The sequence below is a fragment of the Gallinula chloropus genome (genome assembly GCF_964237585.1).
Source record: "Gallinula chloropus genome assembly, chromosome: 4".
Classification (NCBI taxonomy): Eukaryota; Metazoa; Chordata; class Aves; order Gruiformes; family Rallidae; genus Gallinula; species Gallinula chloropus.
The window spans coordinates 26,493,118-26,628,250 of NC_140088.1; the positions used below are offsets into that span (position 1 = coordinate 26,493,118).

Sequence of the window (135,133 nt, forward strand, 5' to 3'; positions counted from 1 at the left end):
AGTCGGGGTCACACTTGCAGCATGACCAAGGGGACACACTATGGAGGAAAGTATTTCAAAATCAGCACCTATTTCCACTTCAGTTTTGTGCGTTCTGCAGGTACCGCATGAGCTGAATAAACTCCTTGCCTGGAAACCAGCCTCAGCAGAGAAAACTAACCTTGTTAAGCAACAGCACGGTTATAAAACTTTGATATTGCTTGCACAAGTGCTGTGCTATTATCTCGTATGCCATCAGAGCACGTCAGCAAAAACACGGGGAGAAACTGTATCGTGAGCACGCAGGCTAATCCCATGATTGTTCTTTATGGGATACGAGAAGGGCGGAAGATCGCATGCCATCATTTCATTCTTTGTCATGATAGTACTGAGGTCTGACTAAGCCACAGTGTAACTCAGTATTTTTCTCAGTCCCTTGCAGGACCATTCAGTCGCCCCAGCACCCACTGTTAGGTCCTACGGCTGTACATTCCTGCTGTTCCCAGCACTGCCCTCTCTGAGAAAGACAGGGTGCAACTGCTTCTCAGGTGCCTGTTTGTTTGGCTCTTGACAAAAGGAACTTGTGCAAAGGCAACGATTTAGCCCTGTACTTTCAGGTGAATTTGGGAACCAAAAAAATGTCTCTCTCCTTTTTGGTGCTGGTAAATAGTACCTGAAGGCAAAGGCTGTTATGACATAATATTTGATAATTGCTGTAAGCAGAGTTTCTGGGAACCAACAGTCATATCAGACTGTCAATTAAAAAAGATAAATTTCTAAATTTACACATAAAATTGACCTGAGTATACTCTGAAGGAGCCAGCAAATACAAGATGCCAAAACTATTTTTGAAGTTACAGTCTTTAAGCCAATGCCACAGATTTCCAAGTCTGCCGGACAAACACAAAGCGGGACTGTGATTAAGGAGAAGAGGGTTTTTTTTCAGCAACCAATCACCAAATCCACAAGGGAAAACATTAGATGTGGTTTTCTGTTTTAGCAAACCTACAGAGCACCAGCGTCGCTGTAAGGTTAGCTGAGGAGATAACTGTAACATAGAACTTGACCATTCACTGTGATGACATAGGCTGGTGTGTTAAAAAGATCTGGGTGAGTGTAACAGAGAACATCTGCACATGACTCAACTTGTCAGTGGGTTTATGAAACTCCATTCTTCAAGAAGAAGCATGCCTATTTTACATGTATCTACACAGATCTGTTTCTTTTCTCTGCCCTTAAAGAAAAGGAGCAAAGTCTTTATGTGCCTGGCTATAAAGAAGCTGTTTTCCTTTATGACGTTTTATTCGTAATGGCATGACTTCACTGGAGAAGAGACGTTACTATAGCAATGGAAAGCACTTCAGCCTGATAGTTTTACCTTGTTTTATACAAGTGCAGCAACAATGTCAACACTAAAAAACAAGAAAGCCAAGAAAGCTCTCTTCAAACTGTAGCTAAACATAAGCTTGTGAGATATTTCACGCAACTTGGAAACTACTTAATTTTTCTCCCCCAAGAGTGTAATACAGTCATGATCAGGATCTTAATGTCGTTACTAGAAGAACAGCCACATCTGTCAGTATACTTCTTCAAAAGTCAAAGCTATGCATACGTAGGTATTGTCCTGTCAAACAACTTCTTTCTGGTTTTCTTGAGAAGACAGGAACCACAATAACTTCCTGTTACTTAATTGGCTCCAACTTCTCCTTACAGAATTTACAATGCAAAGTAACTGTAAATCTTGATGACTAAAATGTTTTAGAATTTAATAAAGATACATGCTTTAATGGGTTTCTTTACTCAGCCATCATTTTTATAATTGAAATAAAAAAACCCCTTTCCTTATCAATCAGAAACTGGCAAGGAATCCTGCCCTTGGAGACTTGCATCCCTAAACCTGAGCTCTTCAGTGATTTCATCTGTCCATATGAGTTTATTTATCACTTACTGACAACTTTCAGTCATATTTATCCACACTGGTCCTTTTTTCCCCCGCCATTTAATCATGAATCCTTTAGAGGCTTTTGAATCTTTAATCTTGGCTGATTCACCACCTTTTCGCACTTGGCTTGACCAAAACAGATTTTACTGTTCTGCACTCATGTTCTTCCATTTCTCTTCCTGTTACAGTGGATAACACCGCTGTCTTCCCTCCATCACCAAGACTCAAACACCATGCTACAGTTGGTTTTGACTGTTCTCTTCTCCTGTTTGAAGGTAATTGTCAAACCTTGTCTGCTTTTTCCCCATCCAAGTCTATCCCTTCCTTCTTAAACAAACATTTGGACTTTTCCTTTCTTGGGTCTTCCTATGCTGTTTTCCCCTTCGGCCTTCACTCCTCATTCTGCCTCTGGCTGAAGCCAGGCTGAGGTCTGAATCTCTTGCCTTGCTCTCCAGTGATAAATCATTGAAATCCTGACAGTTTTGGCAGGTACAGCCTGAGAAATTCAGTTAAGACACCCGTCAGTATCATACTAAAAAGAAAAGAATGAAGAAATAACTCAGAAGAACTAAAAAAAAACCCCAAAACACAAAAAAAAACCTGCAGTGCTCAAGCCACTTCTTCATCTTCTGACAAACTGGGTAAGATTTTGATACAGGATTTTGGCATTGACACACACTTCACTGGCATTTTGCATCTAGCACAAAGAAACATGCTGAGGCAAATCAGTGTCTCTCACTGTATTGACCCATGGAACCCAGCACAGACCCTGGTCCAACCAACCAGCCCAGCCAGCCTTCAGTGCATGACAACAGATGGGCACCAACAACTCCAGCTGAGGAAATGGGATCAGCAATGCTGCGTGTGCCGTCATCGAAAGCTACTGGTGTCCTTTTCTACAAGAGACACGTCGTTTATCTTTCCTTCTCCATCTGCCCACCCTGCGTAAACATGAGCAAGTACACTCTTTGAATCCTGTTCTGGTTTTACACTTCATAGCCTAGTTCTCCACTCAGCAAGCACCCAGATAACCAGTCTGGTCACCCTGAAGCTTCACAGATGCCTTGCACCCAGACTGCCAGCCAAAAAACTATATGTCATCACTTCCCAGCTCCCCTCCCTGCTCCCTGTCCCGCAGCTCTTGCCTCCTCTCTGCACTCTCAAAGCAACAGCCTTTGCTGCGTTTGAGTTCTTGGCCACGTGCCTTCTGAGTGCCAGCTTGGACCCTCCTCAGCTTTTGTGACATGTACTCCCAGGTCAGCATCGCCACATTCAAAGCAGAATGTCCCTTCACAGGAACGGACTGAGAATTAAGAGTTCAGTCATTTGATTATCAAGTGCATTTTGATCAGTCAGCTTATTAATGAACCCCATTAGCATAACTTCTTTCTAAGTTTAGATCTTATGAATCTGTGTAGAAGTATGCAGTCCAATTCAACAAAAAATATTCAAGCTGAAAGCATGTTGCAAAGTAATTTTAACAGGGCAGGAATCCTGTTACACCTAAATTTGCTGGTGAAACAGCAGTAATGGACTAGCAAAACCAGTGCAAGCGGAAATAAAGTGCAGGGCGTCGCACAGCATAGCAGCATTGCTTTCTTAGCTCGCCAGTAAATGATGTTGGTTTCTGAGGCCCCCAGTACAAGAAAGATGTAGAACTGTTGCAGAGGGTTCAGAGGAGGGCCACGAAGAAGATTAGAGGGCTGGAGCACCTCCCCTATGAGGAGAGGCTGGGGGAGCTGGGCTTGTTCAGCCTGGAGAAGAGAAGGCTGTAGGGTGACCTCATTGCAGCCTTCCAGTACCTGAAGGGAGGGGAATCAACTTTTTAAAAGGGTAGACAATGGCAGGACAAGGGGGAATGGACTATAGCTAAAAGAAGGAAGGTTTAAATTAGATATTAGGAGAAAGTTCTTTACAGAGAGAGTGGTGAGGTGCTGGAACAGGCTGCCCAGGGAAGTGGTGGATGCCCTGTCCCTGGAGGTGTTCAAGGCCAGGTTGGATGGGGCCCCGGGCAACCTTGTGTAGATCCAGGCCTGGAGGTTGGTGGCCCTGCCTGTGGCAGCGGGGTTGGAGCTCTATGGGTCCCTTCAAACCCAGACCATTCTATGATTCTTTGGAAACTCAAGCCCTCTTTCACAGAGCATCATCCTGCTGAGTAACAACAGCGCTTACAAACTGCTTATGTGATTTCCTTGCAGCTCAGTCACATGAACGGGGACATTTTCCCCTGTGCTCAGCTGTGAGCAAGCACAGGGACACCAGGCCCTTTCCAGCTGGGTCAGATGACCCCAGGACAGGCTGCGCAATACAGGGAATGACAGGCAGGACACGTCAATCTGGCACCCACCCACCTACCACCAGAAATCTGTCGGGTTCCCTATGGTGTGGTTGGAGAGGGCAACACAGCAGGATTCACTGGCTCAAGGCTCCCCAGACCCGAAGAGGACCTGGGAAAGACATCCCAGAACTCCAGGTGTTTGCTTCCACAGGGACGTTAACAAGGAGCAGATAACTTATTTTTCTAGGCTGCCAAGGTCAGCGTACGAAGCACGCTGTCCGCAGCGGCTTCCCAGCGCTTCCCAACTCCTAACAGCGTTCCAGGCAAAAACCAGCCACGCGGGGCCGAGACCCGCCTCTGCACTCCCGCAGGACGACAGCCGCTTCCCCGCTCTGCCCGGGCCGCGACCCCGGCACTGCAGCGGGAGGCGCCGCACGCCCCGCGGCCGCCGGCAGCCGGAGAAGGAGGCGGGGTCCCGCCACCCGCCGAGCCCGGCCCCGCAGCGGGTTCACGCGGCCCCGTCCCGTCCCCGGCCTGATGCAAGAGGGCGGAGCTCCCAGGGGCCAATGAACGCGGGGCGGTGCTGTCACCGCCCGACGGCAGCGGTGGGCCGGGGACGGCGACAGGAGGAAGCGGCGCGGCGGCGGCGGCGATGATGTGGCCGCTGGCGGCAGGGAGCCCCGGCGCGGCGGCGGCAAGCAGCGGTGCCTGCCTCCTGCTGCTGGCAGCGGCGGTGGTGGTGGCCCTGGTAGTGCGGCAGCTGCTGAAACAGCGGCGGCCGCCCGGCTTCCCGCCCGGCCCCGCGGGGCTGCCCCTCATCGGCAACATCCACGCCCTGGGCTCGGAGCAGCCGCACATCTACATGCGGCGGCAGAGCCAGATCCACGGGCAGGTACCGCCGCTCCGGCGGCGTCTGCCGCCTCCTCGGGACCCCCAGCAGCGGGGCGGGCTGGGTCGGGGCGGACAGCGTTGCCAGCAGCAGAGCCCGGGGAAGCGGCAGCCGGGCGGGCTGTCCCTAGCTCGGCGGAGCCCGGACACGTAAAGGCACCGCGGCGCGTCCGGTGGGGGAAGCCGTGCCGCCGCCTGGCCCCGGCCCGGAGCGGCTGTCGGTGCCCGCGCCCCGCCGGGAAACGAGCAGCACCGCGGAGGCGGCGGCCGCCCCGGGGAGAAGGCGGTGGCATCGTGGGCGGAGCACCCCCGCCGGCTAACGGGAGCAGGGGAAAGGGGCCGGTACCCAGTCGGTAGCGGGGCCCGAAGCACAAGGCTCTGGCGGGACCGGTGCTGCGGTCAGCGCTTCCCCTGGGAGCCAGGACAGGGCAGTAGCAGAGAAGAGTTTCACCTCTCTCCCGGCCGAGCTCCCTCTCCAGGGCGGCGGAGGCAGAGAGCGGCTGTCAGCGCGCCCGGCTCTTGGGTTTATTTCATGGGGTTGGAACTGTGCGGGGTCCTGCTGCAAATTCACTCCTTTCATATCCAGAAGTCTTGGATACGCCAGAAGGACTTAAGATAACAGAGTTACAATGACGGCCCCATTTTCACTTAAAATGCGATGCTTCAGTTCCAAGCCCCGGCAGCGGGTATTTGGAATTACAGACAGCCCGTTAGTACAACCGTGTGAGGACAGGTCATTCTTTACCTGTACTTTCTTATAGATCAGGTGTTTCTTTGCATCAGCCAGTTTCAAGCAAGCAACCTATTCTTCCAAGGCTCATGACATGTAAACCCAGAGTAGCTCTCGCAGGGAAAGGCAGGTGGTAGCAGTTGTGTGTACGTGTGCACGCACCTCAGTGTGCACGCACCTCAGTGCACACACGCGCTGGGGTTTTGGCAGCAGCTGGCAGGTCAGCACGCACATCCCTGCCAGCTGTTCAGCATGTCTGTGTGCCTCCAGCCTACTCAGTGCAGCGCTGGTGTGCCACTTTTAGCAGGATTATCACTGGAGAGCTGTGGAGGACTGAGCTTTGTGTCCCACCCACGATAGTTTGCCTAGAAAATCACATCCTTCAAGCTGCGAGAAGTGTTTAAATGCAACATCCCTAACAAGGAAATAAAACTGTTGCTAGGACTTAAGTCTGTCAAAAGCAAGCTAAATGGCAGAAAGAAAAGGACAGGATTATCTTTTGTTTCACTTATTTTGGCAATAGGAAACAGAAAAGGTGTTTTAAGCAAAATACTAGGACGAATAGAGTGGAAATATGAAGGAAAATGGTTCATCGAATAAACTAAGCTTCCTACTTGCCTGGAATGGTGTGTGGGGTTCTAGTGACCTGTCAGGAGAGGATCCTGCAAAATTTGAGGGACCTTGAAGACAGGATTTGGAGGGCTCTGAAAAAATGCAAATAAAGGAATTTTAATTTTTTTTCAATTATGTATGACATAGGAAGAAAGGTAAATAAGCTACAAAGTATACAAAACTCACAAATGGGTTGCAGAAATAGATTGGGAGCGGCTTCTTGTTACATAAAAAAGATCAGCCATTATAGGAGGGAAAACATCAAGTTTGCTAAAATGAAATAGTCATAGAATCATTTAAGTTGGAAAAGATCCTTAAGGTCATACAGTCCAACCATTAACCGAACGCTGCCAAGTCCACCACTAAACCATGTGCCCAGGCACCACATATACACGTCTTTTAAATTCCTCCAGGGATGGCGACTCAAAAACTTCCCTGGGCAGCCTGTTCTGGGGCTCACAATCCTTTTGGTGACAACCTGCCTATTACAGAATGTATAATTAAGCTATCCTTATTTCCTACTGTGGAGGTCAGTAGCTCTGAGATGAAGGAAAAACTAGATATTTGTATAGGTGAAAATACAGATTTGTAATGCTAGGAAAAGCATGGAAAGGGATGTGGGATTTCAGTCATGAATTTAGCCTTGGTTTTTATTCTAAAACTTAGGTAAAGATTTTCATTTTGTTTATCCTGTATGTGCCTTCTGCAGGATATATTGCATCTTTCTCGAAAGCATCTAGTGCTAACCATTTCTGGAAACAGGAGGTGGGACTAGCTGGGCTTTGCTGTCATTTGTTGGCTGTCCTCATGGCTTCTATCATCTGATGGTTCTTTGGGAACCTGTGCAAAGTAAGCTGGTGTCCAGTTTCAGAGGTAGAAAGAACTGGGTGCAGCTTGGTTGTTTTCACAACTGATACCTCTCTTGTGTCTGCCATTACTCTGTGACATGTTGGAAGTTCTCATGATATGAACTTGTGGCTTCAGTCATAGCAGCCTTCACTAAATTAAGCTGTCAGAATTTACCTTTACTCAGGCAGGAAGGAGGAACAGATACAGTAGTAAAGCTTTTCTCCCTCTGGGGAGGAAATAGTCTCAGCAAACTAGGAAGGCAGACGATATATGTACTTTATTTCTTAGATACCAACTATGTCTTATATCTAATAATGTTATGTTACATAGGTATAAGTAAACCCTTATAGTAGTATCTAATTATATCTACTAATCTTAGGGGACAGTACCTTTTTTCTTTAAAATACGCATGGTGGTACCACATTCACATTTTTTAAAGGCTGTATGAAAGCACCCCCAGTCCTTACTTTGGAGAGATGGTCGCTTTAGGTGCATAGCAAAGCACAGAATGTAGTGTGGGCTTTTACTTTCTCTTTTGACAGAGTAAATTAGCTGACAACAGAGTGCACTATGTAATGCCACACTTCTGGCTACCTGTATGCCCTGCTGAAGTTTGTATTTTGTTTTGGTGTTTAGTGTTGCTTCACTTATTCATTACTTGTTTTCATTATCATTTCATTCTTTTCATTAAGATTTGGCTGTAATAGCATTTCACAATTTTTATTATTTCCCCCTTTCCCCCCCACAGATCTTCAGTCTTGATCTCGGAGGCATATCTGCTATTGTGCTGAACGGCTACGATGCGGTAAAAGAATGCCTTGTTCATCAGAGCGAAATTTTTGCAGATAGACCATCTCTTCCCTTGTTTAAGAAGCTGACAAACATGGGAGGTAAGTGCTTAATGTTGTTTTTATAAACACGTAACTTTTTCCCAGTAATTTGGGTTGTGATCACATGAAACATTTGCTTTAGCCGTTTTCCCTACTTTTTTTAATCCCCTATCATAAAATACTTAATGCTTCTTTAAAGTATTTGGAAAGGATTGTGACTCTCTTGAACTATACGTTCCATCACAAGATGTGTGTAATTTTTTTGTCTCTTTTTTTTTTGTCTTGTTAAATAAGTTTATTATCTTACTGGGAGAAAATAAAGCCTTGCATAAAATACTGTGTCAAAATATTTTTCCAGGCTTACTGAACAGTAAATATGGCAGAGGATGGACAGAACATCGCAAATTAGCTGTAAATACCTTTCGAATTTTTGGATATGGTCAAAGGTCCTTTGAACACAAAATTTCAGAAGAATCTATGTTTTTTCTTGATGCCATTGACACATACAAAGGCAGACCATTTGATCTTAAGCACTTGATAACCAATGCTGTTTCAAACATTACTAATTTGATTATTTTTGGAGAACGTTTTACATACGAAGATACTGAATTTCAGCACATGATTGAGATTTTTAGTGAAAATATTGAATTAGCTGCTAGTGCTTCTGTATTTTTGTATAATGCTTTTCCTTGGATTGGTATTTTGCCATTTGGGAAACACCAGCAGCTGTTCAAAAATGCAGCCGAAGTCTATGACTTTCTTCATGACCTTATTGAACGTGTCTCTGAAAATAGGAAGCCTCAGTCACCTCGACATTTTGTAGATGCATACTTAGATGAGATGGATTGCAATGAAAATGATCCAGAATCTACATATTCAAGAGAAAACTTAATTTTCTCTGTCGGAGAACTCATCATAGCTGGGACAGAAACCACAACAAATGTTCTAAGATGGGCAGTGTTATTTATGGCTCTTTATCCAAACATTCAAGGTAAGAACTTCAATGTTTTGAGGAACAATTATTCTGTTGTATCAGCTACTATGGTCAGATGTGAGAAGCTTATTTTATATGCAGATGAAGAGGATATCAGTAGTCGAGTACGATGATAAAAAATCAGAATATTATTTTGAGAATAAATTTTTGCAGTGCTTTAATATTTTAATAAAGCAGGTGTACTAATCTATCTGGTTGATAGATAATAATCAAATACATTTAAACATTAAACTAGTAAACTAAAATGTAAAAACACCAGCAAAAATGTAAATCAGGCTGTGGTTACCAGTTTAGGTACAGTTTCATTTTTATCCTTAAGTACCTCAGCTCACAATAGATTTACGTATTGTAGGCATGTATATTTATACTCCTGGAAGAAAATAGCATCTAACAATAAAATTCAGTTATTCTGAAGTAAGAAAGCAAAACACATTCTGTGGCAAACTGGATTTTTTGAAGTGAACAGTCACATTCCCTGCTTCACTGCCTCAACTTCACTTTTCCTATCAGTAATTTAGCAGTGCTAAGGGAATTTCAGTATTTGCAGAAAGAGCAGCCTAGGTAATTTGGAAATTTACTACCTATACTTAGACCAAAACATACTGTTTTAACATCAGTTTCACCACCACCATAGTTTCAGAATGGGGATAACAGCACTACATGTAGCTATAGTTATGGCTCTCGAGAACTGAAATCCTGCATAGGAACCAGACACTTCTGATTTTGTCAGCTAGAATAACTTTTATTTGAGACTGGGTGGATGAAAGGCAATTATTATTTTAAATTTAGAGATCAAATTGTATATTTAACTTTGAAGTAACTACAGATTTCTTGAAAAAAAATAAAATAAAATCTGATGATAGTGTATATCAAGGCCTGAGGTGCTATAAACAGTGAAAATCATTCAGAGTAAATAAAGAAGTCGATGCCAAAACTATTTTGTTGCTGCTATTATAACCATTTTCAGTCCCATATTCACTGAGCTGGTTAAAATAAAAACATAAGGATAAGGCTAGAGAGTCTTAATTTACAAGCTTATAAAATGGTGCATTTTACAGGGTATTTCCTGTTTCGGTGCCCTTTTCAAAGCCTAGACTTCATGGCTTAAATTGAAAAATGAAGCATATTACACAATACCCATCAGCCTTTAATCCTGTTCCTAACAGGGCAAGTTCAAAAAGAAATCGATGTAGTCATCGGGCCGAGCAAAATGCCTGCCCTGGAGGAGAGGTGCCGGATGCCGTACACCGAGGCCGTTCTGCACGAGGTCCTGCGCTTCTGTAACATCGCCCCGCTAGGCATTTTCCACGCCACTTCCAAAGACACCGTAGTGCGCGGCTACTCCATCCCTGAAGGCACCACAGTCATTACAAACCTCTACTCCGTCCATTTCGATGAAAAATACTGGAGCAACCCAGAAGTGTTTTTTCCCGAGAGATTTTTGGACAGCAACGGGCAGTTTGTCAAGAAAGATGCATTTATTCCATTTTCAGTAGGTAAGAGGGATTCCTTCCACTGGGCCTTTTCCAAAACCTAAAGATGTGTAACGTGTAAGTGATAGCAATAAATCAGGAATGAACAGAATGATACAAAATAGCCCCAATTCTAATGAAACAGCTATTTTAAAGATATTCAAGATAAATCACCCAGACATAACACATTTTAGCATAATATCTTTTATACAGATGAGCTCATTATAAAAGACAGCATGATACCTTATTATCTGAGGAGTCTTTACTCTTTTTATATCATGCAGTATGTGTTATTTGTTTCACAATTAATAGTCATTTGCTGCTAAAGTCATTACTTATAATACATTACACAACCAGCTTTCAAATTTCAGCCCTTCAGCACCAGAAATCACAGGGTTTTCTTCAGATTTAGCTTGGGGGGCAGCATGTAGCAGTGCATTCTGTCCTGAGGAAATACTCTGTCAGTCCTAAATCATCATGGATTCGTCTGTAGATTATCCACGATAAGACTGGATAATTTACCTTACATACGATTATCAACTTAAAAACTTAGGTGCTCTGTATAAACTAATTGCAATCCATAGAAAGACACATAGCCTGCTGTAGAGGGTGACACAGTTTACTTACCTGGGACACTTTTTCTCCAAAAAATAGCTGGAGACAGGAGAAGAAAATTCCCTAGGAATAGATCACCTAAGTGGCCAAAGTTAGATTTGATAAAATTCACTTTTTGCCTGATTGAACTTACCAGTTCCAGATGTTGCTGTCCCTCCACTTGTATCTTCCACAACCACATTTACTCTCTGTAACTAGTCATTCACAGGATGGGAGCTGCTGTACAAAAGCATTATCCAGACCCATTTCATTTTTTTTTTACCTAACAAGTTTCAAAATTTAGCAGGTAATAATGACTTGCAGTGGAAGTAATTAAGAAAATAGAAGGGGACTGAAGCTGAAATTCACAGTATCATTTTCTTTAAGACATGTTCTTCCTAGGTAGCCACTTCAAGACGAGATAAAGTAGCTAATAGTTTAAATAAATCTGGCAGAATTAATTACAATGGCATTTGTGTAGTGAGAGGAATAAATTCTCTAAAATCAGTTTCTTGCTGTTAGTTATTACCTATTCTCTCTTACAGAATGCTACCACCAAGTTCATACAACTCCTCTTAGAACACAGAAGTGAGCAATCTTACTCATAATAAGAGTGAAAATGTAATTTAATGCATTTTAAGTCTTTCAAAAACTTTTTCAATCCAGGAAGAAGACATTGTCTCGGAGAACAACTAGCTCGAATGGAAATGTTTTTGTTTTTCACCTCATTACTACAACGATTTCACCTGTGTTTTCCTCATGGAGTGATTCCAGATCTCAAACCAAGATTAGGCATGACATTGCAACCACAGCCATACCTCATCTGTGCAGAAAGACGGTGAAGAGAAGGGTCTAGATTGTCACGTGGAGCACAGTGCTTCAAGTTGCAGCTGAAGATCCACTTTGCCTTCTGTTGCTAAGTGTGTTCATGTCAGAAGAATAAAAATGTAAAGGACTTGCAGATAAATTCTGACTATTTCTGCACAAGTCAGTAGTTTCTTTTTACTTGGTTTTCAAAAAAAACCCCAAATACCACCTCAAACAAAAACGTGAAACACATCCTATGTTTAAAGTTGTTGTTTTCACTCCAGAAGTCTGTTTTGGATCTAACTTTTGATTCCGCTTTTAAATATTTAATTACTTAACAAGCCATTTTACTTTGAGAGGGTATTTTTATAACTGTGGAGAATTGGCTTAAAATGTTTGTACTCAGATTCATCCTGGGAAATCTCATTTACATTATTCCAGCTAAGCTGTTCTTTATAATTCTCCATTGAATTTACATGGCTAAAAAGGTTTTAAAGTTATCTATTTAAATTTCTGTAACCCAGAATAAACTATCTTTTCCAGCTTTGACAAACAATTTGCCTATGAAAGTATTTTAATCCTTCTTTCTCCTTGCCCTGTCTTCCTTGTCAGTCATAATTTTCTAAGTAAATCAGATAACTGAGAATTTACTTTTAAGATTTTGTCTATGGCTTGCTTCTCATTTAGTAACATATACAAAGTGTTAGATCATTGCCATACTCCTGACAATCACAGCAATCTCTTTTGCCAGTTTATTGCATTTCCAGACACACATCCTTCATTGCCTCTCAACACAAACCATGATGTAACAGTAAATCTCTGCCTAAACAGTCTGGAAGAAAGTGCTTGTGTTACCAGAGTCACGTGCTACTGTGAGTCAAGAAAATAAACTGCTCATGAGTCTGATCAAAGAGATCTTTTTGGAAAGGGGAGTGGAATAGGGTGGGGAGAAACAGATTTTACATGGATTTTAAGCATCAGTTTTAGGCTTGACAGCTATTGCTTTGTGGTTATTGGCAGATTTATGCCCACAGGCCCAGCAGGAGAACCTTACACTATGTTTGGTCCCCACCATGTGGGGAGAAGTAGGACCTCGGAATAAGGTTCAGAACAAAAGACACACCGAGCAAGCAGTTAATTAAAGACAGGACTGAATATTAGACCTTGCTCTTTATACAGCTTATACTTCAACTTGGAGCCACAGGAAGGGTCAAAGGCAGGAATTGGTGTGTTTCTGCTGACCTGATAGTTTCAGCTTACTCTGAACAGAAGTAATTCCTTTCTGTTGAAAGAGCATAAGGGAAGGATCAAACGGAGCTAACACCAGTCCATTTATATAATAGTCTATTGATTTAAAATGCAGCAGGTCCAGATGAAATTACTTTGTCTGAGGGTAGTCAGACCCACATATCTCACAGAGAGAATCTTAAATGCATGTTCCTGGTGCTCTGAAGAGGGAGGGCAGGCTCCTCCTCTTGTTGAGTTAACTGCCTTTCTGTAGAGAAGATTTAAGATTTGAAAAGGGGAGGAAGGAGGTAAACCTGATTGCTGTGCATTGTGCATACCATGAAATCTGCAGATAAACCATTCCCAAGATACTGTCAAACAGTGTGGGGCTTTTCTGGGTACCTGCATAAGTAGATGTTGTCTGCTTGTGAAACACTTAGGTAAAAATTGTAGAGTCTACCTAATTTAGGTACCTTCAGTATGAAGCAATTCCAAGCAGAGGATGTTCAGGGCTACAGTTCTGGACTTGTAATTCTTCCTGTATCCCACCCTGTGCTCTTAGATGAGCCAGACAGAGATTTTTTAGTATCCAGGCCTGCCTTCTGGGTTGGAAGACCTCTAGGACATCCTTTGGTTACAACATGATTCAAATAGTCCTAATTGAAGTGGGGGGAGGATTAAAAAGCAATAATAATCAAGAACTGGTTCTTGTGGGGGCTACACTCAAAGTGCAGCTGGCCAGTGATAATTCTCTTTTGCTGAGATATTTTGACATCTAACTCCCAGCTAGTCTTTAATCCATTTAATGAGAACCATATTGATTACATGTCATTCTGGTTTCTAAATCAAAACTCCTTGCAAAAGCCTCAGAATATCAATCCAAACTTTTACCATTCTATGCCAAGTTATGGTCTCATTTAAGCAATTAAATACATTTGACAAACTGCCTTTTCTATATCAGCATTAGTTATATTTACATCTTTCATTCTGTATCAACTTTTTAATTATTTTCCTTCTGACTGGGAATTATCCTAATGATCCAATTTAATAATCTGAAATACTGACACAGTCCAGTCCTCTGGAATTTCTCCACTGTATCAAGACTGATTAGAAAATGAACATCAGTAGCCAACCAGATGTTCAGAATTTCCTGGTGAGAGTTTTCTACAGCTGAAGTACCTAGCATAGCTGGCTGCCATTTAACATTGTTTTGGAATAAAAGGTTGATACATTAAGCAGTGTGTCATTTTTCAATAGTGGAATTTAAGCATGTAAAAAGACCTAGTAATGAGACAAGGTAAGATTGTTCCCTTTTGCAGAAATCTCTCCTATCTGGCTTTAAATGTCGTGATGTTTTCATTTGAAACAACGTGTCCAGATTGTGATGGAAAAAGTTCTTGCAATTTAAGTTGTGATGTCTAAGTTTCTATACATTACTGCCATTTATTGCACTCAGTTTCACCATTTTTGTAAGTTTTATTCCCTCCAGTATTTGTAGTTATCTCATTTTTGTCCTCTGCAGAGGTAGCTCTTAGAATTCATAATGACAGTTTAGAACCATTAGCAGTGTTTTCACATACAGTTGTATCACAAACATAAGAGCTCTCATGCACCTTCTCTGTAACTCCACTGCTGTTTCCAAAGTCTGTGAAGAACTTCTTGTTGTAGCTAAATGCATCTTAAAAATGCAGATTCGGCTTACCTTTGCTACTCTCAATCCTTGTTCAGTTTTGAATAATTCTGTTTTCTAGCTTGCTAAAAAAAAAAAAAAATCCACCTTACAGCTTTTCTCCCTTCCTGCAAGAGATTGTGATGTTCTTTGTACTGTTTTCCAGTCTTCTTTTGTAAATGCAAACTAGATTCAGCAGTCTTTCCTAAGAAAAAGGAATTTTAGGAATAAGATTTTATTTTATATTCTTTACTTAATTATTTTAATTTCTCCTTGAGCAATAATCATCTTTTCTGACTATAATCATGGAAATTCTGCTAATTGTAAGAGAATATAGTCAACTCATCATTGTAGTACTTTACTATATCCTATTCAAAGGTCTCCAGAGCCAAGCACAGTGTAATACCAATAGGAAGATTATGAGATGCTGTGTGTTTTTCCTACCTCTATTTTCTCCATTTTGGCTCTGGTTTTGTATACTTGCCTTAAAACAGAAACTAGAAGTGGTTGTGAGGCTTTGCTCTTTCGTGTCATTTCTGTACTATGAGCATGGATGTTTTCTGCCCTATTTCTTAGACACGGTCTATTCCTGTATCTAATTCTAGACCTAAATGCAGGCCCAGAGTAATGCTAGGGAGGAGATTCCCTTCTTCACTGTGAAGCGAGAACTGCAGTCAGTACCACCATAGTATCTTAAATCCTCCATTCTAAAACTCTATCCTTAAACTTAGGTTTTTTATAACTCTGGCTGTACCAACACATCCCCAGAAACTGAAAAGGGACCAAACACTACAAGCATGACATATTGACACTGAAAGAATGCCAAAGAAAATATTACTCTGTAGCCCTTAATTCTCTGAACTTCCACCAGTTGCTGTGACAGTGGTGAACATAAACTTACTGTGAGCCTAATAAATGCAGGAAGATTCATTAATTTCTGCCTTCAGAAACCAACTATACAAAGTGAGATTTCATAAAAAGTTCAAGAAACATTACTGTTTCTCTGAAAGTAAATAGCTTCAATTTATTATAATACATTCTTTATAAGTTTCCACAATATGTTGTGAAAGACCTAATCACAATGCCTTTTTTGTTAGCTTGCCAGTACACACTAGAAATAGTTCTAACTTGAACTATATGCCCACTTTTTTCAGTGAGCAGTCTTTCAGATCATAGATCTATATTTGTCTCCATATGGGAATGATAAAACAGAAACAGGGAAAAAGAGAACATTATAGCTGGTGTTTATAATATAGCATACGTTATACACACACTGTCAAACGTGTAATGTTTTAATTAGGAACTAATAATTGTCCAGAGAATTGGTCCTACCATCTGGAAAATTAATGATAAAAATTGTAATTAGGGAAGAAAAGAGTAGATTGAGAAGAAAAGGACAACATGTTCTAATGTTTGTGATTATTTACCAATCATTATGAAGCATGAGTGGTTTATCTGGAAAAATTAGTTCTTTTGATGACATTTCTGGATTGAATTGGTAGAACTAAGTACCAGAAATCACTGTATCTGTAGCAGCCAAAATACTATTTCATATTGGACTTTAGAAAAAGCCTGCTTCTTTCATCCTTAAGCTAAGTTTATCATGGAACCGAGGCAATTTTTAATTTTATACAGAATCAGGGTTAGAAAGGAGCAAAACTTTGTAAGAAACTGTAAAAGCCAGCACATGCCTGGAATATGTGATCTCCCTTGTCACTGGTTTGAGTATCACTGCAGGAAACATGAACTGAATCTGCAAGGAAAATTACCTTTTCATTGGGCAGAACCGACAGTTCCTCCTTCTGTGGGGGATATACCACTGTATTATACAGGCAAAGGGAAATGCAGTACCCAGGAGCACTAGAAATCTTTAAAGAGACCACAGTGAACATGCTCTCTGTAGACCTAGAATAAGGGAAATTAGGTTATGTGGGACCATGATCTGGCACTAGCTGAGGAGCCTGGAGATCCATGGCAATTCCATCTTTAGCTTGCATGTGGCTGGACAATAACAGGTAAATTTTCAGGTGTTTTGTTGAGGATAGCTGTCACCACAGGGACAGAAATATCTCCCTATGTGGTTTCTGTGTATGTTGAGAGAACACACCTGTCATTCAAAATAATGTGTCACTGGCCAGTCCAAACCTCCAAAGTTACTCAGCATGCCAAGGACATACTAGGTGACTTCGCAAGATGCTTACAGTGGGCTTGTTTCTTTGCAGCTCATGTTCAACAAGGACTGTTGAAGAAAATGGTCTAAGTAGGATATCAGATCAGCTACTAGTAGTATCCAAGGTGAGATATTCGGGTTAACTTGAGAGATGACATCTCTTACAGAACCGCACAGATTAGACTACAAGGGAAGAGAAGCCTAATTGCTACCTGCTGCATAATAGTCATCACATTAATGCAGTTTCTCTGCATATTAACCCAACTTACCCCTAACAACTGTTCTGCTTGTGGACTCATTCCCCTTTCTTCCTCCTACTGATGTGAATATTTGAATCTAAAACTGCTGAAGAGATGTACACATCTCATTTTCCTCTAGACCAGGTTTTCTTGCAAAGGAAACTGGTATAATCCCAGTGGAAGGGTAATTCTGCATCTGCCATGTAGTCAGTGTTGATAACTAGTATTACAGTACTGCACAGGATGATCTGATGCATACTGACTTTACACTGCAGGAATTTAGCTCAGTCTCTATTCAGCATCTCTCTCCAAATGTTCCTTGCCTGTAATTAGACTCAACCAGATCTTGAGCTGAAGTTATGGATCTTTTTGCATTTGTTCTGTTGATCATTCATTTCATACACACACACCACAGTCTATTCATTTCACAGGGTATGTTTTTGAGCTCCTGTGAACCAGATCCAGTATCATTAGAAGTCTTTCCTTTGGACTCTGACCTTCTTGGACATGTCCAAATATAAATTCAGATGTCTATAAGCCATTGACACAAAGAGGAATAGGATGAGGGAAATCTGTATTGAAGAGCTGTAATTCTGAAAGAGCTTGGGCTTCATGGTGTGTGGTTAGTTAAACAAAAGAACTTGCATTGACAGAATACTGAGTGAGGACAGAATCATAGAATCATTTAGGTTGAAAAAGACCTTTAAGATCATTGAGTCCAAATGCTAACATACAGAAGCGTATATATATAATTTGGTGCTCACACAAGCATTCCTTGAATACTGTGTTCTGTTCTGCTGTCTATATCTGAAGGAGCATTTTAAAAAAATGGTAGTGCTCCTATAAAGATGTAAAAATTTCGAGTATGTTTATGCTATATATTCTGGATTGTTGCAAGGTACTTCTACTGATTTATGAGCTTATGAGCTGATCAAGTAGTATGTGATCATATGAGGGCACCACCACGTCCAACCTACTATACTTTCATTTCAGAATGATTTCTTATTTCAGACTTAGTGACACACTGGAACTGTTAGAAAGTTTTTAGAGAAGTTGGAGGCTCAACCACATGTGCAGAATATACACCACTGAAATCTACTCTAGAATGTACTGGCTAGTGACACGTTAATTTGCTTGGTTTACCAAACACATCATTAAGTGACTTGATTACAGTCTACAGCTTTCTAAAGAGAAAAGGTTTATAAAAGATCTCTTTAGTAAGTAGACAAGAATGTCTTTAAACTAGGAACCAAGTGTATACTTTGAACAACTTTAGATAAAGAATCAAGTATATAACTAGCAATGAAGATAGTTATTCCTAGATTGTTACAGACATTTTAAAATCAGTTATTAGCTAATCTGTGCTCTGGTTCCACTTTGCACTTTCTTCAGCATAAGAAGTAAACCACAGTTCCAGTTTGCACTAGTCCCTCCTGTCTTGATCATCAGTTTATAAAATTTACTTTTCTCTCTGAATTCCAAACCTCTGTCTTCACTTGATTTAGTATGTTGTTCTGCTACACAATTGGATTCTGAATCTAATTCTGATTCAAGTTGTCTGAATAGTGAAAATAAACTATAAATCTGCTTTTTTTCTTCAGTGTGAATTGAGCCTAATGGTTTGTACAAGCACTAGTGCGTAGACAAGGCACATGTGATAACACATTCACTTGAAAAGTAGCAAGTTCAGAGAAAAGACAATAAAAGATAGTAAAATGACTTTAAAAAGGGCTAAAATAAGATTATAAAAATTTTTCAACAATGCATTGAATGGGAAAATGTAAGAATTAAGGATAAAAACGGACATCATAATGGAAAAGATCGAAATTTGTCTTTGGGTGAGACAGGTGGAATGATGAAAACACAAAACAACACAGCCAAATACAGTGGACTATACACTAAGAGTTTGAAAGGTAAACTCTCAGTATAAATCGGTCTGTGAAAGTAGAGACATGTATTTGCATAGCAGCTAGATGTCCAATGTGGGGGTTTCTTTTGGCATTGGGCCTCATAATTCAAACCCTTTGTCTAATCAAGATCAAATTAAACTTCTGTTCTAGAAATACAATTTTAGGATCAGCAGATTCTTCCATTTCTAGATTATCTCTTTAGATATTTTTGGAGACTGTCAACTATCTCCATGTCACTATGATTAGAATTAGGCAGAACCCATACTCAGAGTGGTCACTTCTTAGGAAGACTGCCAGACTTCAGGGGACATTACGTTTGTTACATTCTTCTGAATAAGTAACATTCCAAATAGATTAAATCCATTAAAATAATGGAGGATATCAGGAATGTGCAATCTAATCCAATAGTTTACTATTACCACAGCAGGTGGCTGCTTGCCTAAAATTTTACATGTGATATATACCAGCCTACAGCAGTATACCAGAAAACAGAATAAACTTACTGTTTATTCCCTTGCTGTTCTCTCATGCTGCTGCCTTTTTCTATGCTTGCATTAAAAATCTTAGAAAAAATTATTTTCATTTGTATAAACTTTGACTTAACAGAAGCATTAAAAAATAACAGATTTGAAAAAATGAGCTTTTTACATTTCAGTTCATTTGCTGGGATGCTGAACTACATTAGTGCCGCCTTTAGCACCTAGAAAACAGAGTCCATGCTGTATGTCCCGTGGACACTTTTAGACCATCAGTATAATGACGGAATAAAGGATGGCTCACTTGCTGTTCAGGTCCTTCACTAATACAGGTAATCCAGTATGGTTTCTCTGCACCCTTTCCAGCACCTCAATGTCCTTGCTATACTGCGGGGCCCAAGACTGCACACAGTACTCAAGTACAGGGGCAACAGATCCATAAAGGATCTCAGTAAGTTCTGCAGTTCACTCATCTGACTCAGCAATACATTAGAATATTTCACTTAAGTCTCATTCTCTCTAGACTCATAAAAATCTGTTGAATTAATTTTAGCTTTCACTTTCTCTTCATACCATGTCTTTTGTACTTCTGGTCAGCCTCACTAGGCTGTACTGGAATTCTGCTATCTAATGGACAGATACTTTTCCTGGGGTGTCACATCTGAGATTAGAAACAGTATTTTGGTAATGCCTTATTTATAGTGACTAGAACAAATTACAAACCCATTCTCAGAGATAAATAGGAGTGCTTCCTCATTCACTTATTTGACTGAAAGTTTAGTTACTGTGTAAGTCACATAAATTGGCAATACCACATAGATTAGTAACTTCTAGTAGGATGAATGCAATGATAAAAGAAAGGGGTATACCAAGCCCTTTTAAATGGCCACATATAGGGGCAAGTTTTCACATTTACCTGGCACAGGCAATAGTCTGCAGTCTGCTCCCCATGTTGAAAAAGTACTGCAAAACTTGCCCTTTAGGTTTGTGGTATACATTTGAAGCTAAGCACTAGACTTCATTTTATATACAAGTAAAATGAAAAGACATCGATCCCATTCAAGGTGTAAAGGGTTTTGCTGATCTGGAAAAATGAGTCAGAAGTGACTCATAATCTGTTTTTTGGCAAGATATTTAGAACATGGACAAATCACAAGGTGACTGGTAGGAATCATTTGAAACACTATGCTCTTGTATCACCATTTAAAGGTTTAGCATTACACATTTTCCATTTTTCTGAAACCTCACAGATAAACCAGAAGGCAGAAGGTTTCTCCTCTGTATAATATTTCTCTTCCCTGTACTTAGACTTCACAGATGGTAACATTCTGCCAGGAAATGCAGAACCTATCACAGACACGAGGTGCTATTACCTGTGATCTCTTGAAGTACAGAAATCAAAAGATGACTCACAGTGTACAGATTCCAAAAGAAACCTGCCAGTCAAACATTTCTGATTATGTTGTGCCCTTTTTAAACAGTGTCTGTAGTGCCGCATAGAACCAAATGAGTGTCAATCACTTAAATAGATTAAGCATCCATTATTCAGTATCCTGACTGTATCACAACAATAGCATTTAACGTCAGCCAATTTCTGGACAGCTGTTTTCATCTCAGTGTCAAAGGAAAACACCTTCTTTACTGGAACCACTTTATATTGCTTAATACTATTAGTAACAAAAGAAGCAATTGCTAGCTACCCTAGTTTTTTTTTTTTAAGAGCTTTGCAGATAACAGAAGTGAGACTAACCACAAGTAGTATTTCAAGTCTAAGCCAAAAGTGTCTTAGAGAAATGAGAGTAACAAAAAGACAACAAAGCTATTGAGATATATTGCTCAGTTAAGAGTTACACATGTATTAGCTTGATTCACAAGGCCATACGAGACGTACACTGCCAGGAGGGTCTCTGCCAACTAGAAACTCAAGTGCAATGGAATGATTATCCTGTAGGAGCTTAGTCCGTAAGCTTTCTTTTCTCTTTCCACTGAAACGCATGTTGTTTTTTCTCATTTAGCAGAGGACAAAAGTATTAATTGCCCTATAAAGTAAGATCAGATAGGGATCAGTTAACAATGGTGTTCTTTTGCCAGCTTCACCTCTGAGAATCTGCAGTATGACTCTTAAAGTAAGTTAAAGGCTTTATTCAGAAATTATAAAAAGAAAAATTCTTCATTGCAAACCTGAAAGCAATTCAATACCTCATTTGCCTTACCACAGATATGAAGAAGCACGTTGCCCAGAAACACAATTGTGAAGAAAGCTGAAGGAAAAAATATATATTTATTTTGTCTCATCTAATCTTCATTTGTCACACAAAAAACCCCAATTTTCTTAAACTGCTATCACAACTTACGATAATTGTATAATTGTTAGTACTATAGTTTAATTTTCATTTCTATTTTCATTTAATTTCTAACAATCCAAATATCCTGACTTAAAGATACCCTGTTTCTGTATTTTTTGAAGACAGTGAACTGGTTTAAAACAATAAACAGTATCTCTCTTCCAAATAAGAACTTACCTTTTATGTGTAAGCCATCCATACATCTCCTTTCCAGTTCTCCTCTCTCAAGGTAATTTTGCAGCCCCCCCCCTTCTCTACCAGCACCCAGCCAGGCAAAACTGCAGCAACTGCAAAACGTATGTCTCAGACTGGGATTCCTGATCTCACACCACCAGCACGAGAGACACTTCAAATCCTGCACCTCTTGCACTTTCTCAAATGTTTTTTTGGACAACAGTACAGCCCTGTGAAAGTTACTGCCACACACTGGATTACCTCAAATTCAGTGTATACTTTTAGAAGAACCAGAGGCCCAGCTTCAACTACACCTGCCCAGGAAGAAGTATCAAAGCTATAAGTGAGCTCTTGAATTCTGTTTCTTTTGTTGATGCCCCTGGCTGTGGATAAGATTGAATGCAAGAAGTACAGAGAAGAAATGGTTCTATGCACATCTATGCAAATCAGGTCTCATGAAAACTTTGTTAATTTGGACTTACCTTAAGTAATTTTACACAAGTCCTTTCATTTTGAATTGGACTCACCGTCTAACTCTGTCCAGGAGGAATAACTTGTGGGAAGAATGTCCAAGCAGTTCTACTAATTTAGCATCACCATAACATCCAGAGGTCTCCAGAAGCACAGAGGGAATTGAGTCCTTACAGAAAACTTTGTAGTCTAGTTCTGTATGCACTGTATGCTTAGAAGAAAGTAAACCAACAGACATTGTAAAAGAAGGCAATGAGGAGATGAGGGACTTCATAGGAAAGGGGCTGAAGACTTTACTCAAACCCGAGAATATTACCCATAAAAGGAATACCTACAGTAGCAGCATCAGCTTCAGTGTAGGCTAATTTGGCTTCTTGGAAAAAAAAACCCAAAAAGTGATAAGTGTTGCTTTAAAAAATATGGTACGTGTTCTTTTGTGTGCTTTTCTGTGCTCCTTAACACGCCTTGGTAGTTATGAGCTGACGTGTGATCACAGGTTTAAACAGGTTGCAATTTCTCAGTGGGTTGTTACCAGATACAGTTGATACACCTTATATAAAGATATATTATTGTTTACAACAGCTCAACATTCAAATGACTCTTCATTATCTTTTTTCAAAGAATGACACCTTCAGTTACAGCTGCATCCACTTCTGCAAACATGCCTTGAACTGGCCTTTGATGACATTTGTATATTCTCTTCTCCTTGCTCTTAGAGTAACAGTTGGTCACATATTGCATATATGTAAATAACAGACATTTAAAGGTGGATTTTGAATACATTCATAATTAAACATATCTTTGAAGCAGGCTATTTGAACTTGAAAATATCTCATTGGAAATACTTATTAGCATTATAGTTTATTAATCACTGAGGTTTGGTACTTGGTTCTGAATTTTAAAATTGCTTCAGTATTTCTAAAGAGTTTAAGAGAAATCAGAAAGTGGTTGGCAAAGTTGTCCCCAGATATAAATGCTGCCAATGTCTTAGTAAAAGATACAATGTTATTTTTATCATTTTTATATTAGTTTTTAGTAATTTTTTTAAAAGGCAACTAAATTGAAAACCGTCATGTAAAATAATAAAACTTTAGACATCTGCATCTTTTCTTCAGTCAAAGCAAAATGAAACTGAACAGTATTAAAACTTTTTTTTATATACAAACACATAGACTAACATAAAATGCTGAGAATACAGCATACAGAAACAAGTATAATTTCTGTAGTCTTAAAATTATCAGTTAGGAAATTATATGAACAACAAATATTAAATACAAATGAATGATCCATAAATGCCAACTTCAATAGTGCAACATTTTATTAATGACAGAAATATCTGGTTTTAACACTGCTTGTGTTACAAAAAATGCAGTGATGGTAATGGTGACAGCAAAGGGGGATTCGGCACTGAGTATATAAAATAGCAAAAGTACATCTCAGTGGTCTTCTAAATGAATCAACAAAAATCTTACTAGGGAAAATAAATAAAGAATTCCTTTCAGTTATTTAAACTGGCCAATCAAAGAGCAGAATGAAAATTTCTTTGTGTAAAACAGTGGATTTACACAAGGTTATCCTCAAAACGTTACCTTTTTTCAAGTCAGCTGATGTAAACACAAATATGCTAACATACATTTAGCAACTTGCACATGTGCATTTGTTTTTATTCAACTGCACAGCCTAAATGTTTATTACTACAAGGTGCACTTTTAAAATTAGCTTTGTCTCGCTTACATATACCTGTAGCCTAATTTATGCTGCTTTTTTTTTTAGTCAGACCTACAACGATAGTGTTTCTAAAAATACATTTGTGTGGATTGTCTATGTTTCTTATTTAAAAACTCAATCATCAATTTAGTACAGTGATGTTTATCTTACTATTAGGATCTACATGAAGTTTTCATATTCTGCTTTCCATATGTGTATTTCAAGATGTACATCAAACTGAAGGTAATAAAATCTGTGATGGGAAAAAAAAGAGATGTGGGGCACATTAAAATACACTGGCCATTTTCTGTCTTTTTTTCTTTAAATCTTTAATTCTCCTAAAGTTCTACATACAAAGAAAAAATGAAATACGATCTTATTTCCTTAAAATTTAATACCAGAAATCATTGCAAGATAAAAATCTATCATGTGGTTGACTTGTTTTTAAACAGGAACCTGAGTAAGGGCAGGAAATATAGAATTATAACTACAAGAATGAAATTCCTTAATAATTTAAGTAGCTGAACAGGTTTTTAATGTTTTACCACAAAACAGCAAGGCTACAGATGATAATGGCCTTGTATTCAATGAATTATCATGAACATCCACTGCAAACCTGAATATTTTCTGCAAAAATAAAACATTAGTTTATGCACAATAATAAAAAGCATCAGAAATAGATGCACCTGGATTTTTTCTTTTTTAAACCACAAATATCAGAATTAAGCATTTATGTCACAGTCCTTGAACAGTTGCTCTGAGATGACTACATTAAGCACACTATTGCACTAAGTAGACACCCCGCAACAGGCGTGCGCTGCAACAGTAACATAGTTTTCATATAGGCACAGACTTCTTATTCATGTTCAAAAATAACATGAAATAAACAAGACAATATTAGGATTCATCCCACATTTCCTTGTTAGCAAAAAGTTCTTGCCACTTTGGTAATCAAAGTCACTGAATGCTTTTAAAACTGCAGGTACCTCAAGGAAAAGAAGAGTTCCATATTCGGCAAGGCAGCATAATATCAGGATATTTTATACCAACTAAGGCATAAAGAACTTTGCATCAGGGTATACAATACTCAATATTTCAATAAAGTTTCATATTCTGTGTGGCAAAAGTGCATAGGAGTGGGATTCCACTAGAGCAGAAAGAATCCTCTCACAGTATTAAGGCCTTTCAATTTTATGTGAACTGTGTCAGGCTAAAGTCAACACAGTGGAAAAAAAAATAGGCTATCATCATACTGGGCACCACTGAAGTTTGCTTAGCATGTCTTGTCTTCTCCTAGTTGTCGCTCATCTTCTTCATCAGCTTCCTCAATAACCTGAATTTCATCTGCTTGAGGTAAAGATGAGATCTCAGTCAGCAGTTTAGCTCCTTCAGCTTTTATTTTTTCTTCCTCTTCAATCACTTTCTTCCATATTTTGTGGTTTTCACTGAGATGGTGTATTAGCTGGCAAAATATTCGTCTACCTTTTTTTCTTTGAGCTTCTGTAAAATTACAAGCATATTTTATTGTTTGAGATTCAAAGGCATTGTATTTCACACATACAAAACCAATGGCACTTTATAAGAAAGATGCATACATTTAAGCAGAAAACCCCATGGGCAATTATTTGGAATATTTAAGTAGTGACATGGCAAAGGATAACAATGAGTCTCTGTTCAAATTGCAAGTCTCCTGGTATCAAGAAAAAAATTTATTAAAGGAGTAAAATTTATGAAGTAGTATAATTGCAAAACTACAATATTTGTACTGTACAATTTGAACTGTCTGAATCTATTAAATGGCAACCATATATGCCAACCGAAGTACAGAAACTTACTTAAAATAACATCATCTTCCATTTCCTCATCATCAGTCTCTAACTGTGCTCCATCATCATCCTCAGCACTTTCTGTATCCTCCTCCTCTTCATCAACCCACTGCCCTGGAAGCAATCCAGCTGCATTATAGGAATTACAAAGGGGGCCAACTATGTGAGTGATGAAAGATTCTTGCAGTTTTGCAAGTTGTGGAGAAGAACGATCCATGAAGGGGCTTATAGGTAATCCAAGACTTGCTTCTTCATCACCCTGAAAAAAAAAATCAAAAGGTTATCAGAACTTCTCATAAAAATCCTTAAAATTCTATCTTGAAGATTACTTTTAAGAAACCAAGTAAACATCACACGGATTGTATCTTTTTATTAGAGGTAATAATAGTGTAGACTAAATACATGAAAGTGTAAGTTTGCCCATTTAAAATGAAGCCACATTGTGGCTCAGACTTGCAGAGCCCATAATCCTCCCTTCAGCTTTGCTGCAAGATACCCTTGTGCATGGATGGACACCTAGTTCTACTGGAGCTGCTCGTCCTCTGCCTTTACAGAACGGCTTCAGGGCAGGCAGACACAATGTCAACTGCTGAGCTGATGCACAGAGAAAATGGGAAAATAATCAGCTAGAGTAAGGCATTCTGGGAAATGGCTTCCCCCCAAAGTCATAGGAGATGAAATGAACTAAAATGTCCAGAGTGAAGTTGTTTGGATTGGGGATTTTTTTTTCTCATTTTATAAACTGGGGAGGAAAAATATTGAACAGTTGCTCATACACAACTTTGAGTTATAAACACTTATCCTGGCACTTCTGTGGACCTGATAATTCTGTGAAAAAATTCTTCCTAAAGGAGTAATTTAGAAAACAAAGGTCTGACAGCAAGTTTAAGCACTTCAGATTATTACTGCTATTGCTTAAATCTCTCAAGTGATTTTGTTGCTTACTTTATCTTCCTAGTTTGAAAAATATTTTTCAGTCCTTGGTGATTGCCTCATAGTTAACCCCTCAGAAAGCTGACTATAAAATAACTGAGTCAAAATGTAAAATATATCTTGGGGACCTTACAGAAGTTGCAAATGCAAAAATTGGCAACACATTTTCAGACTTGGTTCCAGTTAATCTTGATAGGATTACTTATCAAAGTTCCAATGTAAAACTCTTATTTACATTTTAATACTATTAGTTACTAATGTGTATTTTTAATATTTAATTTTGTTTAAGTTTTGAAATATCTTCTGTCTTTGCACTAAGAGGTAGCTGAATATACATTTCCAGTCTTGTGGATTCTAAACATATACTTTGAGCTGAAAACACACCAGTGAACTTAACATCCCAAAGTGGAAGAAGTTATTTTGGTTTCTCAGCATCACCCTAAGAAAAAAAACCCAAACAATCTAATATCTGGAAACTGGACAACATTGGCGGGGGGGCTTCTTTTTAGGCTTCTAACACAACTGATAGGAGATAAAATATTGTATTAGTATGCTGCAAATAAAAATACATGTTCATGTATTCAGAAAGAGAAGACAGAAATACCTTACATGTAGATTTAACACAGAGAATAACGTTTAATTAGTTACACATTTGGTAGTGCAAAGAATTGATCATGTCTGACATTAAAAAAGAAAATTAACCTTTCCATACTCACCTGCTCATAAAATTCATTAACAATGCCTTCTGTCCATTTCAGATGCAGCTCTCTAACTTTTGCTGGGCCATTAATATCTGCCAGTTTGATGCATATTTGGCAGGCCAGCAGGCGGTCATTTTCATTGCTCCATTCTATACCATGACTGTTGAGGTCATTGACCTGGGTTGAGCACATACATTTTTTAAATTAAGTTAAAACTATTCATCAATGGAGGGTTTTTTAGGCCTTGGACAACAGACATTTGCATTATTTTTTTCTATTTTTCTGTCTTATATAGCGTAAAAAAAAAATTACTATCTCTGAGAACACAGAATGTGACTTAAGATTGAGATCTGTGGGTCCCTATGTCATACCTGCTAGGTTTATTAGGAAATCTACAAAACAATCTACAACACAATCTACAATTGTTTTGTACAAAGAAAATACTCTATTTGCATTTTTGTGTAAATTAAATTTAAATAATATAAAACTCTAAATACAAGTTATTAATACTAAATACTACTGAGTAGCAACATCACTGTCTACCTTGGTGCAAACACTAAAATATAACAAACCTTGGCATTAAATTCTGCAAGGAAATCAAAATGCTTCTTGAGATCTGTGGCAAGGATTGCTTCAATCACTAAGAAACGAAAACGCTTGAATTCTACATGATCAAGATTTGATAAGAAGTTGTATTCTGGTCGTGACAAGAAAAGATTCCAGGCAGAAGCAGCATGGTGATTTTCTAAGACTGATCTGTCATTGTAGAGAACAGCCTAAAAACCAAAAATCAGGAATGACAGTGTAAAGATTTAAAATTATAATTAAATATTCTGAAGCTTAAGGGCTAGTCAGAAATGAGCCTTAACTAAAAAATAAAAAAAACCCAACTATTGGAAATTATGTTTTGTCTTCTAGTTTTGAGGGTTAAAGTGAACCAGAAGCGGCAGTTAAGGAAAAAACCCCAACCAATTAGCGAATTTTTTTTGTTTCATTAAAAGTTCTTAATGATGTCTTAGTTTACCTGTACGTTCACACTGTAGGCATACATATACAAACCACTTAAAATGCATTTTGCACTCCTGGCACTATGTGTGGAGTGCACAGGTTGACACATAAAACAATGCAAAGAACTCAACCAAACCCCAGATCTAAGTATAGGTTTTTAGTTATTCTAAATTCCAGTATTGTAAAAAAAAACCCAAACAAAAGGAACTCCCAACACACATAAGAACTTTGCTTAATGAGGAGTATCACTAGTTTTCAATGTGCAACATTTAATGCTGATGAATACATTTTAACTGCAAATGAGCAAACTAAAATATTCAAACAGTAGTGGATTTTATTCACAACTCCCACGTTTATACAAAACATCCTAGAAAATAATTAACTGAATATATATTTAATAGGACCTGAAAAAATTATTTGGAAAATGGCAAAAAATATTCTTTACATTTTGAGGGAAAAAAAATATACATTTTGAGGGAAAAGAGAGATCATGAACAAAATGAATGTGCATGTTTTTGAAAATTAGAATTTAATGTCTGTGTTGATTGGTTTTATTCTTCCTTGTATACTGTTTTCAGCAGAAATACCTAACTACCTACAGCCTAAACATTTTTTCACAACAAAGAATTGTTGAAAACTGACTGGAAAGTTCATTTTAAAGTCTCCATCTCCTGATAAATTCCACTGGATTCTGTTTCACTGTTAGTATTGCTGTTGACAATGCTGTTATTATTTAAGTTTCCTCCCTCTAACTTATTAAAAGCAAGTCAAACAGCCATCATAAATCTTCTTGTCCAGATAATATTGCTCTCTTCAGATAAAAATACGTCACCAGGCATCTTTTCTTCGTTGCTATTCCTCCCAATTCTTTTGTGAGGAATTCTGCCCGCCCTTTCACCTTACTTTTTTTTTTCCCCTCTGCTTTTTTTTGCTACTTTTCTCTTCTTTACCTGTTTTGTCTTAACCTTTTAGACCTTGAAGAACATAGAACAGAGAGGGAAGAAAGGAGATGCTAACAGCAGAGTTGAATATGGAAGATAAAAGTAAAAATCCTTTGCTGATTTCTTATTTTACTCCTCCCCTCCCTTAAAGGAAATGACTATTTACCATGAGGGACTAAATTGAAATACAGATATTAGGTGATGCAGTTCATTGGACTATTAGAGGAATCACCTTTGTTTTTAGGATTTATTGAAAACGCTGCTGTGATTTCACAGGACTCCCAAAATGAAAGATATCCATGAACTAGCTGCTTAGACAGTCCTAGGGCCAGCTGTCTATAAAATAATCTTTAACATGCACTGATTTATGTTATTATTTTAAATTTTGTAATTAAAAATTATTTTTGCACACTTATGCACTCTATATGTACAAAACACATCAGTATTTATCAGGAAAAAACCAAGTATTACACCAGTTAAGTACAAATTAATTCCCTGTTTCTTAAATCTGGCAAATGATCCTCAATACATTAGAGTAGTGGTACAGAAAAGCAGAATTTTCATTACTCTGATTTCAGATACAGACAAATCATTTTCTGGTTAAAGAATTTCTTACCTGAGGTGCATTTGTAGCCACCAGAAAAGCATTTGTGCGACCAGGGTGATCATAATCGTGCATGGCAGCTGCTACATATAAAGCCATTAATTCCAAAGCAGGAATGTTTGATGCCAGAGAACCATAACTGTCATCATCAATACAACAGCTTCTAGAAGAAATATAGCTGACTTGAACAGGGGAAATACCACTGGCTTCATCTAAGAAAATTGAAAGTTCAAAAAGAAAATATTTTTTAGAACTGTATTTCATTCATATATTAATACATTTTAAATGACTGTCAGACCCTATTGTGACCATAATCTTTAATCTTAATGCAGTTATCCTTTAATAACTCCTTAGTCTGAGTTTTAACTACAGATCTTGGAAAATCCAAATGGATACCAACAGCTAAACATTACTGCCGAAGTTCTCTGTCACTTCTTTGCCTTCCCCTTACTGTCATGCTACTAAAGACCTCTTACTGTTGTGCAGTCCTGGAATTTTATTCTGTTCTTAAAAGGTCAGCACTATCAGCATCCTACAGTTCTTCTCCAACCTTAATCCAACCAAAAAAAAAGCTCAATCAGCATCTCCCTTAATATTTCTATAATTTGCCCATTGAACTTGCAGGTGATAGTGGAAGTTACTGCACAACGGAACTATCCCATTAAGTTAGAAATGTTTGCTCAATAAGCAGATTCACAGTTTTATTCTCCATTTTTTCCCCTGGACAAAGACACTACTTAAAGAAATAATTAAAAAATACAAAAGTACTTATTTCATCACTGCCTAATAAAAAGGGGCTCTTTTGCATTAATAGAGAGAGGATTAAAAATCCTAGTAACACACTGGAAGAGGTCAAAAGTAGGAAGAAAAAAATTCTTATTTTATTTTTTTGTAAAGGGAAACAAAAGAGGTTTTCTAACTTTTATTTCCTACAGTCCCAACTCTTGTAATACTTGGAGAAAGAAAATGTAATAGGGTGCAATCACTGGATACTGGTAAATTTTGAAAAAAAAAAAAAAAAAAAGAGAGAAAGCTGACGGCAGAGAGGCTGGTTACTAAGAAATAAACAATGTATCTGTATGATGTTCTGTACAGTTCGCAAAGGTCTTAAGATCGTAGCCCTTTAAAACCCCTGCATGTTGCCTTTTTTTCTTGCACACACAAAACACAGTTCTTACAGCATGCTTGATTTCCCCATTTTATTTTTCTTATATGCACACATTTAAGTATGAAAGTGGTTATTTAGAATAATTATACTTTACTTACTACATATTTTAGTAAAAATTATAAACCTAAATTTAAAAGTTAATTCTTTGAAGTCACAAGCAACAATAAAAGCAATATTAGAGCCAATGTCATACAAAATTTGAAGTCTTTATTTCTCTTTCAAGGATGGTCTTATACAGTTACTAGTGGGGTAGTCACGTCAATGCCTGAATATATGCACGCGATACCTAACACAGAATTCTGAAGCACTCGTTTTTACACTAAAACCATTAAGCAGAAAGCCAATTAAGTTAAATACATTGGGGTTTTTTTCTTTATTCTACTTAATTTCTCAATAAAGTTAAGAAATATTAGTCTAAAGTATTTCAAATGCTACAAATATGCTGACCGTAGCAGTATACAAAACCTCCGTTCAGAATAGGACATTTGTGAAATGAACCTGTATTCCTGGCTAATAAACCAACCACTACTCATCTAATAATATTTCCAAAACCGTACCACATGTTATTTCTGAATGTCGTGTACTACCACTGTGATATTTCCACTGCCTTTATATTGAAATACAGAAATATAATTGAGTGATAAGGAGTTATTTGTTTTACCTATTGTAACTTCATTAAAACATTCTTACAGCAAAAGAAAAAAAAAACACAAACTTATGTGGATACAGACCCATATCACTTTCCATTATATGTTCATTATGCATTTGCTGAAATCCAGGAATGGGCCGTGTTGTCAGATACCATACTGCATGAAGAACGTCTGTGGCATGTATACGATTGTGATCTGAAAATTATCAAAAAATAAGCAAAATTATTATCTAAAATACAATCAAAAGAAAAAAAAAGACGTCATGCAGCAAATGTACTATACGGATATTTGATAAAATATAAAGGAAAAATGCAATTTAAATTGTTAGTAGAGGCGATATCACTGAACATTTTAAAGAAAAAAGTTAGATAAACATCAAACCTCTTCTAAGCATACTTGATCCTACCTGAGAGTCAGAAAGGGATTAAGTAGCATTTTCAAATCAGTGACAGTGAGCCAGCTAGCATTGCTGATACCTACAAGCACCTGGGTTGGTGCAAACATCTGAGAGATGGGTGTGGGGGGTGTGTGCATGAGTGTGGGGGGCGTGCCTTTTGTTTTGCTTTGCTTTCCAGTAAATTTGGCTGCCCTAAACAGAAAGATGAATAACAACTGTCAAAATTCTATATTTTCTTTTTATTCTATTACTGGCCTAAACCAAATTTATCTTAAATCAACCAGTATTCTCCCACTGACTTCAGTATGTTTGATTCAACTACTCATTCAAATTCCCTGGGTTATATTCAACCTATATATTAACAAATTCAGTTTGGGAGTCCACCAATTTTTTGCTGCAATTCATTAACTTTTTAAATTTGGATAAATGTATCAATTAAACCTATGCTAAGTTCAGATACTGCCTAGCTCTGTATTAAACATTAGCTAATACACAGATTAATGGAGATACGTTAGCGTAAAGAAAACCATACGGGACTGGCCAGTACTTACAAGGAATATCTCGGTAGCCATTTTCTAGTGCACGGAAGTAATTCATGAATTCTTGAGTTGGGATTTTGAAAATTTCAAACAAACCAGTGTCTTGAAACAAGGTGTAAGTTACCTAAATACATATTAAAATTTATTTTAGTCTGAAAAGTATACCTAAGCATTTTCTGCTTTAACCATAAAACCATTCCCATTTCTAACATTTTCCTTCATGATAGAGATGGAAGTTACTAAAATTCCATTAAAGATTATCTGAAAGCTATTGTCATATGTATGTTGAATGATTTTTTTAACACAAAAACCCTGGAATTTTATCATCCTTTCCAACACAGAATAATAAACACTTTTAGTTTTTTACTGATGTGTTCTACATATAGCAGATAAATTTTAATTATAATAAATATTTAAATATAATAAATATTTTCAGAAAGAAATCGTGTTTTATTCCATTTAGTGACCTAAAAAGAAGACATTTATATTCCTACTTATGACTGAAAATTTCAAACTACTTAACTATAGTAGGAGAACGATTATTATTAAAAAAACCCAACCCAACTTTGTATTTATTTTTGAGACTTTGGCAAAGGAATCCTATTTCTTTTATTCATTATGACTTATCTCAGGTATTTTTAACAAGGCTTTCAAAAACATACTCAGAACACCCACACATGTATACACTGAGCAAATATATTATGGTTTACAAGTAGAGACTACAAAACCTAACCCTCTCCCAAGACTACAAATATTAAGAAAGCTTTTCAAAACAAGTTGCTGCTGTTCATTTTTGTCACTTCTTTCTCAGACACTTAGGAGACAGTAAGTTCTGAAATGTGAGAGGTACTCAAAGGAACGTGAGAGCAAAATGAGGGGACGCCCCACCTTCCACCTGTCCCAACCATTCTCCTTACACACACACCCAATCTAGGAACATTACAATTGATGATGATAAAATACAGTTTTTAATTGGTTCTTAATTAAAATATGTAACAGATGCTTACAGCACAACAGACAAGAGGACTGGGGCGGGAGGAGGAGAAGGACAAGGAGCACATATACATACAATATCAGGAAGAACTGATATAAAAACCTGCACACTGAAGTACTTACAGGTTTGAGCTATCCCCTAGATTGTGCACAAATGAAGTGCAAACTAATGTGGACCACAGAGTACCAGTAAAAAACACCACTCTAAAAAGTAGACTGTGGTACTTAAGTCTGTCAGTGGCAACATTAAAAGTTGCCACTAACTGAGATGACAAAAGACCTGGAAACATTTGACCAAACAAGACTAATTGAAGATTTTAAACAACATTCAGAATATTGGGTGATATGAAAGAAAAGGCTGTTTCTAATGACAAAAATGAAATTATTCCCCCTGTTTTTTCTTGTCTTCAGCACAGGTGTAGGCCTATGGTTCCAACTGCATCTCTGCATCTGAGTGCTTGTAACCTGTTTCCTTCCCTCCAGCTGACCATTCCTAATACTGCCCTTGAACAAGAGTAACATGCATCCCACTCAAAAGTAGGAAACTCTGATAGTAGCAATAAAAATATTTCGCATTCAGATCGGAAGCAAATCCAGCTCATACTATAGCTCCATGATTGCTAAATCCAGTATAAAGAAAGAGACAGAAGCTTTGAGATGACATTGATGAATGGGAGAGGCTGGGAAAGAGCAAACAGGATCATACTTTTGCACTTGCCAGTAGATTGGCTTCAGCACAACATGAAACTGCACAAAAGAGTAGTAAGTCAGAAAGAGATAAAAGGGATACTACATGCAGAAAGCAGCATGGAAAAAAAATCCCATTGTTTGTAGGATCAAGAGGCAAAAGACTGCCTAAAAGATCACTTCTCTTCCCCCACAGGTGAGGCTCTGGCAGAAATATTTTACTGAAATAAAGAAAAAAGAAATGGTTGACAAACAAGGTAGTAATTCTGAAAGCAGGAGACAATTTTTCATAGGAAATGGTACAGTATAAAACCTTCTAAGCGTGAATCTAACCTATTTTTACATTGAGAATAAAATTCAAAAAATTTGGAGCAAGTTGTTTACAGGTAAATCACTTTATGGTTTACAATGAGATGGAGTACATGAGAAATGATATTTCTAATTCTCAAGTTAGCATTCATAACTATGTTGACTGCAAAACTTGACAGTTTAAATAAAACATAAACACAACAGTTTTATACACCCTCCCTCATATAATAAAAGACAGCAAACCTGGCTAAGGATCCTTCCAGACTGGTCTCCCATTTCTTGTACAAGGTCAAAAATTTGGAAATTCCAATTGTTCATCTTCTCCATTAACGAATCATGGTCTAATAACATTGTTTCTAATGTAGGACTCTGCTCCACCTGTATGAGCATAAGATACTTCAGCAACTTTAAAATAACAGCAAAAACTAATTCCAGAGCAAACCCATGAAAATGATAAATCATTATTGAACGTACTGAATGGTGCTGTAACTATGGCTATGAGTAAATAATAAATCAGTAATAAAAATGGCTGTTAAAGGCTTGGCTTTTCATATTTTGGAGCAGCAGATTCCAGAGCTTTCAGAGACAGTGCTAAATTTTCATTCTTTTCATTGTTTTAAAAACAAGTTAATAAAGTAAATATCCATAGGCTAACAAAACATTCACTGAGCTTTAAGAGTTCATTAAATGAACAAGCTTTAAAAAAAAATAAGTGCAGAAACCCAAAATGTTAAGTAAAGCTTAAACCATTTGTCTCCCTGCACTTCCAATATACTGCACTGTATGAACATTCATCTCACTGAAACTGCCACATCTTTCATAAAGTTCTAAGAGAAAACACTAGCCATTCAGTGTTTCAGCCTACTATCAACAGCAAATCTACACAATTCAATTTGGATCAACAAAAAGTTAATTATAGAATGTGTTAGGTTGGAAGGAACCTTCAAAGGTCATCAAGTACAATCCCCTTGCAGTAAGCAGAGACCCCTTTACCTAGACCAGGTCGTTCAGAGCTTCATAAAGCCTGAACTTGAATACCGCCAGGGATGAGGCTTCTACTACCTCTCTGGGCAACCTGTTCCCCATCTTTCTTGTCATTTGCTAGTGAAATTTATGCAAGCTGGAAATACACAATTGTTAAATGAAAATCTGAATACCACTGATACACCATTTCCCTTCAGAAATTGCATTTCTTAGCAATGCAAAGACCTCTTTACAGCATGTTAGAAAATATGAAGAAATTGCAGGCTTTTTGCAATCACATGCTTACAAGCAGGTTATTTTGTATTTGATCAATCATTTCCTTCCTTTCATCTTTTTTCTTCTCTGTATGGTGGAAAGTTTCTTTTGAAGTGTTAGCAATTCCAATTTCACCTTGAAGAAAATATATAGATAAATCCTGTATCAATAATGTGTAAAATACTACTGTGTAATAATTCTTGAACCGATCATACAGATTCCTCACAGAAGTATAAGTAACAGCTTGTTTCTAAGAAACTTTTATTTAAGAATATAATAATGAAGGAGTTGTGAAGGACAACTAGAATGTAGCTATAAGTAGAATGTTTTACTTGCAAAAAATGGTTCAGTGATTAGTTTGGCTGACATGACAGAGAACTTGTTTTATATAAGTACAGAACTATAAATCTATGAATAGAAACCTATTGTAAATTTGTTACTCTGAAGAAGTCAATATTTTAGATTATCTAGATTATCCCAAGTCACAAACAAAACCAAAATATATACATTAATTAATTTAAATATTGGGAAAAAATCATGTAGAAATAGAAAATGTTTCATTTAATTGGTTTTATTTAAAAAAAAAAAGCAAGCTGATATCAAATGCTTGCTTATTTTGAAATCTCACCTGACTTTCTGTCTTTATATTCTGCAAATTCTGCTTCTGGTGTTTGCACAGGCTTGAGTGTCTGACGTCCACAGCTTAGAGAATACATGAAAAATATTTACAACTTTAATAATTTTCTTATTTTGCTACTGTGTTGTACTGAAAAATACCTGCAAATTACTTTTAAAAAGGCATACCTTTGAGTATTCCTCCACCAAGTGACCTTAGTGTTTCTCTTAAATTTGGCACGTACAGATTTAATCTGTACTCAGAAAATAATCAACTGTCACCCACTCTGGATTAACTTCCATGAATTAACAAACTAAAGCTAATTATTTAGATAGTATTGAGAAATACAAAATGTAATTCCCAGGTAGGAAATCCTCTTTTTCTAAAAATCTGTAAAATACTTTTCTCTACAATAACTGCTACTTTCAAAGATGAGTCATTTCAAATCAATGGCATACATACAGCACTTAGGCTTCCCTGGATAATATAGTTACAGATAAGAGCACATGCCTTTTTTTCTATACTAGTAGATAGGTATTGTTCTAGTTCTTCATTTTAATCTTTGTATTCTTTTTCACACATATGAAGTTACAAAAAATGTAACAGAGTTTACAGTACCTGCTACACATATAACCTACAGGTGTTTTAACCTGCTGCTGAAAATCTGTAGAACTAAATGTGTATCCTGGAGGCTTATGTATATTAATGCTTGGTTTTGTAAGAAAATCAGCAGTATCAGGGAATTCTACAGGTGACCAGCTGCTGAAAGCCCCACTGGAGACAGATCCATGACTAGGTGAACCCACAGGACTCAGGCCAGGAGAAGCACCTTTCAAAACAAACATGACATGGGATTCAGATTACAATAAAAAGACTGAAATTAAATTACAAGAACCTTTATAAATTGTAAAGAATTTCTTAATTTTTTAAACACTGTGTATAGGTCACAGTGTTAAACATATAAAGTAGCTACATCAATTCTAAGTTTTGATATCTACAACTACACATCAGTTTAGGTTACACATCTGATGGGCAAACTACATAACGTTATAACAACTGGCTTTCAAGATTTGGTTTTGGTTTTAGCTTTGGCAAAGATTAATCATAAGCTGAAACTTTCCATATTTCTTTCTGATTTTTCAGTACTTTTAAAAATTCACCCCCCTCCCAAATAATCAAAACCAGTTCAGTATCAATAACTGGCCTAAACAAAAAATATTTTACTTCATTGTCTTGCAATAACAAAAAAATATGCTTGAGACAATTTTTAAAATGAAGTAAAAAGACCACAATGCTATAGTCATTCTTTTGAAGCAAAGGATTAAAGTGGGCAGATACTGGCCTTTTTTGACATTGATGTACCTTTTTTATTGGTATGATAGTCCACCTAAATCCACCTAATAAACAAATTGGGGGGAAAAAATACCTGAAGTTTGCCCACGGGTAATTAGATATTAAAAAAAACTCCATATCCTTAGGTCCATGATATTCCCCATTCCTGTCCAAACAATAAGCTAAGCTTTACTTGAGGCTTCTGTCTGGGAAAGCTAGGAAAGCAATCTGGTAAATCTGTACTTTGGCTACTCTGAGCCTAACAAAAATTTACAAAAAAATTTTGCATTAAACCAAAACAATATTTCTTTCCCTTGTGAAAATATACAAAAGGCAACTTATCTACAAGTGCCCAAGGTAAGTTATGGCCATTCTAAACATACTTCTATCTAAAGAATAAAGTGTCCTTGAGCAAAATAATGAAGTCTTCAGAGGACTTTCCAAAACTGAAGCACTTAATCTGAAGGAAATATTCTATCATAATTTTTATGATTGCACAGTATCTGATAACAAATTAGAGAATATACAGTACTCTTCTTAAATAAGGAATGCATGAATTTATACCTTTCCAACAGTTGCGTAGGCTACACTGACTTGACTCACACACCCTAAAGAGTAGCATATCATTATATTATTTGTTTCAGCAAAAGACAAGATTTTTCAAGGTCCATAGTGCTAAGTGCAGACAGAAGTTTTAGAAAGCAAATGCCGCTTCACTTCTGCAAAGAACTTGAGAAGCAATTTGAAAACTCCCAGAACTAAAATAGATTAATGTTGGCCACTTAATTTCATCCTTTTTAGGTGTACACATTCAATGGGGTTTAACGCCTATCATTGTGCTCTGTATTTCCCACAAGATTCAAAGTAGAAAAGCACAGAAAGCAGCCCAGCTTTTTATGATGACAGAACCATTGAGAATGTGCAACTTGTTGCACTGACAGTGTTAGCATATAGTCTACTCCAACTTCTCCCAAAATTTGTTTAAATATTCATCTCAGAGAGCCATCAGGTATTCAGGAGCATCTAAATGACTCTGTTCCATTAAAAAAAAAAAAGCCCCTTATATGTGGGAAAGTTGCATTTTTCAATGGGTGCCAATCATACTGAACATCAGAACAGTCTGTAGCTACATAGCATTAGGTGAATAGCTGATATTTCCACAAAGCTGCTAGCAGTGTTTTTGAGTATTCTTAGAAGAATATTAAAAATAAATATTTATAAATATACACAACATGAGCATGCTATTTTAGTACTAAATTCTCATTAAAAAAAAATTGAGTACCCAAAGTATTATCTTGATATCCTGACACTAAGCTATACAAAACTGCACAATCTTACCTGCTCGCCTGGGACCTATATGATGAGGCAATGTCATAGATGATGATCTTTGTTTTGGCATTGTCAGCAAGTTTGCACCAAAAGATCCATTTGAATGAGATCCTTGGCTGAAAATAAAACAGTAAGATTTTTTTCTCTTTCCTACCTTACTTTCCATTTTTATTAAATGAAGTGCTTATATAATGGCCAGACTGGTCTGTTACAGGTCCACTATGGTTCTAGAAAGAGAGTACTAGAAAAAAGCTGAATTCAAGATCAGTTAGAAAATACATGACAATTATATGGAATAAAAACTGCTGGTACTGGATGAAAGCAACAGAAACCTTTATGCAGTCCTCAAGTGAAATGACAAAATAAGCAAATTCAGACCACATGCCATAGGTTTTACTTTCTAACATGGTATTTGCTTTTCTTTAACATTTTTAGAAAGCAGGCTATTTTCTAACAGATCTGAGAACATTTAAAAGATTGGTTACTTTGAAACTACCATTATAATCTTATGTAGCTACAGCATGCTTTTCAAGAAAATTCTGCATGTCTAATTAATTGGCTTATTTATTATAATCTTAAAACTAAATCTGGTTTTGACAGTCATCTTGTAGTTAAATTGTTAAACTTGATTGTTGAATTATGCCATCTGCTGTTCGAGGCATGAAGTTGCAGTCCAAAATTCTAACAGTTCTTAGTGAAAAAAAAAATGCAATATGCAATTAAAAGCAAATGTATACATGAACTTTAAAGTGCAAATACTTTATATAAAACTAATTATTTTATTTCAGTATGGGAAGACAATATTTGCCAAAACAGATTTAATCTTGTTTAATCAGATTTCAAACAAAACGTCAAATACAGAAAGAATACTTGTCATATCCCATTTGTTTAAATACATACATATAAAAAGCTATTTAAAGAATAAACACAGATTCATTCTTCTGAAGACTAATGCTAACATGTTATTCAACTTTTAAAAATGTTTGGTTTGGCAAGTGGTGTTCGTACACTATTTGTCATAGCTTACATGTATTCTTTTAAAGCATACAAAAATGCTGCAGCAGTATTTACTGTAGGAAGACTGGATGCTACATAAGGTCAGTTCATCTTGAACTAGTGTTTGAATGAGAAACCAAACAAAAAATTGCATGCAAATAAAACAGCACTGCTTGGATGTATAGAAAAAAATCTTCCACATCAACTCAGGTTTCATAGGAATATTAGTTTATTGTACCACCACATAATATATTTCTTAATTCAGCTGGAATTCAGTTGAAAGCAGTCACTACATATAATATTTTTAATATTTTTTTATTAGCTTTCTTCCTCTAGTGAACAGCCGTTTGTTGTTTCACTCTCCCTTTTTACTAATAGCCTCCTCCTCCCTGCTTCTGTTCTAACATTCATTGGGTCCTTCATTGGGTTGCTTCAGCTCCCCAAGTCATTTTAATGCTGTGATTTTCCTGACAGTTTAAGAGGCTGAGTCAAAAGCCAGAGCCAATAGCACAAAGTGCTCCAGGAATACCAGACTGCCTCTTTTGGCAGCAGGAACAGCTAGGTCAGTCCAGCTATTTCACCTAAACCTTATCTATAAGGTAAGCACCCATAGGGGATTTTGAGATGATTATATCTTAAGTAAAATGGAAACTGGTAAGAACCATCACTGGAAGATGCACAGAAAACGCATCACTGTGACAGTGCAAGTGCGGGCAAGAACTCTGAAGGGCAGGATACAAACCAGAAACAAGCAAACACATGCTGTAGGGCTTCATGAGGCCAGACAGGAGCAGGGCAGGGGAACTTCACTAACTAGGAGTGCTAGTCATCAGGGTCAAGAGAGAAGTGATGGAGTATGAGTGAATGGTGCTTTTTGCCTACTAGTACTTTTAACTGGGTGAGCTTGAATAGGTTCTTTGGTCAGTAGGAGCTGTAAGGAAACCCTCTGTAAATATCTGCACCAGAAGTGCTGAGCCTCAAACTGAAGTTTAAAGTGATTGCTCCGGTCTCTGATTAATTCCTGTGTATATAACTGGGGAGATTCTTTCAAACACTGATAATGACCAAATCAGCATGAAAATACAATCTTTAAATTACTATTACTACGAGCATCATCAATTATATTTTACATACAAACCACAACTAAGTTTTACTATGTAAAAAATTGAAGAGCATATTATATTCAAAGGGGAAAGCCACTGACAAGGGTGAATTATTTAGATGATTCAGTTTAAAATGAAGTATAATATTGATAAATAAATTCTTCAATGTTGTGTATATAAACTTTCATCCACTACAAGTAATTATCAGATATCAGCATACTACCATACTTTCCTTATGACCCATGTAAAGCCTTTAAAGTCGTGAGATACAAAATTTTGTTTTTAAAAGCAGAAAACATATCTTTTTACAGACTTAAGTTGAACACAAGTTCAATCATCCATTGTACTTTTCTTACAAGATATTGAGCAAAGTCATGCACATCTACAGATTTAAATAACATAAAATGTGTGAAGCTTCACTCATATAACACATTAACTAAAAGGAAAAAAAGTACAGTTATTTTAATCCTAATTCAAATTGTAATCTTAATTTTGGAAATAAAACTTTATTTGCATCATATTGACTAACAGGTAAAGAGATTACTTAATCTACTTTACTGCTTGCTTGATGACTACAGCAATAATAAATGTTGCAGTACACACAACAGTGGCTACCAAATGCAAGAAAGTTATATCACCTTTTTAATTAGAAAACAAATTTTGGGGTACGTGGAAGTTGGAAAGGGATACATAATTTAAGTAGAAAGGAGGAGGAAATCAGTAAAGGGTTAGCAGTTAAGCTAGTTTGTTTTGCAGTTGTGAATATTGGACTTTCTTTTTGCCATCTCCTACTAAAACTGATATGCAGGGCTACATATTATGACAGAGCATGCCATTCAACCTCAGAATGACCTGATTTCGACTTGAGATCAGAGTTGCAAAGTATAGTTACATATATATACACAATTAACTTGAAATATTTTCCAGTTTATGCCATCAGAATTTGGAGATTTAATTCACAAGATTTTGCATTAAATACTTCCAGTGCCAAGTTCCAGTATTACAGACACAAACATTTTAGAAAGGCTACATTTATTATTGCCCTTAAAACATAGTTAAGCGCTTACCTTGATGTATTATATTCCTGATGAGTTCTCTTGCTGTTACCCCGTTCCCATCTAGAAGATGCCGATTCTATCGGTGGAATGCCAGAAACTCCTGAAGCTCGTCTCAGCTGCGGTGCTGGCAGACTATTCCTGCTATTTAATCCCTGTTGAGTAATTTAACCATGGTTAAAATCTATATAAATAAAACCAGACATTAGCATTTTCTTTATTGTTTGTGAAGACTATTGCTAATATCTTATAGTGAAATGGTAATTAAGGTACCTTACATTTACTCTTATTGCTCAAGAACATAAAATACGCAATCAATCAAATTATTTTGCTTATTAGGAATAACTATTTTTCATATCTCTTTTTTCTTTTCCCCAAATTAAAATATGCAATGATACTTGTATTCTGAAACCCATGTGGTCCAACAGTTACTCTTCAGAGCGTTTAAAAATTGAGATGATCTAGAGATAGTTGCTGTAGGATTACAGATCCTTTTTCTACACTTACCGATGTGACTCTCCAGCTCTCAGGATAGCCTGAGATTTCAATAACTCAGATGCTAAATATTGACAGTGCGAGCATCATGGAACTTGTGAAAAGGGTGATACAATGCACAGGGTGAGTTTTGGTCCACCAAGTCTCCCCCTCTGCTTCCACACCATCCTCACAGCACCTGGGAAGCTTCCCAGGCATCTCACCACCCCCAGCCTGGAAGCTGTGTTAGTTTAGGCACACTGCAGACTAAACACTGGGAATCACTGATGTACTTGAACACAAAGTCCTCTGCAAAGCAGAGCAATGGCACTCAGCCCTGTATGGAAATAACTCAGGATCTATTACCTCCACCTTACTGAAATATCCCCAGAAAGGCATATCCATGTTTAAATACCAACTAGTAGAAAGGATAAGATCACTGAACTGCAAAGCCAGTTCTAGCATACCTGATAAAACTTTTGTTTAAAATACAATGTATAGGTTAATAAAGTCTCTCTGACTGCATTCAGTCCACAATCGGCTTGTTAACTGATCCCTAAGTTTGGCCATTCAATGGAGGGAGGGGGAGTGCAGGGGGAAGATTCTCCTGCATAATACAGACGTGTGTAACCAGACCTTGAAAAGTAAAAAGGATGCCAGGGAAAAAAAATATTTAAAACAAAAAATCCTAAGCAATATTTGCAGTGTTGAGTAAGGTCTGTAGGGTCATGTGTGTGGACAGGTGACCCTTGGATTCTGTCACTTTAAAAGTCTGACAGAAATAATGACTTGTCAATTTAAGCTTCATCAGGTGGCCAAAGGTCATACTTAACTCACAAAGGTATTACATTATTCAAAAAAATGAAATAGTGTTGACACAGAAGTGCAGTTTCTTGCCCTGAAAAACCTGAAAACTGTTTTGAGTCCTTGATATGGGATGTACCTTGACTGTCTTTGCTTTGTTGCAAAGCAAAGCCAGAAAGGTGGAATTGGACAGACTGAATGAGATCACTGTATTGCCCACAGAAATATGCAGCAGTCCTTAATCAGCTTGATCAGAGAGGGAACAGGAGAAGCGTATTCTGAGTGCTATCATACAGTAATAGTGCTCTCAGGTTAGAATGGACATGAATATAACCTGTGTCCTCTCTACAACATGGGGAGCACAGCAGAAAATCCCCAACATTGGAGGAGAAAGGTCCCTTCCCTGAAAAAGCACGTGTTAGCACAACATGGAAATAAGGCCTCAGCACCTGCAGTTACTGTTTCTTCTTCCTGGCTGCTCTAAGAACAAGGAAACACTGGAGATATGAGCAATCTCCAGAACTTTCTCTACTAGATAAAGCAGCAGAGAATAAACAAATATGGATAGCAAAAGAGTCAGGACTCCAGATCACTCTATACTAGCAAAGTCACTGGTAATCACTATACAAGGAGGAAAAGTTGCTCTGGAAACAAAATTTAGACCATGCCAGAAATCAAAGTTCTCATGAAAAGACTTTCAAGTTACCACCAATAACAAGGCCAGGAGACATCGAATAGAGATACTCAAGTGTTTCCTAGAAAACTTTTACTTGCCTAACGTGTGATAACCGTTACAATCATGATTCCTGATAACAACAGAAATTCATTAATCTAGCAAGCAGTCTACTGTCATATGCTAGGAAATCTAGAGACGTTCTTACATGACGGAAGTAAAAAGCATAATTTTTATTTCTTGTTTTTTAAATTGCAACACACACGTGAATGAAAATTAAAGTAATGTGACCTTGAGCAGCTTTCGATCTCCTTTTTCAGCAGGATCCTCTATTTCAGGACACGGGAAGAAACCAGGGAATGGTGTGAATGGACTAGCCTTTGGCCTGCATGTGCCTGAGAAAGCACCAATCAAACTGTTAATGCTTCGAAGGGAAGAAATCACTTGTGGTGGAAGGGCTGAGTCATTCAGGAGGTCTGTTAGCATGCTCCGAGCATCATTTAGTAATGAAAGATCAACTCCATTTCCACTGCCAGCATTCTAGAATAGATGGAAACGTTGCAAGCATTAACATGTCAAAGCATTTCACCGTATTCTAAGCTTTAAATATGCAGCTTATCTATTACAAATTTTTAAAATAAATTAAAAAATAAGTACAATCTATTTTTTTAAAAGAACACACCTACAGACATATTCAGACACTGATTTTTGCAGCATTTTTCACACAATAAAAAACATTTCAGAATTCAACATCAGCTTTTGGTTTATTTTTCTCCATTTAAAATAAAGATACGGAGTAAATATTTTCTTTTTTTCTTGTTACTTTCTCATAATTAAAGTTAGGATTCTATCTTTTCCAATAATATCAACAGACATTTCAGCGGCCAAACCATTACAAGCCTCTTAGAGGTACAATTTCCACAGCCTCATAACTTTTTTTAACCCTGATTCTACTGAAACAAACCCTAACAATTCTGTCCAAAAAGTGATTAGTTTTTACTTGGTATAAGTCTCTGAATAGGAACAGCAATAGTTAATTACAAGCCACCGTTGATACAAGAAGGGGGAAGGGGGTGAAACAAGCAAGAAAAAAGTTGAGAACCTTGTAGACCTGAGTTTGGTAACATTGCTGAGGAATCACTTCCTAACCTTCTGCTAATGGGCAATTCAAAGAAACCATTTCCATCTTAACTCTAAGACTGTTCTCACGTACATCACAGAAAGTAGATCCCTGCCAACTAGGTCAGAAGTGCTAAATATCAAGATTCTGATACATAAGAGCTAGAAGGTACTAGGACATGCCCGGTAAATAAAACATCGACAGATAAATTGAAATCTGGAAGCTTACAATCAACACTTTACCACATCACATTTCACAAAAAACCAGATTTATAATACACTGACCTGGTAATAGGGCTTGTACCATTGCTTCAAATCCCAGTCCCAAAGTATCATCTGTAAAGAAAAAAAAAAAAATAAAAAAAATTAGGTGATATGTTAATGCTGAAAAAAAACAATGGAATAAATCTTGATTACGTGATGTAACTTTCTCCCTTCAGGTTTTTATAGGTTACTTAAGCCATTAAATGCCACCCCGGTAAAAATCCTAAAGAGAAGTTTGAATAAACTGCCTGCAACAGAGATAGCATGATGACAGAATAATTCCATTGCTTTATACGCTAAATTAGTTGGTGATAATGCTTTCCTGCTTCTATATACATCAACTTATAAACGGAAATCTATTCTAAAACCTCCAATATATTTTATAACTTTTTTCTTTCCAGAGCCAAACAGTAGCAATTTTGTAAATGCAGTGCAGAAAGCACAACATTGACGTATTTTTTTTTTTTTTTTTTTAGAGACAAAAAGCTCCCCAATATATAGGTTAAAACCCGGTAACTTTCTCACAAGAGGTTCTTTACTTTCTTACAAGAGGCTCTGTTAGGGTTTGCTTCAATATGGCTACAAATTTACATGTTCTGAGTAACTTTGCAAAACCCACCAAACCCACAAAAGAACGTCAGCAACACAATCCGAAGATACTATCAGCTTCATGTACGTCAACAGCACTCATTTAGTTTTTCTTCTATACCAACAAAAAATAAAAACAACATACAAGAAATTAAATTCAGATGTCTGGTTTGTTTCAAAAGTCTTTGCTCTTCATGACTTCTTGAGAGGTTATAATTCTTCTCTGATAAATTGATTCATTTGCACAACATGCATTCAGAAGTTAAACAAATATAGAGACAACTCTTTTTTTCCTCTTTTATGTAGCTACAGAGTACAAATACAGTGCTAAGACCTCACTTGGTAGTTCACATTCTGCAGTCCTGTAAGTTTTACTGCTTAATTTTATAGATGAGCACTAGGTTTGGTTTTGTTCCTCTAAGACTAACACATCTTGCATGGAGAAAACACAGAGTTCCAGGCTGGCACCTGTCCAGAAGGTGGTGCAGAGAGCATCAATAAAGAAACACAGACTGACATGTTGGCAGTACGCAGGCAAGGGCAAGCCTTTCTCTTTTGTCATCTCCATAGATACACCATTAAAATGTGTTCAAAGTTAGGAGTTACGACATCTACTTGCTATGAGAAGTGAAAAGATTGACCATTAAGCATATGCTTAATCTGGGAGTAAGTTATGCTTTATCAGAAAGTCATACTGTGCAAAGCAAGCAGATCTAAGTCAAGAATAAAGAATTTTAAGTACTTTAGGGGTTAAGTGATTAATCTAGCTACTGTCTCCTCAGTCCTTTTTTTGTTGATGTTTTTTAAACTAAGCATACGAGATGACTGTTCACCTCTCAGTGACAAGTATTAAAATAATGACCAACATTTTCTGGCCATACCCATTTTGTGCAATGCATTTGGGTTTAGCATGCAAAGATGAAGGTGTTTTTTTTTTTCTTTTATAATAAATTAAAATGAGTCGTCCATCTGAGCAGGTTGAGGTTGTGGGTGTTTTTTTTCTTCATTCTCAGGTTTTTCTTTCCAGAGAGAAACAGAGTAATCTTTTGGTTTCAGACTGTCCTCCTAAACTCAGACAGGGAGACTGCATTAATCTGCTTCATTGACTTTTGACTCAACCAGCAACAAAGATCAGATGTCCACGAGTTTTGTTAGTTGTGTTAGCAACCTTTGATACTAATGGTCCATGAAGTTGCATCAGCTTGCTTGCAATCTTGCAACCTCCATTAGGGGAAACGAGGTTTCCCTTCCCCCAGCTCTTCTAATACTTTCTTTTTCTTTTAAATATGTGTTATGTTAGCTAGTTTTATTTGTTGTGAATGAGATCTTAATGAAATAGCTACATGCTCTTGCTAACTCCAGAACATTTCTGTACCAACCTCTAACTACAACAGCTTTTACTGATGCCATCTCCTTTATTCATCCTTTAAGCTATTGAGAGCTTTTGTGTATGTGTACTCATATGTACACTCATGGGTGCTTACATAAGCTATACTGTTATAATTTTGGGGGTCAATCTATACCACTAAAAGAGTTCAAAACTTTCCTTTTGACTTCAGCCCTGCAATAGTAAAGAAACAGGCTCTAAGTTTTACAGGCAGAAAATACTCAGTGGCAAGTGTTACTGCTATATCTTGTGGGCCATGCTCAACCTGTATACACAAGGTAAAATCTACTTTCAATGCAAATGATGGTTTGATATTCTAAATGGCTGGGTGATGTTTTACACACAATTTTATTTAAATGAAAAATTTCACAGCTTGGATTCTTGATTGAAAATTCTCTGTTTTCATTTAAACCAGAAGATTTACACTGCTCCACTGATACCAATTTTACAACAAAGAAACTGAAACAGTTTAAAAAATAAACATAACTTAGGTTTACCTATATGTTGCCAACAGAGAGGGTTTTTGGGGGGTTTTTATTATACATCGCCCAAGAGAAGACAGGTGCAGTGTATCATTAACACAGCTACCAGGTTACCACAGCCTATATTAGCTGTAAAATTTTCAGGGGTCATCCCATGCACCACAAACTGAAGTAATTAATATGAGCACAAAGTAGCAATAACTTCTACTAGGCACAGTGGGGAAAATGCAGATTACTATACAACGAATATTTTTCCACGGTAAATACAACTTGGTGCATCTCTATACTAATCAAATCCTCACAGGTTAATACGCAGGGGGTGTTACTACTTTTTCTTAGATGGCTACGACACACCACGAGATGGCACTCAATTCCAGGAAGCCTCCCCCGCAAAAACGATTTCGGGAGAAAGGAACAGAATGCAGCAGCATATTCCTTAAGAGACCTCCTGAGGAATTGAAATGGCTTGAGACAAGGCGGGGGGGGTGTGGGGGGGTGGGGGGAGGGTGGGGAGGGACGGGACGGGACCGGGGGTGAGGGGTGTTAAATTTTTAAAGGTTAACAGCTGATAAATTCTGTTTCTTTACAAAGGTTTCTCCGTTTAAAGAAGCGTGTACTCTTTACCATTCTATTCAGAATGTAAGAAAACCACACTTAGTTTAACTAGCCTAACTCCTTGCCCTGCAAGTTAAATCTGGAACAATAAAAAAGCAGCCGTTTCTGAGTTATTTTTCTTGAGAGTTTGTTAGCCAGAGCTTTAATTACTGTGAATTGCCAACAAAAGTTACAAAGTATCTCCAGAATTGCATTAATCTTAAAACAGGAGTAAAAATGATAGAGTTTATTTTGACTTAATGTGAACAGATCAACAGACCTTAAAATAAGTCTGAGGCAGAGTCTCAGCAATACTTTATTTTGCAACCGTAAGACTTGTTGCAGAAACCTCTGTACTCTGTAATACTGTGATTTTGCAATCCATTGCACATAACAGTTTTCCTCACCTCCTCCAACAAGAAACACCTGATCTAGGAGGCACTTGAGTCAAGCTTCCAAGCTACAATTCGTGTCTCTGCTAGGCAACTCACACACTCTGGCTTCTAAGCATCCATTGTCAGTGCAAAACACCACAGCAATCACACAGCTGAAACTCCTCTGCAAATAAAACTTTGGTGGATTCTGATATTGCAGATGAACTTCTGAAAGGTGAGAGATGTATAGCCCTTCGTCCATAACCATATATACCGGATTACTAGTCAGCTTGGGGGAGTTCTATCAACCTGACTCAAACCCCAGAGTGTCCCAGTGTATCCAAAGAGCAATAATCACACCACTTTGGTTTTTTATATAGCTGCCAGTCAAGCTGATCAGAGTTTTAAGGATAACTAATTAAAAAAAGTAACACAGTTCTATGCCTTGCTCTTTAACCATAATAGAGTCCCGCCTGTTAACTATAATAGTAACTATTTAGCTGATGAGATAAATTTCAAAAGAAGGCAAGCCAGCTCACAAAAAGCCTTTGTACTAGTGGCCTTTTCTAATTTGGCCACCATTAGCCAGTTTCAATGACTGAAACATGTCACTCAAAACAGACAAAGAGTATCAACAGAGGGAATTTTCATCACTGGAATTTTTTTTTTTTTTAAAGGCTAAAAAAGTTGTTAAAGCAAACAAATTCTCCACAGACTTGCTATTCTGAAGAATGTGCACTATACTGAGTTCTATGGATGTTTAATCAAATACAAGGAGATTTTAAATAAGCACAATTTAGTGGAAAAATGCAGGAAAAATTACAGTTGGCATCAGATATTACACTTTGAACACACTTTTTCAAATACAAAAACCAGTATTTCCATATACTCCATGTTTCAAATAAGACCAGGAACAAGCTATATTAATTTTTACACAGAAAAAAGAAAAATGCTCCTCTGAGAAGCTTACAGTCTAAATAAACTAAAACCAGATGAGAAATGGGAGGATGAAAACCAGTAGAGCTTCAGAGATTTTTGCTTCATTTTTTATTGACTTTTCTATATAAAAAGATATCTTTCCTATCACAGTACAGCCAGTTTCCAGGGCCTGTAACAGATGTGTCTTTCAGAAGCACATCAATGCCATGGAGGGTGGAGTTTTTTTGGATCTTGCTTGCATGAGTGCCACAGCTCCATTTGGATAAAGTCACATTTGAGTAGTATTTTAAACTTCTAAATTTTTTAATGCAATAGAAGTCTATGTGAGTACATTAAGCATTTTTAAACTTTTTTTTAAAGAAACTTCAACTCAAACTAGTTGTATAGATAACAGGCTAGATAACTGTGCAATGATATTTACAGTATAATTTCACTTATAAAATACAAATTCATACAGTCTTGGCTACTCAAGAATTAGTTGTGTTTGCACGTTACACTAAGGACAATATTCCTACTTAAGCAGAGATTTTAAATGTATGGCTACAAAAAAAAAGATTTTCAGAGCTAGAAATGTAAAAACTTATTCTAAATCTAGACTATAACCAATACATACACTCCATATCCTAAGTTGAAATGTGCAGATGATTTGTAACATTGCTGCTTCATTGCCTAAACTAGGTAAATTGGAAGTTTTAGTTTCAATGACCATACTATTCAGGCGATTCGGTGTGTGCTTTAATGCTTGTTAAGAAGAGAACTCATCTTATTTGATATCAGCCATTCACCCTGCAAAATTTTAATGGAGAAAAAACGAGTACAAAAATGAGTTTCTACTTCTGACCGAGTCTCTCATTGATCAAATATAAAAGATTCCTAGTTGCTAGTAGCATCTGTTTGACACCATTAGGCATTAGCTCCATAAATAAGTATTTCCATAGCAACCAAGCGTAGAATTAACTAAACAATGAAACCAACACCATAGCAACTTGATTCAGAAATCAACTCTGTAAAAAATCACCCCATTCAAAAGCAAAATTCTACAACCAGATGAGAAACTAATTTATTGTAAAATATTAAAAAGGTTACATTAGTTATCCATTTCTTTTCATGACTGCTTTTCAAACAAGATTGATGCTAGATTCATTGCCTTTATTTCTAAATTAGTCTTTTCTAATAGCTTACAATCAATTAGCTTTTTAACCCCATGTAATTTAATGATACAAAAACAAACACAGCAGTATACAAAGTAGGACTCTTGTTTATTTATTAGGATTTTTCCCTCTCTATATAGAAAAGGTAGATTTAAATGAAAAATGTTAATTAGTTAAGTTGTATTCAGTATGAGAGTAAAGGTGGTGCAACCATAGAACAACTCTGTGGAAGTAAAGGTAGCATTATTTAGGTAACAGCAACAATATACTTTAGTGAAATCTTACAGCCCAAAATAACTCCACTTGAGTAGATCATTGTAATCAAGAAAAAAATAGAGCACTTGGAAAAGAATTCGGTATGATGCTTGAAGCATTTAGAGTCACGTTATTTCTTCACTGCTCAACCTTCCCATGAAAATAAATGGGACAGGGGAAAAAATAGGATATTTTTGCAATCCCAATACTTATCACATTCTGACTCTATACAATTTATTTAACCAAGGTTGTAAAATGGCTAATAGGTTATAAAGTCTGCAGATAGCCACAATCTTTGAACAGAACTGAGCATGCTTTCATGATGCTGAGTTTTGGATACATGTACTGAAGGAATAGTCATATCCCCTTATCTTAGACTCTGTCATTGACTCTACTGAATTCTTTACTGAAAGGCATATCATCTTCACCTGTGAAAGAAGTCTAAAATCTACCTTCAATGCAAAGATACTTGCTTCTACTTAGCTGTTTTAGTAAATACTACTCTACACATTTAATAGTTCCTGCAACATATTTGGCTGGACACATAACACTGCAACATACAGATAGTTCTGGCCACCAAAATGTTTTCACCACACTCCACAGTGTTCCCATCTTCCTTGCATCTTTGTCAAGAGCTGCACCTAAGTAAATTTCAAAAAGTCACTTCAGCCTTCACATGTTTAGCTACTGTTTTCAGTAAGCTTGCCGTCAGCACTGACACAAAAACAGAGCCAAAATGCTCCACTGTTATGCTGAAGTTTCAGAGAAGCCTTCAGCAGGCTTATTTTTAAAGTTATTCTTACTCCATGCAAGCAGAAAAATATTTTTTGTTTGGTTGGGGGTTTTGTTTCTCTTTTACGTGTTTCATTTGTTTGTTTTCAAAAAGACTTGCTACTTCTGCTTTTGTAACCAGGAGTTACCAGCAGGTCAGCTTCTACTTTGCTGTACAAAGTTTTCAGCTTTCTTATTGCTTGTTATATTTGCTCTGATCTTCCTTTTAATACTTTTTAAGATCTTGAAATGGTTCAACAAGGTTCTAAAAGGTGTTTTGTCTCTCAAGGGAAAGTAGGTTGTTTTGGGTTTTTTTTCCTTCTTATGTAGGTAATGAAAAAAACTGGCTAAAACCACACTTAGGTCATTTCCTGTTCCTTCTAGGTTTTGTCAGGCTTGCACATCAGAGTAAAGGCCAACCAGTAATTTATGGCAACTGGGGGAGGGAGGGCAGAGGAAAAAAGCCTGCTATGTGCAGATCCTTTAACTGCCCATTATAAGCATTTTCCTTTAAAGCATGTGGTTCTAATCACCAAAGAAAAGAAACAGTGCTAGGTGGATTACTGCTAAAATCTGAGGCAGTTGCTTCAGTGCTTAGCTTTCTGTACTTCTTTTATTGTCATCCAAAACCTAAAGCCATATTTTAGAGCTGTGTTTATATTTTACAAAAAGCGAAATCTAGAAAATGCTCCTAAAGCATCCTTTTTGCGTCTACCTATTGGCATTTTTTTACAACTATAAAGAGTAAAAGCCTTTGCTGCTGTCTTGACACGCTGCAAAAGTATCGTGTTGGAGCGGATGAGAAGAGCAACCTTAAATTTTCTCTTTCCGTAACAGAAGGATGTGCACAAACCTTACGCTGAAGCGTTTTACTGCACGCTGATACATTCTTAATGTAGCAACTAAAAACACTTACTAGAGATGAAAATTTCTCCCTCTCGACTTAATTTTTTGAATCAAGTGGGGGTTTTCCACCTATTACAATAGAGATACAGGAATGAATCTCAGATCTTTTTCTTCTCAGCAAACAAAGAGAAACTATTTCATATGACCACAAGTTTGTGTTTTTTTTCCAGCATCGAGGTGAAAAAAAGATACTCAACTTTTCAAAAAGATTTTTATCCCAAATTTCTCCGTAATGTTTCATAAAAATACTTATAGTTCTCCTTTCCTCCCAAGCCTCCCCTCTAAAACAAGCACCACAAAATTAAACTGTAAAATTCTCCCAGCCAAAATTTAACATGTGTGTGAGAACGTTCCACACTGAATGAATCAGACCAAACAATAATCCAGTCCAGGATCTTGCCACTGACAACAGCAGCCACCTCAAGATAAGAATAGTCTCATGTAAGCAGTGCCTAATTCTCAGAACATTCTTTCTGCCTCAGCGACACAGCTCAAGGAGCCATATGTTGTGTGCCTTTGTACATTACAAAGATCAACAGATTTTCAGTTCTGCATTACTCTGGTGCTCTTTACATAATCCATGTAATCTTCTGACAGATCCAATACCATGCACAAAGGCCTTTCACGGGCTAAATACAGATTATGCAAAGTTCCCTTTCATTTTGAATCCATCAATGCCAAATTTGTACAGTGAGGAAGCAAACAATCAGCACCACTTTCAGGCAGTCTACCCACTGAAAGATTTGTTTTTGCAGAAGCTTACAGTTGTTCTCTAGCTGACTTCAGGCACAAGACACCATTTTTTTTTCCTCAGACTATGAGGCTGTATTTTCAGATCCCCCATGATAGTTCATTCAGTGCCTTCACAATAACAGCATCTTCAGTTTAACAAAACCTAATTCACAACACACTGCCACTTTTTTATTGGTTTGCATTAAGTGTTGTCTTGAGGATTTTTAAATTACAAAATCGCCACAAAGTACAGGTTTTACACAAATCAGTGTTGTTTTCTTTCAACAAGTTGCTAATGACCCAAAAAGAAATATTACAGGGACTGAAGTTAGGGAAGTAAGCCCAAAGAAAATGGTCAAGAAGCCAAAGAAGATACTGTGCCATAAAGGAAAGCAAATATTGCTGCAGTGCTGTGGTTGAAAGTTATACACAGGGATTGAACTAACTAAATTCTCACTCAAGCTAAAGAATTAAAAGCAATAATATAAAAACAGATGAGAGGGTATAATTGAGTCTGATTAGAAGAGCTATTGTCTTAGCAAAAGTTAAATCAGTATTTAAAAAAATAAAACTGTAATGGACCAGTTTCTGGTTGAAATGCCAGGAAATACAAAATGAGATCTCTTGGGGGAAAAAGTATTGAAACTCTGAAGAATGTAATCCAGATTGCTGTTAGAGAACAAGGGAATGCAAATTGCAGCATTCTACAGAAAGTGCTAATTTACTGTTCTCTAATGTATTCATGTTAAGTAGTACTTTAGCTGGCAGCTTCCTAAGCAGCTGAGAAAAAACTCAAATGGCAACAGACTTGCATGTAGGTAGAATTTTTTTTCTATGTAGTAATGTGATGCTGTTCCAAACGAAAATAGAAGAATATGATGCCTTCCCACTTCTTCTAAGATTAATATCGTAACATTAACGAGGTTAAATAAAACTACTTTGAGGGACCCATTTATGCCCAAACAGCATGTCTTATACATAGACACCTGTTTGTCATGTGCAAAGCAAACAAAGGAATCACCACTAGCAGTACAAGGAGGTCCACATACACCACTCCACCTCGCCCCATGAGAAACTCAACTGACTGTGAGTAGAGGATGCAGCCAGACACCTCTAGTAGATGTTATCAGCTACTAATCTTGTGAAAGAGTTCTCTATGAAAAGACTGAGGGATGAAGAAGTTCAGATTTCAGCTAAAAGAGGGAAAAGGAATCACCAGCACCCTAAAATCCCAGAAGTCATTATGAAAAGCTACATGCTTTTTTGAAGATTTAATAGCACATCCTTGTGAAATTGATTCCCTGTATGTATATCTAGGCTGAATTTCACACTCTGCTAATATGGTAACTAAAAGTATGCTTCCAGGAAAATTAGCTATGTCCCACAATCAACATCTCCAAAACTACAGGTCCTTTTTTTCATTGGCCTTTTCAGAAATTATTTTCCATTCTATCACATGACTCTCCCACCCTTGAAGACATAACTGTATAGCCTACTATACGTAAAGGTAATGGAAAATTCTATCCAAAAGCCTGTTTTCTCTAAAGTGTTTTCACTTACTAAGCCACTTTCCTACCCCTGCTCATAGACCACAGGTTATAGCTACATACAATATTCTTATTGCAAAGGTTTCTCAATACATGTGTATGAAATTCTAGCACAAAAGAGGACTGTGAAAAATAATAGGGTTGGCCTGTTTTTTATTTTAAGTAACCTATTGACTTTTGCTTCTATAATAGGTTTTCTACAATTTTTATATCAATTTCATTACATAACTAATAAAAAAAACCTCAAAAAAACCCCAAACCCCAAACCTTGTGATATATTGGGGTGAGTTGATCTTAAAAATACCCAGACTTAACACAATTTTTTTTCTTTCATTCTGGTAGCATGACTCAGATGGAGAAACTAACATGAAAGAAGGAGGTCAAGAAGGGTCAAGTGTTTTCCAGTGATTGTAAGATAATAGGAATAGCTCACCAGCCTTTTCTACACAGGTAGAAAAGTATTGGGAAGTTTGTTTAAACAGCAAGACATTTTTAGCAAAATCTCCACAATAGTAAAAGCTATGTAAACGTCTACAGAGAACAACATTGGCAACAAGAATATCATTTCCCATTTGGGACAATTATTATTTACAAGAAAGTTGCAGTGTAGTGTGCTCAGTAAATCCATCAAGTATTATAAATGCATGTGAAGTAACTTTTCCTTGGGGAACACCACTAATTTTTTTATTTTGCAGTCTTTTTCTAATAAGCTGTAATGTGTTTCCTATGAAGCCTCTTTACAGACTATGGTTTCAAAATAGCTATTAACAAGATTAACCTAACACTCATCTATGACTAATTCTGTGTTCTTATCAACAAATCTAACTATTGACTAGTATCTCCTAGAACTTGCATGTTTTGCTTATTTAAATAGAAAAGGGGAAAGCGACCAGCATTTAAAACTAATGCTAACCATTGAAAAATTGTGGGATGGCCAGATTCCCGGCTATATCTGACTAGAAAAATACTGTCCTAGTGAGGCAAGCAAAAAAGCTTTAACACCTATCATACAAGTTTAACGTGCTGTTGCATTAAAACACAAAAACAAATAAAAAAAAAACCACAAAAACCACCCCCAACAAAACCAAACCTCACAATCTTTGTGAAAATGGCTATTAGTTATATAGCTTTTTTTTTTTAACTAAAAGACATATACCTTATACTTTAAAAACAAAGGGTTTTTCCATAACAGGAATTATATTCTGAAATTATTACGTACAACAAATATCTTCTACAGCATTTAATTACAATCTTTACACTGAAATGTAGTAAATAGTATTTTTGTCTATGAGTATTTTTAATGTATTGGTTAACTTCTGACATTCAAAATGCATATATTAATCATATACCCTTGTACAGCACATACAAACTGAACTAGGAGATAGACTGGCCAAAATAAATAATCAAATATTTAATCATGCCTGATCCAACACATGAAAGATAAGATTTTATTACAGTAACCTTCAGAGCAGTAAAATTTGTACAGTGTGGTATAACCAATCACAAGTAATGTCCTATACCACAGGACTAGAAAACAGTAACTTTAACATCAGCTTTTAAAGGTGTCCAGAAGAATGTTGGCAAACTGTCAGAAAGAACAGAGAAAAAGGTGGGGAGTGACCTGTCAGAAACCCCACAAAATTAATTGACCATTTAAATGAAACATTAGCAAAAATCAGTAGGATTACATGGATACCATACCAAATAAATCTACTAGACTCTCCCTTTAAAGCTCGTGAAGAGATCACATTCATATGTGAAGAAAGGGACATCCCACCTCTGCATTAGCAGTTTGTTAAAACAGAAAGTAGATAGTTCACAAAGAAAAAAAAATGCCAATAGACACTTTTATTCAAGATGGGATCTGTCTTAATCAGCCCACTTGAACTGAAAAAGCAATAGAAGTCTGAAGCATCAACACACACTGATGACACAAAATTCCTGAGGAGAGTAAGTAATAGACTTGATTGAGAAAAAGTATCAGACTATCTCAATAGGCAATAAAATGTTGCTGAAATTTATTACTGAGTAAATGCTGAGAAGAAAAATAATTTTTAAACTATTTATACAGAAAGTAAGGCTCATATTGCATCAATAGCAACCAGGAAAGCAATATTTAAGTCATTTGCATTAGCCCAATTCTCAAAGATGTTAAATGAAACATTAAAAAAGGAATATTAAACAATACAGAAAAAGCAGCGTGACAGCTTAAATCCATGCTACACCCACAATCTGAGTGCTGCATGTATATACGGAAGTATAGAAGAAATAAAAAAAGGACAGAGAAATCAAAGATATAGAGCAGCTCCTACTGCAAGGAGCTACACAGACTTGGATCCCTCAAATCTCAAGGAAACAGAAGGTTATAACACCACTCAGTATTTACCAATGTCATGGAGAAGATATGGAGTGGATAGTACTGTTCACAAGCACATGAATGAGGGCCATGTAATTAGATGACCTGGCAGCAGGCTTAGAAAAAGCTAAAGGAGGCATTTCTCATCTTATACGTGATTAAATTATCGCAGTCACTCCTGCAGGTTTTTAAAAACACCTAAATGGAACCAAAGATGTTAAAAAAAAAAAAAATTGATAGAGACTGACCAATCCATGGCTACTCACCACAGCCCAGACATAACCTCTAGCTAACAGTGGTCCAAACTGTAATTTGACAAAATGTGGTAGAGAACGTCAGGGTGGGGGCAAGGGGGTGAGCTCACTTCTGAAACAAATTCTACTACTGACTATTATTAAAGATAAAAAGTCAGGAAGGGATGGACCAGTTTGATACAATTTCTGAGCACCATTAATTTTCCTAGTTGCAGCAAACCCGTACTATCCTTTTATATCCTTGGCAAATTTCCCTCTGAGGTCTGGTTATGGAGTTGCTCCTCTTGACCGTCATCTCTGTCTTTGAACTACAGGTCTCCAGCTCCTTTCTGCAGTTTCTTCTCTTCCCCCCACCCAATATGCTCCCAAGGGCAGCAACAGTCTCCTACTTCCTCCAGAGAATTCCATGTGACCCAGTCATTCCCCTTAAAATAAATATAGATTTATATTACAGCTCAAATACGACTTAATCCATTTGTTCTTTTTGCAGAATAATTAACACTAATGATCTAGCCCTTCTTCACCAATAATTAAGTATGGACACGCTTCAAAACTTAAATACAAGACAAAACAAAGCACTACTACCTTTTCTTTTCAGACTTTTTATATTTTTATATATACATATATAGATGCATATTCACAGAAACCCTATAGAAATGGGTATATAAAGTATCTAATCACATTATGAAAGCTTCTTAAATCATAGCATTGTACTAACAGTATTATCACCTCGGTCATACTAGAGCATCAATAAACTAAGTAATACAAAAAAATAAATGAAGAACCAATAAAACATCATCTTGCACAATGGTCAGAAAAATCCATTGGAAAGACAAGCTAGAAAACTGTTTCAATTAATGCATCTTAACTATTTCTCTTTGCATTTCCAAAATGTGAATATCAGGCTGGTAACCAAAAATAATCTGGAAGGTTCAGTAGTGACAAATAAGGAGAAGAGCAGCACTTCAGCAGCACAGATCTCCAAGAAACAGAATGCAACATCAAATATTAAAACAAGCACAAAACTGAAGCAAGCTGCAGACAACAAACCAACAAATCTGAGATTTTGTGTAGTTGTATTTAACTAAACAAACACACCAATTAATCTCTTATCAGCACATTCAGTTAGAACCTCTGGAAGATCAGAGTGAATTGCATATCCAATCTGAAGATGACAGGCACTGAATACACCTCCAAACTGAACATTTATACCACCCAACACCTTAAAAGAACCCAAATTCAGAAAAATATATGTAACAATTCTTGAGATTAACACTTTCCTTAAAACTAGCTAGCCATTTCCAGAAGCTGTATTTGAAGTTTTAAATTAAAAGATATTTATTTTTAGTTACAGCCCTAAATGAAAAGAAGTTTGGTTCTTTTCCCATTCTTCAACCTCCAATAATTTTACTGTCGCTGCTTGGAGAGAAACTAGATGAGCAACAGCTTGAGGAATGGAAAAAGAGAAACAACAAAGGACCAATATTCTGATGAAATTCTAAATTGCCATTCCTTAACTTGCTATTTGCTTTCAAAATAAAGCATTTGAAAATGCATTAAAGTGCATTTTCCAGAATGACCAGATTTTCATACAAAGGTTCATGATCTACTCTATCTACATAATTGCTTATTTTTAATTTGATGGTGGTGGCTTGATGATCATATGAACACATTCCTCTGTACTTGGTCAAATAACCTGAATGAACATTTTTTAAACATAAGTTTACATGTCCTCTTCAACAAAGATGGCCATATGATAGTGAAAGTGAAGAACAGCCAATCTTCAAGTGAAGGGTATTTATCCTTTTGAACCTTGCTAGATTTCTTCATGTCTATCACTACAGCATTTTCTTTGCCCAATAGCATAATGTAACGTTAAACTAATTCTCATATATCAAGTGGGAATGTTTTGAAGTAAGGATGTCCAAAATAACCAGTTATCCTTTCAGTAGTGGCAAGTAGATATAGAAAAATCTTTTTACTCCAACTAGATTGCAGCAAATCTATATTTAAGACAGAAATAAACAAGTTTTATAATAAAAAAAGGGTTGTATTAATTATAGTGGAAGCGGAAAGAAAACCACTGAAATGTAAGTTTGTGTGTTGTGGATTCTGTTGAAAATAAAGATCAAATGTTCAAGAGTGAGACAGCCACAAACTCAGAATGCAAAAACAATTCACCAAACATTGTATTAAAAATATGGAAAAAAGGATTATTTCTTCTATATTACCTTTTTTAAAAAAAAAAATCTCTTTGCAACCTGTCTGATCATACTTTCTTAATTATTTTTTGTATCTGTTTCTGCCAAGGACAGTCCACTGGCAATTGAGGGCAATTGGTCAACAAGACACCGGCTAATTGCCACACAGGGATTCTGACTCAGAGATCAGTCAGTAGGAAGTAGATGGCAGGAACAAACAAACATCAAAACCTCTCTCAGATCTTGAGGAAAACTGACTTAAACAAAAATAAAAAACCAAACTCGACTCACCTGAAAACAGCCAACAGCCTTTGCTGTTTCTTTTCTTCCTGCTTTCACATTTTTTCAAGGAAAAAACCCTCCACACACCAGTTTGCCTTTATTTCAGCCCTCTCAGAGCATTATGATTTTATTTTTTCCATGTCTATCTATGCACTGGTGCTTTCTTGGTGTGTGACTAGAGTTATGCAGGTATCAGTCAGAAATGGTAACGCACATTAGAGGTGCAACTCGAGGTTAATAACGCAGACACAGAGGATACCTTCTTACTTAGCAGCTCTGATGGTAGTTGCTGCTGTTTCCTGTGCTTCAATTATGCCATGGATGGCTGAAAATACCTTTTAATACTGAAGAAGTAACACCGGCCAGGTTAAGCTTTAACAGCAGAAGATAAAACGATACCCACAAAGTTATGAAATATTAGGCCCAAAGGGACAATTTTGACTCTTTACTTACACAGGACAGAACAAGATTGTAGTAATTTCTGCATCCATCCCATAACTGCCAACTGGTTTACAGCCTATTTTTAATGAGAATGTCTGGGTCTTTTCACAGAAGCTAATTTTAGTTGAAAGAGTATGTGTGAATGAATGTTTTAAATATTTGCTCTAGATTATGACATATGCAACCTAACTAGGAGTGCTCTAAATCACCTCATCTCTATGGATTATGTGGGAGCACAGAAAAAATATTTTCCCCAAAGCTAACGTTATTTTAAAAAAATAATTCTGATTTGAACACTTATAGGAAAAGATAGTTCATATCTGTATTCACATTCCAGGTTTGTTCTCTCCTTGAGAAGAACATGCACATACCTACAGTACCTTTTGCACATAAAAAAGGAATTATGTGACAAGTTTAGCAGAGCAGAAAGACCACATTTCAACATTTCTTCTCAGTAGTGAAATGAACAAGTCAATCACTGAAAAAATCAGATACCTGTAAAACCCACAAAATCTAAACTATTTAAATGTTTTAATAATCAAAAATCCATTTACAAATAGCAACATGATAAAGTCAGACAGACTTTGGTTCTGTGGCCAGTTTGTGAGCAGGGATGCTCCCAAGTACTTCCTCACAGTAAGGCAAGAAGGTAGAAAAACAGATTCAACAGTAGTCCACATACAAGGGCAGCTTGGACCAATATTGTAGATCAAAAGCTCTGACATAGTCCAATTTAAAAGGATTGTTTCCCCAGGGAAGAAGGAAAAACTATTTTCTTTGACCTAAATTTGGTTAGAGACCAATTCTTTTTCACAGCCTAATTTTCCCTCCTTTATAGCCTTTCCTAACTGGGCCTGAGTTAGATTTAGAAACCTTCCCAACTTGCCACCAAAGCACAAAATCTTACAACTTCACTGCAGGAAGTTATTGAAGTTTCCTCTAATTGTATTTTATTTCCTGGAGTACAGGTCCAAATTATCTATCACATGCCTTATTGCAAAGATGTACAGTGAGACATGAATTTCAGAAGCAGTCTCTATAGTAATGTTAGTTCTTAAAACGCACTGGTGGATAACAGACATGGTCAACATTAAAGAAGAATCTATGAGCCACAAACTAGAAGAGACCAAAAGTAATTTGTTTTGACAAAATACAGCAATATAGGAACAAAAGAATAAACAGACAGCAAAAGTAGTAAATTGCTCTGGCTTAAAATTGCTATGTAGTTTTAAGAAATTACAATTCTAGGATGAGATTTTTGGTTTATGCTAGTGTGGAGACACACAGAAAGGCAAGGGGGGGTGTGTGTGACTCCCTTTCTCTCTCTGTATGGATCCTGCTCTTGCAAGAAATTTTCCAGTCTCCAAAGCAGTAAGATGCATCCTACGTTTACACAATGAACATATGGATTGAGAAGCAAGATAATAGAATTCTTAGCCACAAGGAAGTTGCACAAGCTTCACACTACTCCTTAAAAGTACTTTTCTAGAAGTCTAGCTATTAAACTTGTACATGGGAACTCTGAGCATGAAGTCCCAAAGAAAAATGTTATACACAAGCCTGTCAAACTCGAGTAGACCATTGAAGTTTTCCTATCATACACTATCCAATTTCCTCTCTAGCTACTGCCCTTAAAAGCACTCTTACTCATTATACAATGGATATTAAGGCGTTTTTGTCTTTCTGATACAAATTCTGTTTTTCAGAACCTTCTTTCATATAAAAGCCATCACCAATAGTTCTTAATACAGTTTAACATTTTCATGCTCATGACATTGTAGTTTCCACAGCACCTTAAAATTCTTTTTATGAAATAGACATGACTGTAAAAAGTGCTATTTAGATACTTACAAAGAAGTTTAGCAGGGTGTATAAAACCCACTTTGAAACACCATCACCTCAGGTTCTCTCTTACAGAACAGTGTGAAAGAAGTAGCAATGCCCTAATTTAAGGGTGCTTCTCTTACAAGCCATCTGCCTCAAGCAAAACAGCTGCCAGTGATGCAAGCTGGGAAAGAAGCCAATCTGGCTCACATGCAACTATATACCCAAGAGAGCAATTAATAAGTCACAAAACAGTACCCAATTATGCAAGAATTTTTGAATCTTGGGGCTCAGAACAGGGCTGAGAGAGTATGAGAGAGCCTGAAGGAACTCTCGTCATTCAACTATGGTGAATGGATGCTGCAGCACCTCCTGATCTTTCCTCCATACCAGTTTTTACACAAGCTAAAACAGGAAATTAAATTTCACCTAAATGCTAGCAAGCTTTTGAAAAGCATGGACCCAAAAGACAATATTTAAATTGCAGGAAGGTATCTTAAATAATTGCCTAAGTCCCTAGATTTATGCAATGCCTCCTTTCATTCAAAAAGCACAGTCTACTTACTCAAGAGTCAATAATTGCTTACACAAATGGTATTATTTTACCCTACTTATGTGAGGGAACTAAACATTATTTCTACTGTTTTCTTTCAGATACCACTATCTGACTTCCACGGTATTTTGTTCTTTAAAAATATTAGTAATTTTAGAATGGAATGTTTTTGGCAGGTAGCAAGGAAGACTCAAGCTGAGCAGATCTGAATAAATTTTAACAGTTGTATCATAAACTTTTTTTTTTCCAATGCTCTTTTCTTCACAACAAGTTTTCACTAATAGTCAAAATATATAAAAATTAAGGACTGCACATGTTTCTATCACTAGGGGATCCTCTCTTCGCCAGGAAAAAGTCAGAGTATGTTAGAGCTAAAAACATTAGTCCACACTTCGTATTTTGACAGATTAACTGCTGGAAAAACTGTGTATTAGGAGATTATCTCCGGTTTATGAAGAACACACATTAATCCACATGCATAATACAAAAATCAGAAGAGAAGTATTATAAGATATGGAAATATGCCTTATTTGGTGGTGGTTTTCTGTTTTGTTGCCTAACATAGCAGGAATATTTGTTTGCCAAAATATTATTACAGTATCACTGCTTGGCAACCATCACTACTATAGAAGACATTCTAAAATGAATACTACAATTATACCTCTGTTAAAAGCCCTATCCCTACATCAGTTCCTCAAGTAACTGTATAAAAACTATGTTTTGGTTTCAAAACTAGAAAAACTGACGACACACATAAATCATCTCTCCATCTTCCCCTAAATACATAAAAGTACTCATTAAGCCTAGTAATTTCACTTGCCATATTTATAGCTAAATTTGCTTACAAAAGGAATAATTATAACTGCTTTTAATGATGTAGTATATTAGAAATCATAGGATCAAAATTAGTTTGGTAAATTTGATTTCTGACAACGAAAACAACTGCAAAAAAAGGTACATAACAGTCACACACCTGCACAAACAAGCTACTTGGTTTAACAAAACACATTTAGAATAGACAAGAAGCAGCTAGAGTAAGGCAGAACCATAAAGAACCATCTTTAGAAACCTCAGAATTACATGGCAGAAAGGGAACTCCTGCTTGATTACCTGGTACCTGCAATGTAGTTCAAGTTTTACAGAAAGGAACTCTACTCCTCCTAATTGTAGCAAATATTTTGGAACGGGCTCACTATAAAGTGAGAAAGTTAAAAAAACAAAAATTCAATATGAATGCTAAAAAATTAATTTAATGAAATACTGTGCAGTAAAAAAGCAAAAGGGAACAGTCATAAAGAACACCAGAAGTTTAAATTGAAACAGAAATAGCCATGCACTTAAAATGTTTGTGAGGTCGTTCTTTCACTGATAATCTCTATCAATTAGTAGAGCTCACACAGAATCTTGCAATGAAACCCTTAATTATCTACAATCCCCAAACCTCTAGGAACTGGATCATCAGTAAAACATCTGCTCCTCTACCAAACTTTTTCAAATGATGCCACAGGTTCAAAAGCTGTCAGGCAAATATAGACAGCACAAATGCTCTCCTGCACCTTTCTGACTGCAAGACAGGAGTCATATCAGCTTCGCTTCCTTTAGAAACTGAGCTAAACTACATATTATACCTCCAATGCTATTTACAGAATAAACATACCTCTTCAGACATTGTTCCTTCTGCATTAATTACTTAAAAATTAAATATAACAGTTTAAATTCATCTACTGTATGAACCAAGAATGTCAAAATTGTGAATGACATGGTAAAGTGTCAGGCAAACTCCCCAGGAACGTTTAAGGGATGTAAATGTCTCTCTTCAGCCAATGTGCCATGTTTCTATTCCCACATCCCACAGAAATGCTGAGGCCATGCAGTTACCCCTCAGATATGGACAATAGCTATCTCTGACCTCAGCTAAGTAAAGCTTTGTTACTTGTACCGTCCTCAATTCAGCTTTGTAAGCCTTAATATGTTTTGATAAAAGGCTCACTGTCAATACTTAGAAATGCATTTGCCACCTCTAAGTAATGAAACAAAACCTATCAAAACACTTTGAAAAATATTTTGGTGGATAATAACTCTAAAAACTTTCATGACAAGATATACCCAACCAATAACTAGCTTTAGAAAAATCTCCTATAAGCGTGCTATTACTTCATTATTTACACAGATAGTATAAATGAAGGAATAGAGTACACAGTACAGGAATGGCAAGCAAACCTGACTGGACAGAAATGCATATATTGATGCCTGCCAAGTATTTAACAAAATAATGGCAGCAATGGAATCATGAAGTATAAGCTGAGGAGTGGCCTTTCTAGAGCATCTAACAAACAAGAAGCCATTTGTCAGACACTAACATACAACAAGTGCTTGAAAGTCCGTAGGAACACTTTTAGTCAGTCATACAAAGGCACAGCTATGAAATTTTCTATTGCAGTTCACAGCACTTCTGACTTTAGGGACATTTTCAACTCATACATAATAATTTTTATAATAGGTAGAAAAAAGAAAACACATTTTTGTGCAATATAAATTTAGTTTGTATCATCTGTAAAGAGATCAATATTTACGTTTTTGCAATGAAGTCCACTTCATAGAAACACAGAATCTTTAAGGTTGGAAAAGACCTCTAAGATCATCAAGTCCAACCGTCTCTCCAATACCACCCTGTCAACTAAAACATGTCCTGGAGTTCCATGTCTACATGCTTTCTGAACATCCAGGGATAGTGACTCCACCATTGCTCTGGGCATCCTGTTCCAATTTGAGCAAGGATCAAGTGTAACTAAAAATTGAAAAGAAAGTTACAATTCACACTTTACAAGATAACATAAGTGTGTAAGTGACTGAAGAATTATTTCCTAATATTTTTTTATCTAGAATATGCCAAGCTCTAGGGTCTTTTGGTGATTTTTTTTTTTTTAGTAAAATTTCTCATCCTCCCTGTAGAGTACTTGTGTATTTAAAGAAGAAGTTTAAACAATGACAAAGACATTTTCAGGAAAATCAAAGTGCTACAAACTGAGGAAGGTAAACAGTATTATATCAGAAATTAACTTTATTCTACAATGATCTTTTAAGCCTATCACATTTCAATAGAAACCAGTGGAGTACATTTTACCAGTTAGTTTTTCAATGCAATAGCAAACATATTTTTTTAAAAACATATAGGTTTAGCTATATCTTTTGTATGTTTTGAGTTGCACAATTTTCCTAAAATAGGGCAACAACAAAAAAATTCTTAAAGACTGAAAATATTTTGCAATTCTGCTAGTTTTTCTTCACAAGAAGTAATGAACAGAGTAAAACCTTTAGTCTTTTATAGAGAAATCTACAAGGATAGCTTTCCTATTATTATTTTACCCAGACATTCAATTCAGGACATCATTTGCTCTCAGGGCATGGTTCTGGTCAAGTGGTGCTAGATGGCCCTGCTTGCCCAGGGGAGTTGGAGCAGATGATCTCCAGAGGTCTCAGCTAACCTCAACCATTCTGTGATTCTATGAACTGCACAATTAAGATTGATTTCATCTGGGACTAAAGATTTGTTGTGAACCAAACAGATCTTTAAAATTTTAAGCAAGTTCCAATACTGTTTCCCCTTCTTCATATAACTTTGTGGAAAAGTTATAAAACTTTGTCTGTATGTTCTCACCTGGACACACTGAATAACTCTGGAATTAGGATAGAATTTGATTTCTTAGTTATGATTTTTTGGACATAGTGAGACCTGACTTAAGAAGTCACACAAGTGATTATATATATACACACTACTTTCATAGGACCTTTTTGCCTTGTTGCTTGTCTATACCAGGTATTACATTTTGAAATAATGTATAAAAATATACCAAAAAAAAAAGTCTACCAGGCTGATTTTTCCATTGTTAATTTCTTAATTAAAAGACTCAACATCTCATTCCACCTTTCTTCCACTACTTATTGTACTGATCCAAAATAGTTGGGTTTCTTTAAGAAAAAAACCAACAAACCAACCAACCAAATCCTTGATGGCTTATAGTTACTAGATCCCCATGATTCACACCATGACACACATTATTGCATGAAGCTTTTTGGAAGCAGGCTAATAATGCCCTTCCCAAAGAAGCTCCTGAAAACCTTTCCTACTTCAAAATGGTCAGAGCTTCTGACACTCCTGAGGTTAGCGTCTGATATCCATGCTGATCATAACCTTATACGCAACTACTGAACATTAAATTCAAACAGCATTATCATTTGAAACTCCTAAAGGTCTGAGAACATATCATATTTTGAAACTACCATTCTGAAAAATTATCTGAGCTATCAGAAATCAAATAACTCAAGTAGCTTAATGCTCTGAGGACCAATCAGTAATGTGCTAAGGCTACCGCACCAGGCAAATGATGCCCACAGGAAGCTAATGCTGCTCCTGCCATCACTCCAGCTCAGATAACAGATTATGAACTTTCCTCATCTGCTGCAGCAGAAAAAACTAAACACATTTAAAACCTTTTACCACAATTCTGTCATTTCAGACACATATCACTGTGGCCATTAGGTAATGTAAAAGTACTTAAATTTTCCCAAATCTATATGGCACCTCCGTTTTACACCGCACTGTTAACATAAAAAGCCTTGAATATGAAAAGTGGTAAATCCCATACCCAAGAAGTACTTCAAACCTGAGGCATTTTTCAAGGGGCATGAAGACACAATGCTTGGTTTATTCATCAGCTGATAGCTAAGGACCAATGATGTCGCTCCTCAAGCACATATTTACTACTTCCTCTTCATGGCATTATGCTACACTGCTTACGTATACTGACTGTCAAATATAAAACATTTTTTCAGTGAAGCTACAAGATTGGTCAACAATTATAGAGAAAATTTATATACTCCATCAGTTTGACATGTTGGATATGGAAGAAAAATAACTGGTATTACATTAAAAAAAAGGAGACTAGTTTGGCTTGAAAAAAATGTCTAGAAAGTACCATGTCCCTTGGCTGTGGTGTTCTTTGTGGCAATAACATAAACTTTTTGTCCTCCTGAATTCCTAAATTTTTTTAAAGGGAACCTGTGCCCCCTTTCCCTAAAAAGTTTACATTCCCAAGACCGTTTCCTTAAAATACTGCATAAAACTGAGAAACTGCAAAACAAACCACATAAGCACCACCCTTTCTGGAACTTGCAGATATGCTGCTTGCCCCCCACCCCTCCCACACACTCAGAGGCAATTTATAAGTCGCATTTTATAATATTATAACAGAGACGACTTAAGTGGACAGACTGACAGATAAGAGAAAACAAAAATATTTTTTCTTTGAGAAGACACTAGTCTGCACTTGGACAATACTAAAAGCCCCTGCCAAGCAGAAACAAGTTTAGAGGTCAAAACCAAGTGCCAGCAATGCTATCTTGAACAATAATCACTGTATCCAAAGAATGCTTCTGCTGATGTATTAATATTTCTTCTCTGATGAGGGAAAAATGCAGACTGAACCTCATAGGATTATCAGATGTCCTGTATAATTAAGATGTTGTGTTCTAGCAGTCAAATCCAGCGCCTTATGAAAATCATATAGGGTATGGCTTTTCCTGTATTCCTATGGTAACAGTTGTTTTTCCAAATGTGCAGACATCAAGGCTACAGGGCATTCAGAAAAAATGGTTATTATGCAGATAAATTGTACTTCCCATGCGTAGTTGATCTATGTATGCACAGTTTAGTTCTCAGCCATTGTCACAGGCTTTAGCATCTAAACTCTGGCAATCCTAAAACACTGCCAAATTTCTACAGACAAAGAAAGAGTTTGTTTCAGCTCCAGATGTGATTGTGACTAAGGAGCTACTTCTGACCTCCCTCCTCTCTCTTCCGACCTTGGCAAAATACTTGTAAAATGGGACTATTTATATTTATGAGTTGCCCTCTCATAACTGGTTCATTACTGCATCATCGGCCTGTATAGAAAACGATTACTGGTGGTAAAAGATGCAAATTTGACTTTTTTAATACTATTAACATGCAAATGCTTGAACCAAATTGCTACAGGCTGGTGGGAAAGGAAAAGAAGTTAAAATGCTGAGAAATCAGCACAGGACACAGTGAGCAGATATGATCAGTCATGCTGAACAACTAGTTCACATCAACATAGGCACTGAAAGGCTGGGAGACTGATTTTCACTCAGACTTTAGAAAAGTTAGATGCCGCTGGGGTAGATGACAGAAATTGCCTCTAACAGCAGTGGAGACAGCTCTCCAACTAGATATTGTTGGATTTCAAAAATTTTAACCTAAATCTTCAGAATATGTGGATGCAAAACAGTAAAATATTCTGAAGAAAAAAAGCAGCTCAAGAGCGTTTTATCATCAGTTTAAAACTGTCAGCATGTGAAACTACCAGGTCAAATTAAGGTCATCAAAATGTTAACTGAACTTGTACTCAAACCAAAGATAAATGCTAAGATTCCTAACAATACAACTGGTAGCCCAAATTTCTTTGTAGTACTGTAAAGAAAGTGCAAAGTAAACTCTTGGAAGTTACACATAAAGTAAAAAAAGCACTAAAATCTTTCTAATCTTTTGAAGCAACCTGATAAATCCAAAGCTCTCAATATATATGCCTCTTAACTCCAGGAAATGTGAATTACCTCGTTTCTCAACTGGTAGAAATAGGTTGGTAATGCATGACTCAGGGTACAAGAACTGCTGCTGTTTCACATAGAGTTGAATCTACACCAGTGAAGCTGGACATTTTTCTAACCATTAGGCCCTCTCAGACCCATCCATTAGGCAATTAGTGTGGTGCAAACTGCAACTTTTCAGCTGCTTCATATGAAGCCTCTTACTGATTTAAAAAACCCAAAATACTTCGAGTTATCACCCCTCAGAGAAAATACAGAGAAAATGCATTACTATACTGGAAATAAAAGCAAATCCATTGGCAATTACAGCAGAACAGCTGATGTATCATAAACTAGCCAAGCCATGATAACACGCCCACCCACCCATCTAAATGATTATGGGATAAAAGGTTAACTTAAAACGTTTTAAATAAGGAAACCATTCAGTATTTCTTTCTGTTCCATGTATTTAGTGTGACCTTGTGTTCTTTACTGCAAACCTTCCAAAGTGTGAATAGAATACAAATTAGTTCTTTAATGAGTTTTATATAATGTTATTAAAATCCTCTCCATCTTCACCAAGGCAGATGAAACTATTACGACAAATATTTTAAAGACAGTCCAAGAGAGAAAGAGAGCTGAAACAGACTGGTTATCAGGATAAAAACACTAACATAGACAAAGATTCTTTGTCATTCAGCTACTATAATCACAAAATGAGCCTTTCCTGTCATTCTTTCAACCCTGAAACAAAATAAAGCATAGCTTTTCAAAAATCTTATAAACTACAGAATTCATTGCATATCTTTGATTATCTACACTGATTATTTTCTCTGAAAACATCCTGCATGTACCTGGATAAAAGTGATTGCTGGGAAAGGAAAGGCTTTATCAGTCACATACAATGGAAGTGAATTGAGGGGTATTACAGAATCACAGAATTACAAGGTTGGAAAAGACCTTTAAGATCGTCGAGCCCAACTGTATCGTAACACTTCAAGTGAAACTGCAAAACACATATTTTAATTGAAATACATAAAAAAACGCTTTATAGCAATATATAGTTTAATATACGTTTAATATAGAGTTCTACAGTATATAAGCAGCCCTCAAAGTGTTCCAGACGTTAGAAGTATTGTGGTTAATGATTTAGGATAGAGGTACCACTGCAATTGCTGATGTTTTATAAACAAAACTTTCAATTCATGACTGCAAGAAATTATTCTATTGCAGCAGAACAATGAGCCATCACAATCTTTCTTTGTGACATGGGTAAGTAGTTGTTCATCACTTATTGAAGCAAATGGAAAGCACTTTTCAAAATTCAGTGTAGAAAACATACCTCTGAAATTCTTGGTCTTATAAGATAGTCTCAAGTTTGATGCAACAATTATGTTTAGAAAATATCATACTAATGTGTGTATAAGTAGAAAAAGAAGTTAGTTACATATTCATTATCAATATACTAAGACCACTTTAAGAGATTTATTATGACAACTGAATATTCACATTCTCATAAAATTAATTGCAAAATGCTTGCACAATATTGGAGTACTTTACTGATTAGTACCAGATTAAGAAAATAATATTCTTAGTAAATTTGGATGTCTAACCGAACATTCAATTTCTTCTGCCACTTAGATAGATTTTAGGCATTCAGTATATGGTCAATAGACTTTGGCTAGAGCAAAGAGCAGTTACCATTACTGCAAATCAGATCCATAGTCTCAAGAAAAAGGAAAAAAACCCAAACCACACCAGAAGCAACAAAAAAAGAACAAACCAAAAGACACACATACAATTAGTAACCACTTGGGAAAAGTTCAATTTTAGTGACTCGCCCAGGATCTTACACACACAAGAAAATTTCAATGACGAAGTCAAAATAAAACTCAGCTCTCCAATGTAATGTTCAACTGCCTGAAGCTTAAACTCATATTTTCTCCTTTTCCTGACCTCTGATTTGTTCTTTACACTTATTTGGGGACATGGAGAACTGGGAATTACAGTGAGAAAACCAAATGAAAATAATCCCTTATTGTTTACAGTAATACACCACAAATTTCAGCTTTGGGGGCAAGTAGAGACAGGAGAGTTATATGGAATTATGTAAGTAAAACTTGCAAAATCATAGGCACTTTATATAAATAATTTGTTTAATTCCTTCTGAAACAGTCCAGATTTGCTTTTTTTATTGCAACTGCCTAATTAGTCTCAAGATGACGAAACAAATTCCCAAATGCTATCTTAAGTCATCACACTGACAGAGTGACAAGCTACCAGAAGTTCTGTTCCATCTAAGCAAGGAGTAGTAGAAGTCAGGTTAGCATCTTTTATTCAAATGAATATTAGAAAGTACTTAGAATCTTTTTCAAGTGTTTACTTGCAGCGGAATGAGATGGTATCATTCAGGCTCCAGACTGCAATGTTCCTCAGCAGATACAAACTTCTCTTTGTTCTCTCAAAGACAAAATTTACAGCCATGCCACTTCCAGCATTAATCCAGACCCATCCCTTACCTCCTTAATCCAGTTTCATTCTTCAGGTATCTCCAGCTATGTTTACTTCTCAACCTCCTTGTCTAGTATGTCAATCTCATTACTCCAGACATAGAACTATCCTGTTCTTATTCAAGTTCAAACTACCACTTAAACCACCTATTGTTCAGCCCCAGCTTCATCCCTTCTGCTTACCAAAGCACGTTAACTTATTTTCTTCCCCACACCTGCATCCAGTTCTTATCCCTACTGCAATCAAATCAGGCAAGACAAAGCAAGGGAGAGACAAAGAGCAGAAGAAACCATCCTCCTGTTCAAGTGTGGGGCACAGCCCAAGCTCAGAGCTGAAACTATAGGCCAAGTCCACTTCAGATAGGCTCATACACATTCTGGTGAAATCTTCAGGTACTGTGCTATAAAGATAAAAGAAGTTTTATTGAGCATGTATGCAAAGTACATTTTTTTTTTAAAAATATGGCTTATCCAAGAGCAGATTTTCACAAAGACAATACACATATCCACTCCATAACAGCCATTTCTCTTCAATTTCCAGTCTTGAAGTTTGAGACAACATTGGTCTCAAAAGAAAAAGGAAAGAAAGAATAAAGTAAGTTTAGTCTATGTGCCATATTCATTTTGGAAAAGGGAGACAAAGACACAGGTTACAATTTAAAATCATTTTACTGAACTGTTTTGGCTAGACAGGCTCAATAGAAGCTTGACTTCACTTCAGAACCCTGTATCTAGCCTAACAAACGTTCTCCTCCTGTGTGCAGAGCTAAGAAATAAACCATTCAAATTTCTACTCAAATATGTCAATATTCAGGTCCAGGTTTCACATTTTCATGACCTATAGCATTATATAAAAATGAGCTGTAAATATTTTTATTTTGAGTTCCTCAAGGAGGATGCCATGCATTCACACTGACAAAATACATTGAATAAAAGCAACTCCTGTATCAGTAGTCACATACATCAACTGCCCCTGCCGTTTGCATTTTAATCAAATCGGATTCTTCCAGTTCCTCAAACTCCTAATCACTGGTAATTGAGGGTGACAAAATAGAAGGTGCAACAAACAGTATAAATATTCAGAATCAATTTCTGAAAATTGTAACTATAGGAAGGCAACTCATTTTTCTCTAAAAGTTCTTCATGATTCAGATCACACAGAGATTGTAAAACAATGAAGATAGAAGAAACAAGATTAAATAATAAGAGGGAGGACATTTGGCAAAATTAAACATTAAATCTAGAACTTGAATCTACAGTATAATATTCTGTAAAAGTATTAGTTAAATTCTATATCAAATTTACAGTAACAGATAACTGTGTAGCCTACTTTTGAATTCAGGTTTCCTCTGAGACAAAAGTTCATTATTAACCACGCTGTACAATTATGTTAAAGTAAGGTACATTTATATTGGGAATTTGGCTACTGTTATTTTTGTTCATAAAAGTTAAAAAACATAATTAAGTTTATAAAAAACTCTGATTAAATAGGAAAACAAAACAAAAAAAACGGGTTATGGCTTTAAAACGATTTACTTGTCCTTTCCTCCTTGTCTTCCCTAAGCAATTGCAATCAAGAATACCCATTTAAATTACAAAAGAAGCAACAAACATTGTCTTACTGATTTAAACAAAACTATAGACTAGCTACACTGAAACAGACCACAGACCTCCCTATACTAGTATCCTGTCTTTGACAAGTCAGCGGAAGATTCCTACAGAGAAATTAAAAAACCCATGTTCTCCTAAACATTCCCAGCATCCAGCAAGTATGCAGCTCAGTAGTACTATATTTAATAGTTCTCAATGAATTTTCTTCCTTAAACTTCTGGCATCTGTGATGTCTTATCAAAAGAAGTTTCATAGCTTAGTATGCAGACCAGCTCAAGCAGACTCACACAGCCGGTAGCCTCAGCCTCTTACGCCTTGTTCCACCATTCATGATTTCACAAACTGCTGTTCATATCCTGACTACAGTCATCTTTTTCCGTACTGCAGTCACAGCTTATTGTATTGATGGAATTACTTTTCCCACAGAAGCCCTCATAGTGAATTGTATGAAGGTGTTTCCAATAGCTTTTATCAGCCTTATTACCCCTTTCTCTTCCCTTTTCCAACCTTGCCTTTTGGAAATCTTGAGCAGACTTTGTTAGCTGGATCTTTGCTATCTAAAAATTCGTTGGTTCCTTCAAAAAATTCTCATGTTTGATGCAAGACTCACTAACAAAAGCAGTGTTAACTCTTCCCAAAAAATGATCATCGTTCTCTGAAATGAGTAATGTTAACGTTTGTTTTGATTTCTACCAATATACCTGCTATGAAAGTCTATATTATTGGCCAGCAATTCTTCGGAGTTCTCCTGGGAACTTTCATAAAGCAACATGACATCAGACAACTTCCAGTCAGCTGGGACTTAATTTTAATTAAAAGGCTGCACATCACATTCACCAAGCAATTTGGTTTTACCCTTGAGATTTTCAATAGCCTTGGGTGTGTGTTACCTGTTCCTGACATTTTGCTGGTTTTCCCTTAACAAAATTATTTTACAATACTTAAAATTTACTTAAACCCAGTGAAACATTGCCTGTAAACTTCCAGCATAGGAATTTTCTCCAGGTTCTCTTACAGTGCATGTTATAAAGAAGAAACTTCTCCTGCTGTGGCATCATCTTACATGGACGTTCTTTCTATTTCTGCTAACTTAAAAGTCCTACTGGCATTCTGGGATGCCTCAAGCTTCTAATGTACTTGTACAAATACTATTAATGATTTTTTATATTTGCTATAACTTGCACTTCAGACTATGTTAAGCTATTATATTTAACCTTTCTAGTCTAGATATAAGCTACAGATCTTTTCAAGAATGCTTACTTTTCCTGTGAGCCTTTTTACCATCCTGTTTAATCATAGCATTTTTCTTTTTTTCTTTATATCTTATTTTGATTAAAAGGCATGCATTTGTCTCAGTTTTCCAGTATGATGTCTTTGAATAGTTCTGAGGCCCCTGCAGAGATTCTACTTTATTTTCCCCTTTTATTTCAACATTTTTTCTGAATGCAAATATCATGGATATTTGGCATGCACTGCTCCAATACGAATTCTAGTGATTGCTGACATTGTAAGCATCATTTCAGAGATGCTCTGTGATCACTATTTTGAAGCAGATCCTAAATATTATCCAGGAAGAGGTGAACAGTTGCTTTCCTTTTCTGTTTTCTCTGATTAGCTCCTTCGATCATTAATAGTATCTAAAAAGTTAATCTGAGCACCTCATTCCCATGCAGAAATCTAAATAATGAACGTAAATTCTTATTTCATTAATTTAGTTTTAAATTCTTAAGGTGCCACAAAATGCAAGATCTCTAAAGGGAAAAAAGTTTTGAAACTTTTTTAGAAGTTCTTAGCTATTTCTCTAATTTCTTGGCTGAGAGCAGAGGAAAGGATAAATGCTTGCAAGAGTCTCCATAATTACTCATATGTATACTCAGTTGAAAACATTCACATTATCTGCATAAAACATTCATTGTTTTAACTCACAAAACCATCTTCATCAATATTCAGTAATAACTCTTACAGCATTGACATGCTCAGTACAGCTTCATGAAGAGATACTCCGAATTCTAACTTCCAATGTTATTTTTTTCATTGCTATGATATGCAACTCATCCTTTATCTAGCAGTTAATATTTCCATTAACTCCAACTCACTCAATACCCAGTGATTTACAATTATCTGGATTTTTAGACTTGTGAGATTGTCACTAATTTTAATTAAATGCATGGATGATAACTTGTGAAAAACAGCAACATTGTTCTTACTTTTATTCAGACTGGTTTGTAAGACCAGGTTTTTGCAAACTCTTTTACTGTTTTATTTCTATACATAATAGCATTTATAATTTCTAACTTTCTTCATAGAGTCTGGTGTAAAGGACTACCCAATTTTTTAAGTCCCATAACATAAATCCAGTATACTATTGATGCAATGAGGAATCCTTTTAGACTTTAAGCACGTTTTTCTGTTTAAGAATGTTTGCTAATGATTTCTTAGTGCTCCAGTCCACCAAACAGCTGCTTCAATCCTTATAACAGTTAATGAAGCTAATAATAAGCTTCAAAACCAAAGTCTCAAATGAGACTGCAGAACCTCAACCTAATGGAGAAGAGTGACATCTAGCAGGGCCTTACCAGATGCGAACCGGCAAAATTACTGAACTCTCAGCTTGCTGGGTGAAGCAGAACCTTTCCTACTTCAGAGTTCCTCTGCTGCATGGTTCTTCACTCACATAAAAACCCCAGGATTCACTAACTGACTGGGGAAACGTGCGTCAAATCTTTATTCAGGAACAGGCCTACAGAGGGATTTCAGAATTCTTTCTTTAGCTCACGTACTAGCAGTTAAGCTAGTACTAAAGATCAGTGTGTTCCAAATTTACTTGTAATCTGTTTATGAATGACAACAAAATTTATATGGTTCACAAATTGAGAATTTTAAAATAGATTTTGTACTTGCACAGTAAAACAGTTTAAAAATTCTAATGGGAATCATTTGTGTAGTTTATTCATTACATATTACGGACTTTGCTGCTGTAATCTAATGAAGGACATAAATCATATTATAACACTTCATTCCCCAGTTTAAGATGTGTAAATTTCTGATAACCCTCCCATACAGAATATTCTATTCTTCTAAAGGAAGATACAGACCTGTAGCATTTAAGTAAAATATATTTAAAAGCTTATGATTGCTTCAGCAGCATTAAACAGCAGCATCAAAAAATAAAGGTTTCATACTAGTATGGGGGCAAGAGAACTAAATTTAAAATATCCACAAGTGGTTTTAATTTTTGAAGAGTTCCGTTGCTGACATTAAAGGCAGTTAATGTTGCAGTCAGAGAGCATTGCAACATATCGTTAAAGCATATGAACATTTTCTTGCAGAATTCACAAGATTTAACAAAAACGTTAAATTAAACATCAGCATAATTTAGGATTTAGGATTCTCCTGGTTTCAATGACATTTAAGGGTATAATATGATTTGAACACACAATTGCTATCACTGCTGTTCTATACAGTGAAAACACATTTCAGGCATCTAAAAGGCATGTTTCAGAACACTAAATATTTAGTCTGCTCCCACCACTATCTGAAACATAGATTTAATACATGCCGATAAGTTTACATTAAAACAGTGAGCTAACAGACTGTTTGAGGTACTGGTTAAAGTAATGAGAATCTGCCTAGTTTTTATTGCAAGTTTAAATCCCAAGACAAGATGGGACATATAAAGTTGTATGGCCTATTTCTACAATGACTGAAGAGTTACGAGTAGTAGTTAAAGTTACTGAGTTGTTTCCAATTCATTCATACAAACTAGTAAAGAATATGTTTAGAAAACTCCTATAGAATTACAAGCTAAAAATCTTAGGCAGTGCTATCTCAGTTGCCATAGTGGCTTGAGTTCAACATTGACTCGGTACTTAAATATTTGTTCAGCTCCTTTCCCAGGATTCACAGCCTGAGAAGAATTATGTGCTACTGCAAACATGCCCTTAGCAGTACCTGAACTAGTTAGCTATGTCTACACAAAATTTCACACCAACAGGTACATAGTCTTCTAGGATAATTCTGTTTGAAAGGAACCTCTGGAGGCCACAGAGTCATAGCATGTCAATAGTAGATATATTCTATGAAATAATGTTACCCTGTATCCCATCTTATCTTTATACCAAAAGAAGAAGTTGCCAATTTTTTTTCTCTTGTTTTGATAACTTCCATTTTAACCCTCATTTCTGTTAGGATTTGAACTCCAAATATTAACAAATGGTTAAGTTTTTACATCAGAGGTGGAATTCTCCTTGCAAATACTGTTACCATCCTGCTTTGGGTTACAATGAACCATCCCAAGTAATCTGGAGACAACTGATGTACAACATGTAAGAGAAACAATTATTTGACCAAAAAGAATTGTCACTTTCTGAAATAAGGCAATGAGGCAAAGCTACTAAGAGCAGAAAGGGAATAACATGTCACAAAATAAGCAATGAATACACTCTAGATACAACACAAAGTGGCTTCCTTCAACAGAGAACCACTCAAAAGTAAATCACAAAATAAAACCTATGTGTCCAAATTGCCTCCAAAAACTACATTAGGCATTAGGCTAATTCTTTCAGACATCATGCCTAGTTTATCTACAATCCTTTCTTTTTCTGGCAGATGCATATAAACTATCCCTCACAGAAGTGTTTATTCCGGACTACAGAGACAAAAAGCATCTTCACTGCATATGTACAAATATATTTGATTTGTAACATTATAAATGTAATTTAAGCGCCAACTTTCTTATTAATTGCCATAGAACATATGCTAACCTAAGTCAACCTGTACTTGACGAAATCTCCTAAACTTTCAGGATATTGCTGAAGACACCAACTTAATGCTTGTTTAAATTTATATCTGGAATAAAAGCAAAAGCCAAATGAAATACGGAAGAAATATACAACATCAAAGTTAGATCAAATTTACATTTTCATAGTCTCTTTACAAACAAAATCATCCTGTTAGCCAATTACCAGTGAAACATTATTCATTTCTAGCATCTCATACTAACATCACGTCTTTCCACTTTATTTCATTTCATTGTTGAAATTTATTTTTCCTATGTAAATGAGCAATAGAGTTCTGAAAAGTTCTATTGACTCTGCACTATGTTCCAGAATATTAAAATTGTCATTACTAGTTTAAGACGTATTGAAAACCAATGAAAAAGACCTAGATGATAAAATCAAGCTTTACTATATTATGATTCTGCACTGAAAATGTAACTTTTTGAAAAGTAACACTGGACTGCTAAAAATAATCCAGCAAATCACTTACCAAAAAATTATAAAGACCAGCATGGGTATTTCTTGCAAATTTAGAGAGAAATGCTTCTCAGTTTCTCTATTATAAATTTACAGATAGGTTTTTGGATCAGAGCCCAATTACAGTTTCACAAATTAATAGAACATACAGGATGGTAACTAAGAAACCTGAGACAAGAACGGTTGCTATAGGTTGTACTGCGATTAGGAAATGTAATAAAAGCCTCTTGCTTTGCCTCAATTTAAGATAATTATAGTTAAGCCACAGGTGTTATTGAAAAAAATGTAATACTTTATAACCTTAATTCAAGGGCAGATTATAGCAACTGTTTAAACTGTTTAACAAATTAAACAGGCTCATTTAAAAAAAATATAGAAATTCAGTGTATTTTGTATATATTCTAGAGCAACAGCTTTTAAAATAGGATCATTAAAAGATCATAAATCATAATCAATATATTTCTTTATTGAAAAATGAAATTATTACATTTTTGCTGTCAACACATGACCTAACAAGGGAAATGTGACCTTTTCTCTGTTTATGAAACTGTATTTTAGGATCTCTACTGTGACTACCCTTTGAAGTCAGTGACACTGAAAGGATGACTTTTTTTAATAATCTGTTTATTTGCAAAACCAAAGTTTGCTCTCTATGAACAAGAGCAGAACCTGAAGAACAAATACTTCTACAAACCCAAACCATATGTCAAAGATGCAGCCATTTCTCTGTAAGTATGCAAAGCAAAGACTGATCTCACAACACTGAATCCACAACTTCCCCCTGGAGAAGGAAATGAATATAATAGCACAGTATCTTTTCTCAGTGAGAGGATTTTTCTGCTGTTCCTTTGTCCCCAGGTGTTTTATACAAGAGTATCTGCTATCATTGGGCAGAACTTTGAGTGGCATGATCCTGCAACAAAAACAAAAATCCTAATGGCAGGCAGTTATCAACCTCCAGGAAGCAGCAAACCTATGAATTCCTGAAATATATTAAGTCAGGAACTTTGACATCTCAGGCTGGTTTCTAAAATAATCTTTAAATTATTGTGTAACAAATTAGTTATCACCACTAGATGTCATGTATATTGCTACACAAATTTTTGAAAATTCTGCCCAAGGAACTGGTCAGTAGAATGTTAAATTCTCTGGACTACTTTCTTTACAGCACAAAAAAGCAGAAGACATTAGAAAGAGCTAGGACAAGCCAGGTCAAAAGAGAAAGAGACAATTCTTCACTAACAGGTAGTAAGTAACCTGCTTTAACAAAAGAAGCTGTGGATGGAAGAGGTTTAAATAAGTTCAAGGGGAAACTGGGCAAGGGAGGACGGAAGTGTCTGTAAGTTGAAAGAGAGACTGTGAAGAGGCACTTGTAACTAAATAGCTCGACCACATTACGAAGTCCTCTGAGCTGAAAACAGGTGAAAGAATGAAGGAAGGTGATATGAGAAGAAAGAAAAAAGTATCTTATGTTATCATACTTTTATCCTTCCATCGGCCTATGATTATGGCTACTTTCTTTCCTCCCATGATTTTTAATGCATTTAATTGCACATTAGCCCATCTAATGGATGGGAAGATGATAAGCAGCAACTTATGATTACTGGGTTTATTGATTTTTTTTTTCCTTTGTGTGCTTCTGGAGACACTGCAATAACAAGCAGATGCATAAGACAGAAAAAGTTCTAACCCATCTCTCTGTCCCAAAAATCTGGTTTATATGGCATCTTCAAGTTAAGGATGTAAAAGATATTTAATTGATAAGAACAGATGTTAAAACTTGACCTCAGACAAAGATGAGAAGTTAGAGACAGAACATTAAGCTAAATGATCTCTTCATCTGAACCTTTTTTTTGTTTTATACTCATGAAACACGCAAGTAACTTCATTATTTGTTTAAGAACAGTTTACTGAAAAAAATATCATTCCTAACTCTATCTTTGCTAATGAAGGCCACAGAAAAGATTCTTATAATAATAAAATATGGTTAAATGGAATGAAAATTCAGTAGAGACATAGAAGAACCAGCAGCAAGGGCAAATGGGTAAGGACACCTGCAGCTACTTACCCTGCGATGAGAGAGGCTGAGAACTGCTTATCTGGAAATGGGTGGCTGAACACAGCAAAAGCCACTTGCAAAAGCGACCAACAACATGTCAGTCAGTGTATATTCACAGAAGCACAGTCATTACATTGAGGGAAAAGACTGTCCCCTTTGCGTAGCTCTTGTGAGACTGTTCCTAGTACGGCCCCGTACAAGAAAGGCATCAATAAAACAGAGCAAGTTCAGCAGAGGACCACAAAGATTACTACAGGGCTGGAGAACCTACCCTGTGAGAAGGCGGCTGAGGGATCCTCAGATTATCAAGTCAATAAAGCCAGACTGTATCCAGTGGTGTGTATTGAGAAGATGAGAGACAATGTTGAAACAAGAAAAGTTCAGACTACACATAAAAAATTTCTCACTTGAGGACACACAAAGAGTGGGACAAGTGAAGCAGAGTGCCCAGAGAGCTTGTGTAGTTCCCATCCTTGAAGGTTTTCAAGACCAGACTGGATAGCACAATATACCTGTACAGGAAACGGAAAAAGCTTGATGTGGACTTGAAGACCAGTAAGACCATCACAGCAGACAAATTCAAAGTGGACCTTATCTAGCTTGACCTTTTCACCTTTATGTTTGCTAATGTCCTCCTATGTGCCACAGGCATTTTCTTTAGTTCTGAAAGTTGCTGTTTCTATCCTTCAACTTGAAGAAGAGATTCCATCCTTGTAATTTTTCTTCTTGCTTTATTAAATCATCCAGTACTACCTCCTATAAACTTTTTAGCCTATTGTGACTGCAGACCTACTATTGTTTCCTTTCATCTAATTAAAAAAAAAAAAATCATACTAACAGCAAAGAGTTTTTGTTACAGGTAACTTTATGCAGTGTGTACTGCAAGTATAATCAAGACAAAAAAAAAAATTCACAAAAGTCATTAAGCCAGCTCCACTCCAACTCTGTTTGGCCCAAAGGCATGCAGTAAAATATTCCAAGAGTATCATTCCAGTTTTTCCCAATGTATAGACTCCGGCCAAAAATCTCAAAGTAAATATGTTTCTCTTGAACTGGAAATTGTATGCCTGCTTTCATTTCTAACAGTCCTATTTCTAACCCTGAGATCAGGTATGTGAAAGCTTTATGCTATGACACTCCTTTTAAATTCTCATTCCAATGAGAATGCTACAGGAAAAAGTCTACCCCTTTAAAGCAAGAGCAAAGAGAATATATAACCCTCCTTGTTTCCTACAAACTAGATACTGTGGCATATGCAACAGAAGATACAACTGCTAATCAAAATAAAATACAGAAAAGATGAAGTATGACATTGCAAACAGTATGTATGCTTATTTAAAGCAGCAATCTCTTTGGCCTAATCTAGTTACATACTTTCGTCTTTTCTAAGAGTCTGCCCACAGCAGATAAACACACAAACCTTCTTGTGCTGCACCAACTGACGTCAGCAGTCGCTTAGGAACAGCATTTGGTGCAAAAGTGGTAGTACCGAAACTATGTTTACAATTGAAAAAGAATGACAGTGTGCAGGGCTCACCACAGCGTCAGGAAGAGAGATACAAATTTATAAAGAAATACTACATAAGAAATACTAAAAACCTTTTCTAAAACCTTACAGTATTTTCAAAGGCCGTTTATCTGCTTAAATATCTTGCAGTAAATACCAAGAGCAATAGATTTATTTTTATATATTTTAAATAACGGTACAATTTCCACCCCACCAAAAAGAAAAAAAAAAAAAGAAGTCATCAGTTTTGGAATGCATGCTTTGAGCTTCTTTCACTTCTGTTTAATCTGTAAACAAAAATTCAAATCCAGTAACAACTTCATTGAGTAACTGTTCACAGGGACAAAGCCCTGTTGTTCTCACAGGAGGAAAACAAAAACATCTCAGAAAGCAACCTGTACCTTTAGAACTAATCATCCCATCACTATTTTCTAAATAGTGAGATGTTTAGAACATCTAGCATTTAAGGAACTTAGAAGTGCTCTACTTTAAATAACTCAATATAAAAACTATTCTGAAGACCCTCAAAAGAAAATAGCATGGAACTATACAATTGCAAAGCTGTTTGTGACAGTTTTCCAAATAAACTCAAACTTACAGTTACAGAATTTTAATTTAGAAAGACTGTGTATGAAAACTGTATGTGCACGTTTATTTATTAGTCCAGAGTAATTTACAAATAAACCCCTAATTTTGGGAAGACAAATACTTTCCATTCTATAACAACATACAAAGTTTCTAACCACCAGTTACACTTTTGGAAATCTATTAAAAAAATAAAATTTCATACTTTGCACAAGTTCCAAAACTGGGCTGGCTTTACATATTACACCTCTAGTAGGCATTCTCCAGCTTCAGGCTATGGAAATTAAGCAGTTTTCTCATCAGAGCTGGGCCTAATAGGAACGCACTGTAACGTCAGGCATGGTAACAGAGAGCGTCTGTACCTTGTGTGCTCACATTCCTCCTGTTGGCTCTGAGAAAACATGAAAGAAGCAGCTAAAACTAGAATAGCCAAAAAAAGGACACCGCAGAGAAGAAAACTGAATAATATGAGTCAATAGTGCAAAGAACAGAATGCATATTTTCATATTCTTTTTACACATTTCCAACATGAAACCTCACACTCAACAGTTACTTTCAACCCCCAAACTACATTTACTCAGGCATGAGATGTGCATGCGTTTATCACAGGTTTTTTTGCTGTACACATCCCTAATAAAAAAAAAAATGCATTGAAAGAGCACACAATTTGCCTCTTCCTTTAAGGTAACATAAGAATTATTGTAAATTTGGGAAAACTAACTGGAACATACAATATATCAAATTGAAGCGATCAAAATCATGAGCATTCCTCTTTTACCCCACCAAATGAAATCCATCATCCATGCACAATGTGGAAAAAAATGGAGACAATATTTTTTTAAAAATTAACTTCCTCACACGTAAACAGTTTTACACAGTTCATCCCAAATTCTCTAAAGCCAAGACAAGGAAAAGGAGCAAGTAACATCGATTTGATCTGAAGCAGAAAATGCATGGTTTCATACATCTGACAGTATTTTTTGGTCTGCTACTGGGAGTAGGAAAAAGCTGTTTCTATGATTTCAATGCACTCCTAGAGAACATTGTATCTGGAGAATATCCAGAAGTCATTTGGGCCAAGGATAGCTTTTTGATCCCAAACTGAAACATTCCAACACCAGCCAGAGGTCTAAGTAGTTTATCTGGAAGTCAAGCAGAGAGATCTGAAGAAAAAAATTGGCTCTATGAAACTCAGCAAAGCCTTCCTTGTTGATCCTGTTATAGCTCTGAAATTGCTTCAGCTTACTTTCTGATTTATATTCCTGTGCATGGACTCTAAGTCAACTTCTCCAGGATTCTGAATTTACTTCCCATCACACCTCCTACCATGACAGCTGAGAACTGAGTTGCCAGTTTCCTAATACCTTTGGGAAACAAAGCATCATTTTTCTGCTGCTGTACCTGGAAATAATCAAGGTGCTGAAGGGAACAACTAGCTGTTCAAACTGATATATTTTGAGAATTTTTGAGGGGTTGTTGTTGGACTCTATTGTCCAAGGCTCAATGCTGGTAAACCTCCCATACAGATACATTCAGAAACCACCTGGATAATCTCTTAAATGTAATGTGTTATAGGAAGCAAAGACCCAGAAGCAAATAATCAGTTGTTTGCAGAAATGCAGCCAATGCACTAAGCAACACTTGGATAATTCTAGTCAGAATTATGCTCCTACTATGCCAGCTTTGTATCCTATACAGAGGTAAGACTTACTAGGAGATGGATATTGATTTTGCTGTTGTTCTAATAAATGGTCTTGGAAACAGCCAAGTTTTAAGTAAGTGTCTTTTTTCCTTCACCATCTCTTACATAAAACGTTAGCTAATTTTAGAAAAATTCACCTCATTGCTAAAATAACACATAAACACAATAATAAACAATAAACATACAAACTATCTTACATGCAAACAAAACACGAAATTGGAGACACAATGAGAAACACACTTCACTCACACATAAGTTACTTTTCTCAGAGGTGAAAAAAAAAAGTATCAGAAAAGACTGTTAGGAAAATGAGTGGGAATCAATGTGTTGTGGTTTCACCTGGCACACAGCTAAACACCACACAGCCATTTGCTCACTTGCCCCACCCAAGTGGGATGGGGGAGAGAATTGAGGAGAAGAAAAAAGTTAAACTTGTGGGTTGAGATAAATACAGCTTAATAGGACAGTGAAGGAAAATAATAATCATCATTGAATATACAACACTGGTGATACACAATGCAATAGCTCACCACCTACTGACAAATGCCCAACCCATCCCTAAGCAGCAGTCCCCCACCAGGCCAACTCCCCCCATTTATATATGGGGCATGATATCATATGGTATGAAATATCCCTTTACCCAGTTTGGATCAGCTGTCCTGCCTGTGTGCTCTCCTTGCTTCTTGTGTAACCCTCAGCCTTCTCAACAGCAATGCGTAAGCACTGCTGAGCAACAGGTAAAACATCAGTGTGTCATCAACATTAGTCTCATATTAAATGCAAACCACAGCACTATACCAGCTACTAGGAAAAAAAACCCCCAACTTTATCTCAGCTGAACCCAGGATAAAATGTTAATAAAACTTTAGGTTTTTTGGTCCTTCTGAAAAAAGAAATTACATGAAAATTCATCTTTTCTCTGAAAAACAAGTTTCTTCACTACATCTTTTTGTCTATTTTACTATTCAGGGCTCCACAAGAATAGATTGACCTATTCTCCTATTTATGAATAGGTAGAACACAAAACACCAGGAGACAACTTGCTTTCACATCCCAGCAACAGCAGTGAGGCATTCCTCAAGCTAAAGTCAAAACCCGTTCAAGTGCCTCCTTCAAAGAATGAGAATTGCCATTCCCATCTATTAGTCTGTTACAAGCAAAAAAATGTTAGTCTATTGTGAGAAAGGCTCAGAGCATAAATAAATTAGCCAATAAATGAGACAGTATTTAATTTATCTTGGAGCTGTCATTGCTAGACAGCTTGTTTCTGGTAAAGACTGTGGAGAATAGTAAATTAAGTCCTGTATGACAGAAAATACAGCATCCTCTTTCACTACACATAAGACCATTTTCCCGAAGTTGAATAAAACATTCAGAAATAAACATCTGAACAAGGAGAATGAGAACAGTAAACTTGGGGGGGGGGGGGGGGGGGGAGGAAGGGTAAGTAGTTCTGTGAGGAGGACAAATGATTAAATCCTTGAAACTTTTGTCTTATGACTAGATTACCCAGCAACATGGAGCTGCACACTCTAAATGCCTTGTTTTACTGTATTCAGTCCATCTGTCTTTAGTGGCTTCTTTGGCCTTTTTCATAATGAGGGTGCTAGAGGCTCTCTTCTGGCTACTGATTCTTTTATGAAATTTACAGGAATTTTATTGTTCAAGATCATTACCCTCTTGTCAGATTTAAATTAGCCAGTGAACTCAAAGATACTATGGATGGATGATTGCATGACCAAAAGGTACTTGAATTACACTGATGTATGCACTCATACACATTTACACACAGATACATACATTCTTATACATTTACAAAATTTTAAAGTTATAACTTAATACAGGGTTAGACTGTCAATAAGTTAACCTATAGAAGTGCACCCAAAAACAAGGTCAGAATAACCACTTCAGAGATGACCTGGAAAACAGACACAGGTGGAATTTTTGTCCCTTAAGTCCTGACATATGACAGACCAGGACAGTATCTTTCATTAACATTTAACAAGAAGATTAAATAGGAGAAAAACTTATTTCTTGAACACTTTTTGTCTTAGACTGTAAACTTTAGGGACACATTGTTTTAGCTTATTGTAAGGATGATTTCAAGAAGTAGTACAAATTCAGGACTGAAGTTTTAATGATGAAAGATACTGTTTAGAGGAAATTCAATTTGGAGTTCACAAAAATGCATCGATTAAGACCAGAAAAGGATACTTATAAAGAAACACTGAATGATTTGTAGAATGGAACAGTTCACTGTATTTATTCTTCAATAAAAAAATCAAATTGGTGCTTAAAAAGAAGTTAGGTGGAAAGTTGTTATTACAAACACCGTAAGACTGACTCATACTATTATGTTTAAACAATGTTAACTCTCACTATCGCACTTAAACAGGTTTAATTAATTGCCTCAGGAGACAGAAAACAAGCTACTAGTTTGCAAACTAGAAGACATGGTATGTATAAATGGTTACTGAAAATTGCTACAACTGCTTAAACAAAAACTTGTACATACTGTACAGTTCACATAGGCTATTAAACTAGTCAGAATACCAAGCAACATGTTTCAAATGTCAAAATGCAAAAGCTGTCATGTAATATAAAAGGGGGTTTATTAATTAATTTTGCCAACATTAAAAAAAAGCTGTTTAGCTGCTTTGAAGTAGCTATATTTCTCTGTTAACATTCAGGGGCATTTTACAATATTTAGATACATCCTAAGTCAGTCTTCAAATACACAGATCTGAAAATGGGGTGGGAAAAACACGTTTGTGAGTGGGAGATGCTCTACTTCTCATTTTATAAAATTTTACAATTTGGGGGTACATGGATTTGCCTTTTTTTTTTTTTCATTTTGAAGTAAATGTTCTAAAGATCAGTACTAAGCAATAAGCACAGCAGAACACAACAATTCCTAAATCAAAATAAAACTATTCAAAGCACTTACAAGAAGTTCTGGAAGGAATACCAAAAAAAGTCCACATAAATTAACTAAATATTATTCATGATAATCTCAATATTTTTATTTTTATATCAAAAATTTAAATGGTTTGGAATAAGTTTTTGAAAAATTGTCTTCCAAAAATACTATCTTTTAGCATTTTGGCAAAGTAAAAGTTCTTTGGTTTATAAGTGCTCCAAGACAAGAGAGAATAAATATTACATGTAACGAAATCTAATAAATACAAATATATTACATCTTTTTTAGCACAGCAACAAAATCTGGAATATTCTTGTGGATCAAGCTATATTAAATACCAATACAACAATACACAAAAGAGATTCTGAAAATGCTCCTGTTTGATGTGTGTTTGTGGCTAATAGACTAAAGTGCAATCTTTCATTTTCTTCAAGCCATATAGGACTGTAACCAAGCTAATTAATTAATTAAATCAGCACACAGTATGGTTGCATTGAGAATAAAGCCTTTAACATACAAGAAAGGTTTAGACTGAAGGCCCTCAGATAGTGTGGCACAGAAAATAAGGCAGAGAAATTGGATTAGAATTGTCTAGTCTGGCCATGGGAGTTTTGGCAAAATATTTAAGCCTTGTAGGCTACTTTTCCATATATTCAAATAATCAAAAGGATTAATGGCAGAAAGTACCTACCCATATTTACCCTTTTCGCCGAGTAGTGTGCTACACATTATGACAGCTGTACTGTTGGCAGCATTAGATGTAGCTGTCTGTTTTAAAGCCATCGGAACAGCAGTCACTGTACCCCTTTGAGATGATGTAGGGTCATTACACCTTTTTGCAGTCCCTTTAGTGCAAGACTGCTAAGGGCCACACTTACACTCTTCAAAAGCGCTGGTCAGATCGTCCCAGTCAATGAATAATTGTTGTGAACTATTTTTTACGATATATTTCTAATAACGTTTTCAGTTAAAAATTCTTTGTACTATTTTAATTCTTCAATATACTTCTACCAACTAGCCATAGCTATTAAAGATCCTACAGACAATATTCTGGGAATTCCAGTAACAGGACACTGCACTTCCTTCATACAGTATCATCTAGGACAGATTATCTTGTATAATCATTTGCAAATAGATAAAGCCCAAAGAATTGCTAAATATTTATTTTTGACATGAAAAAAAAGTGTTCTAACTCCATCTTCTAGCTAGGAATAATTGGTATGAAAGATCAAAAATATTATCAAGCAAATTCAGTTTGACATCAGGCTTTACTTACAAATTTTATGTCTTCTTTATTGTTTATGTGATTAAAGTTCTCTCTCCAGCCTATCATTGCTTTCACTTCCCTCTCACTTCTCCCGGGTTTGAGTTTAATCTTTGTCAAACATCTATATAGGCAACGTTGCTAATGCTTTTTTTTAAAAGTTAACTTAACCAAGGGCAAATGTCTGCTTAATCTTTCTAAGCATTACTTAAAAAGTAAAATTAATTAGGAGATGAAAAACCATCCTTGTATTAGGAAAGTATTGTTAGCTGTACAATGCAAGATATAGTATTTCAGATTTCATAAGGGGTAGAGGTAACAATTCAAAGAGGCACATGTTTTCAAAGGATTTTCTCTTTGATTACAAGCTTCCAGCATGCAGTAGAAGAGAGTGCACAAAGTTCACAACAGAAACAGATACCTGAACTCATTTGCATGTACTCTGCAACAGACAAATTTACTCAAAAACTGAAATGAGCCCTGGCACGCCTGTGTCCAGTCCTGCACCCCAACCCCTTCTGCAAAAAATTATCATTGTAGCTAATGCCTTTTACAGTGGCAATTCTACTGGGATGATGGACAGAACAGGTAATGGAACACCTCTAGAAAATGAGTATACCACAGATTATGAGTTCTTATGGAAAGAATGATTCATGATTGGACTGCATAATTCTATACTATATAAAATATTAAACCAGATAGGATTCTGAAGCTGCAGGAACAAAGTCATGGGACCTGTTTGACCCATGAAGTTCAGTTTGGGCTTGAACTATTAATAAGAAACTGTCATTTTAATCACATTTTCTTTTTTATTACTGTCACCTATGTAAACTTCTGGCAACGTGAAAATTAAGAGCCAAGGAAGGTTACTACAAAGAGCTGGACTGAAGCTTCCTTACTGTATCAGAAATTTCTGATGCCCAAAAAAGCGGGCCGAAAACTCATAAAAATACCTAGAAGCAGAGGGACAGACATACTTCCTCCCAGACTCAGCATGGGAGGACTTCTACATACTAAGGCAAAAGCTTGTTTTGAGTTTGCATTGCAAGGTTTTGGAAGCAGGGTGGCTTCTGTGAGAAGCTGCGAGGAGCTTCACAGTCTAACGGAGCCAATGCCAGCCAGTTCCAAGACAGAGCCAAACAGTGACAGCGGCAGCACCTCTGTGATATTCAAGAAAAAAAAAAAAAAAAACCAACAAAAAAAACAACACCCAAAGCTGGCTGCAAAACGCTGCAACCAGATGTAAGAAACTTAGCAGACATCAAGGTCAGTGAAGGAGGAGGGGGAGGAGGTGTTCCAGGCACTGGAGCAGATTGCCCTGCAGACCATGGTGAGGCAGGCTGCCCCATTACAGCCCATGAAGAATGATGGGGAGTTGAGATACCACATGTGACCTTGTGGATGACCCCATGACAGAGCAGGTGGAGACACCTGAAGGAGTTTGTGACCCTGTGGGAAGACCTGTGGAGAGAGGAACCCATGCTGGAACAGGTTTTCCGGTGGAACTTGTGAGCCCATGGGGGAATCACACTGCAGCAGTCTGGTCCTGAAGGTTAATACCCCATGGAAGAACCCATGCTGAAGCAGTTCGTGCAGAACTGTAGCCCATGGGAAGGGCATGTTTGAGAATTTCATGGAGGATGACTGTCTCCTGTGGGAGGGACTCCATGATGGAGCAGGGGAAGAGTGTGAGGAGTCCTCCTCCTAAAGAAGGAGGAGCAGCAGAGACATGTGATGAACTGACCACAGCCCCCACACCCTGTCCTCATGTGCCACTGTGGGGGTATGTAGAGAAAGCTGGAGTAAAGGTAAGCCCAGGAAGAATGAAGGAGTGGGACAAGGTGTTTTAAGATTTGGGTTTATTTCTCATCCTGCTGTTTTGCTTGGGTAACAGATTTTTTTTTTTTAAGTCTGGTTTGCCTGTGATGGTAATTACTGAATGATCTCTCCCTGTCCTTATCTCCACTCAGGAGTCTTTCATTATATCTTCTCTCCCTGTCCAGCTGAGGATGGATCAGCTTTTGGGGGCACTTGGCCTGCCACTAGGGTCAACCCACCACATAGCTTTACTCCACTATCATATTAAACTACTATACTTAGTCCTGTAGATGGAAGCATGATGGACTGATGAGAGTCCAATATTCATAAGGTGACTCACAAAGGCATTGTCACAGTTTTATAATGTTTTAATTTTACTTCACTCTGAAAATAGCAAAGAATTTTTGTATAAACACAACACCAAACCACTTTTAAATGAATGCCAAATACTCAGATATTAGGAAGAATCCAATTCATGTGTGTCCTTTCTCAGTTCATTCTGTTCTCACATACAAATGTAGTATGATTCTGACTGTTACTATACAAAGAACCCTCTGTCCCATTTACTGTACAAGTCTTAGATATCTAAATCGCACATTTCCATTGAAGGTCTTTGTGAAAAACTTTGTGTATAATGTTATGTCACAAGTATGATACCACAATTGCTAATACCTTACATTTTAAGTACTTGTTTGCCACATTTCAACTATTTGATGTTGAAGCATTCTGTTCTTTTTATTTCAACTAGACAAAGGCAGAATATACAGTTCACTCAAGACAGAAAAAGCACAGAGGCTTTTGGGTGTGAGGGGATGCTATTCTGATGGATCTACTGGGAAGGTCTAACACATCTATTCTTTATACTGCAGTGCCATTAATTCTCTTAAATCAGCACCACTCGTCATTGCCACAACAAATCATTGCTGACAGAAGCAGTCCTGCCCTCCCTCAGCTGCACATTCCCATCCCTGTGTCACTCCCTCTCTTATGCAGCAATAGCATTGATGCAGACATGTGGCAAGGAACTACAAAAAGAACTGATGACTTTAACATGGATTAGTTCCCCGATTTAGTTCGCTGTGTAGTCTCATGAATGCTTGTGTCAGCACAAAGGGGCATGGTGCCAGGACAGGAATGAGCAGACAGTGCTTGGGAAGAACCACCGCTTTCAGTGGAAGCACCATAAGGTATGCAGGGAATTGAAACATTTGATTGTTCAGATGAGAAAGGATATGTCCTTTATATATCTTCATACATAAAAGAAACCACCACACCAAAAAACCCCACACCTTTTTTGCAACTACATAAGAATTAATCTAAACTGGACATAGATCTTCACATCAAAAAATTATAATGTTCACACCCCAGAAGTCAAAATTCTAAACAAGACCTTGATTTTAATTGTACCCCCTAGCCAGCAAAAGCTGCTACTGCACCACACATTTTAGTTAGTTCTGCTGCTGGTATTATCAGCAAAAAAGAAAAGAAACCAAACCAAGCAGAAAAAAAAAACCCAAACCAAAAACCAACCCCAAAGTGTGAAGGAACAATAAGGAATGCGGGGGGCAGGGGGAGCGTACGTCTATAATAGAAGATATCAGAGACAAATACAAGAGTAAATACAAGAGTTTAAGAGTTAAAAAAAAAACCAACCCCAAACCAAACAAAAAAAATATACAGCGAGGGAGATACAGAAAAGCCACTGATACCATTATAACCATTATATCACTTGACTTTAAACACTACTGAAGTCCTGACCTCCAACATGCATCTTAGCAAAGACATTTCCTCTAAATAGCTACAGTACACAGAGGACAACATTTTTAGTCCGAAATATTTATGATATTATTATCCCAGAAGAAAACAATAGTGGGATACGAAGATGAGAAAAATCCCCTGTAGCCATCACCTAAGGCAATGAAAAAGAGAAACAAGTTCTCCATTCTACAAGGTTTTAAGGAACTGTTATATAGTATTGATTTATTAAAGACTCAAATTCTATGTGGATTCTAAACACATTGAGAGGAAGCCTGACACTGAAAAAAACTGGAAACAAGTTACTTAGACAATCAATAGTGAAAAATCCCAGAATCGTGGAATGGTTTGGGTTAGAAGGGACCTTCAAGATCTAGTTCCACCTCTCCCTAAAATGTAGTCATTTTAGCTACCTCCCTAAAGAAATTAATAGGCAGTCAGATTCCACATGTTTTCATGTAATTTTCTATAAAATACCTCAGAGCTTAAGAGCTGCAAAGAACATTTCCCCGATTTATTTTCCTCAGTAAAAGTAACACTCAGAAGATGATGGAAGAGAACTTAAACCCTTTTCTTTCTCATAGCACACACCTATCTGGTTCTAAAAGTTACAGAACATTCAGTATTAGACAAACTGACTTACAAAGTGAGGAGTTTACAACAAGTATAAACTAAATGTTTCCCTAAGAACCATATAAAACTTCACTGACTTTGCTGAAAAAAATGCAATCCCTTACTTTAGTGCCTAAAAGATCAAATAGCTAAGTGTGGTGGTTCAGCCTCTAACAGTGGCTGAGCACCACACACCTCTCACTGCCAGAGAAGAGACAGTTTGGGCCTCTGTGGGTTGGGATAAGGACAGTTTACTTACAAAAATCACCATAAAAGGGGAACAATAACAGCCCACAGCAAGTTTCACTTACACCCAATGATAACACAGAGTACCTTATTGACCAGATGATATCACAATGTACTGCATGGCACAAGGACCAACCTGAGCCCCAGCTGCATTCAGAGAACCCTGGAGGCACCCAGGAGCACCCCTCCCCAATAGCCCCTTTTATGGAGGAGTGATGTCAGGTGGTGTCAGAACAGCCTGAGCTGACTCAGCTCACCTGTGCTGGCTGCTTGGGGAGGTTAACTCTGGCCTGACCAGAACCAGGACACCAAGTAGTATCTTACTAAGCTGTTTGAAACACACGTGTATACCAAAGAGTCTGTCTGAGAACATGACATTCAGGAAAACAAGTTGATGTTGTCAGCTCATAAAAGCACTTTGAAAATAGCTAACAAATGACTGAATGAAGATTAAATTCAGATAATTAAACAATATTAAAAGTTATGCAGAAAAATTTAGTATGTGTATGTAACTCCCATCTCCCTCATTGAAGACAAGACTTAAAGGGCTAAAATACTAAATAAGAGTAAACCAAAATATTCAGTATGTTCAACGTATAGTATCACTTACAATTGTTACACTAAATAAATGGCAAAGTTACTGGATTCATGGAACCCAGTGGTGATCTGATTATACCATAACCTCCATTTCACTGGAATTGACATGATAAAGAAAATTAAGGACAAAACTTGCAATTCAAAATTGAGATTTGCAGATCTTGCTTTGTTAACAGCTATATTAGCTGTTCATTGACCATACAGATTCAAATCCCAGTACTCATTGACTCTGATGGTAAAGCTGCATAACTTGCAATGGATCTAATATGAATACATACCACAAAGCACACACCAAGCAGTGGCCACATCTAAGAACACGTTAGTGAGGTTGGACAAGTCAAACAATTTTGAAACAGCAACAAAAACAGTTGCTGTTCCTTTCAAATAGCATCACAGTGCTTTAGTCAGCTCCACTCACACAATTTTATCTTATTTAAATAAAATACAAATATCCCAGGCCATGTAGACAGTGATCACTGGTTGAAACCCCAGTGACCAGCTGACACTGGCTTACAGTGCGAAAAATGCCCTAAAAATATGGGCATCAGATGGGGGAAGGAAGAGGAAGGGAAGAGTTGCATTTGGAGGTTTGTTTTTTGGAAGGGTGTTTTTTGGGGGGGGCAGGGGGGTGGTATTTATGGAGGGGGGTTGTTATGGAGATTTGGATGGTTGGGGTCATCCCTGCCCAAGAGCTTTGCATATAGACTCCAGATGGCTCTAAGTGATACTCTGTCAAAGTTATGCTTTGAAGAAGGAAGAAAATGTAGGGGGGGGGGTTATAGAAGAATTCTTCCCATATATTTTGAAAATACTGATATTCTAACACTTAAAATACTCTAACGTTTTAAGCTTCACACAAACATGGTAGTGTGGTCTGTTTTAACCGCAACATTTTAACAAGTTTAGTCATTAACTATGTACTATAATACTAGATTATTAAAGTTTGTGTGCTTGCCCCTGTAGCCAAAAAAAAAAAAAAAAAGTAAAAACACAGTGACAAACACTCTTGGTTTAACCTGTTGTTTATTGCATGATTTTTCCCTAAACACCTCTCCCCCCAAAACCTAGTCCTAGCTATCTGTAAGGCAATACCCATACTAACAACATACATCAATATTAAATCAGTTGCTGTGAATTTGTTTACAGTTTTAAAGTGAAATGCAGAAGACATGATGATTTTCTGAAATAAAACACACGCTGCTTTCAACACTGGTTTATATTAGTGGCTGGGTAACTACTGGAAGTAACTAAATTTTAATCAACACAAGAAAAAAGTATTTAGAAAAATAATCCCTTGCTTTAGAGATTAAACCTCAGGAACATGAATTTTGAATGCTATGTTTTAATATATAACACACAAAAATATTTCAGTATAATTTCTAGAAAAGGTGGTGATACCCGACACACTGGTGAAACCTGCATAGTGCTTAATCTTGATAACGAGGGAAGATCACTTTCATACAAATCACAAAAAATTGATTGTACAGCCTTACAGAATTAAGCTCAACTACAGTGTTCTTTGGAGAAGTAGGCAGGAGAGTTTAATAATTGTTCAATTTATCCAAAGTAGCACTTCGAAAATTCTCATGAGTGCTACAGCCACAGCCCCGACTGAACAGTTTGCGATGAAGCCAGTCTTCTCCTTTGTAACAGTCAAGTTTAGCTTGCAACACCATCAAAAAAATAAAAGAACTGTAGGCTAATTGCTCGCAAGTATGACGCAAGCGGTTTCCTAGGTAACAGCCCAAGTTGCTGAAGTGCCTGATCCAGCATTTCCTCATCTGTTTGCACTCACACCAGCAGTCTGACAATGTAGTCACTGCATCCTGTTTCACTCAGCAGCCAGCGGAACACACTGAGCTTAACCCTTGACTAACACTTTTACAGTTAACCTATCGCACCTATAAGTTGACTTTTACAGCAATGTTTTCTGTCTGCATTTTTAATTCTTACACTTTTGCAGTAGCTGTCTACACTCCATTTTCTTTTGTAATTGAAAAGGAAAACCTGACAAAGAAAATATAACTTGAAGTTAAAAGGTATGTTATGTATTTATTATTTGCATCAGCACTGCTGAAAGCTTCTATGAGAAATCAAGTTTTAAAAAATTAGTTCCCTGCAAACTTTATAAAAAATATCACATTATCTGTATCTCTCATTTTAACTTTATAGTTTTAGATTTTTTCTGGTTTTATACTATATCCAAAGAAAACTAGATACAAACATCAATAGGATCCCTCAAACTACTTCTTTTTCAAGTAGATGTGTATTCCTACATAAATTTGAAGCATATTTGAAAAACTGTATCACCAAAGAGTTACTGTACGGACCAAAAAAAGGACACGTTTTGATCTTTAAAAAACTAAAAATGTAGAGAGCATGTATCTCATCAGGGAACTGCAGATTCTAGAGCAAATAAAAACACTATAATTCTCCACTTTTTTTTTTTGGGTGCAATATATTGTCAGAAAGGCGCCTTTTTTTTTTATTAATGTGTTTCGGGTTTTTGTTTAAGCAGGAATTTGGTAATTTCAGGACATGAATAAATATGAAACAAATGATTTCCAGCACAGAGCTTTTATGTGCTGACATCAGTGTTTATCTAGTGTAAAACATTACTGTTTTTCAGTACTATGGGTTAGTTGTGGCACACAAAGCAAGCAAAAAGGTGAGATAAAATTCTTTTTTTTTTTTGTTAAAAGTTATGGGAAATGCTTCAACAAGGTAAAATGCACATTAAATTTACTGCTCAACAAAAATCTCCCACTTTACTGACTGATCTACCTAGTGCAACTTTAAGTGGGAAATCCCCTAAAGCATTCTGAAATAAACAGATGTCAGCCAGCCAGAACAACCTGTCACAGCAGCTTCCTGACCGCTAAAGAGAACTAGGTATCGAAAACATGAAGGTGCAAGGAGGAGGACACATTAGGGGCTTTTCACTGTTTTGTTTTTTTTTTCACAAAAGCTTATTCACTCAGGAGGCCAGGTTCATATCAAGTTAGAACTGCTCTAAAAGGAGATCTAAAATAGTAATGACTTTCCAGTAACTGGAAGTCTCATTCTTTCAAATAAACCACGTTTCTTGGGAGGCCTTTTCACTCAAATGTAGGATCCTAATTTATCTGTATTCCAAATGTCAAAATATGAACTGGTACACCAAAAAGCCCAGGGGTACAGACAAACGACCAGCCTGAAATAAAACTCTGAAGAACAGTATGCAGGTATGCACTGGCAACTACACTTAAGATAGAAAGTAAGAAACAAGAAACCTACCATGTTTACAACAATGCACTGGCTTTGTCAGCAATTAACTATTTGTTAGCATCATTTTCTCTAAATGTGGTTGTTTCTGTCAGCAGGCTTTTCTACTCTATTACTATTGTTTTCCTCTGCATCACTCCTTAGCTACTCCCCAAACACCTGCATTCCTCTTCATTCTGATGTTGCAGTGCCCACATACTAAGTAGGAAGGTAGAAGAAAAAAAAAACGGAATGTTTTCTTCACCAACAGACAACAGCCCCCAATTGAATGGAAAGCTAACTCAGAAAACAAAAACAAAAACAAAACAAACCACAAAGGAAGCGGTGTGGTTTTAATTATGGAAATGCCAGAAAGCAATCAAGAAGTGTCAAGGATGAAGAGGCAAGGATAGAAAGAAAACCTGTGATGACACAAGGTATGTTTAAGAACCCAAATATCCCTGTAGGGGTGGGAAGCAAACTGGCACAAGCAACTGAGCCTATTACTGCAGGGTTATGCTGGGATACCAAAGATTCCCACACCAACTCTATTCAACAACGGATCAGGGAACCCTGAGAAAAATCAAGAGCAATGTGACAACTTCAGGTAACAGCACTCAAGGTTCAAACAGGCTCTCCAAAACTTAAACATAAAATGGTTGCTGAGTCCATCTTGGGTAAAATGAGCTTTTAGATGCTTGGATTAGAGCCAAGTAGAGGAACATTCACATACAAGGTCTGTCAGAGAGCACAAAAAAATATATCTAAATAAGAACATAGGCACCAAATTACATTAATATTTCAGTTATGCAATTAATATGTAACAAGACCATGTTGTATAGAAGGTTAGCCTCTGCAATGCTTGGAAGTCTATCCAAATGTTAACAATTTAGTACTTGTGCCATACTCAGAATCTGCCATATAACAATCCACCAACTACAGAATCCATCATGATACAGTTTTTCTCCATCTCTGTCTCCTGCTGCACTTTGGCTGGGGCATGAGAAGAAAAATACAGCTCTGCCCATCAAGCTAGAGAACCTCCCAAATGACGCTCATGACAAGACAGATGCAGGGAACTCACTGTTCTTTGTGACTCTGGCTTTTCTTGGCTTACCCCTCTTCCTGAAATCTGCAGGGGTACCACTGCAGAACAGCTCAAGAAGTGAAGCAGAGCTGATGGGAAGAAAGAGACAGACCTGGGACACAGCTGGGAATCTGAGACATGCTGAGCCAAAGTATTACTCAGAAACTGGAAATAAAGTACAAAATTTCCTTAAAAACAAAACAAAAATCCATTCTGTTTAGTCCAGAAGTCTGAACTTCCATTAAGTCCAGATAAAACTGCCTGCCCTGTGGAGGCAAATAAAGCTCAAGACATCAGGGCAGAAGAGTATTCACCTGCTCCTACTTGACCCTGTAACAACCCAAGCTGTAATCTGACTGAAACACCTCAATTAAATTTGTATATGAACACCAGTATTATAAAGATCAGGCTTTCTTACAGCTCTCAAACATTGCAGGAAGGTATGTTGACAAATACGTTAATACTTTCCCTCCAGTGTGAATGGAGGAGAAGTGAAGGGACTAAGATGTTCAACATTTATTTCTTGGGGCACAGTTCATTCCCTATGAGCGTTAGTCAGCCAACTACTCTTGCTACAACTATGGCACTTGAGCCAATTCTGCTATTTCTCCCTCTTCACTTGCTTACAAAAGGAGTTAGGCACGATGTAAACAAGATGGTTAAAGGTTTAGTCTTCTTAAAAATCAATAGAGAGATATAAAACAACAAAGAAACAAAACCTAGAAAACCTCTGTCTCCTCTATCCAGGAAATAAACAGAGGATTGTTTTCAGCTTTGAAACTACCAAAGACACACAGATTCCCCCTGCACAGCAAAGAACAAGTTTGTAACTACAAAAGCTGACGTATTAAGGGCTCGGATCTTACAAAAAAAAAAAAAAAAAAAAAGCAGTTATGCTTACTGAGAATGAACCAGGTGAAAAAGCACCTTGCATCTAACTTGCAGAGCTAAAAGAACGAAAAAACAGAGAACTTTACAATATTGTACAGTATCAAGGTACAGGATAAGGTCTGCAGAAGTATGTAAAAAATAAACGCACACAACTTTTCAAATTCAGTCTATGTATCATCGTTGAATAACAGAAATTGCATGGTACTCAAGGAAGAGATTCTAGAAATATTTTAATGTTTTAAATGTAAATAAGTAATTACTCCATTTTATAAGTTATATGTTAACAAATATTCCTCACATTTTTCTTTAAACAATAACTTGATTGCTACATTTTTAAAGTAGTAAAATATTTTCATTCAGAACATTTATGTCTTTGCTGAAAGATACTTGTAATTTTGGACCAAATTCTGTTCATGATATGTAACATGCTGAAAGAAAAAGAACACACTGGTAGGAAGAGGTGTAAAATTAAGCATCACTGAGGACAGGGCAAGAGAAAAATGACCTTTCAAAAAAGACAAGACAAGCAAGCAAGCAATTTACTATTGAAATACATTAGTCTCCTGGGAAATTATTTTTCTTGTACTTTCAAGGCACAACTAATTAAAAATAAAAATGTGCCTTCTAAAAGCACACCAATCCTGCCCATCATCATGCAAATGAAAGGAATATAGCTTTACGAATGTGTTCATTTAAGAATGTTAACACTGGCTACTAGAGAGCTAAAGTTATAAATTACATTAAACCCTGTGAATTTTTAAACTGGTAAGGACTATAATCTCAATTCTTAACCACTGTAAAACACATGTTGTTTTCCACTTGAAAGCTTTAACAGCTCTCCTGACTCCAGGGAGCTTCCTACTATAATAAATGTTAAGGCAAGTACCTAACTCATACAAGAGTCTCATACATGAAAAATTACATGAGACCAACTATATACCTTTACAAGTCCATTATTAAAGCTGTATTGACTTTTGCAGTTAATCCTGAAGTGGTATGTCTTTCTTAAATGAAATACAGCTTGAACCTTTTCTAAAGTTGTCATATACTTTCCTGAACAAGGTATCAATTTTATATGTATGGATACAACATCAGTTTCTAAATGAATCTGTCCTAAAATTTTATCCTTAATAATTTTAATAACAAGTTATGGACATTTCACAGATTTTACTTGCTTTGAAGATTGTTTGAAGCTTAGGGTCCTTTAATTAGCTTTGATTTTAACTCTTCATTTAAAAAATAGTTAACCCTCACACACAGACTGAAGTACTGTTTTCTTCAGAAGATTCTACAGGTGTGTCTGATACAATGGTCACTGTCTCAGAGGGTTTGAAAACAGGACCCCTTTAAAGTGACAATAGCCAGCAACTGCCTCTGCTCATCTACTCTGTTTTTTTTTTATTTTCATCTTGAATTTACAAAAATAATTACTCGCAAATCTATTATTTTTCAAACATATTTTAAAATTCTTTGTCACCTAAGAAACAGACTGTCAGTTATGACAAATAAATTAATTAAAAGCAATGACAAAAAAGACTGGTCATTAAAACAAAAGCTGTTCCAAACCCTTCTTTCTTAATAAAACTTTTTCAAGAGGAAAGTCCAAATAGAAGGAAAAAATAGATTTTCATTATTACCATGGGATGGAAACATTCTGTTATGGCAAACAAAAAGCAGCAAGAAACCCCAATACAAATTGTAATGAGTGCTTTTCTAGAAGTACATAAAAATAAGTAGTAACCAATACTTTCAAATGTGCTTTGCCAGAAGAGTACAAAGCTGCTATTTACATCATAGCAATCACTCATTTTAACTTCAGACATACTTTGTTTCTTTAACCATTGGAAAGATCCTACATAACATTCATCAGCTTTTTACTATTAAAAAAACCAGAAGACTAGAAGATGCCTAGCTAAACATTTGTATGCATAATCAATCTGAATTCTCTTCTTGCAAGATTCATTTGAAATTTGCTTTGCAAGCATGCTTCAGTGGTCCCAAAATGGATACTATGCTGCCCCAGAACCAGTTAGTGGAAGAAAGAACAGAAAGAGGACAGATACAGGGTGGACAATACCCGCTTGCTTGTGTTTTCTAGACAAGATGAAATACTGCTCTATCCTATACTCACATTATGAAGAGCCAAGCCCCTGTCATCATTAATGCACTTATTTCCCCCAGTCTGCAAGCAGCAATACATGGTAGGCACATCTGTGTTTCAGCCCACTTTTGTATGGACAATTTGAATGGACAGAGTATAACCCAAATGAACATCCATCCTTCCCTGAGCACCGTCAAGCCTCCTTCTTGCAGATTCAGCTAGTCAAGAGGAAAAGGGTGCTAGTGTGCCTTTACTTCTTCCAGTCGGGGCCAATGCCCTCAGGGCAGTGCCAGAACAGATGGCATTGCACAGGCACAGCAAGATCTAAACTTTTTCAGTCTGCTTAACACATCTTCAGGTTTCAACACAAATTTCCCTCCACACACACTACCCACACATAGGACCAAAACTGCTTGTATCTACAAAAAGGCAACTCAAATTAACTGAAATTTATTTTTAATTACATAATGAGGATAATTCTAAGAGAGCAGGAATGCACAGGATAATACGGAATTACAAGAGCAGGTATCAGAGAGCCTGTGAGTGCATTTAACACATTGCAGTGACTAGGTGGCAAACCAAATGAAATAAACACTAGTATGGACATCCATCTTGATTAAGACAATAATCAATTAAGACCTCTCAAATGCATGGCTTTCTTTTTCAAGTCACATTTAGTTTCATTATGTTATGACACTGAATTTTACTAACTAATAATGATGCTCAATAGTTACCAAGATAAATTCCCACCTCAGAGGAAGTTCACTAATTGTCTGTTGGTATCTATACCTTCTAAAGCTACAAGCCCAGCTAAAAGGCCATCCGCTTCTGTAAATGTTCCTTGGCCACCAGGTGTATCTCACACAAAAGATTATCAGATATCTGAGGATTAGTCTTTATCAGTCATCAAATGTTGAAAAACAGTAGGTGTATCAGCAATTTGTGTGAAAGAATAGGAGCCATTCTGGAGAGATAAAAGTACCAGAAAAACTCACTGATGACTGTTTTTAAAAACTCTGTGCTTCTTATTAGTGACTTCGAGTACTGAGAAATTTAGAATCCCTTTAAGAGAATCTAACAGACAGAAGGAACAAAACCACATTCCTGAAGTGGCAAATAGGTATCACACCACAATGCCTAGGAAGAAAAAAAGAAAAGTTAAAAACCCCCAAAACCCAGAAATTAAGTTCTGATTTAATCTGAAATATTAAACTAACTCTAAACAAAATAGAAAGACCCTAAGTACAAATAAATACAGGCCTTTAATTTTGGATCACATTAGAATCATGTTAAAGAAGCAGTGAGCCTAGTATGAGAACACCTTATTTAGCCCTTAATATAACTCTTGTTCTGTTAAAAAGGTTTAATCTAATTAAAAAGAAAACATAACATAACCAAAAATGAAGGTTAAGACACAATCTAATACGATAGGGCCTATGCAGGGAGCCATGGTTAAGCTGTTATTTCAATAAACTTTCTCTCTGCAGGCTTGAAGTTACACACACTTTCAGAAGAGTTTATTTCATATTACAAAATTTCCTGATAAACCTGTACTGACAATAGATATAAGCAGGCAGGTGCAACACAGGCTTGCTCTATCACCATCTCACAGCCATACAATTCTTCTGGGGCAGGGGAGCAGCACTGGCTCTTTGGCACATACTGAAAGTACTCACCCCAAATTAAGCCCCCACATATATTTCTCACTTTCTATTACCAGCATGGATATAGCTAAAACAATGTACTTAAATTACTAAATCATATGAGAAGGCCTGAAATGTTCCTCATAAAAGAGGGAAGATCTCTCAAAAACAAATCCAAAGCACTCAAATACAGCTTCAGATGATACATTTTCCATGGTATCTTGAACAGTTTAAAAATAGTAAATTATGTAGGAAGAAAGATCACTTCAACATTCCATAAAATAAACTTTTATTTATCAAATTAATAACAAATGGATCATTTGCTGCAAACCAGCTTTTTACTTAGTGAAGGTATTTGGGGTTGCTGACAAATCAGCACTGCATAACAAAACTTGTCAGGAATACCATTCAATTAGTCATTTCATTGGAAATATGTCAGCTTTTTCCACACCTCCTGTACAAAGTGAAGTTCGCACTGGTAATCATGAAAGTTTAGCACAGCAGCACTGGTTTTCACAAATACTGAACTATCAAATGAAGGGATAAAAACACACCCAACCCCTGGATACCTGTGCCCTATTCTGTCCCTCTCCTGGTAAATACACACTTGTCTCCAAGGAACATGCTACATGTGAAATTTACTCCTGGTCACCAGCTGCCTGCATTAATATTAATTACATCCTTTCCCAGAGCTGTATGATACATTTTCAAGCACAAAACTGTTCTGGAAGCTATAATTTTATTTCAGCAGCCATTTCTTGTTAGGTTGTCTCTTAGTTCCTTGAACATTTAATTTTGTCACAGTCACCAGTAAGGCCATTCATTGAACTGGTCTTTGTTACGGCCAGATCTTTCCAATCTGGTTCTGTCACACATCCCCATCCCAAATACCATCATATGTCAGTTTACTTGCTACCCTAAGAACTCTAATTTATTAGTATCTGTGGTTCCTGCCCATTTGGAAGGTTCTAGTACTTCTACATGATCACTTAAGTTACTGATTCTTTTTTTTACTTCACTAATGTTTGCTCATATATTACAGTCTGCCCTGGCCAATCAAAGCCCTCACATTTACCTTAAATTTTTATTCCAACTATTGAGTTGTAGAAAAATCCCTTTTTTTCCATTAAAATCTATTATTTCGTATCATTTCCATCATTCCATTGTTTTCACCCACTAAAAAATTCATGTTGAAATTCAGTGTTTCCTTTCGTTCTCCTTCATTCTCATATTAAATTTCTTTCAGCACTCTCCACGTAGTTTTATCCTGGAAAAAAAATCAGTGAGATTCCAACAAAATATTCAATGGCTATAGCCTTCCATGGTCTGCCCTCCCTTCTCATTTGGCAGGCAGAAGTTTTTCACCTGTTTTCCTCCAGAAGTTTGTTGCACCAGTGATAGAAGAGACTACATCTTCCAGTTTTCCTGCCCACAGATCCTTATCTTTGAACTAAAGTACAAGATTTATTTTTTCCATCTTCAGCAACTAGTTTCTGAGCACCAGTCCTGATAGTTAAGAGTTGACTTGGTTCAGTGATTTGTTTGAATTATGGTAAGGCTGCATGAATTTTTCATTTTTAGATATCAGAAATATAGGAGGAAAATTTTATATATTTTTTTTTTAATCTTTCTTATCAAGTGTCAGATGAGAGCCAAACTTTAACAGAATTCCCACACACCAGTTCTGGTATTCACTCATGGCAAGAGATACTCTCAGGTGGAATCTTAGAGTTCAGCTCACACTGCAGACTTGCTTTGTGTTGGGACATATTTCACAGGATGTCTTCACTGCCTACTCACCTTTTTTTCCATGAGCCTTGGTGGATTTTTATCTCTGAAACTTTTAAGGTCATAGTATTCAATTAGTTCAGTTGGCCAAGTTCAACTATTCAGACAGTATTGTCAGGCACATACATGCACACATAAACATTGTGTCAAAAGTTGTCATTTCCTCAGGAAAAGTATATCTGACTCCTAGTAGCTCTCTTCCCTTTCATATTTAACCTTACAGAATAGATTGTTCACAAACTGCAGTGTGGAGGCTGTCCTCTTTATCATTCTAGAGTCTCTTCTGGGAACCTCTGTTCCTCACTGCTACAGTTTTCTTTCATGAGTTTAAAATGTCTTTCTAGTCAAAGCTGGAAATTAGTATTTTATCCAGTTTATTCCATTAGTTTACTTTGACACAATCACATGTGTTTTTTTAATTTCTCCTCCTACTAGTTTCCTCCATTTCTTTCCTACTGGCACTCTGGTTATTCTTGTAATATGCCACCCTCACCTTCCTCCAAATTTCTTCAGCAGTTGACTTTGACCTCCTTCCTTCCTCCTTTTCCAGGAAACCACACCTGCAGAAACAATCAAACCCCTTTGCTACACGGACTAATTACAGACACGTTTCCCTGCTTTTAGCATACCTTTTCTGTCCAGAACACGAATTGCCACCAAGTTTTGGTTGCCTAAAAGACAGCTTAAGGTAAATTTAGCTAACAGAGTTCTTAACTGCACTCAATCTCCCTAATAGCATTCTTTGTCATCTTCTATGAGCCACCATAGTATCCCGATGGTCAGTTTAATGGTCAAACTCAGGAGGTCTCTACAAGTCTTTATGGGTAGAGACCATGCTCAAATCATCCCTTCTTTGTGGTATAATACTTCAAGAATATAACTTCAGGATGGGGGGCAGGGCAGGGAGGAAGAAGAGGAAAGAAAGAGGAGAAAAAAAAAAAGGATGCAAGTCCTACCAAGAGTCTTCTCATCTCACATTTCATCTAATGCAAAATATTTTGTCATGCTTAGAAAGAAGCAGACAACATAATCCTGCTCATCCAAAATATGGTTACAAATACAGTTTTCCATGACTGTTGCTTTCATCCCTCCCTTCATATTCCCTGATATCTAATCCCTCTCTTCATATTACCCCCCACATGCAGTCACATTTAACTGAAATTGATTGCATTCACAACTCAACACACCCACATTTCTACCCTGATTTTCCATGTAAGACAAACAATAGAAACCCATGAGATACGAAGATTCTGTTAGCGACAGAAACAAATTTTGACGTGCTGGTACTTGTGGTAATCATGGGGAGAAGTTAAAATTTCAAAGAGCTATTTTGTCAAATATATAACAACAAGAGTTACATTTTACGTTATTGGCTGCAATCAACAGGTAAAGGCTCAGGTGTTTCAAGGCTGCAAACAGTACCTGAATTTAACAAGTTGAAGACACTGTAAAATACACATTAACAGATAGCTTCTGCACTAGAAAGTTTATACCCTGAATACTTAAGGACAAAGTATAATTTGCTTCATAAATATGTAACACAGAGAGATATAAACTGTTTAAATGAATATGGAATTTTGAGTTACATAAGTATTTTAGACTCTTGAAATCAAGCCCTGACCTTCTTAAGGTAATTCATCAAAGGTATACGACAGTGAATAGAAACATGGGAGAGGTGGTGGTCAATCCAACAACCCAGCCACACGACAAATCTTCCTATTATTAGCAAAGTGCAATACAAAAGCAGTTTCTATCAATGAAATATCCTGGCCTTCCTAGGTGTTTGAACCTAGTCAGGTAACTAGGAAAGGTAGTTTCCTAGTTTACACTATTTGCAGATTGTTTTGGACACACATCTTGTATATTTAATTAGGAAGGACTAATCTTTACTCAAGGAAAAATAAGAACTTTAGAAGCCACATATTCTTTCTGGATCCAGAAATGTTCCTATGTACGAGTTTCTACACAAAATTATTTGCTCTCATATACATGTTCACCATCATATTAAAGACATAAAATGTTTTACTACTATATTTTTCATGACGGAGTGTTTACAAGACCTGCAAAACTGACAAGCACCTTATGGATTCCTAAATCTGATTCGGCTTTCATGCAATAAATAAATTAAAAAAAAAAAATTTAAAAAGTGCTACATATGCAACAGTCAATTAAGATAATCCCTTTTATACCAGTAGGGGTAGGTACAGTTAACAGATTAGCATCTGATTAATACATGCAATCAAAACATCACCTACACAAAATTTCTAATACCAATCCATAGTCATACGGATAATGAGCAATTCCTCTCTAAGTCCAAGACAAATATTGCAGTAAGAATACAAAAAGTCTGTTTACTGCTAAAATCATACTAACTTTTGTTAGCAGAAGTGTTGATACAGTAGAGTTCAGAAAAGACACCACATTTGTACATTTTCACCTTAATTTTACACACAGAATTAATATGGCTATTTATATATATTTTGATAATAGCTTTTAAGTATACTCACATAAAAATTAAAAGATATATTCTGAATAGACTCTCTCCTCCTACCTCAAATTACATTGTTAACCATATGTAATGCAGAAAAGCCACACACAGCATGAATTTGTAGATTTTGGTGGCTATAGTAAGCACAAACTCTCATAAAAAGGTAAGAATTACAGTAATTAATTTTATTAACCTTCCAGCATTATAGTTGCCATACATGTTCATGTACAGAAAGCAACAATCTAAATATTTTTCATAAGGATTGTTCAAATTAGAAAGCAATTACAAAGTTGTACTTGCAGGGCCTCTTTCCACTTCTACCCCAGAAAACAGTGTTAGCTCCATCCAACTCCACTGTGCACGCACTACTACTTGCACATACCTGTTCCCCCCTCCACCTTCCTTGCATACAAACCCCAAAGAATTGTTTACTTGAGCTTCCTAATGAAAAAAAATAATACTAAACAAAAAAACACAACAGTCAATATCATTATTTTATGTATTTAACTAGACAGGCATAATTTCAGATCAAGAAGTAACTGAAAACTTCAGGTTAATATTAGTATTCCTTACTTTCCTCAAAGAGTAACTAAAATCTACACAGAGGAACATTTTTCACAATGAGAACAAATCAGTCACTGGAGTAATATCTACCCAGGGAAGTGGTGGATTCAACACTGAACACTTAAAATTCATCTGGAAATGGTGCTGCGCCATCTTCTCTAGACCATGCTTTTGCCAAGAAAGGTTGGACCAGGTGATCCTTGAGGTCCCTTCCTTTCCAACCTAGTGTTCTACGATTCCACATAGCTGCCTCTTGTTCTTGTGTGCCCCTGCTTGCAAAGACTCATACAAACCCCTACATGCAAGAAGTTCTTCGCAGTCATATAGAATACATCTAACAGAATCACAAGAGCAACTTAGCTTTTATTCATCAGAGTTCTTCTGTCCTGGTGTACCTGCAGCACTTTCCTTGTGCTCCACTGCTCTTCCTAACACGCTCATTAAACTCACTCTTAAAATATTAGCATTGGAAAAGAATCATTGTAATATTTTATAAAGACCTGCAAAACATGCAATCAATCCTTATAGGAAATTCACACAATAAATGTTCTCTGAAAAGCATTCAGTGCATACATTCCCTTCTGTTTCAAGGAAGGAATATAAAAACCTTGTAGCGTTTAATCGAATAAAGCTACACATTACGGGCTTACTTCTCTTCTCCCCCAAAAAAACAACTGACGTTTTATTTGCTCTGCAATGTCTGATCTCTCTCCAAGTCAGACAGGAGATCAGAGGATTTAACCTGTGTTATCCGTACAAAAATCACATGTAAAATACTGCAGGGAACATAGATCTAGGAGTCCCATTTAAACTGCACTTAATAAAGCACAAGTATTTATTGTAAAGCATAATACACTATTAGAAAAATAAAGAACTTCAGATCTCTCTGTTGTTTCTGTTCACTTTTAGTGATAACAAAGATATCAAATTCTGGAAGTCTACCAGACAGTTACATTTTATTATGAACACCTATGATTTAAGTACTGCCAATAAATTCTAAGTATTTAGTTATGGTTGACATTTATGATGTTACTTAAAGAATAATAAATGCCTTAACTTGAAATATGCTATGCCTTTAGGAAGTGAGCTGACTATCAAAGGAAGCATTTAGTAACTTGCATAAGAACAAATATCTCCTATCCTCTAGGAAGGTTAATGAAACCACATTTTCTGAGGTTTTTGTGCTGCACACAAACGTAACCGGAGAACTTTTACTATCCAGAAGGGAACAGAGAAAGCAAATTATTATACAATATGCCCTACATATCTTAAATGCTAATACAATATTTTAACGTTTCTTTCATAGTATACGTTAGATAACGTGAAATTTATTGAATGGGTTATTTGTGAAGCCTGTTACAGCGTACTTGCATTTTAACCTTTCATGCAAAACCAACTACCACTGTATTATTCTATTGTGCAAGTGCAGGGAAAGAAACGCTCGGAAACTACAGCACCGTTTGAGATTCACCTCGTATTTCCTCAGCCCTGTTTTCTCGCTCAATCACAAGAACCGCATTACAGAATAGATGTCAAAGCAAAATTAAAGTTTCAATTAGTATCCATGAATTTCAGCCGCAACAGTAGTAGATGAGGGATTCTGTAGCAGCAATCGCTTCCCAGAAACTGTTCGGCTGTGCGTTATTAAATACACTCCCCTTTATCTTCCCCACTATAACGGGCTGATAATTCACTTGCAGCAGCCTCGGGCCAGTTCCACCGGCAACACAACTCGATGTTCCTGCTGTTCACGTGCAAGTTCCCAAATAAAAACAAACTCCTACACACATGGGAGGGGGGTGGGGGTTGCGCTACAGAAAACAAGACTCATTGAAAAGTTTTCCGGGAGGTAGAAACTAACAGAGTTCCATTCAAGAAAACTGAGCGTTTCGGGCACCCCTCCAGACTCTACTGAACAGCCAGCCCTCTCTTCGGTAAAAAGAAGGGGTTTTTTTTAAGTCACATCAACCCAAACCTAATGTTAACGTACGTAGAGGGAGGAAGAGAGGGGTAGAAACAAGAGACAGTAATCTGCAAGGAAGGACAGCTACCACTCGAACACCACCAACATTTGATAAATAATATCCCTCAAAATCTGATATTTATTTAGCACTTGGCAATGATTTGGCGATAGACAGCGGGAAGAACCAGAAGTGCTGAGCAGCTAGAAAGCTGTTTGACTCAAAGTCAAACAGAAACGAAGGAGGTGGGGGGTTTTGGAAAAGAAGCACTCAAAGTAACAAGGTAGCTGATAGCTGAAGATGCTTGATTTGGAATTTTGTTTTAATCAGTAAGACTATTTTTTAATATTTAAGATCGCATGAAAAGCAAGCGAGCCTTCTGTCTTACAATAAATACATTATTATGATTTTAGCTTCCATGCAATCCTATCTATAAAGGATTGTATCGATTCTGCAGAACCGAGTTCAGAAACACGCGAAGAGACTAGCATTCTCCTCCATTCCTCTAACAGAAGTTTGACAGCAGACATCCAGTACAGACATACACAACAGTTAGGAAGAGCGAGTGGCGCTCACTCTTCAGAAAGTTTATCCCTCCAGTTTCTGAAACCTACCTGCTCTCTGGAAATGCAAGGCAACGAGGGTCTCCTAAACATTTTGCAGCTGCCATGGTAGCTGGCCGGAGTTTCCCCTAAGGATACGCAGCTAGATCTCCTCCTGGGTTTGATCACAGGCACTTTTTCCTCCACGCTGGAAAACCGTGGGTGGTGATGATGCTGGTGGTGCGCTTCTCGGCTGTGAGCCGAGAAGATGCCGCGCTCCCCACCACAGAGTGCCAGAAGGCAGCCTGCCACCCCGACCGAGCCGGCCAGCAGCGGTCTGAGGGCTGGGGGGAACGAGTGAAGGCTGGTGAGCGACACGAGCCACACCAAGCTGGAGAAGACCAAGACGAGGAGACTCCGGAGCAACTTCAAGGGGCTCTGCAGCAGAGTCAGCGCAGCCACCGAGACCAGCACTGTCAGGAGCCTGCCTAGGACCATCTGCGGCTCGGCCGCAGGCTGGGGATCCTCTTCGTGCCCCTCCGCGGGCAACAACCACTGCAGCGCCACGAAGTCCCCCGAGTAGCAGCACACGGGAAGCGCCAGCAGCCACCAGCGGGTCGTGCCGCCGCCGTGCTCCCCGCGCCTGCCGCCGGCCAGGTAGCAGGTGAGGAAGAAGAAGGCACAGGCGATGCTGAAGAGGGGGCTGAGGCAGCGGGACAGGCACAGCAAGGCGTGCAGCGGCCGGGGGCTCCGCCAGCTGCTCCCGTCCTGCTGGTCCCCTGCGCTGCCCCGGCCGTGAACGGCCAGGAGCGAGAGGACAACGGTGGCCAGGGCGCCCAAGCTGAGCAGAGCCCGGCTGGAGGAGGTGGCGGCGGCAGGGAACAACAGCAGAGAGAGGAAGCTCTTCGGAGGGTCCTGCCTCAGGGGGGTCGCGCAGCTCTTCACGTAGCCGTTCCGCAGGCTCTCCGGACCGCCGCCGCTGGGTAGCGCCAGGGGAGCAGCCGCCCCGCCGCCGTCCGGCTGCTGGTAGTGCTGCGGGGGTTTGCTGGGTCCGTGGTGGGAGGCGGCCGCGGCTTCTCTCTCTTCCCTCATGGTGGTCGAGGACGCGGGAGAGGCGCGGGTCGCGCTAGCTCCGGCCCGGCCGCGCCTCCCTCATCTCCTCAGGAGAAGGGCGCCGGGCTGAGCCGCCGCTTCTCCCCCGCGGCCAGCGGCGTCCGCAGCATGGTGGGTGAAGACGGGAAAAGAGAGAAAAGGTAAAAGTCTCGGTCGCCCGTTCGCTTTCCCGGAGCGGATCCAGCGGCGGGGACTCGCTGTCGCCTCCCAGCGCTCACCAGCGACGGCGGCCGCCGGCGGCGGCGGCGAAGCCCCGGCGGGGGTGGGAGCGCGGCGAGGAACAGCCGGCGGCCCGCCCGCTTTCCCTCCCGCTGCACACGGCGCGCGCGGAAGCTCCTGCGGCGGCACGCGCCCCGGGAGCGGTTGCGCGCTAACTGCCACGCGCTAACGGCCGCACGGTAGCGGGGGGCGGGGGAGGAGGCGCGCTCGCGCTCCACGCCCGCCGCGAGCCACTGGCTCCGGTCCCGCCCTCTCGGGCGCGAGGGCGCCCCGCGCCCGGTAGCTGCCTGCCCCGAGGCGACCGCCGCGCCCCGTCCCGCCGCAACCCGCGGAGGAGCCCCCGGAGGAGCCCCCGGGAGCCGCGCTGCCCGCGCGCGTGAGACGGGGCTGTTGAAATAAACGCCGTGTCCCGCGCGGCCGTCAGCCGCCCCCACCTCGGGCCGGGCTCGCGGGCCTGGGCGGCCCCGCATTGGCCTCGCCGCGGCCGCCGGGAGGGGACGTGGGGCGAGGCGACTCGGGGGCGGAAAGGCTGCCCTGGGTTACCTTGCGCGTCCTGGGGCTCCTCTCGCCTTTTTGTTTCGAGACACCGCGGAAAAGTTGCTGGTGCGGGCTTTGGCGAGCGCAGAGTGCCGGAGCGTTTCCCTCTGAGGACCGTCCCTCGCGTTTTGCCTTTTTCTTTCTGTTGTGCACACCTGAGCAGTAAGTACGGGCCAGGGCACGGCCTGCGCTTTGGGGCTAGTTTGGGTGTTGGGGGGTTTTCCCCCCCCCCCAGCCTTTGCTAAGCAAGTTGCAGATTAGACCCCATCGTTCGACCAGGTTTGATGCCTCGCACAGCTCGCCCCTCTGGAACGGATGCCAGTAACCGCTTTGCACCGGGCTGCTGTGAGTGAAAGGAGGTGGCTGATGGGGTTTGGAGGAATGCCTTTGCTCGTTCATCCCGGGTCTTTCTGGAAGAGTGACTGCTCAGCACTTCTGAAGCTTCAGCCCCGTGCATCTTTATCTCATTACTGAATGTCCTCTGGGCCACGTTTCCACGTAATGCTGTGCTGCTCCGCTTAAAACGGTTCAGAGATCAGACCGGCTTAGTCGGTGGTTGCACTTTCTGCCTCCTTGCTGGAACAAGGGATTCTTGAAATTGCTGGGTGCCGCTGCGTGTGATTTGCCCCATCTGAATAGCCTTTAGGTAGCAGTTGCTTTGGGGAAGCTGTGGTGTGGTGGGCAGTGCTGCTGCAGGAGACCGGCCTAGAAGTTCGCAGCAGGCAGACAATGCTCCAGGCGTGATTGCTGGCAGACAGTGTGCAGTGACACTAAAGTAACTTCGGTGCCTAAGAAGGTGGAAGTAAGGATTGATCGGCTTTTTCAAAAGGTAGACCGAACTGTTGGTACTTAAGAGACCTTCATACACGTTTTTCTGTTAGAAATACTGCTACGCTCTTCCTCAAAAAAACCAACAAATTCTGTCCTGGCTGGGTACGCTTAGTGCCAATATAGTGCTACAGAATCCTTGTTTAAAAGTGTTCAAAAGAGAAAATGTAGAGCTTCTTTGGGAATTACATTCTTACATCTGTTCATGTTGTTGACATCAATTGGATCGCAGGTGCAGGTACAGATGTTTTCAGAGCTGAGTTGTATCTTGCTGTTAAGCATGTCCTTTTTTAATCCATTGAATTCAGCTACAAATAAATGCATTTCAGAAATAATTAGCTGGTGTCATCTGCATTAAAATACCGTATTTGATTATACACGTCTGTAGCAGTGGACACTAGAAGGTACTAAGGAAGAGTACAGGGATAGGACATCATATGATCCTCTTAATACCATCTGTGGCTTTAGCACTTCCCGAATCAGAAGCAATGTCTTTTAACATTGTAACTCTGTAGATTTTTCTTCCACAAATTTGATCAAGTTTTTTAAGGTGACACAGGCTTTTGGCATCTGATGTGTAGTACAGGAAAGGGTCCTTGCTTAATGCAGCTGGACTGTGTGAAATGCTTGGGTGGTTTGGGGTTTTTTGTTTTTTTTTTTTTTTTTAATTTATTTTTCAGTTTCTTATCTCTTAGGTGATTTTCTTCCCTTCAGCTCATAATTTTGTATCTTTCCTTAGTCTTGTCTTTTCCAAGCCAAACCAATTTTTTGCTTTACTATTAATCTTTTTTTTTTTTACTCTTTGAGCATTACTATATACTTTTTGAGGTGAGAAGACCAGAAGTTACACACAGTACTCAAGATACAAGAGCAGTCAAAATTATGTTTTTCCTGTCACTATCCAGGTTTTTATTTCTTATAATTTGTCATTTATTTGTTTTGCTTTGTTAAGGAAGTGGAAAGCTCACAAACAAAATTCTGTTCTAATTAAAGGTGTCCCTGTTTACTGCAGGAGGGTTGGACTAAATGACCTTTGAAGTTCCCTTCCAACCTAACGCATTCTGTGATTCTGTGAAACTGAGCATTGTTGAATGTTGTTCTTTTGAACGTTGAACAAACATTGGAAACTGTTTTCATAGCATTAACTATAGAGAATCCAGGATGTTTTCTGAGTGCTAACATCTACATCTACTAGATGGTTTTATAGGTAAGGATGGGATTAATTTCTGTGTTTACATTACAGTTACTCACATTCAATTTCACCTGCCTATGCATTCAGGAATCCTGTGAGGCTGGATGCAGTCAGTTTTATTTTTACTACCCTCAGTAACATAGTATCAACAGCATACTTCACCACCTTACTGTTTGTCACTAGCATATTCCTTTGTAAAAGGATATGACTATGAAGAGGCCCCATCCTGAGGAGTTAACAATCTCATGATGAACAATTTCAGAACAAGCAAAACTTCATTTTAACAGGACAGCATTCATCAAGAATTAGAAGAGCATTAATTAAATTTCTCATGTGACAAAATAGTTTTAAGAATAAAGAACTACTTTTTCATTTACTATTGTGAGTCAATATTCCTTAAACACAGAAAAATAGGAAGTGTTTTACTTAAATTGGAATGAAGAAATTAAGGGTAATGTAATGTTTTTTGTTAACTTCCAGTTTCACTGGCAAAAGAAAATAGAGAGTTTAGTGATTTTGGTTGATTTTAGATTTTGGCATTTGTTTAACAGTAGGTATTGATACTGTGGTTTTTCCATGAATGAAAAATTGGCTATAATAGTTCAAAATTCTAAGGCATTATTTTCATTGTCCTCCATTCCAAAACAGAGTAACTAGAAAGAACAGAGAGTATAATCATGATTGTTTTCAGTCGAGGCTATAATCTTGGCATCTCATCTTCTTTGGTCTGTTTCTCTCCTTTGACCCACACACCCAGAACATGTCTAAATCTTACCACATCCACTTGAATGTTTGTAAGTTTTAATAATTTCCTTCTGTTTGCACCACCCAATGTTTTTTGTCAATGCCCTGGCTATTGTGTGCCCTCTAATTTTGGTATGTGCAGGGAACAGCTCTGCTCAAAATTGATGTGGTTTTCACTTCTTCAGTTACATCAAATACAAATATTTGCTCCTTCCTAATTTAGTCCTGTGATTCCAATCAGTTTCTCATCATGTAGACAACTTTGTTTAATAACTTTGGACACAGTTACCCAGCTCTTCACTTCAGAAAACTGTTTTGTGCTGTCTCTTGTATCAACATAAAAATGTTAATCAAATTCTAGGGAGTTCTTTTTAAAGTTTCTCTTTGAACTTTCCATGCTGTATTCAAAATAATAAATATATGTAATAGTGGCCTGACGGTAATCTTTGACATTTTTACATACAGACTTTCACTTGGAAACTTCCATAGCATAATATTTCAGGAAATTGAGACGCATCAGGGCTTTCTAGATTGTGGTTTTTGTGTATTTGTGACAAAACTGTCTCAGGTATAGTTGACAGCTTTCTGTAGGACTGAACTTTATCTTGGCAAAAATGCATTTGTGATTTGATGTAGTCAAGTTCTTTAAACACAGTACACCTTGAAATAAGCAACAAGAAATTTAAGCCAACTACATGATTTAAATAGCTTGGCTCTCTAATCATAATCTGGGTTAATTTGCACATTTCTTGTGTATAATTGAAGAATAGGTAAATTGCTGCCTTGTTCAGGGAATGATACTCTACTACGTGACTATTGGTGCAGTGTAGAGTTGGGGGGGGGAAGTGGGATCAGGGGACATACCTGGTACTAGAGCACTGAGTTAATAGCTTGCTGCATTTAGTGCTTTTCTCTCATTCATATCCATGAAGTTGATGCCTGAATGCCACGTTTTTCATTATTTCTTATTTGAATGCTACAGTCTGAGAAATTAGTTAGTAAATTAATATAAAGACAGTTAATATGGTGCAGGCAGTAACAGTCTGTGTGTACCTCAACTTTGTAACCAGTTTTACATCAGATGCTTAAATAGCAAACCCCCCAACAAACAAAATAAATACTTTCAGAAAACGCATGCAAGCATGATTCACTTAGGGACATCAAACGTCTTGACCAAACTTGAATGAACATTTGGAGAAACCCCAGCATTACATATTATTTTTCCAAGTTTGTGTTGTGACAAACACTGTGGCTGCTCTGTTTGGTAAACTGTAGAAACATACTGCATATAGCAAGTAGCATTGCCTGGGTGATCTCCAATTTACCTAAGTGTAACGTGCTGTCCCTTAAAAGCAGGCTGTGATACCACCAGCTAAAATGTTTGTATGTCTTCAGTGCTAAAGGCCTAGAGAGGTCTGCAGTATTTCATGGGTAACCAGGCATAATGGGAACAAGTGACTGGAGGATATCAAGACAGAGGTACTAAGGGAGGGAAAAAACCCTCTGCTAAAGAGGCTGCTTATGGAAATGTGATCACTATGTATGATGCAGGTATACTTGCAATAAGATGTTGCTGATTTAGTTATCTAAGGACGGAAAACAGATCCAGTTGTATTCCACATTAAGCAAAGCAGTCAGTTTCTAAGGTAAGTTATAACATTTTGATCATCATATAAAGCAAAGGTAAAGTTACTGCAAAATGCATCTTTTAGTTTGGCAGGCACGTGGCAAAGAAAACTGGAAAGGAGTAGTGGAAAAAAGTTGCTCCTTGTGTGGTAAGATGGATATGGTGCTTGACAGTTTCCAAAGTGTGGGTGATCAGACTGGAAAGATGGAGCTGTATGATACACTACTGTTAGATGAGATTTCCAATGAAGGAAAACAACAGTGCAAGGGGAGGTTCCAAGCTTTAGCTCAGCAGCAACAGGTCTGAGGAACAATCATTGAACAGAAGAATTATTGTATCAACATAATAAACACTAACTCTTTAGAAACTAAAATTATACAAATTCTTATCTGGTCTCTCAATTTTTTTCTAGTGCCGATGTTTTTGTTTTAATGAAGAGAAGCAGCAGCATGCTGGCTTCTGGTACTATATCTAGATGCTTCTACTACTTAATTTGGATGCTTATTTCCTAATTAAAATAAAGGTAATGGGCTATCAAGTTCAAGAAATAGCTGACAAAATTCTGGCTTTAAGATATTAGAGAATTGTGTAATTATATATGGTACTGATTTTTTCACTTGAGCTTGTTTGGAGAATAGTAGTTTCATTTTCTTACAATGAAGGATTTGTCAAATGTGAATTTTTGGCTAGATTTCACTTTTTCAGAATTGATATTCCAAGTACAATTTGTCATCCTATGGTACACGGCAAACTGAAGATCAATAATAAAACAGAAAATAAGTGACTTTCTTCATCTGTAGCTTCTCACTTTTATAAACTTTGTATAAAGTTTATTTCATGCTGAATCAAGCTTTATTATAAAATCTACACCTGCAGTTGAAATAGCACTAAACTTAAGAACACATACTAATATTTCTGTGGCAATTCAGTTCTTAACTTGCTAATTGAAATTGCTGTCTTGAATTGAAATAGAGGCATTTCATGGGCCCTGCTCATTAATAGTGCTAAAGATTATATCGAACAAGGGACCTGGTTTTGTTTTTCAGAGAAGTCTGTCTTGACACATGAGCATCAGATATATAAATATATTCTGAAAAAGATTGAAATTAGTCCAAATTAGGTTGGTTGTTGGGAGAGAGAGGGGAGAAAAAAAGGTGAGCTGAATCATTCAGCCAGCTTCTCTCATTACCATGTCTTCCAGATACCAAATCTATTGACCCTAAATCATTAAGACATGTCTTTGTTAATTAAAAGTCACTTAAATAGTTAAATTTCTAAAAGTACATTTTACTGTCAGCAGGCATAAAACTAAGGTGGTAAAGAAACTGCTGCGGTACAGGCTCTTCAGGGTCTGGTCTGTGTTTCAGCACATGCTCAACTATTTTGTTTGGCTGATTATTATGTGGACTATTAAACATTCAAAGATTATAATAAACCCTTATATTTCATTATCTTGACTTCTGAAATGTTTGGACATTAATTTGGCTTTAGCATTGGAAGTAATGATGGTCTAATAAGAGTCTATGTAAGCAAATCTCCAGATTAAAACACATATATGTAACTTCTGGGGTTTGTTTCTCCCCCTCCCTCCCAAAGAAGGAGAAAGGTAACATAATCCTGTAAGTATGACTTAGTAACTATTTCTTCTGAAGATCCAACATGAGATTTAAAAAATAGCAAAATTATGTAATTAGGCTAATTAGCTTATTAACGTGGAAATATTTTGTCCTAACCACATAAGAAATAATCTGAGTAAAAAAGCAGACAGAAATCATCTGGTTTTAAAATTATAAACATATGTGGTTTATGTCTGTCCTCTAAAATGTAACCAGCATTTCTTAGGTTAATTTTATTTTGTATTTGTATTAATTGTTACTTGTATTAATTGTTAAGACCAGGTTTTTCATCATACATAACCTGAGCCTTGTATGTTGTCCAGGAGATCATAAGACACAGTGAAAAGTTTTCCAGTCTCAAGCATCTCATTTCAGTAATCTTTCCTATTTAAGTTTACTTATTTAGCTAAAAGGTACTTTACTTCCTTAGGTAATACAACAGGACTGTTTAGCATTCACAATCAATACTGTGTACAATTGCCATCATTTATCAGCATGCTCCTAGCATTTTAGCTGAAGCTCCTTTTCAGTATATTGAAAGCAGCACCCATTGTGTGCTTAAGACAACTCAAAGCCTGGATTTGCCACTTCAGAAACTGCACACCAGCTGAAGACTTTAAATGCTTTTGCAACTCTGATGGATTTTCTGCTTTGTCTTCTCTGTATAGTATAATGACACATCATGATTATTTACAAACATCAGGGAGTTGTACTTAGTTGTGGAAGGCAAACAAAGGTAGGTAAAACAGCTGTTTCACAAGATCAAGTAACAGGTAAGTGGCCTGATCATTTAACTCCGCTATTTTTGTGCTCAAATCTAATGCTTATTACCTTTAGGCATGATGTTACATTAAGAGAAGAAAGAACAGTTGGATGTGAAAAGATATTTATTTATTTCCAATATACTAATTTTTGTCAGGCAGTGTTCTTTCTGAACAAGTAGGAGCTTTCAGAAAATACTGCTAACATGTCTGAATTGACTAGGAAAGCAAAAATGAGGGTGTGCTATGGAAACTCTACCAATTTTGATTCTAGATAATGCAAGTGTATTAACTTCAGTTGATTAAGTTTTATGTGCTTATTTATAGCTAAAGTGTGTCCAGCATACTGGGGCACAAAGTAATGATGTAGAAGCAATCAGCCTTGTGCACCTGTTGGATCTTTCTTGCAGTGAAAGAATAATAATTGATCTGCAAAACCAGAAACAACACGTTTAGAAGGGTTCTTTTGTTGCTTTGGAGTTTTTGTGTTTGAATTAACAATCTGGGAGGAAAGGACCTTGAAAGAGTGAAGTGGACACAGCAATACCTTTTACCAGAGCTGATTAATGAAACCCAGAAGTTTACATTACATTATCTTTGCACTTATGCTCAATTAGTAATAACTAGGTAGCAGTGACTGATGCTTAATATAACAAACTTAAACATAGTACTTCACTGATACAGTATTTAAGTTTATATCATTAACTGATTTCTTATTTATTGTGCACTTGCAGTATCATTTATGCCATTCCCTAATGATTCATCTTGCGACTGTTTAAGCTATGAAATTTTATGGAAGCATGGAAAAAATCTTGCGGAATTGAGACCTGAAAATGTGTCAAGTTCAACCTTGGTGGAATTTTAATTACATTTGGAAAAAATATTTTATCAACTGCAAGTTACATGAAATACGTATGTCTTGTTTTATTGTAACTATTAGCATAACATTGACCATAAAGTGAGTTACAGAGGGTTTTATTTACTTAGCATTCAAATATTTTCAATAGGAACAGGTATCAAATAATAAATTTCACTGATACAGTCTTCACTAGCACTGATCTACAACAAACTGCTCTGCTACATTGACTTGATAGCTTGTTTTGGTGTATTCAAAATATCTTCTCTGCTAGAATCAGAATGTTTATTAAATGTGAATTTTATGCCAATATATTGCTAGAGAAAAAAGCATAGTAAGCAAACAGTACAATTAGTAAATGAAGTGAACATGTGCCTCTATTACCCTTTATTGTTTACTTACTTGCTGATTTGTAATCTGTTTCTCTCTGACTGCTGCTAATTACAAAGACTCTGTAATTCATAACAACTACTGCTTAGTACCATTGTGTGCTTGGTAATCGTTCGAAAGTTTGTGATTCCTGGCCACTTTGGGTTTTAGTACTTAATTATTGTAAGGCTTATTGCAATGTAATAGTTTCCTCAATGTAGGTCTCCTAGGTGCATGCAACCTTTGGGATTTAAAAGCTACACACTGCTTTCATTATCTGAGATATAAAAATTGAAAAAAAGGTATGTACCAAATAACTAAAGAAGCTGAGTGACACACTTCAACTGAAGTTGCTTACTTCATACATTTGAATTGCTGCTATTAATTCTGTGGCACTTTTATATTAAAAAGTGAGCATCAAGTATTGATAAATGTTTGATTTAAACAAGATTTTATGTTTTCAGTTTCAGATTTGACTGTTTCCTATGAAATAGCCTTGTTTTTACATTTGCTTTAACGCTAAAAGAGAGAAATCTTCTACACATAACCCTTTACACATACATTTAGTTCTGCTTTCATTTATTAACACATCCTCTCCCCACAATTGATGAATGTTTCATGCAACTTCTGAAAGGGATGGAGGAAGAAGGAAAATGGCATTCCAGCTGGAAGGAAATTTGTAGATAAACTTTCAATGTTTTTTGACATATGGTGGGCAGGGGGCAGAGAAAGATAACCATTCTCCAGACTCAATTTATATACTCTGTAGTTTAGGAATATTTAAAATGTACATAAGGCAGTTATGGTGTTAACTGAAATCGTAGAATGTATCTGATTTAGTTACCTTCCCAGCCAGGTCTTCTACACAGATGGGTCTGTACCAAATCTGATGGCACAATTAAGATATATTCAAATAGAAAGATGCTAAATCACTGTAAAATATATTAACCTGACATGTAATTTAAAATACCTAAGAAACTAGTCCATAGATAGGATAGGCAGAAATGCAGCATCAGTATATTATTTTTACACCAACGCTTTAGGTAATAATGACCTATAAACAGGATCTGTGTAGCAGGTACAGTAATATATTGATTTGGGGAGTAAATTAAATGAGTATATAATAATTTATTTTACTATATGTAACATAATAAGATTCCAGTTGCCAGAGCAGCATGCAGAAGGTTGTTTTCTACTTATGTGCATCTGAAACATATATAAACCACCTTTATAAATGGACATGTGTGGTCCAGCCCCAAACAGCTGAGCACCACACACCACTCATTCACTTCCTGAAGAGAAACAGGCAGAGCACCCATGGGTTGGACAGTTTACTGACAAAATCACCGTGAAAGGGGAACAATAACAGCCCACGGCAAATTAAACTCACACCCAGTGAAAACAGAGTACCTTACCAAACTGATGACAACACAAGTACCAGCTAATACCCCAGTCATACTTCATACTACCCAGGAACACCTCAACTAGCCCCTTTTATGGGGGAGTGATGTCAGGTGGTGTGGAAACAGTCTGAGCTGACTCAGGTCACCTATGCTGGCTGCTTGGGGAGGTTAAGTCTGGCCTGGCCAGGACCAGTACAATATGACATTTTATAAGGTGTTTGTGAAGTCAGGCTGTGCTTTCCCAGTTACTTGGAGAGACAAAATGACTGTCAAAAATTTGACATGAGCCGTAATTAATAGAATCAGGTACTTCCCCTGTATTGTTAATTACTTAATCTCTGAACATAGTTCACTAGTGCAAATGTAAATTATTTAGACATAGAATGCAAAAAATGTGTTCCAAGAGTCAAAATCCATTCCTTCTGATAAGAAATCTGTCACATTTTTCCTCCTTTCTCACTTTTTTCCCCCCTTTTCTCTCCTTTTTTTTTTTTTTCCATATAACCAGGCTATGGAACTCTAAGGGCTGGCTTCCTTAAAAAGCTTCCTTGATAATTAATAGTATACTAAACATACTATGTTTGAATTGGGCCAGGACTCAATATTCACTTCATCAGCTGATCTGTGTTTATGTTCACACTGAGACCGTATCTGTACCCAGCACTGTAAGTCAGATAATTCTATTGACAGCAGCAGGAGCTATCACCGCCCTGGATAATGTCAGTGTGACAGTAAGCACAATCCTCTTTCTACTGACAATAAGCACAGTTCTCTTTGCTCTTAAATCTCTACTGAACCAAAATTATTCCCCTTTGTCACAGAGTACGTGTGGTGTGTGGAAACCTGACTCCCAACTTTGAAACATTTTCTTTTTTTACAGCTAAGAGAGTTTTAGCTACTGCTCTTATTTCTATTCTACTTTGCTTAGGTTCTGCTTTGGGGTTTAGGTTCTGTTTTGGGCATTGATTTTGGCAGTTCCTTCTTAATCTCACATAATCATTCCCAGTCCTTTCATAGCCCATATTCCTGGGCAACTTTTGTTTTTTGCCTACTGAGATCATTAGCACTAGCTTTAGGAGTATTTGTTCATCAGGTCCATGGGTTCTTCAGGCCCAGTTAACATCAAAACAGTTACTTATCCTATCAACACAACTGGAGAATTGCTTTTGAACAGCCTGTTTCAGTCAGGATAGGCAAGTGGTAACACAAAGACAAAACCCAATACCTGGGATCTTTTGATTCCTGGGAGAGACCTTAGTAGTGGGTCAGCTCTGTGACCATTGTGGCAATTGGAGAAGCTTGTCAGACGTGCAGTATTATGCTACCTGTTTTCCAGAGAGCCCTAACACAGGTTATTGCCATATTATCATGTTCTTAAGGAAAACACCTCTCTCTGGTCTACATCTTCACCTTCCCTCAGGACTTTATAAGTACCTTCCAAGGCTACTTTTCTAAGAACTACTGAGTTAATTGTACTACACAAAAGACTGGACTCTTCAGCCTCCCTTCAGTTCCACATTTGGAACTACCTCTTGTGCTTCTCTAACTATATTCACAAGATCTTTGACCATTTGTTCAGATTATTGCCCAAAGATTTTTGCCAGAAGTTTGACACTCCGATTATTGAACAATCATGCAAGCCTTACTTGATGCAGCAGGAACAGCAATCTGTGCTTTCACAGAAAGCAGAAGTAGTAGTAGGAAATAGCTTATTCTACTGGTTGTTCAGTGTTTTGCTCTTTTTTGAAGTGTAGGCTTTCTGTGGCTGAGTCAAAGCAACATTATTATTAGGATGTTCTTCTAATTACCCATTCTTCCAGATCTTTGTAAAAAGCTTGCTTACTTGTCTAGAAGTTGTCCTTGGTTGACTTGAGATCAGAAGGAGGTATGCTGTCCTGAGCAGTATAGTGTATCAGGTGTATCAGGTATCAGCTGTTTCTGCTAATAATCTCCCTGGGTTCTTGAATGAGCTGGGCAACAAACAGGTGAGGTCATTTCAAGCATGTACATCACAAGCAGGAAATCCGTGATGATGTTCTGGAGACTTTTCTACAAGAATGTTCTTCCCATGGACGTAAATAGGAAATGCCATCCTTTTTACTCCAGGGCCTGCAGGGCTTTTTGTAATCCACTATTAAAGGAGACAGATGCCTTCATGTCAACCATCCATTTTCTAATCTTCAGAGTTGTTTTGGAAGATGGAGTAGGATAATGGCAACACTTTGAGGGTGCCAGAGCACTGGAACAAGCTACCCAGAGAGGTCATGGAGTCTCCTTTTCTGGAGATATTAAAAACCTGCCCAGATGTGATCCTGTGCAACTTGCTGTAGGTGATCCTGCTTTAGCAGGTAGATTGGAGTAGATTCCCATAGCTCCCTCTCAACCCCTACTATTCTGTGATAATGATGATCATTTCTCATACCTAAAGATGATCATAAGGCAAATCTGACATAATTTCAGCATCTCTATTCAACTTCATTATTGAAATCCCTTTTTTTTTTTTTCCCAGAGAATTTTTATTTTCCCTTCAGAGAAACTCCCTAATTAATAGAAGAACAAGAGGCAATTTTATTTGGCCAAGTAGACATGATTTGTCATGTGATACACAGAAGAAGCCAATTTTCCTTTCCTTGGCTTCATTGTCTGGAATTCTGCTTTACTTCCTGGATGGTGCTGGGTTCCTCTATCAGCTCAATCTATTTGACAGCTGTTTCAGCACTGCACTTCCAGGCTGGTGGCTTCTTTATTTTTGTTGAGACTACAGTAATTGGTTCTTGAAGGATTTGTTAATATTTTTTTCCTCTTTTATGTACTACTTTTCAAGTAGGATCTGAACATCATAGTTGTTTTCTCAGTTTATGAACACTTTTTGAGCAGTCAGAAATGGTACTTGAGCTTTAAAGTGCCCGTGAACATTCATCACAGCTCCTTTATAGCATGCTTCTGTTGGAAAGAGGTATATGTTGAGAAAGAAGTATGGAAAAGACACATGCAAAGATATATATATATAAAAACTCTTATCAGCTACTTAATGTAAAGACCTTAAAATGTTGATGTGCATATATGCAGCACTGTAATGTAAGAAATAGCATTTCCTGAGCTGAGAAACATTTTATGAAATTCACACTTAACTTTGTATGATGAGTTCATCCATGGCTAGAAATCAGAGAAAGTTGGTCAATTTGATACCAGTGCTCAAAAGGGTCATAAAGAAGAGGTAAACCACTCCCAAGCAATGGAGAACTGCTATCATTTCACTTGTATGCTACAGTTGCACAATGCTCTATTATTAAAAACATTTGTAAAAATACAAATGTGAACAATAAAGATGTTATTCTGTCGTTCTCAGTTATATTTTTGGTTTTCTTTCCTGCTTTGTATCTCGTCAGATCTTGGCCAAAACCCAAAAGACCGTTCACAGATACGCTGCTGCAAACCGCTACCCCATATCTGGATGAACCTTTTAAATTCACAAGGCAAATACTGTGATATGACATTTGAAGATAAACACATGTACCCACCAGTTTTCAATAAAAGCCTAAAGTGAACTGTATTTTTGTCCTTGTTTCAGCTGAAATAGAGTTATTTTTCTTCCCAGCAGCAGTTACAGTGTTGTGGTTTGGATTTAGTATGAGACTAATGTTGATAACACACTGATGTTCTACTCCTCGCTCAGCAGGGCTTACACTAAGTCAAGGACTTATCAGCTTCTCATACCTTGCAGTCGAGAAGGCTGGGGGTTGCGTAAGAAGCTGGGAGAGGACACAGCCAGGAAAACTGACCCAAACTGGCCAAAGGGATAGTCCATGCCATATGACATCATCAGCCAGCAGGTGGTGAGCAATTGCATTGCACATCACATTTTTATATTCTATTATTATTTTCTCTTCCTTCACTGCCCTATTAAGCTGTTATTTATCTCAACCCATTAATTTTACTTTTTTCACCCCACTACCCTTGGCTTTCTCCCCACTCCATCCCACTGTGCCCGGGGAAACTGAGTGAAGGGCTGCATGCTGTTCAGCTGCCTGCCAGGTTAAAGCACAATAATTCTAAATAGTTTTTAATTTAAATTTGACAGTACCAACTACATGTTTGAGATCCAAGTAAAAGTACAGTTATACTGTAGCCAGTAAAAAGAAAAAATCATTAATAATGATGTAAAGATTCTTACTCAAAACCTAGGTTTTAAAACTCAGTTTGAAGAAATGTTTAATGAGTCTGATTTGCATTAGATATATATGATATCACTTCAGTAGAAAACTACATCATGACAGGGCAAACCATATACCTGAGTGAAGGCTGAGAATTATAGATAAGGAAGCAGTATCAAAGCATACTTCAAATTGCATTCTCTAAGTGATTCTTGGATATGATCCTAAAGAAATTAATGTTTTGCTATAGTAGTAAAAAGACTATTTTTGTCTGAACCTATTCTAAATAACCTGTGCTGAGTATTGTGTAAATTTAATAGGAAGATCACGTAATTTGGTAAAAGGACTGTTCTGTTTGAGAGTAGCTTATTTCATAACTTTCACCTATGTGATTTTGCACAATATTAAAACCAAATACATATCTATTGATATTTGCTGCTTGCTATGAAACGAAGAGGTACCCTTGTAATTGCATTATTGCATTGCCTTAACGCATTTCAAGTTGTATAACAAAAAACTGATAGAGGCTATCACTGGTCACTTTTCAGAATCTTAAGGTAGGTATTCAGTTTCCAACCAGGAAAGTATCTTCCTGGTTTTATTATTCTAAGAAAGTTAAAAGGGTCTATACAAACACAAAGATAATAATCTGATTTCACGCTGTCATGTTTCTATCATCCTTTTTTTAAATTCCCTATTTCAAGTATGAAATATATATGGTTATACTTCTGTTCTGAAGAATTATTATTCCTGTTCATTTAATGATGTGATAAACACAGTTTAAAAATATTTTGGTGCCACAGAATCTGTTGTGAATGAGACATCTGTAGTCACAAATTTATTTGATATACACTTCTTAAAATCAGAACCAGATGTGCAGATGTGGTGACTATATAGTGATATGCTTGTAACTACCACAGAGATTTTTAGATGCTCTCTAGCTAGTTTCAAGGCAGGGTTGGATCGAAGCTGTCTGGAATTAATTTAGAGCCTTTCAGGCCCATCACTGAATCCTTCCATGGACCAGGCTTAGAAGCCAAGGGTTGCGCCAAACACTCTGGATTTAAAATTATCCTTACATCAATGGAATTTGTTCGTAATTTAAGCATGTATGATGCACTGTCTGAGCTCAGTGGTCTGTCAGAACGATTGCAGACAATGGACATTACACTGCCAGAAGCTCTCTCGCATTTGTCAAGATGGGCTTAGATTTCTGCTTGCATTGTTAGTTTAGGAATATATGCAATAAAGATGGCAGCGCCAAATAAAAGCTGTACTGTGAAAACAGGGATACGCATGACAGCAAAGTGCTTAAAAGCCATGTAGCAAAGTTAGGAGCTTGGCAAACAGTAAAAAAACCTGGCTGATGACAGCAAGACTTTTTCAGACTAAAGCTTACCCAAACATCTATTTTTTTTCCTGCATATTAATTCTGTATTGTAGTCTTTCGTAACCAAAATCTGAATCCGTGCTCGGAATGGGCTGAGTCACTTTTCAAAAAGTGGGGTTTACAAATACCACAGTTGTTGCCTAAATAGTAACTGACTATTACAGGAAGTTTAACACTCCCATGGAACTTGAAAATGCCTGTACTTAGAAGTGTCACAGAAATTTTTAATGTCTTACCAGAAATAGTAAGTCATTCCTAGGGTCTTCTCCTTCCTTTTATTTTCTTTTCTATCTTTTTTTTTTTTTAAAGTACTTAGGTTAATAGCCTCTGGCAAATTTATTTCTCTATGTGAATGTATTTCCATTTTTCAAGAAGAAACTTTTGGCAATAATACGTAGGGCAGAAACACATTGTGATCATTTTATTGTGTGATCCAACATATAAGTACTCATTGTAAAATATTTATGGAATATAAATGCATAACTAAGAAGGTAATACTTTGTCTAGCCATTAATTTAATATGACAACAATGTCTGTCATAAGGAAATGGGATCCATTAGTGGTCTCATGGATTACAAAGCCTTTATCTCTGCATCACTCTATCTGTGATTTCTAACCTTTGCTGACAATTACACTTAATTCTTTCATAGGTAGAAATTTTGAAAAATTTCATCGCTAATATAACCAGTATAATATTAATTCATGAACTCGTGTATTGTTCAAAGATGTGTGTCTCAAATGGTACATATCCACTGCTGAGTGTTTGATGACAATTTGGTTTTGATTCAGTTATAGTCGAAAATCATTCCAACAACATAAATTGACTAGCCATTAATATATTTGAAACAGTTTATGCATCTATAGGCACACTGAAATTGATCTTCTATCCTCAGAACTTTAAAATAAAACAGCCATTCTTTTTCATGGAAAAAAAAAAAGCTTAACACATTGTCATAAAACTCCAATAATATATTTCATAATACTCCCATAAATTACAATAATAGTTCTTCAGTTATCTTTTGATGACTCAGACAATTCTGTGTACACTGTTTAAATCATAACTTCTAAGTTAGCAAGAAATTTACAGCTCAAAATATATTTTTCTTGTACAATTCATGTATATATTATACAGAAACCCTTCCTCTCTCAGAACGAAGAAATACATTTCAGGCCCAAGAAATAACTGGCAGCAGTAACCATGTGAGTTTCTCTCTAAATATATTTTTGTTTTATTCAAACAAGAACTTTCAAATAAAAACTATTTCCATGACCAGCATATGCTACAACAGCTCTACTGTTTTGAACCCTGTGCCCCTTGTCTGTTCCAGGACTGGACAGAAAGAACCAGACTCTTCTGCAGTTCTCTTTCCACAGGGCTTATTTTAGCCTGCTTTCAGCATTGCCTGGTCTTTCCAACCAGCTTTGATGATCAAACAAGATTAGTTGCCTTGAAGGCTTGTCCCAAAAAGGACAAATTATGTCAGTTCACAATAGCTATGGATTTAAAAAAATTAGGACTAAACTTAAAAACTTGTGTAGTTAACAACTTTCACGACAAAATATTCCTGTCTTTTAAATTGGTTAGTAGTTTAAAAATGTTTTAAAAAGGCCTTTGGCAACATAAATGCAAGGCTGTCCTAGAGAAAGAAATGTCTGAACCTCTACTGAGAACTTGCAAAAGAATAGGAAAGGAATTTGGCATCATATTTAGAGACGGGGTGTGTGTGTGTCTTATTTACAGTACTAAATACAGAATGATAGATTGTTGTTTTCTTTGTGAACACTTCTGAGATTATCTTGAAATGATTCTAAAGACAAGTATGTACATTTATAGCAGCTGTCATAAATTTTTGCCCTCGGTCTTAACCTAGGTGACGAAAATTTCATGTCACATGACCAATATCCCACACTTACAAGTAAGTAGTCCTTTCACTTTATAAAATATATATTAATGAAGTAAATTTATTACCTGCATTAAATCCAAATATGGACTGTTCACATCATTGAGAGGAAGGCAGTTGTCAAAAAAAGTCAGGTGTTAATTCTGAATGTGTTAAAAGAATATCCAATTTAATCTACTTTGAAGTAATCTTATTATAATGAAGCCTGTGTACACAAAGCTGGAATGTGTTTGTGTGACAGTCTGGAATAAGGGTGTTTGGGCCACTATTCAAACTCAGCGTTATTTTAGAGATCCAGGTTTGTAGCATTACAATTGAAAGATGTAAGTCAATTACTTATGAAGCACTTAATTGCCAAGTTATCATCAACCACAGTGACTTGAGACTAAACTAGGTGTAAATGCAGTCCAACTAAATACAGCATGTCAAATTGAAGGGTCTTCTGAAACAAATGTGACTGCTATTTCTGCATTCTGGTATTTGCAGAGCACAGTGGACAAGAAGACTTTTTTTTTTTCCTTTAATAGGGGAAGAACACCACTGTTACAATGTTCCAATTCTCTGATTATCATTTTTAAGAGAGTCTTGTACTCTGTTCCAGAAGAAAGTATCCAGCCACTCTCATGTTGGCCTAGATGATCATCAAATGGACTTGCACCATATGATACAAAAAGGGAGCTCTTTATACAAATTAAATACTTTGTCTCAGGATTTTGCTGTCCTTAGTTTCTTACAGTGTTTCACGTTTCATTTAGATATCAAGCAATGGATTTTTATTTTTTTTTTAATTTGAGGAAGATTGAGATTAATTGGTAACACTTTTATCAATCTGCTGTGCCTCAGTAGCACAAGACATGCAGTCCCTGGGAGTGTTAAACACTGACTGCAGCAAAGCCAATCCTTTGCTAAAAGACGCCGCCTGACTACAGGAATATAGTACACAGCGACACAGCGGCTAATGTGGATTGACAGTGAGTGGTATCCCAAAAGTGTACTTGGTGGAATGTTGTCTCCTCTAGTGAATCATCAGAAGAGGAGCCATAATGGCCCAGCCTTTTAGTTCTGCTATATTAATCTCTGCAGAGCAATGCCGCCATTGCTCAGATGCCAGATGCTGTTTATAACTACGCCGGAAACAACGCAGAACAAAATAGTATCATTACTTTCTCTTGAGATCACATAGGCGTGTTTTAGGTTAGCTATTTTTTCACTGCTTCAGACTTTGCATCCTCAGGATTGCAAGGTGGCTTGACAAGTTGTTCTGCCCGTGAAATTTGTCCAGTTGTTCTCTCAAGACGCAAGCGAAAGACGAGGATGCATTGCGGCACACAGCTTTTCACGGCACGCGTATGCCGTGCCCCAGCAGGCACCGCCTCGTCTTTGCTTGAACCTGCTGCTTTTAACAATACTCAGTGCCAGTGCTGGAGGACGGAGAGAAGGCATCTCTGTGACAGCTGTGATTTGACAAGTGTTCATCACCTTTCCTGGTTTATCTGTTGTTTAGACTGAAGACTTCCACGCTTTACTCTCATTCTTCGTAAGGAGCTATTCCGTGATTTGAGTTTTCTTTCCCCTTTTCCCAGTGCCTTCACTACTGCCACATCGTTTTAAGGTGGGAAACGAGTGAGGGCCAATATTCAAGTCCGAACGGTGTCAGACACAGTATGGACTCATACAGTGGCACACTAACGCTTTATGTTTTCTTCTCCGTCCTCACAATTCCTAACGTTTGATTTGACCTTAACCGAGCACTGAACAGGTTTTTGTCAAGCTACCAATTGCACATTCATTTCTCTGAAAAAATGCTCTTTCCTGCTAACATAAATGTTTTGTAAGTAGATTATTTAAACGCAAGGATAGTTTTGGGTTTACTTTTCAGTCCTGCAGGCTTTTGATGTCATATGTTGATTGCTGCTTGTCATTCACTTTTTTTTCTCTACAATTAAATTTGTATTACTTTAATCCTCATTTTCTAGTAATTCAAACCCAAATTAATTATAAAATTAATTCCTGTGCTATGGACAATTGGGATAGTTTTGTGGCTATTTAATAATGGATCAGACACAGGACCAGCAAAATCAATAGGAAGTTGTGTCCCCATGTTGCCTTGTCAATGCGTCTCATAACACGGCCAAGAGAAAACAGCAGTTTAATGCACGGAGCTGAAGTTTTGTGGACTCAACTCGGACCAATGGGATCAAATGCTGAGCTCTTTTATTGAAACACACACAGAGCTTATAAAGGTTTCCATATCAGTACACGAATTACATTACATTGCTATTGGTTAGATGCTCCATTCACCCGCCTTACATGCGTCTCACTACTGCTAATAATTGGTTGAGGCTACACAGTCACATTGTTCCTTTTTAAGGCAGTTGTTAACATGCTTGCAGTTTGTTCTCTCATGGATTTTCTTGCAAGGTCGTGTTCTCACAGAAATCTGCTCTCCTGTTACTGCATACCAACATGTCTCTGCTGTCTTCCCCAGGCCTGACTATATGGGGGTGAGGAATAAATCTGGGTGGGCCACAAAACCCGCTCCTCTCAAAATGCGTTGCTGCAGTTTAACCTTTTTGGTCACTCAGCGCTGATTTTTCTGCTGTGTCCAAAACTGCGGCTGTGTTACTGTAGCCTTTTGTCATGCGGTTTTTTATCTCCTATGAAGCTGTCTAAAACTGTCAGGTCATTTTGTGCAGGTGACTGTACCACCGTTAAATGTAGCAAGGACAACATTTTCTCAGGTGCAGAGGTCAACATAAAGCTTATGCATCGCTTAAATGTTACTGAAACTCTCATTTAAGGCCTTCTTTCAAATTTTCTAACAACTTCGGTATGACTGACAAACCACTAACTGTGCTAATTTCAGTAACTATTTCCCAAATTTGGCCTAAATATATGTAAAACGCTTCCTTGCTGATGTAATGCCTTCGTCACCGGGGAAAGAGCTATTTGATTTTGCTTTGTTCATCCCTTTCTCTCATTTTGTATTTAATTATTGTACTCTTGGTTCAAATACATCAATGGGGAATGGGTTGGCTGCTTTTTAACACTATCTCACTGTGATGTAATCAGAAATATATGACAGGCCCACTGGCTTCAGGCCTGCCCATGGAGAGCTGGTACTGAGCCCGAAGGGAAGCACAGGAGCAGTTAGGAGGAAGTGAATGACTTCCTTCCACTGCGAGCATTTTCCTTTTCTGGAGATTATTCCTGCCTCTGACATCCTCTTGTGCTTCTGCCTTGGGAATAGGGTAACGGCTGCGCTGCCTGGAGCCATGGAGAGCAGCTGGAACTCCACTCCATGCCACCCTTCCTGCACTCACATGACCTGAATCTGTTTGCTTTAGAATAAATTTTTAATAGCTGGACATCTGGTTAGTTTGGGTTTGAATACAGTTTTGTGCCCATTTAATAAACCTCTACAATAGTTCATATGGCTTCCACAAGCTCTTAATCTATATATTTTTTACCAATTTTCCCTATGAAGTTTTGCAAATCCTGCCTTTTTATCACTAAAGTTGTGGCTTGTAACGTTACTTGCTGTACATATACAGAACAATAGAGAGTCTTGGCATAGTTTATCGCTCTACAAAAACGAACACTTGCCAAAAGAGAGGAAAGATCTGTCTATTGTTCTGTTATTGTAGGTGGAGTAAGCAGATCTTTAGGGAGTCCCTTATTGCTGTAGGAAGTTATTACAGAATGGCATTAGAGCAGAGACTGTGGGAATATTTACTGAAAGGTCAGTGAGACTGGAAAGCTGTTCAGCTCACTTAATAAAATGTTTATGTATCCTGTTTCAGTGCGTACAAAACAATGTTGAGGAAAGGAAGTTATTTCAGATCAAACGATTTTTTATTAATCAGAAAGCTTAAAATCTGTTTAGATTTTTTTTTTACCCCCTAGATATCACTTCAGCCTTCTCCAAGGAAAAGAGAAAACTATACACTGGTATTAGACACGTGTCGTTGGTCCTGCAGCAATCAAAAGGTGACAGAACACTAGTTTGACTTTAATGACTGTGGCTTCAGCAGCTGGATACTTGTCTGAAAAATTAAAACGTATCAATACAGTATTAACTGACTTGCTTTTGTCTTAATGCCTAAGTCACACAATCCTATAAAGGAGTCCTCATAAAAATTTTGAAACTCACCTTTAATTTACATTAAAGTATTTTACGTTGTCCAAAATAAGAGCTCCAGTAAGCAATTCATTTTTGTTAAGTATTTCTAGTTTAAAGAGCAAAAAGCCCTGTTTAGAAATTTAATCACATCTTAGCTCTAATTAAGACATAGTAATATTTTGCTAATGCCAGTCAGAATAGTGCTTCTCATTTAGCTTTATGTAATTTCAGAGGCTTCCTGTACCCATTTTTTCCAAATCAGAAATATGAGGATTTCCAGTCTGCAACGCTGGCAGTTGTTTTAAACCTACCAAACTGTGTTTGATTTTTTTTTTTCTTTACCCTGAACTGCTGAAGCTTATGACCTTTGTTAGCCTGGACACTGTATGAACTGTGGGTTTGGGAAGCAAACTTGATTAACTTATCAATTATTTTGTCTTGTGCGCCACTTCATGAGCATCCTTGTGTTAACAGGGAGGATTGGACTCCTGAAGCATTTGGATCCTTGACATATACCCAAGTTTGGTACAACGTATGTATGTTCTACAGACACCCCTTTCTCCACAGCAATGGATTTTGCCTCAGAGTGGAAAAAATAAGTGAGGGGGGAAATAGTACAAACCTGATACAGATGGTGCTGTGGTACCTTTCCAAGTGTCTCTCTGCATCTCTACACAAGCTTAGGCTTCGGTAGAGAGATTCTCAGCAGGCTTAGAGGTAGTTTCTGTGAAGTTGTTGTACTTTGGGGTTTTTTAGATCTATTTTTAAGAGCTAACTGTGATTGAATTTATCTATACGTACTGCTGTCTGTAGCTGAGGCGTTCACATAAGCTAACGTGTTTGTAATGCCTGTAACAACTCCCTGCTCCCAATGCGCTCATCACGTCCTGCGAATCTGAAGAACAACGACAGACTTTTCTCCAAGCACGAAACGGTTGTTAACAGCACACAAACCCTATGTTACATCAGTGCTTTTTTTCTTCGGCACCAGCCGAAGCTACCGCTTTTTCAAAGCCGATGAGATGTCTGGTTTGGGTAAGAAACAGAGTCTAGAGAGTCCCCCTCTTCAAGTTTTCTTCCAGCAAGGCGATTTCCGCGCCCGGCACGGGCACCTCCAGCAGACACGCTGCATCGCTCCGGGTGGAGCCAAGCGCGACAAGCCCCGGCCGGGCAGGCCGAAGGACG

The 135,133-nt window shown here is 37.3% G+C and overlaps 2 protein-coding genes across 2 annotated transcripts; one reads left to right on the forward strand and one right to left on the reverse strand.

Moving 5' to 3' along the window:
• Nucleotides 1-4,300: 4,300 nt before the first annotated feature.
• On the forward strand, nucleotides 4,301-12,315 carry CYP2R1 (cytochrome P450 family 2 subfamily R member 1; the record flags this gene model as incomplete). Its single annotated transcript, XM_084263129.1, is given in 6 exon segments — nucleotides 4,301-4,847; nucleotides 4,850-5,091; nucleotides 8,027-8,168; nucleotides 8,467-9,099; nucleotides 10,269-10,598; nucleotides 11,835-12,315. Coding segments are annotated over 6 exon segments (2,070 nt in total). The 3' UTR covers nucleotides 12,011-12,315.
• Nucleotides 12,316-24,365: 12,050 nt separating this feature from the next.
• On the reverse strand, nucleotides 24,366-112,320 carry PDE3B (phosphodiesterase 3B). The gene is made up of 16 exons (XM_084264034.1): nucleotides 111,188-112,320; nucleotides 46,145-46,195; nucleotides 45,032-45,280; nucleotides 42,802-42,944; nucleotides 39,645-39,751; nucleotides 37,593-37,803; nucleotides 36,987-37,060; nucleotides 36,390-36,493; nucleotides 35,363-35,497; nucleotides 33,143-33,254; nucleotides 32,276-32,389; nucleotides 30,389-30,588; nucleotides 28,396-28,599; nucleotides 27,839-28,000; nucleotides 26,199-26,448; nucleotides 24,366-25,863 (listed from the first exon to the last, which is right to left on the reverse strand). The coding sequence occupies exons 1-16, from the start codon at nucleotides 112,205-112,207 to the stop codon at nucleotides 25,637-25,639; spliced, it is 3,363 nt and encodes a 1,120-aa protein (XP_084120160.1). The 5' UTR covers nucleotides 112,208-112,320; the 3' UTR covers nucleotides 24,366-25,636.
• Between the last annotated feature and the right edge of the window lie 22,813 nt (nucleotides 112,321-135,133).

What these genes read in the sequence shown, in the direction of transcription:
- PDE3B (XM_084264034.1), bottom strand. Translation starts at nt 112,207, where the DNA reads ATGAGGGAAGAGAGAGAAGCCGCGGCCGCCTCCCACCACGGACCCAGC. An exon ending in TATAGGTCCCAGGCGAGCAG is followed by an intron (nt 37,804 to 39,644) that starts GTAAGATTGTGC and finishes TTGTTTTGAAAG; the next exon opens with GTGCTTCTCCTGGCCTGAGT. An exon ending in TTGCAGAATTTAATGCCAAG is followed by an intron (nt 28,001 to 28,395) that starts GTTTGTTATATT and finishes TGCTCAACCCAG; the next exon opens with GTCAATGACCTCAACAGTCA.